General features: G+C 39.8%; 3 protein-coding genes and 2 long non-coding RNA genes across 21 annotated transcripts; 3 read left to right on the top strand and 2 right to left on the bottom strand.

Annotated features, from left to right (window-relative positions):
• Positions 1–4,177: 4,177 nt before the first annotated feature.
• Positions 4,178–27,594, top strand: MIER3 (MIER family member 3). 8 transcript variants are annotated; one of them, XM_080574629.1, is made up of 15 exons: positions 4,178–4,358; positions 4,747–4,903; positions 5,257–5,400; positions 6,387–6,537; positions 8,696–8,841; positions 10,751–10,885; positions 12,611–12,731; positions 14,736–14,821; positions 15,037–15,109; positions 18,697–18,848; positions 19,392–19,473; positions 21,151–21,245; positions 23,123–23,250; positions 23,427–23,572; positions 23,658–27,594. In XM_080574629.1, exons 3-15 carry the CDS (start codon positions 5,296–5,298, stop codon positions 24,113–24,115), a joined length of 1,878 nt encoding a protein of 625 aa, XP_080430755.1. In that variant the 5' UTR covers positions 4,178–4,358; positions 4,747–4,903; positions 5,257–5,295; the 3' UTR covers positions 24,116–27,594. The 8 variants fall into 8 exon arrangements, with proteins under 8 accessions (XP_080430755.1, XP_080430756.1, XP_080430754.1 ...); XM_080574630.1 differs by lacking the exon at positions 4,178–4,358 and having other exon boundaries at positions 4,538–4,903; positions 21,154–21,245; XM_080574628.1 differs by lacking the exon at positions 4,178–4,358 and having other exon boundaries at positions 4,538–4,903.
• Positions 27,595–32,122: 4,528 nt separating this feature from the next.
• On the bottom strand, positions 32,123–38,904 carry SETD9 (SET domain containing 9). 4 transcript variants are annotated; one of them, XM_080574650.1, is made up of 6 exons: positions 38,221–38,904; positions 38,138–38,146; positions 35,923–36,046; positions 34,902–35,017; positions 33,537–33,642; positions 32,123–32,502 (listed from the first exon to the last, which is right to left on the bottom strand). In XM_080574650.1, exons 1-6 carry the CDS (start codon positions 38,744–38,746, stop codon positions 32,415–32,417), a joined length of 969 nt encoding a protein of 322 aa, XP_080430776.1. In that variant the 5' UTR covers positions 38,747–38,904; the 3' UTR covers positions 32,123–32,414. The 4 variants fall into 4 exon arrangements, with proteins under 4 accessions (XP_080430776.1, XP_080430777.1, XP_080430779.1 ...); XM_080574651.1 differs by having other exon boundaries at positions 35,923–35,982; positions 37,791–38,146; positions 38,221–38,433; XM_080574653.1 differs by having other exon boundaries at positions 37,915–38,146; positions 38,221–38,427.
• Positions 38,268–43,222, top strand: LOC308185921. Its single transcript, XR_013943820.1, has 2 exons — positions 38,268–38,400; positions 38,837–43,222. It is a non-coding gene; the product is annotated as an uncharacterized lncRNA (long non-coding RNA).
• Positions 40,534–100,558, bottom strand: MAP3K1 (mitogen-activated protein kinase kinase kinase 1). Of its 7 annotated transcripts, none has more exons than XM_080574621.1 (20): positions 100,016–100,558; positions 65,601–65,751; positions 62,762–62,968; positions 60,847–61,047; positions 59,864–59,980; positions 59,170–59,318; positions 56,694–56,815; positions 55,895–55,976; positions 55,591–55,768; positions 53,281–53,571; positions 52,719–52,840; positions 51,453–51,544; positions 51,005–51,194; positions 49,419–50,694; positions 48,222–48,374; positions 47,412–47,574; positions 46,047–46,178; positions 44,931–45,073; positions 44,339–44,470; positions 40,534–43,220 (listed from the first exon to the last, which is right to left on the bottom strand). In XM_080574621.1, the coding sequence occupies exons 1-20, from the start codon at positions 100,525–100,527 to the stop codon at positions 43,071–43,073; spliced, it is 4,563 nt and encodes a 1,520-aa protein (XP_080430747.1). In that variant the 5' UTR covers positions 100,528–100,558; the 3' UTR covers positions 40,534–43,070. The 7 variants fall into 7 exon arrangements, with proteins under 7 accessions (XP_080430747.1, XP_080430752.1, XP_080430753.1 ...); XM_080574626.1 differs by lacking the exon at positions 100,016–100,558 and adding an exon at positions 99,229–99,945; XM_080574627.1 differs by lacking the exon at positions 100,016–100,558 and adding an exon at positions 99,263–99,945.
• LOC308185919 lies at positions 100,042–117,029 on the top strand. Its single transcript, XR_013943818.1, has 3 exons — positions 100,042–100,158; positions 100,949–101,381; positions 106,563–117,029. It is a non-coding gene; the product is annotated as an uncharacterized lncRNA (long non-coding RNA).
• The last annotated feature ends 3,410 nt before the right edge of the window (positions 117,030–120,439 follow it).

The following is a 120,439-nucleotide window of genomic DNA, read 5'->3' as shown; positions in this document are numbered from 1 at the left end:
CTGAAACCAAAACACAGCCCCATACCAGCTACTAGGAGGAAAATTAACTCTATCCCAGCCAAATCCAGGACAATGTCCACCCCTTATTTCATACCATAGAATCATACCATCTATGTCATGCTTGGGTGTCACTCTCTCTCATACATCCCAATTAATCAACACCACCTCTTCTGTCTTTTAATATACACACACACAGAGATATAATTCCCTTGGTCTGTGGGCCATCCCTCTAAAATTTCCACTGAGTTCATTTGGTCCACACCTTCAGTCCTAATCTGTCATAACAGTCCTTCAGGGCTGGAGAGGTGTGTGATGTTGGATTGCTGCATGCTGAAGCCAGTTCTGGTTCCATCACTGCTGCACTTGTCTGGTTCTATCACTGCTGCACTTTGCTTGGTTCCATCAAAGTTCATTCATCATTAATCTGCACGATTCTTATTGCAATACCCTGGACGTGATATATAGCAAACACAGTGATAACATACAGTATTGTACAGCAATTAGTGTCATACAATTTAAATCATGGGCTGTTCTCACCCAGCATCAAACCCCTTGAGGTGCACATCTGACTTCATTATTCTTCTGCATTACCCACCAAATGAACCCAAGTCCATGAGCAAAAGCAACCCCATAGATGGGTTTGCCTTTGCCTGAGGGAGGAATAACACAGACTGTCTTTCCAAACATGTTTTTATGTGCACTTCCAGGGAATTTATCCCCCTCTACCATACATACATTTTTTTATTGGGCAGGCACAGATCAATTGGCAGAATCCCTCGTGTTGACTAACCACGTGGCCTTTGCTAAAAGTGTATCCCCATGTTTGAATGTCCCAGCACCTATTGCTCTTGGCGTAGTCTTCAACAGCCCATTGCATTGTTCGATTTTCCCAGAAGTTGGTGCATGATAGTGGATGTGGTTCACCTGCTCATTGCCATGCTCTTTGGCCCAGGTGTCTATGAGGTTGTTTTGGAAGTGAGTCTCATTCTCTGAATCAATTCTTTCTGGGGTAAGACTTGATTTTCGTAGCCCAGAATAGCATTCTGTGCAGTGGCATGGGGCACAGGATGTGTTTCCAGCCATCCAGTGGTTGGTTCCACCATTGCAGCACATGGCACGTGCCCTGGTGGGTTTGTGGGGGTGTGATAAAATCAATCCACCAGGCTTCCCCGTATTTGCATTTCAGCTGTCATCCTCAATACCAGAGAGGCTTTAACTCCTTGGCTTGTTTAACTGCAGCACCATATTTCACATTTATGGATAACCTGTGCAATAGTGTTCACACTCAGGTCGACCCCTCGATCACAAGCCCATCTGTATGTTGTGTCTCTGCGTTGACGGCCTGAGATGACATGGGGCCAATGTCCGTAACAAATAATTCAGCCTTATGTTTCCAGTCCAGATCCATCTGAGCCACTTCAGTCTTAGCAGCCTGATCCACCTGCTGGTTGTTTTGATGTTCTTCAGTGCATGGACTCTTGCGTGCATGAGCATCTACGTTTCACACTTTTATAATCAGGTTCTCTACCTGGGTAGCAATATCTTGCCACAATGCATCAGCCCAGATGAGTTTGCTTCTGTGTTGCCAGCTGCTCTACTTCCATTGCTGTATCCACCCCCACCAGGCATTTGCCAGCATGGTTAATTCCTTCAGGTACTGGATAGCTCCCTCCCTCATGGTCCACTTGCCTGGGTGACATACATCTTCCCTGAAGGCATATCCTTCCTTCACACCTGACAGGAGGCCCCTCCAGAGGCTGAGGGCTTGTGCCTGTATTGCAGTCACTTGTCAATGCCGCCTTCGTAAAGAAGGATCCCAGCTGCTTGGCTTCCCTGCCCTCTCATTCCATGCCACCGGCCCTGCATCAGAGCAGCCAGGTGACAATATCCTCACCTGGATGACAGCTGAGAACTTTTCACATATCTCACAGCTCACTCAGGGACCGGGATGGGGTTGTGACTGCCACGTTTATGAGATACGCCTCTTCCTTCATCTGTTCTTGTGATGGCCATGCTTTAGAGTAGCCTGTCTTGTCCTCTTCTTCCTCCTTCCTCTTCATGGTAGGAGTTTCTTCCCTTACTAAATGAGCGTTGACATCCATAGTTTTGTCTTGCATGTAGGGGCGACTGACACCATCTCGGGTTGGTTCTCTGGCCCAGCAACAGGGCCTCTCTCAGGGGTTGGAGTAGCCACATTGTTTATCACAGGGCTTGGAGTGGCTCCAGGGCCTGTCTCAGGGGTTGGAGTAACGTTAATTGTGACTTGGTAGGCATGGGCCAGACCCCTGCACGTTGCAGTGATCTGTGTCTGTTTTGAATTGCCAGGGTGACGGCATACCTTTTTCAAACATTTTGCCAGTTTTTCAGGATTCTGCACTCGTTCGGGGGTGAAGTTCCAAAATACCAGAGGTGTCCACTGTCCTAGGTGCCTGCCCATATCTACCCCCCCACACTCCATGAGTGGTATTCTTGAATAGTTGTTTAACATTAAGCAAAGCCTGAAACACATTCAGGAGACATAACAATAGGAACACGCTGGTTTGAACATCTGAAGGATATTCAAAATTCTCAAGGGTTATTGTGGCTAGCTTGGAGGAGAAGGGGGAGAGGAATGAGAAAGGGAAGGTGAAGGAGCAGGGGGAAAGCATCCCCCCTTGCCCAGTGCCCAGCCAAACCCTGAGCAGCACCCCCAACTCCACCCTGACCAGATCCCCCAGTTTATTGTTCAGCATGACACCACATGGTGTGGGACACCCCTCTGGCCAGCCTGGGCCAGCTGTCCTGGCTGTGTCCCCTCCCAGCTCCTGGGGCACCCCCAGCCTCCTCGCTGGCAGGGCAGCACGAGGAGCTGAAACGTCCTGGGCTCTCTGTAAGCAGAGCTCTGCAATGACTAAAACATCAGCATGTTATCAGAGTTATTCTCATCCTAAATCCAAAACACTGTTCCATACCTGCTACTAGGAGGAAAATTAACTCTATCCTAGCCAAAACCAGGACACCATAGTATCTGAACACTGAGCAATGTGTCTAGCACTCGTAAGTGATGTCAGTAATGCCTATATGGGGTTCCTTCCTTCTTCCTTTCCTGAAAAAGCGGTGGTACAATTGCATCCTTTTTCATTTCCACCTTCCTCAAACAAGCTTACACCAGAAATTTCACTCTCCTCGCTCTTAACCTTGATTTGCTCCCAGTGAAAACCACCGAGAGACAAACCATGCTATAACAACATAGAACATAATCACACTACAGGTGTTGGTAGCAAAATGCAGCCCCCACTTGGATACAGAACCATAGCGTCCCTTTTCAAATCTTCAGAATTCAGTTATTCATCAGATTTTCATATTTCATTTTTTTTAGATATTGGAATCTGCAAATATTTGTGAGCTTTTCTCTCTCCTCTCTCTCTCTTTTTTTTTTTTTTTTAATAGGTGTAATTTCTGATCGCAAAACTTGACAAAATCTCAGGAAAAGACCAGAATATAAAATGTTATTTTTTCTCTCAGATTCATTTTAGAAGAAGGTAAGTATTACATCTTTTTCCTGTTTTGTAGCCTCCTGTCCACTACAATTCTGGGAACAGTAGTTTTCCAGAATCCTTTCTGCCTTCTATGACAGCTCAGGAAAACACCTAGTGACTTTCTGTGATAGAGCTATGAATTCATAATATTTTATCAAAGTGGTCTGAATTATAATTAAAAAAAGGTCTTCCCTTTGATCTACATCTGATAAAATATTTTAACTGGCAAATTAGCAGAAGATTTGGTACAGGATGCTTTTGACTGTGATAACATTTGTAGGAAATTGTTGTCAATTTCTGTATTTCTGCAAAGTGTTGGGATTTTTATTTTATTAAGATCATACCACCAGGTACATCAAAGGTAGGTAGTTCTACATCTTAAGGTGCTGTGTAGTTTGGAGGTACAAGAATAGTTTATACATTGGAATTAGAGTGAAATCAGCAGTGCAGCAAGCATTTGATAATTTACTCTGTTTATCAGAGCAACAGGTGCAGTAGAATAAAACAAACAGTACAGAGCTTGACTGCTTAAGTACCTAATCTAGCTGGGGATCACTACACCATCTGCAAACAGAACTCAGGCACATTTTATTGGGTTTACATGGCAAGGTTTTTGTAGCAGGGGGGCTGCAGGGGTGGCCTCTGTGAGCAGAGCCCAGCAGCTGCCCCATGTCAGAGCAGAGCCAGCTCCAAAAGGGACCTGCTGCTGGCCAGAGCCGAGCCAGGGAGCAGCGCTGGTTGGGCCTCTGGGAGAGCAGATTGAAGAAGGGGGAAAAAAAACAACTGCTGCACAACAGCAGCTGGGACAGAGGAGTGATAACCAGCCCTGGAGAGACCAAGGTCAGTGCAGAGGAGGGCAGGAGGTGTCCAGGCAGGCAGCAGCAGTTCCCCTGCGGCCTGCGGAGAGGCCCCTGGTGGAGCAGGCTGTCCCCCTGCAGCCCACGGGTCCCACACGGAGCAGATCTCCACGCTGCAGCCCGTGGAGGAGCCCCCGGTGGAGCAGGTGGATGTGGCCTGGAGGAGGCTGCGGCCCATGGAGAGCCCCCGCAGGAGCAGGCCCCGGGCCGGAGCTGCAGCCCGTGGAGAGGAGCCCACGCAGGAGCAGGGGGCCTGGGGGGAGCTGCCGCCCGTGGGGGACCCGTGCTGGAGCAGTTTGCTCCTGGGGGATGGACCCCGTGGTACGGAGCCGTGTGGGAGCAGGTCCTGAAGAGCTGCTGCCTGTGGGCAGCCCCCGCAGGCTCAGTTCGGGAAGGACGGCATCCCGTGGGAGGGACCCCGCGTGTAGGAAGGGGCAGAGAGGGACCGAGAAGGAGCGGCGGAGAGGAAGCCTCAGGGACTGACCGCAGCCCCATTCCCTGTTCCCCTGTGCTGCTCAGGACAAGGAGGTAGGTGAGGGTGGATGAGGGTAAGGTGTTTTTAGTATGTTTTTCGTTTCTCACTGTTCTATTCCACTAGTCATAGGGAATAAATTACATCAATCTCCTTATGCTGAGTCTGTTTTGCTCGTGACAGTAATTGTTGAGTGATCTCCCTGTCTTTATCTCAACCCTTGAGCCCTTTCCATGGTATTTTCTCCCCAGTTATCCTTTGAGGAGGGGGAGTGAGAGCGGTTGTGGTGGAGTTCTGCTGCCCAGCAGGGTAAAAGCACCACAAAGTGGGATTACTTTGTACATACAATGCACCCGTTTTTAAGTAGTAAAAACGCACTGCGAAGTAAATACCCCTTTCTCTGTTTAAGCCACGCTGCACAATCAAGAACAGCACGGTTCCTGGCATTATGTTTCCTGCCTCGAGACTGGTGGCACTTGAAGTGCTGCTGGTAACAACTCAGCTCTCCTACACCGGCACCGGGGGCCGGACCAAACTCGGGGTTAACGCACAGGTAACTAACACGCACCCCTCCTCCGCGGGCTGACACTTCGGCGCAGCCCTGCTGCCCGGGGACGGGGCTGTAAGTTACGGGACCCGGCACGCGGCACCACCACCGGGGCTCCCAGCGCTGGGCGGGGAGAGCCCGGCGGGGGCCGCGCCCCTCCCTCAGCCCCGGCTGCGCGGCGGCGGCGGGGCGCCCCCTCCGGTCGGGGCAGGCCCGGCGGGCCGCTGCCGGGGCGCTGCGGCGGCGCTGCCGGCGGCGGAGGCGGGGTCCCGGCGCCGCCTCCTCCGCCCCATCCCGGTGCCGCCGTCCCCTCGGCGCCCTCCCCGGCCGGCTCCGGCTGGGGCTCGGCGGCTGCCATTGGCTTAGCGGCCCCATCCGGGCACTCGGCGCAGCGCCGCCGCTCGGCCCCGATCGTCCCAATATGGCGGAGGTGAGCGGGGAAAGCGGGCCGGGGCGCCGGGGTTCGGCCGGCTCCCCGCCGCCCCCCGCCGCCGCAGCGCCCCCCGCGCCCGCATCGCCGCCGCCGTGAGGAGCCTGCGGGCCGGCCCGGCGGGGCGGCGGGGCTGGCGGGGCGGCGGGGCGGGCGGACGAGCCTCCGGCGCCGCCGGGGCAGCGGGAGCCTGCGCGACTAGGCCGCGCGGCGGGTGCCGGTGCGCAGCCCGCGGAACGGGGCCCCCCGGCGGGCCGGGACGGGGGAACGGGCGGCGGGGGGGGGAGCGGGAGCCAGCCCCGGGCTGCCGGGCGGGGAGAGGCGGCGGCCGGTCCCGGCTGCCTCCCGTCGCCGCCGGCCCCTGTCACGTCCCGCCCCGGCCGGGGTGGGAGGGAAGGAGCGGGAGCGGCGGGGCCGGTGCGGGGCCTGCGGCGGGGTGAGTGGGATGGAGGGGAGCGGGGGGAGCCCCGGCGGCGGAGGGGAGGGACGGGCGGCCGCGAGATGGGGAACGGTACCTGCGGCGGGACCCCGCGCCTCACCCCTCTCTCTCCTCTCCCCACAGGCTTCCTTTGGGAGTTCGAGCCCAGGTTCGTCCTCGCCAGCTTCTGCCCGGCACCCTGCCTGCCTGCCTGCCGCACGCCGCGCTCTCCCTCCTGATCCTCCCCGCAGTTATCTTCTCTTGCCTCGTAGCTTTTCTAGCGCAGCGCCTTCACGTAACTAATCGCCTGCATGATTTCCAAAGAAAGGGATGCGCGCCGAGAGTTCATCCCCTAACTCCCGGTGCAGTTAGTAATTGCCAGCTGGGAGCTCCAAACGAACACAAAGTTTTACAGTGCTTTTAAGTCAGCATCTCAGGAAAGCCATGTAGTCTGGGTAGAGAGAGAGAGAGACTGTTCCTCTTCTTGCTGATAACTACAGGCCTGTGTGAATATTTGACTTCTTAATATTACCAGAAAGCACTTAAAAGCATAGTTATATCCGACTGTTAAGGCTTGAACCACTGTTAAGGTTCTTTGGAATACCTTCCCTTTACACAAGCAAGCGTATTTAACTTCATCAGGGCTACTCATGAATAAGTATTCTGGGGAGTGCCTTTGCTTCTGTCCTGCTTCTATTCTGCATTAGCTACTTTTCTTCATTTTAACTGCTCTTACTGAATTTGGCAAGCTTGTGTTACTTGAGTATGGGTTGGATATTGAGTGCTCAAAGACGCTGAGGGGGGACTTTTTTTTGCCTAAAGTATGAGTTGTGTAGACCTTCCAATTCAGTTATTCAAATATAAAATTAGTTACAGCAGTGATTAGAAACAACAGTCTTGAGCATATGAGTATATATGCATGTGTATGTATATAGACATATGTATATATACTAGATTAAGATGTTTCTCAGTTCTTGAAAAGCTATGGGATCAGGATGCAATAGCTCACAGTGGAAAAAATTCAACACACAATGTAGTTACTGTAATTGGAGTAGTAGTATCAGCTATGCTGGGAGATCCATGAGACCACAATACAAATAGCATGTGAATAAAAAGCATTTTTGGCCTGAATGTTTCCTTATTGTATGGTATTATGAACTTGCACAGTATTGTCTTAAGCACGCTAAATGGACAACGTTTACTTTAATTACCTGCATGTAAGGAACAAACACTTATCGTAATTGCTGAAAATTAATTAGATGCTCTAAGACTCAGCAGTGTTAGTGTATACGAATGTCTCTTTGAAGGCTAGAATCAGTGCAGTGAGGGATACTGCTTTATTTTTTTGAAGAAAAGGATTGAAAATTTGTAGGTGTTTCCTTGATGCTCAAAAGAAGTTCTTCTGAGGAAATAATTCCTAATAAACCTTTTCTTTGCTTCTCATCAGCCAAGGATTGCAACAGAGCACTAGTATGTAATAACTAGAAGGCGAAACCAGAAGCGAAAGAAATATCCTAATCTGCTTACTTTTTCCATCCTGAAAGCCCTGAAAGCAAGTCCGCATTGAAGTATAAAACAACCCTGTATTTCTGTAGTTTTCTTTGACTTTGCAGTGCAGAATTATTTACATCTGAAAAACTTGTCGAATCTAATGATAAGGTTTCTTAGAGTTGACAAAATGCACTTAAAATAGTAACAGTACTTTTGGGTGACTTACCTCCTTGAGTAATGAAAAAGTCTCTGTCGGACCACCACAGAGCTGTCACAATGGCTGGTTAACTAAATGTGATCCATTAGAAGCATTTTGTTATTTCCCGTATATTTTCCTCTCTATTTCTTGAGACTCTGCAGTTTGTTCTTTCTTTCTAGATCAAGTGCCAAGACATGAGCTAAACTAAGTGTGAGGCTAAACTAAGCTGAAGTGAGTCTCACTGTGTATTTTGCTGTTAGTAGAAAGGTGGTTCGTCAGCTAAGGTAGCCATTTACCAGTGAAAAACTAGGCTAGTTACCATATAAATCATTATAAATAGAATCAGAGACTATAAATCACAGCCTCTGGATTTGCAAGGTACAACTGGCATGCCTGCAGCACCTGATATCTTGTGACATACATGCTTTATACTTCAACAGTGTTTTCAAGGATGATTTGAATGGTCTTTTATCCAGCAGAATACTCATTTGGGATTGTACTTCTGAAACTGTTTCAGTAGTTCAGATAGTTCTTCCAAGTACTGCAAGAGAGAAAATTATACCTATTACTTAGAAGTATGAAAAGGGAAGGCCAACTAAAACAGCTGAATTTGTCAGGTAGCTAGGTGTTTGTTCCAGTTATTCCATTGGAAGTTTTGACCCTATATGTAAAAGAATACATGCAATCTTTTTTTTTTTTTTCTGTGTTGTAACTTCATGTGTTGATGTAGAAAAAATAACTCAGATTAGGGTTTTTTTTATAGTTGGCTCTTTATCATCTGAGGATCATGACTTTGACCCTTCTGCTGAAATGCTGGTACATGATTATGACGATGAACGTACTCTTGAAGAAGAGGAAATGATGGAAGAAAGCAAAAATTTCAGCTCTGAAATTGAAGATTTAGAAAAGGTAAGAGTGACTAACCCTCTTCTAAATGTCCATATGTGTTGTACCCTTTTTACTGTAAAGAACACTCAACCTGTTCTTTAGTTTGCATTGTATAATGCAATTTCCTAAAAAACGCCTTTGCAGCTTGTTTAAGAAGAGGAAAAGAAAATCAGGTTTAGTTAGGAGATAGCACTGCGTTCTCACAAAAAGACTGAATTTGGCTTTTCAAAGGAATTAGTGACAGGTTAAGTTCAGACTCTTCTTCATTTAAGAACGCTTTTACTTTGGAGGAGAAACCACTGAAGCTGGCTTTAAAAGTCCTATTATCAAATACCACTTCTTATCACTCCTAAGTTTTAGAAGTTGGACATAAGTAGTAATTATACATTGTGAGTGCTCTTAAGTGACAACTAGCTGTATTTCATTCTGTTGGTCATTTTTTTTGCTTTTCCAGTCTGGAAACAAACATTTATGTTTTAGGCGTGATGGATCACATTCATTTGCTATGTAAATTGTAGTTTTCTGTCTCTGTTTTATCAGTTCGGCAGTCGGTGGGTGTACAGAATGACCAACATGCTCCTTGGCTTTTCATATTGTGTATTTTACACTGTTTAATTACATGCTTTTCCTGTTTACACCTCTTGTTCATCCGTGTCAGTGCATCACCCATTTTAAATGTCTGTTGAATGCTGAACACCCACAAATTGACGCTACTTGAATTACCATTCAGTGACCCACTTATATTGCTCAACATAACTGCAGATTTTGGTCGAGTTTCAGGAAAGTGTAATTTCTGGCATCAGATATGAAGCTGTATCTGTGTAGCCCATATAAAAAAAATTAAATACTGAATTGACAGTGAATTCAATGAACTCCTGATTTTTTGTCCTTCTACATGTACAATTACTTTTTTGCTGATTATGAACTTGTAGTTACAATAACAAAGGAGCTTGCCAAGTCTAGTGGTTAAAATGGAGTTATTACTCCACAAAATGATCTTATTGCCTCTATAATAGAAGGAAATAGAACTGAGAGCCACTCATCTTAAACACTTTATTACTTTAGGTCCCGATCCTGGAAAGACTTGGACATGTGTTTACGTTTACCCATTGTGAAAAGTCTTTGCAGGACTAACACCTTAGCTGACTAAAGAAAACAAGTAATTTAATCAGTGTATGAGTTCAACAAGAAATTTTTAAAGGTAATATAACTTTTAAAGGTATAAATATTGGAAAATATTTCTTATTCTTTGATGGCTTGAATCAGGTAAATTAATCTCCATGGTTTGTTGTTTTATTAATTGTCTTAGGTTGCAAATATGGTATTTAGTAGAATCATTTGATCAAAAACTGTCTGAAAAAATTATAAATCCAGCCTTTCTTTCGATTTTTTTTTCATTCTAAATCGTTAGCTGTCTTTCTCATATTAGCTGCTCAGCAGTCACTACCAAATATGTTGTGCGGAAAATGGAAATGAGGAATAAAGAGTTGCTATTTTGGTTTACTTTTGTGGGTTTTTGAACTTACACATGCAGCTGTAACTATGTAGGACTAAAATCTTCAAGTTTTTCTGCAGTTCTCTCTTGTAGGGGGGTTGTATTCCTAGTGTATCTTCTCTTGAAGAAATACAGGCAAATCATCAGATAAGGATCAATGTTTAGTAATCAATTACTATTTAGTTTCATCTAGTAAAGATTTTTCTTGAATAGTATGATTGGACTTCACTATATGCCAATAGAGGTGGTGATGAATTATTTCAATCCTGTGCCTGAAAATACTTAAAATCGTGATTCAAGTTTTCTGCTTTCAATTAAGTATTTCTTTGTTTGTTCTTACTTTTGTTTTTCAAAATACGTCTTATCCATTTAGGCCTGAACTGTTCACAAGTATTTGGCAATATGTTAAAGTGTTTGTAAATCCTCTTGTATTAGGAAGGAAACATGCCATTGGAAGATTTACTGGCATTCTATGGCTATGAACCCACAATTCCAGTTATAGCAGGTTCCAGTGCGGATAGCTCTCCAAGTGAACTTGCAGATGAACTTCCAGATATGACTCTAGATAAAGTAAGTTGGAGAGCCATCTTTACCGGTATTACAATTTAAAAGCAGAAATCCAAGTGACCTCAAATTATGTTTGACTACCTCTTTATGTTACACAATGTGTATCTTTGTCAATTTCAATATGCAATTGATAATTACTGTATTATTTTGAATTCATTAATTTTCAAGGACATTGAAGATCTGATTCTAGTTACACTTATTGCACTTAAAAATGCATGGCAGTTTCAATGGCAATTTTTAACAGCAAATTAGAAATTTTTCTAAAAGTTGAGATGAGAATGAGAAGTTTTTCTAAAATACGTCCAAAGAACTGTAGGGTTTTGTTTGTTTGTTTTTAAAGAGAAGTGGGATTTTTCCCCAAAGCTCTATATTTTATTTTAGTATATGCAACATCCAGAAATAATAATTCTGGATTCCAGCATACATGTTGCATATAAAAATTTATGTGGATAACTTGAAAATGCTGTCGTGGATGTTTGGAATGTTCCTTTCAGATATGTATCATTTGGGAAGATCTCAACTTCAGGGAGTGAGAGAGAGACTGTATTTACCTACAATGACTATATGCATTGCATTGCTGATGTAAAAACTTGAGCTTATGTGATTTGCAGGCTAACATTGAATTCTGAGATTTTAAGCTGATTTTTGGTTGTAAGGAGTATTCAGACAGTAATTTGGATTATAAAGTCTATAGGTAGTAAGTATATGCTTTTTTTTAATACTTTCTGAAAGTATGATGTAATGGTAAACTCCACGGAAAGTAGAGTATAACGATGGCTCTGCACATCTGATTCTCATTAGGATTCATGATTGTGTTGAGGCTACAAATATGTAGTCAGCTTGTTGTCTAATACCATTCTTCCCCTCCCTAACCTGCATTCAGAGGGATTCACACGTCTGCTAGTTGAGGAAGTGAGCTTTTTCTTTCTTTTTTTTTTTCTTTCTTTCTGCCTTCTTCCTTTTCTCTTGTTTAACCCATGGAAAATTCAATTTTTTGTGTATTTTGGTAAGATACTGGGTTGTCTATTTTCTGTAACTGTCTTTTCAGCAAAAGCCTACCAAAGTTCCTGGCAATTTTTTTTTTTCAGAGTTTAGAGGGTAGCAGGTTCTTAAAGTTTCAATGTATCTGTGATGTAAAAAATGGAAATTGTCTCAAAACTTTAGAATTCTGTCATTAGTGTTTTTCAGTGGAAGCAGTTGGAGGAATGTCTGAGATTGATAGTTGCAGAGGTTTTTTCTTGTACCTTTACTTTAATAGAGGACAAAAGGGAAATGAGCCCCTATGTCAACTCTGAAATAAACAGTTATATTTGTTCTTGGATTTAGGAAGAGCAAAGCAGCTTTTTAATGAAGGGAATACAATCTACTAAATGATTTCCTTCTGAATATGAGAGGGCACTTCTTTACTGTGAGGGTGACAGAGCACTGGAACAGGGTGCTCAGAGAGGCTGTGGAGTCTCCTCTGGAGATAGGGAAAACCCGCCTGGATGTGATCCTGTGCAGTGTGTGCTAGGTGACCCTGCCTGAGCAGGGGCTTGGACCAGATGATCTCCAGAGGTCTCTTTGAGCCTCAACCATCCTGTGATACTTAGGGTAAAATAATTCGTTTTAATTAAATTATCAAAATGTGATGAATCTGAATCCTTGCTGGTCTGTACTTAATAGATATTTTGAGGTTTTTTTATTGTTGTTTTTTAATATTATTTTGTTATTATTTTCATGATACAGGAGGAAATAGCTAAAGACCTTTTGTCGGGTGATGATGAAGAAACACAGTCGTCTGCTGATGACTTGACACCATCGGTTACTTCACATGAGGCTACAGACTTCTTTCCTCGGCCATTAAGATGTAGGAAAACTAATTTTGTAACAGTATTCTAAAGAGTCCTGGCATTATATACAGCTTCCTAGCTTAACTGTCAAATTTGCAGACTGCTAACTTTACTGGGAGCTAAGAAATAGTGCTTTGGGGGATGTTGGACATGAATGTTGTCTTTCGTAGTTATCACTAATTACCTGAAAGACCTATACTTGGTACCATGCTCAAAGAAATAAAATAAAATTGATTAATTTTGCTACAAATACAGTAACTTTTTATAATTACTATTTAGTGCTGTGTTGAGGAAAACTTTTATGATTTTCGGTATTTTAGTGAATGACATGAATATTCTTTTAAGTTAGTGTTTTTCTACTAAAACTTTGCTGCCATTTTTAAGCCAGTGAGTCCTCCATTCAGCCTGAGGATGTGAACGGGGCTGTGATTTCTTTGTGATTTTTTTCTTTCACAAATACAGCACTTTTCTATAGGACTTCATGGGGTGAGCCAAAGGATTTTTATCATGGTTTTAATTTGGCAAGTGTCTTAAGCTATTTCTGGGGGAGTTCAGCCTTCTAGAGATGAAGGATGATAAAGGTGCTGCCTCAGTCACCTGCAGTTGTAGTTCTTCACATGTTTCTAAGGTGTAGTCTAAGACATTCATATTGAAAGAGATATTCTAAACATTATATCCTAAAACCCTATTCTAAAACCTTAAAAATTACCGCGCACTCGTTAAATTAAGCAAACACCAAATTTGGTGGCACTTAAACGTTACTCATGAACCGTTAACAAATACGACACTGAAAATGAGGCAGCTTTATGGAAAAACCCTCATCTTGCTTAGGATTAAGAAACAGTTATCTTTGTTTTCAGCTACCATGTTTTTTCTATTAGAATGTTCCTCTTTCTCTATTAGAACTTTTGGTTGGTCATTTTAAATCAAATATTTACTAATTGACACCATTTTACTGTGTCTGTCCTGTTGGCAGTCTTCTCTTTTTTTGTGTTCCCTTTTCATTTCTCTAATACTAAGGTAAAGTTAAGTTAAACATTGGATTAATTGGAAATAAATAATTGCAAGTGATTATCCAGGTATAACGTTATTTCATAAATTCGCGTTAGCTTCTTATCTGCTTCTTCTAGCAGCAAAAAGAGAGAGACTAGTGATTCTAATAATGACGGAAGAGGAGCCTCTGTCAATATATTCTTGGATTTTGTCTGTGATGTTGACAGTTCTAGTAAGGTGTGACAAAGTTAAAAAATGCAACCCTATTTTTGAGCATGTTGTAGTTTGAGAATACAAAATAGCTTTAATCTTATTATAATGGTAGATCCCGTTCTACCAGGGATTGTACATCTATAAAAATAGAATTACTTCAGAATACTGTAGCAGACTGTTCCAGATTCTAAAATATGTGTTATTGTGTGAAGTACTGTATTTGAATTACATAGACCGCTCTGCTGTCTGCCTTCCCAAGGAGAGGAAAAAAAAAAGAGTAAAAAAGAGTAATCAGTGAGCTGTCTTTTGCTTATTCTGTTTTGTATACTGCTGCTGTATCTTCATGTTGAAGCAGCCTTGTTTAAAATAATGTTTTGAATACCCATTAAAACTTCTGGTTAAAGTCTTTGCTAGGTAAAAAAGACTTACCTTATACATTACCTTTTTTTTGATTAACTGGGGCTAAGTTTTAGCCCTGGAAGTTTTTTTATTTTCCCATACCTTTTCAATAAGGTACAAGCCTTAATTGAAAAAAAAAATGATGAAAAGAAAATGATTTTATTTCCTTTATCTGTTAGCAAATTGTTTCAGTTGCAGCGAGGATGAATGTTTCAGTTCTGTAGCATACAAGTACCAGTGCTTTCTGACTTAATGCTATAGTTTGCTATGGAAGGGTAGATCAACAGAATCATGATCAGTGTCTTCCTGAATAAAAGCAAGTGTTCCTTTCAAAAGCAAAAGATAACAAATTTCTTGTAGTTGTGTTTAAACTGAAAATGCTTCCCAGCTAAAACAAAACTTTTTTGTGTCTGAAGCAAACACTACGTGTGATGGAGATAAAGAATCAGATGGTGAAGATGTAGAAGCAGACAATGGTAATTCATCTGAAGATTTGAGAAAGGTAATTATTGTTTCTTAAAACAAACAAACAAAGTTAATGTATTTTTAGTAGTACAGTTTCGATTTTATATTTTCAGTACATATTTAAAATAATACCTTTGTTCTGAAATTCCCTGCTGAATGCCAAGTAAAGGGCATTTTTTAATGCTTCCTTATGAAAAAAAAATATTGATCATATTTTTCTCCTTTTTTTTTTTTTTTTTTTTAAATCTTCAGGAAATAATGGTTGGTTCACAGTACCAGGCTGAAATTCCACCTTACCTTGGCAGGTACAGTGATGAAGAAAAGGGTAAGTTCTTCTGCCTATTTTACTTTTTATCTTATGCTTTTATGTAGCAGTTGATGGAAAATATTAATTAAATTTTTTATTGTAAAGTCAATGACATAGTTAAAATCTCAGAGGCTTTAAAAATACTAAAAATGTGAAGTGATGCAACCACATAATTACTGCTCAGAAATGTGATTCTACAACTTCGAGAAGACATTCTCAAGAAGACATATGAGTGTGGATTACAACGTTAATTCAGAAGTAGCTAGTGATCTTAGGAGGAAGCAAACAATGGGTCAAGAAAGAAATACTTTCCTCAGAGAATCATAACTGGGCCGTGAGTTTGTAACTTAGTTTACAATGAAGATGTTCAAAACAGTATTTTTCTTTAATTGCTTTTTTTTTTTTGGCAAGCAAAACTGCGTGGGCTACAAAATGGATATAGAAAGCATAATAAACTATTTTTAATTTCCATGGTATGAGAAGGAGATATAGGTCCTGATACATTTTGTCTTTTACAAAACACATTTTAAGTACAATGTTATTCCTGTGTAAATTTGGATTAAAAAATGCAGTTGTGCTTGAATAGAAAAAATAATCTAAGAGTTTTATTTGGTGTCTTTAAAGGTTTTCACTATGAGAAAAGTGTAACACAGTTGGCTTTGATAATAAAAAAAAAAAAAATGAGAGAAATTTTCTCATGGCTAGAACAGCTGTGAAATTAAGGAACAGTTTGGGAGATACCTTAATAAATTTTTTTTCTGTAAGTTTTCAAAATTCTGTCAGTTACTTGCTTTCAAAACGACACATTTTGTGGGAATATTATTCTAATGAAGCATATCAAGTCTTTTCACCATTGCCAATGATTGTTTCTAATAGAGAAGAAGGCTGTTAACTGCAGAGCTGGAAGCATTAGTGAGTGCTGCCTAAGAGCCGTAGGGCAGCTTCCTGTTTTCGAAGATTCAGGCACGATGCTTACCAGTTGCAAGAAATGGAGGAATAAAACCAAGATTTTTCTGGATAGCCCTTATACTATTTATACTTCTTGACTTTTTATCAACCAAGAACTAGAGAATAACCAGAGGATGACCAGGAGGGAGTTAATCTAACAACTTTCAATGGAATGAGCTGATGCTAGAGAGAACTGGTGAGAGTCATGTCTGCTGGCCTTGCCAGCAATGTGGTAGCTGTCAGGATTGGAGAGCCCACGGAGCTCCTCTTGAGAATGTCAGGCATGGACTCCAGCAAGAAATGCTGGATTGTCTTGATTAATGAAAGAGGAAAAAAATAAAGGAGGTAGAACCTGAGGGTCAGCAGCACTCAGAGGTATAAGGTGGAGGTACTCTGAAACACTGCATGTACTGGAATAAACAGGCTTCAGAGTTTTGGAATTACACTGCAGCAATTCCAGAATCATCCCCCTCTACATAAAGGTGATCCTGCAATAGCCTCTTCTGTGCTAGCTGAAGAGGTGGTGATGGCAGACAGGCTTACATTTCTGCTGTGTAGTCCCAGCTGCTGGAACTGTCATAGATGGCAGTTCAGTTCTTCTATACACCTTACGCTTGTAACATATCCGTTCGAAATCTTTCTATATTCTTATGCCATAGCAGCACTTCCTGAGAAGATGTAGCACTATTCCTCACCTTTGCTTAGTACTGTTCCCTGCAGTTTTATGAGAGGTTTGAGAAAACTCTTTGCCTCTCTACTGTAACATCCATTACACTTGTGTGTGAAAAACTCTAAATATTGCATTACGAAGAGATTACATGAAACATTATGTGCAATGTTAATCACACCTATTGGTCAGAGTTAAATTCTAGATTATAGATCTTATAATGTTTGCACAGACTGGCAAAGGTTCAAGCCATCTTTTATAGGACTGATATGTTGTCTGTCAAGCTACTTTAGAGGTACAAACATGATTTCAGTCTGCTATGAAGGATTATCCATCCTTATTGTTTGTAAAACATGCAGTGTACAAGTTTACAAAATTTCGTTGTTAATGAACACAAAAAGAAATAACATTAAGACCTAAATTCTATTCAGTTAATTATGTTTTGGCAAATTATGGTTGAAAATGATCAGTTAGCCACCTCCTCTTCTTATTTTTTTATTCCCAGATGTATAATATTTGAAATATTAAAGTATTTTTCTACAATGTTATAGTAAACTATAGGTTATTTGTTGAAAACCAGTTTGCAGTGGTTTGGCAGTGATGGCTAGCTAAATTCCATAACGCTGCTTTCTCACTCCCCCTCCTGAAAGGATAAGGGGGAGAAAATACCATGCAAAGGGCTCAAGGGTTGAGATAAAGACAGGGAGATCACTCAACAATTATCATCATGGGCAAAACAGCCTCAGCAGAGGGAGATTGATGTAATTTATTGCCTATCACTAGCAGACTTAAAACAGGGAGAAACTAAAGGCAAACCAAAAACACCTTCCCTCCATCCACCCTCTCCTACCTCCTCCCCCCAAGCAGTGCAGGGGAATGGGGGCCTCGGTCAGTCCCTGATGCTTCATCTCCGCCGCTCCCTCACGGTCACTCTGTGCCCCTGCTCCACATGGGGTCCCTCCCACGGGATGCCGTCCTTCCCGAACTGAGCCTGCGGGGGCTGCCCACAGGCAGCAGCTCCTCAAGACCTGCTCCCACACGGCTCCGTACCACGGGGTCCATCCCCCAGGAGCAAACTGCTCCAGCACGGGTCCCCCACGGGCGGCAGCTCCCCCCAGACCCCCTGCTCCTGCGTGGGCTCCTCTCCACGGGCTGCAGCTCCGGCCCGGGGCCTGCTCCTGCGGGGGCTCTCCATGGGCCGCAGCCTCCTCCAGGCCACATCCACCTGCTCCACCGGGGGCTCCTCCACGGGCTGCAGCGTGGAGATCTGCTCCGTGTGGGACCCGTGGGCTGCAGGGGGACAGCCTGCTCCACCAGGGGCCTCTCCACAGGCCGCAGGGGAACTGCTGCTGCCTGCCTGGACACCTCCTGCTGTACTTACCTGGGGGGCTGCAGGGCTGGTTATCATTCCTCTGTCCCAGCTGCTGTTGTGCAGCAGGTTTTTTTTTCCCCCTTCTTCAATCTGCTCTCCCAGAGGCCCAACCAGCGCTGCTCCCTGGCTCAGCTCTGGCCAGCAGCAGGTCCCCTTTTGGAGCTGGCTCTGCTCTGACATGGGGCAGCTGCTGGGCTCTGCTCACAGAGGCCACCCCTGCAGCCCCCTGCTACCAAAACCTTGCCATGTAAACCTGATACACATCTGAATATAACAGAGTGGTTTGCTAGTTTGTTCGTATGAAGATGATGTGTATATATGCATAATATGATTGAATCATCTAGCAGAGTACAAACCATTCCTATGGAAAGACTCTGTCTGAAGAGTTCAGTCCCTAATCTCTCCCTCATGGAACCTGAATCTCTTTACCACACCATACTGCAGAATTTGTGTTTTAACTGAGGCATTTGTGCAAAAAGTGAGCTGCAATTTATAAGTGGCATGATGGTATTTGATTTGATTTCTTTTGTGTTCCTGTTCTCTGTCTTTGTAAAATAGCTTTTATGTTATAGTCTTTAAAATGTCACACCTGGTGTTAATGGATTTCTGTTTTAACAGCCTATGAAAACGAAGACCATTTACTTTGGAAGCCTGATGTGATCTCAGAAAATAAAGTTAAGGAATACCTTTTTGAAACCTTCTTAAGAACAGGAAATGAAAAAATGATTGGCAGAATTCCTGAAGGACTACATACACGGGACAATGAACAAGTATGTTTTATATCCTGTTCCATTTGTGACACATTGCTTTGTAATTAAGGTGTTCTCTTTCTTTGCTTGTATTATAAAGGCAGCAATACTCAACTTCATTATTTCTTCTTTTTTTTTTTTTAGCTTAGATATTATTGGGGTCAGGATCTTGTTTGTAATCTTAAGCATGTGCTTATTTAGGCAAGTTACATGTATTTGAATGTTGGCAGTGTTTTGATCTTCTAATTGCCATACTCTTGACAAATCCAGGTGTTTTTTAAATAACTGCATATTTTACATTTGCTCGTTTAAACCTTGCCTCAACGTTTTGATAGTTTTAGTTTTGACTGATTTTTTAAATATTTTTATCATGAATAAAGCCAAATTCTCTTTTTTGGACATGAGGCATGCTCACTGAAAGGCTAGTTTCATAAATTTAGATTATATATTTACAAACTTTAACTCTTTTTATAAAGAAGAAGATTCTTCTTTATAAAGTTTGCAAATATACAATCTTTGCATATATTTGCAAATACATGATCTAAATCTTCTTTTATTTTATAGGCTCTGTATGAACTTCTCAAGAGTAGCCATAACGTTAAAGAAGCAATTGAGAGATACTGTTCAAATGGAAAGGCATCTCAGGGTAAGAATTAGTATGTGATTTTTTAGAAATGCATTGGAAAAAAAATCTTAAAGTTATTTAGAAAAACCTTGAGTAAGAATCAGATTGACAAGCATTTCCCTTTCCATCATGTCTTTAGCACAGATTATACTTAATCTGTTGGAAATTTCTGCTAGGGAAGTTTGCAAATTTATGCAAGTTTACAGGATCAGCTTTTACACCTTTTCTTCCCTTCTTTCCTCCACTGCAGCTGTAAGAATGGCACAGACTGAGGGATGGGATAGAAGCTGTGATTTTGCTCCTGTAAGGCAGTTCTCACCCTTGTTGCAGTATTTTTTTGAGTTCATGGTCAACAATCATAGAATGTCTTGGGTTGAACGGGACCTTAAAGATCACCCAGTTGCATCCCCCCCTGCCAGGAATGCCACCACTAGACCAGGTTGCCCAGGTTGTCCAACCTGGTCTTGAACACCTCCAGCGACGGGGCACACACAACAATAGTTTGATGGCATTTATACCAGAATGAGGAAAACATAGCTGGCTACATCAATGAGCCACGCTCTCTTCTTCACTGCATCAACATTGTGTTATGTCAACCCTAATCTGATTCCGCCGTATTGTTCTGTAGGCCTTTGGTAGAATTTGGAAAGCTTTGTTTGAATTAAGTGGAAAATGGACTTCTGCCTTGCTTGCCCGTAGTTTTATTACTTCCTTACATGAAAATCAAAGTTTATCGTGAGCTGGCAATGTATTCTTGCAGTCCTGTTCAGCTCTGGGTTCCACAGCACAAGAAGGGCATGGGCGTATTAGAGAGAGTCTAGAGGAGGGCCACAAGGGTGCTCAGAGGGCTGGAGCAGCTCTCCTATGAAGACAGGCTGCGGGAGTTGGGGTTGCTCAGCCTGGAGAAGGGAAGGCTCCGGGGAGACCTTACAGCGGCCTTCCAGTACCTAAAGGGGGCCTGCAGGAAAGCTGGGGAGGGACTCTGTCAGTGAGTGGAGTGATAGGACAAGAAGAAATAGCTTTAAACTAAAAGAGGGTAGGTTTAGATGAGATAAAAGGAAGAGATTATTTACTGTGAGCGTGGTGAGACACTGGCACAGGCTGCCCAGAGAAGCTGCGGATGCCCCATCCCTGGAAGTGTTCAAGGCCAGGCTGGATGGGGCTTTGGGCAACCTGGTCTGGTGGGAGGTGTCCCTGCCCACGGCAGGGGATTGGAACTGGGTGATCTTTAAGGTCCCTTCCAACCTAAACCATTCTGTGATTTAGCAAAAAAAGTTCTGGAGTCTTAACATACATACTGCATAAAGCAGAAATGAGCTATGAGTGCTGCTGTAAGTTGATACTCAGTTGATATTGATCAGTGACCTATGCAAGAAGTATGTCAGAAAATTAATCTGATACTTTCATGATGTTTTAAGTCTTTTTTTGTGACAAATTTCATAGGAAATAATCAGTTTTTGAATATCCTTTGCCCTCAAAGATAAAAGATTTTAGAAATCAAACTTTTCTATGAGTCTTTATAAATAAGAGTGTTAGATTTGGGGTAGAATATCTATACAGTAGAGGAAAGAACTAGGTCTGAATAACCTATTGTTCTTAAGAGTGTGTTTGCATATTCATGCATTAGCAACACGATTATTTTATTCTCTGTAAAAGTTTCTTGAGCACAAATAATATGCTGTTTTTGTTATTGGCTAGAAGAGATGACAGCATGGACAGAAGAAGAATGCAGAAGCTTTGAACATGCACTTCTGATTTATGGAAAAGACTTCCATCTCATACAGAAAAACAAGGTTAGTGTTTTACAATTAAATGGAAGAACTGGTAGATGATATGATGCTGGAAATCTCTCAGAGCAATAAATTTGTCCAAAGTCATGTAGAAGTGTGAGATAACAACCAACATACTACAACCAGTTTGGTGTTTTTGTGCTAAGTTTACCTCAGATGTCATTGAAAAAGCTAAATGAGTTGATGTACTGTCTCTGAAATTGACTTACACTGACATCACTTATATTTATGCATTTATATTATGTTTTAGTTAAAAGGCTTGTCTCTCCTCAAAGTATAAAACTTGCATACTGTGGCTGTGGGAAGGGAAAACACATCTTAACTTTCTTTTTATCACAAGAAAGGTGTAATTGTACAAAAGCAGGCTTAGCTCTTTGTGTTTTCAGAAGGTACTGTCCTCATCCATCAGGATTGTGTTTTCTGGCTAATTGAAGGAATTCTAATCTTGATCTGGATTGCTTCTAATTAACTCATTTGTGGTTGAAGAATAAGGATTGGATATTTTTTGATCAAAAATATATATCAGTATGGACACTTCCAAACTTTCTGTGTACTTCGTTTATGTTTTGATACCATCTTGAGTATTTTTTCTTTATGAGACTGATGTGTTTGTCATATTTCAGGTAAACTTTACAGTGTTCTGGTTGCTATTGAACAATTATTGTCAATTAGTCCTGCTCTATACCTGGCTTAACCTGCCTTATGATAAATATTTGGGTAGTTCAAATTACAGATGGACCTTACCAATAAACAGTAATTCACCAGAGATTCGAAGAAGTAATTTTTAAATTTATTTTTAGTATTTTTTTCAACATGCAACAAAGCACATGATTTGAAGTATATGTCACTACGGACTGGAATTTGTCTAAGAAAACCACTAGTTTTTATTCAAATAGGTAGAATGTCAGAAAGTCTGGGAAAAGTTCTGGGACCCAGCATAAACTGATGTCACTTGTGTATTGAAAGTATCAGTTAGTCAAGAGTTAGTGCACGGAGAACTTTTATGAAATATATTTCCTTATCACTCTACTACAAAGCGTTGGCTGGGACTTCAGATACTAGGTGGTGTATATAGACATCTGTTCATCTCCTTCCCTTCTTGCTATGTTGGTGCCTAAAATAGTGAGGCTTATTACTGCACCCAAGGCAGTTTGGATTTGCCTCTGATGCTTTTGTAAGTTTGATCAAGCTCAATTACAGTTTACTACCATACTGTATCAGGATATGTTTGTATATCCTAGCATATAGTAAAACTTAAACTGGAACTGTGAGCTGATGGTGATTTGAAATGTTTCTGCATCCAAAAATGGATATATTTTATAAGAATATTGGCAGAAGTAACATTTTTTTTCTCCAAGAATCTGACTTGTCATCCACTTTGGAGAAAAAGAACAGTTAACACAGATTAAAATGAATCTTAGGAGTCCTTAATACCTTCTCAACAAGACAACAATTTTGTTTTGTTTAAACATACTGCTGTGCATATCTGTTTTCAAGCCTCAACAGTTCCTGACTTTACGAAAAGAAATCAGTACTGAGTGTCTTTTCTAGTTCACTACTCTTGGGTTATTGATCTGATGAGTTTTTTCCATTCTAAGAGCCTGTCGTATAATTTAAAAATTGTTACATAGTTTATCAGCTGAAATATTTCAGATACAGATACAGTTTCAATCTATTAAAAAGAACATACAACAATGTAATACAGTAGAACAGACATAACAGTTACATGAAACTTTAGATCTCTTCAAAATCTGTTTATTGAATTGGTTTGTTCCAGATCCTGGAGTAATAAATCTAACAATATTGCAGGGATATGGGAGCTGCAGAGATGACAAAACGTCTGTGCATTAATCTTGTCAGTCCTTCTTGCCTTTTTTTAGGTAAGAACCAGAACAGTTGCTGAGTGTGTGGCTTTCTATTACATGTGGAAGAAGTCAGAACGTTATGATTATTTTGCTCAGCAAACAAGATTTGGAAAGAAGAGATATAATCATCATCCAGGAGTTACGTAAGTACAATGCTAGAATATGTTTTCTGTTGCAAATCCTGAATGTAGAAGATTTTTTTCTCCCATCATTGCCGTGTAATGCTGCTGTGGCTATGGCAACTAAGATTAAGTTTTGTCATCATTCTATGCTCTGATTTCATGTTAAGTAACCCATTGTGGTTGTACTATTCTTTTAGGGACTACATGGATCGTTTGGTAGATGAAGCAGAAGCCCTTGGTGGAGCAGTGCACACTTCAGCCTTAACATCTAATAGTCGAACAGAAACCATTCCTGATCAACAGCTAAGCATTCTGAACTCTATCACTGCCAATGAGTTGACAGGTAAATCAAAGAAAACAGAACTTTTAACTGTTGTGACTACATAAACTACTGTTTCATTTACATTTGTGTTCGTCTGTTTTTCCAGCATTGACAAATAGTGTAGCTACAGTCTGCCATGCTTCAGATGTGAACTGCCTGGATGATGCCTTTCCTCCTATGGACAGCTTACCCCGAGCACCAGTTAATCATGTGCCTGTTGGAACAGAAGAGTTGCTTAACTTGCCAAGCAATGGTGAAAGTGATTGTTTCAATTTATTTGAGACTGGCTTTTATCATTCAGAGCTAAACCCAATGAACATGTGCAGTGAGGATACAGAAAGACCCGCAAAGAGATTGAAAATGGGAATTGCTGTCCCAGAATCCTTCATGAATGATGTCTCTGTAAATAACCTTGGTGTGGACTTTGAGAACCATACGCACCATATTACCAGTGCCAAAATGGCTGTTTCAGTGGCTGACTTCAGTAGTCTATCTTCAAATGAGACAAACGGTTTTATCAACACCCACACTCTTCACCAACATACTGCCCTTCACTCAGAATGACTGTGGAAAATGAAACAAACAGTGGGTACTTTATGCAGTAGTAGTAAACTTGATGGGAGCTATCAGGTTTGCTTAGTCTTTCACTGGAAGTTTGAACATTATGACATCAGTGATGTCTTTGTATGTATAGAACTATATCTTGATTTATCAAGAGTAATTTCTTTTTTCAGTCCATAAATGTGGAAATGTCATAGGATGTTTGGCAGAGTTTGGGACTATGAGAACTCTGTGGTGCAGCTTTAAGCTCTGCTTCAATTTTTTTTTAAAGCCTGTAGACAGAGGCCACCATTTCAAAACCAGCACAGAAGTTCTGAACTGATTGGAGTGGCTTTTTAGTCTAAGTTACTTTTGCTGTAACAATTGCAGTGGAATAACAATGTTTACAGGTACCGATCCTGATCCCTGCCCAATGTAGCATTTTTTTTTTCTTATAAAGGCAGGGATGGGCTTCTTTAATTTAAACTGCACAAACATACAAGGATGTTTTTTAAATGGAACCTTCTCTCATGTGATACTAAACTAGAGCACTTCAGTTTACAAAACAGCAAGTTCATCTTGGTGGAAGCTAGCACAAGGGACTTAACACGAGTAAAGTATGAAGACCTACACTTGGATGCTGTTGCAAAATTATAGGCCATGGCTACCTTACAAGAAGTAATTATACTGCCAGAGGTGTCTGTGTACTTTAAACTGACTGGCTTAAACAGATGCATTTTAGGCTGTTGTATTCTGCTGGGGTTTGTCCACAACTTGAAGAGTAACGTAATTGTGTAATTTAACTTTCCTAAGGCAGCTGTTGTTGCATAAACCTACAGTCTGCACAGTTTAGGATTTACCACTAAACAGTCTTATGTTTTGGAAGACATCTTAAATTGTTTGGAGCACTGCAGTTCAAAGTGTTACAGTTTTGAGGGACTGTCTAGTTTATACAGAAGTAGTAGAACCTTGAAGTATGTATTTAAAAGCTTTTCTTTAGTGTGGATTGCATTTATTTGTTTTGTCAAAGTCATTGGCTGAAAAATGGCATTTTGCTAGCTTGGTCACATAGGAAAGGACAAGTGAAAATGTTTCCCATAAAAGTAACTATTTTACTTCAGTGAATTTTTGTTCCGTACATTGGGTCCAGTTCAGCCATCCAGAAAGTCTGTCTTGCAAACGCTTGTTCTAATTCTTGTGGGAGAGTCAAATCAAACACAGTATTGGTGTGTAGCATGTTGTAGCATACAACTTGCAGGTTTTTTAATAGGAATTTTTTTAATAGGAATCCAAACCTTATTTCAGTAAGATTACTGCTTTCCCTCCATACTTTTCTTTGCACTGTTCATATTATAAACTTAATTGCCACTAACTTGTTTTCATTGTTCAAGTGATTTGATTATTCAAGTGATTTGCTTTGTTGATATATGTAATAGTTGCTTCAAGGTCATTCTGAGTAATTAGAAAGTAGTGACTAATATTTGAAAGGGAAGAGGGTATTTATTATGCATACTGTGAACTGCATTGTCATCCTGACTTTTGGATGCAGAGTATGGAGTTTATGGCATTGTAATGAAGATTGCTTTGAATTGTTTACACAATAGCACATTTACCATATTAAATGCAGATCAGTTTAGCACAGTGGACAAAAGTAGAGATAATTTGTAATCAGTTCTTAATTTATACATCCGGAACGTGTAATTTTGGTAAGTACACAGTAAATAACGGGTAGCCTTGGCCCTGTGTTGTACTCTGACATTTTTTAGCCAAGTTGTCAGCTTCTTGTTGCTGTGTTTTGTGCTGAACTTTGTATCTTGTTTCTTTTGTTTATGAATCAACACATTTTTATGTAATTTTGTAAAATACTGGCCATAATCCTTCATTGTTATACATTCAATTTTATCTATGGGTTTACAGTGAGTGGCTGGTGTGTATAAAAATCATTATACAAAGATGACTGAATGCTTATACCAGTTGCACTTAAATGAACATGCCCATTCTCATTAGCTGATGCAGTAATATATTCAGTTTATCTATGCATTGCTGAGATCTTAATGTAGACAGAGACTTGTCTAAGGTTTGGATTGTCAGCAAGTTGAATGGACACTTTAGTTATTTAATAAAGACTTTTGACCAAAATTCAGAAAATGATATGAGAGAAAAATGAATTCCGGCTAGTCTAGTAGATTTTTAAATGCTGATCTTATTTAGCCTGTTGGCTAGCTAGCTGGTATCGTTTACTTTTAATTCCTTGTTAAAATGAGGCAATAATTTGCAAGATTTTGTAAATATGTAAATTCTTCATATCTTTTTAGATATCTATTTCAATATTTTCTGACTACTTCTGTGTATAGGAACATTTTTGTGCATGCTTGATGTGACATTCATAAATTTGTACCACTATGACTTTATCCATGTAAAATAGCTATTTATTGAATTTTTCTTTTAAAAGCTGGACTTACATATTTTTCTCTCAGTTTAAACATTTAAATGGAGAACTTGTTACTGTTTATTAAAAGAATTGCGTTTTGAAAGTCAGCACGAAGATAACTGAATTGCAAGCATATGAAGAAATTACCTTGCCTTGGTTCTTAGATGGTGAAGCACAATTCTTATAACAAACTGTGATGAATTCTTTGTTCTTTGCCACGCTTTTTCTTCATAAAAACAAACCAAAAATCCATAATGGGCAATTGCAGTGTTGGTAAATGTATCCTTTTTATGTACAGGGAATCTGAAGAGGATAGCTGATTCATTTAGAAGTGTAACTGGTGCTGTGATTATAGCAATACTTTTACTTTTGTTAGTCATACATCATCTTCTCATGCTAGATTTTTAAATGTTTAGTTTTCCTCTTGTCATGCTCAAACTGCTGAATTTACTTGAAGGATGTACAATACTGTTTGAAGAATACTAAATTGTGTACAATTAGGTCAATGAATTGTACAATTGTTTCCTGTTTTTAATTTTTAAAACTGAGGGTCAAAAATGAATGAAAAAATCAGATCCAGTAGAACATAGTGATATTACATAACTTAACCAAAGTCTCTAGTGAATATTTTAACTTTGAATGTAAACTAATGGATAAACTGACCAATAGGGACATTATTTGCCCAGCATTACAAGCACATTGTCTACAGATGGGAAAACTAAATACAGTAATTTATAAAATAATGACCAGGTTACTATTTTTTTCTTTTATTCCTATTTTTAACTGAAAAAAAGGAAAATACTATCAACTGTAAAATAAGTACATATGGTTATAGTCCTCTTAATAAAACAGAGATTCCAGTTATTCTCAGTTCAAAGTAAGTACCCTGTGCATAACAATAAATTTAGTGACAATCGGAACATGTTTTAGTATCAGATGTTCAAGAGGAAGTCGCTATTGCATTGGTTTTAATATTTGTACATAAACACTGATTTTTTTGAGCATTATTTTGTATTTGTTGTATTTTAATATCTGGTGTACAGTTCCAGAAATAAATGTCTGGAAACCCTTCTTTACTTGTAAAGCTTTTCATGCATCTGCACCATGTTTGTTACTTCATTTTCAGAATTATTTAGCACTAACTGACCATGTTATAACATTCCGGGTAACACTAAAGTACATGCTCCCGCTCTGCCTCATGTAATGTGAAGCATGACAAATGTAACATGCAGATATACAAGTAAAATAATAAGCAATGGTTTTCCTCAAACATTAGGGGTTAAGCACAGCAAAATCTTAGATAGGACTTGAGCATGGCTTCCAAGTAACAGCACAACAGCATAACCCGTTATTCAAACTACATAGTAAGCTGTGGGGAATACGTCTCTGTTCCTTCATTCCTTGCCCAAATCCATAAAGCCACAGCATAGATCCACACATCAGGCTCAATCACAGGTGTGGATAGGAAAAAATCGACTCTGCTTAGTCTTAGTACTTAAATTGTCCTATTTAAAATGTTATTTATAATCTTATTTTCTCTCATGAAAAAGGATTACTGATCTTGAACCCTGAAAAGCACTGCATTACTTCTGAGACCTCACATAACAATTCCATCAGAGACCAGAATTTGTGCTGTGCTTTCCTAGGTCCAGGGTGCTTGTTTCTGAAATGACTGGCACAATAAAGATTCATGTAAAGAAAAGATGACGGTGATTAAATTAGCTAGGAGCACAAGCTGATATAAATCTAACCAGCAAGAAGTAATTTGCCAAGTAATTTAATGAGCTTTCCTTCCCCTTCTCAAGGAGCTAAGATGAAGAGTTTAAAAACATATCTTACAGTACTATAGTGGATAGGGGAAGAGCAATGGACATCATCTACCTGGACTTGTGCAAAGCATTTGACGCTGTCCACCATGACATCCTTGTCTCTAAATTGGAGAGATGTGGATTTGACAGATGGGCCATTCCTGGGGGGGTAAGGAATTGGCTGGGTGGGAGCACTCAAAGAGTTGTGGTCAATGAACTCAATGTTCAGGTGGAGATCAGTAATGAGTGGTGTTCCTCAGGGGTCAGTACTGGGACCAGAGCTGTTTAACATCTTTGTAGGTGACACGGACAGTGGACCCGCACCTAGTTTGCCAATGGCACCAAGCTGTGCAGTGCAGTCAACATGCTGGAGGGCAGGGATGCCATCCAGAGGGACCTGGGCAGGCCTGAGAGGTGGGCCTGTGCGAACCTCATGAGGTTCACCAAGGCCAAGAGCAAGGTGCTGCACCTGGGTCAGGGCAATCCCAAGCACAAATACAGGCTGGGAGGAGAATGGATTGAGAGCAGCGCTGAGGAGAAGGACCTGGGGGTGCTGGTTGATGGGAAGCTCAACATGAGCCTGCAATGTGCACTTGCAGTCCAGAAAGCCAACCATGTCCTGGGCTGCATCAAAAGCAGCGTGGCCAGCAGGGCTGGGGAGGTGGTTGTCCCCCTCTGCTCCGCTCTTGTGAGAAGAGCATGTCCTGTGAGGAGAGGCTGAGGGAACTGGGGTTGTTCAGTCTGGAGAAGAGAAGGCTCAGAGGTGGCCTCATTGCTCTCTGCAACTTCCTGAAGAGGGGAAGCGGAGAGGGAGGCACCGGTCTCTGCTCCCTGGGAACCGATGGCAGGACACGAGGGAACAGCACAAAGCTGCACCAGGAGAGGTGCAGACTGGATATTGTGAAAAATTGCTTTACCATGAGGGTGGTCAAACACAGGCTTCCTAGAGAGGTGGCTGATGCCCCATGCCTGTCTGTGTTCAGGACGTGTTTGGACAATGCCCTCACCAATAGTCTTAACTTTTGGTTAGCCCTGAAGCAGTGAGGCAGTTGGACTTGATGCTCTTTGAAGATCCCTTCCAACTGAACTGTTCTGTTCTGTTCCATTCTATAAATAAATTATTATTAACAAACAAACAATAGATTACGTTGAGAACTACAGGGGTATTATCAGAGTGCACATCACATCTGAAGTTGTGTCATAACATATCCTGCTCTTTGCCTCTACGGGTGTCTATTTGGTAGGAATGGACACAGAGAATTGGAATGACTGTCACCTTTCTTTAACGATGAAACGGATCCTAAGAAGACAAGGAAACACTCGATAGGCCTGAAGCCATTCCACAGACTGTACCATTTCACTGAACTGTTATTTTAACCCTTCCATTTTCTTCTCTCCTGCTCCATCCCCATGTTGTGTTACTCCTTGCTATTGAGTACCACCTGGCTGCACCTCTTCCCCCTGCTGGCTTTTGGTTTTCTACAGACTGGACCCACCTGGCTCAGAGGGGGAAACGTTTCCTGGTCTGTAACTCGGCGAGACTGATTGAGAGGGCTTTAAACTAGGATCAGCGTGGGAGGAGGACACCATCAGGAACACTGAGATTAAGCTGAGGGATGGCACAGCACCATCTGAGGGTGGCAAAGCTAAGGGGGTGCTGCAGATTCAGGAACACGTCTGAAATGCTTGCACACCAACACACGTTTGTTCCAACACGAGGAGCAAACGGGATGAACGGGAAGCCTTGGTCCTTCCCCCGAGCTGTGTTGGCACTATTGAGACAGGACTGGCATGCAGGCTCTTCGGTGGTTCAGGAGAGACGGGCAGGGCAGGTGGATGTGGAGCTGCTGTACCTAAGGGAGAGATGAGGCTGTACAGCCCTTGCTGTTAGGGATGACACGGTAGAGCCTCTGGGTGAGGATTAAGGGGATGGACAGCAGAGCAGATGTTGTCCAGAGTATTTACTGCAGCACCAGTTTTAGACGTTTGTACAATGCCTTCACTAACGTTCTCTGACTTTTGGTTAGCCCTGAAGCGGTGAGGCAGCTGGACGAGATGATCTTTAAAGATCCCTTCCAACTGAACTGCTGTATTCTGTTCTGTAGCCACCAGCAGACAGAGACCAATCGCTGCTGCCAGTTGCAGGCCAGGTCCTGCTTTCCTTCGTGTACTACCCGTCACCAACGCAGGCTGTCAGGTTTCAGTGTTTGAGCAGGATGAAACCAGTGCCACCCGTCTTGTTAGGAGACACGCAGCCCGCACTTCAGCACTGCAGTCCTCCACTACCAGGTACATTCAGACCCAGGAGACAGCCACTGCACTAAAGAAATGCTTTCCTAACAAAATAGCTGTAAAATAAGTTCCACAGTTGTCAGACGGGAGTTTATTTTCAAACCTGGTCATTTAAAAATCACTAGCAAGTGTGTTAGCGAGACAGCTGAAGTAATCTGTGCCCTTGCATAAACAGCACCTCAGCCTGGAGACACGAACAGCACCTGCCTTTCCTGGCAGGCTCAGACTGGTGTTCCCCCCCAGCCATAAGCCCTGACCTGTTCAGCCATGCAACACCGCAGGCACCCTGACAAACAGTCCCCTGCTCACAGACCAAGAGATGCCCAGTAACTTCCTCCGAGAGAGCTGGGGGAGAAGGCCCAGCCCAGGAGAGAAGGGATCTTCACAGGGATGGGGGATGAGTTGTTCTCTTCCGTAGGCTGGAGACCACCCCCTGCTCTAACCCGTTACCACACAGTGCAGGCACGGTGAGGTCTGTCCCTGGGGGCTGTTCCCAGCAGCTTCGTCAGCCTCGCATGACCCGTGCTGAGCCGCACGCCGCTGTCCTGTAGCTCTGTTCTTTACGTCTTCCTGAAACTCCCAGCCTTTTCTGACTGAGGGCGTCTAGATGAATACGAAAGGCAAGCTTCAGGCTTGGAAGGAGAACAAGTAAAACACACTGAAAAGCTATGGATTCTGAAAAAGAGAGTAGGTGCTTCTGCAGCTAAGCAAGGCACCTTGGCTGCCCCAGCCACTACCAGATTTGACAGACGTCGCTTCCCGGCTCCTCATTTCTCATGAGCTCATGCCAACCACAGATTCAGCAGGAGGCTTGCTTGGACCTTTGCAGTAAGTACCGGGATGATTTTTTCTCGTTCCAAGAAAGCTGTTTAGCCAGATCTGAAGACTGACAAGCTGTCTCCTGTTTACTTTGTGAAAGCAGTTTGCAGACAGCACCAAGAATTAATGTGGGAATGACTGGTTCTGCTTATGCCAGTAACTCATCAAAAAAATACACAGCACACTCAGTTGGCGTCGCTTCCCACAGCTACTCCACAACTCGAAGTTCTCTGTTTGAGAACAGGAGCTATGAAAGCTCCTGCCACGTGCCAGGAAACCCACAGCACCACAGAAACTGGAGTTGGACGGCACCTTGATATATCAGACTAATTTTCCTCCTGATTTAAAAGTAAGCAGCTGAAGTTGTACTTTTTGTGACTGCGCACCCTGCAGGCACATCCTAAGTACATACTGACCCTGCTCCTTCCGAAAGGCTTCATAAAAGATGTGCTTAACTGCCTACACTGAAATACTTTCTGTAAGGAAAGAGATACCAACGGGAGTGGAACTGACTCCAAGAAAAACAGAATAAGAACCAGTAATCACCACAAACTACTGAGCATTGCCTGAGAAACACTTCATGAGAGGAATACTTCTTACAAACTGTGTCCATTGTAAGCATGAGCAACGAAGTGGCAAAATACTGAGTCCCAGTTACAGAAAACTGTGTAAACTAGAAGATTAAATGACACGTACAGAACTTAAATTTTTATTTTATGAGCTGTATGGACAGCTGAAAAGCAATAAGCAATAATATCCATGATAGGAGGTAGCTGAAAACCTAGTGATGTAAACAGTTAAACCTTCACCACTGCACCACATGTGGCGTAATCTCAGGGAAATATAAGCCCACAACTTTCTTTCTAAAGGCTGAAGTTACAGCTCTCCATTGTGTAAAAATGCTCATGAAGCTTGACGTACACACAAAAAGTATTGTAATGGTACAGACTTCTTCAGTCCTGAATCTATTAATTCAATTGATGACAGTGTAGTAATTAGAAAAAAGTTCTTCTCCTTGCTTGATGTCTCTGAGAGTGACAAGCACTACACACCTCAGGGGGCTGTAAAAAATGAAAAGCAAAACGTGTAAGCAAACAACTAAGATGTCAGGAAGCCTGTGAAAAGAACACTGAAACAGCGAGAGTAAACAGATTCAGAACTGGTATCATTACCAAAAAAAGCGTAGCCCATGTGGTATGCAAATAGTGTTTCCATTCACACAGTGACTCAGAAATTAAATGGACTAATCACGACAGAGGAAAAGACACTAATAAAGACAGGATAAGAAGCTACAGCCCTTTCTGAAACAGTCCCATCTTTACTCACTGTGCTTTCACACTTCAAGCACAGCATCCAGGTTTTCTTAAAGTTCAGTCTTACCTCTTCTTTAACTAGCATTTCTTTAGTTATCTGAAGTTTACAAGTGCATCTTTAACTTTGCCTCTACAAAGCCTAAGGTCAATCAGAAAAGCCACTTTTCCAACATGTACCGTAACTCTCTCCAATCAAGATTCAGTTTTAGAATACCTCCAGAAATAGATTCAAAGTCTAGATGGTTTTCTCTAAAATCCTTATGCATCCTCTAGGTTAAGAGAATTATTTGTTTCCTGGGGTAGCAACTGGACCAGAAACTCAAATTCTTTGGTGTATTATATTCAGGACGTACTTCAGGACATACAACTTACTTCTTCACATTTCCAGTCAGCTCCATATAAATACTGTCACTTTCCACACACCTCCAGTGAGAAACCTAAAGAAGCTTTCCAAATGTTTTAAGTTCTAAAAGAGGTGGAAATTCAGTTCACAACAAGCATGCTTTAATTGTTTAACCAGAAATGATATGCCTTTATGCTTCCTGTCTTCAGAGGCATGCTTATCTCATGTCCAAATATGTGGGAAAGGAACAAAAAGACACCATCCTGTAAGCCATTTAAAACGGACCTATTCAAAGACATAAATTGTCCTTACAGGTACACGCTTCTATGTAACTCATCCTCACATGGAATAATATTCTCTTCGACCATGTTTGCCCTTTTCACAAATGCAGCAGGCTCTGTGTCACACAAATCTTTGAGCTCTTTGACTGACTGCTAACCTCTGTATGTCATGGCTGTAGACGATGTTTGGCAGGTACTGTTTCAGCTCTACTGGAAAGCATCTTGGCACATCAAATTCCTGATAACACACGTTGGCTGCTTTCTCTAGAAATAAGAAAAAAAATCCTATGATGCTGAGAAATTCTCAGGTAAGGGTTAGAGATGTGTAAAAAATGTACTGCTGCAAAAGTAGCAGATGCTTCATCAAGCCTGAAAACCATGCCTCTGCTGAGAGCTACTACACTCCCCTGAAGTCCTATTGTGAATTTACACAAGCAGCTATAAACAACATAACCAGCTGTTGGAGGTTAATTTATCCTTATTACATTAAAAAAAGATGACCTGATTATCAGCATGGATATGAAGGGGCACAACTTGCAGTGCACCAGAGACAGCTTACAGCATTGCTAATATCTAGGACAACATTTACTTGTACAGTTAACAAGTAAATTTGTTAACAAAAAATTTACTTGTACAGTTAACAAGTAAATGTTGTCAAATGGTGTCAATTTCCACGTTAGCAAAATATGTCACAAAAACAGACAGGGAGAAAATCACCATCTGTCCAGCAGAAACACTGGAATTTTCTTTACAGGGATTCTGGACCTGGAATGTGCGGATTGATGGGACAGAGCTTTGTCCACGTGCCAGTCAATACGTGTTTAATTACTCTACCTTTCTGGATGCTACTTGGAAGCAGAATAGTATCGGTGTAATGCAGGCTATGAAAGCCACTTACAGGCTACCTATGGTAGCCATTAAACTTTCTGTATCTCACAACCATCTGCATAAGTCCCACTTTTTCCCCCAAACCTTAAGACCGACACATACTGTGAGGCAAAAGAAATAAATTGTTCTCGTCATGTCCCACAGTTGTCATACTAACAACTTCCTGTATTTTGTGCACTTCTATTTCTTAAGTTTAAAAAAGTATTATAGTCCATAATGAAGAGTGACAGAATCTTTTTGTACATGCCACTTCGCACGTGGTTTTCTCAAGAAGTCTGCTGGAACTGTACTGGGAATCTCAATCTGTACTGCCTCAATCCAGAACTGCTTTGGCAGGTATCTATTCCCAAATACTTGCACTCTGGGATGTGTGCCTTCTGTACCACATACCAGCAAGGAGACATCTGGGGGAGTTGGTGAGAAAAGCTTAAGGAAGTTCTGAGAGTTGCTGCGATGAGCGATTTTAACACACGGTTTTCACAAAGAGCCTCAGAAACTCCTTGCTCCTTGTTTATCTTGCTTTAAACAGTTTTGCCCTTCATCCCCCATCAATATTTGATTCTCCTTGTCACTTGCAAAGTAATTTATATCCACACAGACAAACTCAACCTTTGAAAATTTACCTGGCAACTTACCATACGAGCAGTTGTTAACATACTGTCCCACTGCCAGTGGGTTTTGTGGAGCAGCCGTGAGCCAGCTCACATCACTCATCTGGAACGGGCCGAGCTGATCCCTCCTGCTGCAAGACCTGAAATGACCCACAGTGTTAACATATATCACTGCTCCTTCACTTACCAAGTGGTACGTACTTCCATCTGCACAAATAGCCAGGACAACATTTGGAAGGAACAATACCTTGATGACTGCTTAAAAAGTACATTTAAAACTCCTATCAGGAAGTGGTTGTCTCTGACACTCCAAGAGAACCAGCATGAAAACGCCATGTACAATTCCAGAAATCTGCATCCAACTTTACGATCACAGAAGAGCCTTGTTCACCTCTGAAGATGTGAAGGCTCACTACAGCATCATCATCAAACTCATTCCCAGAATTCAAACCTGGTATTAGTTGGCCCTTACTTTAGATCCTTTTTGCTTGTTAGTCATTTTATTTTCAAACACAGAAACTGCTCCACAAAAGTTCCTACAACTTGTATTTTAAGGTAAGCTAGAACAGTCCACTTCATGTCAGCTCTGTGCTTACTGCTAAGGGCTGCAGCTCCCTTCTTATGTGCTGCCCATCTGCAGACCAGAGACAGAGATGACAGATTCGCCCTTCTGCTATTAGCAGGTCCATATGGAGGCTTTTTTTTTTCCCCATTCACAAAGCAGATTTGATTAAAGAGTTCTGAAGCATGTTAAAAAATATGCTAAGTCCTGTTCCTACTAAAACTATTTTCTTTACAAGAAACAGTCCCTGTATACAACTTTCATCAAAATGCTTCTCACTGGTGTTACAGAGGCACAAGTACATAGTAGATCATGTCCAGCAGCTCTTACCCTTGTGCTGTTTTACAACATGACATACACAGAAGTGGATGATATTTCAAATAAAAATAAAATTAGGGTAAGACAAGAGAGACCTGACAATATTAGTACTAGCTTCTGAAATACCAGCTGAGTACCATTCCCCTATTTCTTATGATTGCTTACCTGTACACTGCTTTTGATAGTCCTTTATCATTTCCATCAATAAGGACACCGTCTATGCACCTAAAAATAAAAGGATTGCCAAGGGACTGGAAAAAGATGGGCTCGTGCTTTCTGTATACTGTACCTGTTGCAAGACAGATACGATTATTTCAGAAGAAAATACGTTAACTTTGAGAACAGGCTTACAACATCATCCAGCCTCCTCTACACAGAACCTGAAGAGACAGAAGGAATAGGCAAGATCTCTTCTCTCAGCTCATGACCTTGACTCTTGTAAATGTCTGCAAGCTTTTAGATGCATCTTTGTGGGATACAAAAAATCTACGTCAGCTGAGATATTCCAAAGAGAAGCCATTGAAGGAAATTGTTAAAAAGAAGAACCCATGTGAGAGGTAGATGAAACATTGAAACAACACAACCAACTGGTCTGAGAGAGAAAAAGTGATCAGAAAGGAAAAAGTGATGATTGAATTTGTAGAGGAAAAGGTGATGTCTACTCAGGAAAGCACCCCTGAAGATACCCAGCTGCTTTGTTACTACTGTGCCAGAAGTCTGAAAAGCACACATACAAGCAAAAAACATGAAATCCCCCCCCTCCATCACCCTGATCAGAGGTTTTGCTTGACACAAGAGAGGGGAAAATTCCATGCTGCCACACCAAGGACAAATCATTTTAGCACAACATTCCCCAGATCTACACCCTGCACTTCAAACATAGACAAGTGAGAGCTGACTGGCTTGTCGTTTTTCCTGACATTGCAGTTGTGCATCCCTCACAGCCACTACATCTTCAGCAACCCCCTGCAGAAAACCTCCAGTGACATCTTGCAGGCTGATAGGCAAGGAACCCCTCTGGCAGGCTGAATTCACTGCCAAACAACAGCCAGGAGAGCAGTGGATGACCTGGTCTCGCCACTGGTCCCTTCCCCAGCCAGCAGCCCTCTGGTTTCCCTGTCACCTATGAAAAAGGCATTTCAACAGCTCGTCCTCATTTTGCTGGATGAGCTGCTGCACGAGACCCTCAGTGAGCCTACGTGTCTAACACATGCCTGAAATCCAAAGTGAGCTGCAAGGTTGCAGGCTTGTTCCTCGTGATTTTCATGGGACATTTACTCAGTTTACAGGTCAATGGCAATAGCCAGACAGCCCTACTTTGGCACGGCAAAATAACCTGCATGGCCCAGTTCTTGGACTGGACCCACTCTGGTACCACTGGCAGAAGCTGCAGGGATCACGTGCAGGGGATGCTTCTGTTGACGGATGAAACAGAAACAAATCCCAGCTCTTCAACAGAGCTGCCCTGGCTTGACCATACCTATACAACTACGAATCTTTTAAAAAACGTAACCAAATACAGTTCCAAGATATGAGGAAGAGGAAGCACGTTTCCAAACATGCTTTATGGAGAAGAGTTCCACTAAATAAGGGGTTTAGTTTCATTCTCCAATATATATCTTTGTGCTTTGAAGAAGAAAGTGTGTGGACCCCCTCATCTGTGTGGACACCTCAAACCCCCATTTCTTCAGACAGGCATCCAAAACAGAAACCCCAAAGAACTACACCGTGCTGTCCACCTGCTTCAAGTTGCTCCCACACATCTGCGTGTACAGAATCTGGAACAACTTCTCTAAGCAGGTGAAAAATCAGGCCTTCATACTAAGAGGCTGTTTGATTTTTTGGGTAAAATCCCCTCCATTCCCCCAATACCGCTTTGCTCATTTGCACAATAACCCGGGTTGGCTTCTCCACGGAAACACCCTCGTCCACCACAGCCCGTGAGGTGACGATAGGACAGGACACAGGCGGAACCCTCAGCGCAGCACCCCGCCGCCCTGCCCGAGCCCGGTGGGGCGGCGGCGCGCAGTTACCGGGGTACATGGCCACCACCGCCCCTCGCCGCGCGCCGCCCCTGCTGACGAAGACCCCGGTGCCGGCGGCGGGCAGGGAGCTCCTGCCGCGGGCGAGGCCGAAGCCCAGCGCCTGGAACAGGACCTCCTGGGGACCGAGGGCCCGCTGGCTCCGGGCACCCTCCTCTGACCGCCGGGGCTCCGCGGGCGCCGGCTCCTCGTATTTGCGCCTGATTTCCGGGCGCACGGCCAGGACGGGCGCCTGCCTGCCGAGGTCGTTCGCGAACAACGCCGCGAACACTTTCAGCAGCGTTTCTAAGACGTCTTCGTCGGGGATAATTTTGTCCTGGGAGCTCTCGGGGACGTACCGGAGGGTCCTGGAGAGGAAGAGGAGCGTTTGAACACGACGGCGGCGTGTTAACCCCCTTTCCCCCCTCCGCCGCCGCCTCACCTGCGCTGGCGGCGGAGGTTGAGGGCCAGCCAGGGCACGAAGCGGTACCGGTAGGCGGCCCAGCGCCGCCGCAGCCCCCGCAGCATGGCGCCGCGCAGCCCCGCGACATGGCCGCCCCGTGCGTCGCAGCCAATCCGCGCCCGGGCAGCGCGCCGCTATTTGCATACGGAGATGCTATTGGTGGGTACGGGGCGGGGGAAGAGGGAGGTGGCGGCAGCATGGCCGCGGGCTGTGTGTGGGGGGCGATGTCTGCACCCGCCCAGGCAGCGGTAAATGCAGCCGTGCTCACGGTGCCCGTCGCTTTAAAGGCCAAACGTCCGCGGCTGGTGCCTCCGAAGGCTTCCGAAGACCGACAGATAACGGCTTCTCCTTGCTCACGGCTTGGGGTTGAAATAGGAGAATGCAAACACACAGTGGTGTGAAAGCCAAGCCGTCTGTGTGGAAAGCACAGCTCTGTGAGCTGCTCGGTCACTCTCGTGGTCTGCACAAGTGTGGTCCCCAGGCTCTTTGGTGCCTCACAAAACATGGAGGACGTCCCCCAAAAGCACTACAAAGTTACTCCCCTGTAACCGGGGGTGCTCCCAGCAGCTCACTTCCCCTGTATTCGCTCACGCAGCAGCTACCTGTCCCACTGGAGCGCTGGCTGAGGCTCCCCTCTCTCCTTCGGTACCTCCTTTCGTAAAACTTTGTCTCTGGATGCTGATCTTGACCTCCCGTTTTACTCAAAGTCTGCTGCTGAAGTAAAAATCTACTGGGAAGACAAGATGGAACATGACAGCACAGATCTTGCTTTCTTAGGAAACCAGTTGTAAAAATAACCATAAAGAGATAGCATTTGGTCGAGCAGAGAAAGCAGAGAAAGCAAATTGTCAAGGCTTATTGTACTCCTAACTGCGCACCTGAGCTCTTGACAAGAGTTTGGGCCTGTGAGCCAGGCCCACCAGTGCTATGACATGAACAGAATTCCCTTCCCACCTCAGAGCCTTGCAAATGCATATAAATCGCCTCTCGATTTGCTCCATATTTGCTTTAATTCTATTATTGGCCCTGTACATTTCTTCAAAGCGCAGGAACTGAACGATGCAAACTGAAATAACCTAGGGAAATGACAACAGCACAGTGTGTCAGGGTAAGCCTTAGTCTTTGGCTCCATCAAAGTGCTTTCCTGCCCTCTTCTGGACATTCTGGATAATGACACCGAAGAAACATTCACAACCGAAATTCTGAATTCAAACAGCAGTGTGCCGTAATTAGAAAATACCATACAGGTTTGCCACAGTATATTGCTGCTCTTAAAAAGACGACTGTCACATTCAGGACTCAGCTCAGCAACGAACACTAAGCCATGAGAAAAATTAATCAGGGGATGGATATAAAAGAATGCAAGGGGTTGTCCTGCAAGGTAGGCACAGGAAGGACAGAACAGCCACTTTGATAGACACGCGATCCTCCTGACATTCCCATGTGCTCTGAAAGCAATTATTAACTTTCAGTGAGATCTTGCAAAGCTGAAACACTGTCAAACCTCAACCTATGACCATCACGTAGAACTTTAGTTAGAAATAGAAATTTAGTATTGTTCCCACCAAAGGAAATCAAAATGAGGATAACTTAATATTTGCCTGTGGAAGAACTGAATATGTCTTCATTTGAAAAGGTATTTCCAAAAACAGGTGTCTTGACTTTTACTCCCCAATGCTGGTGACAGGTGCTCTTTGCCATCCCTTGTTCTCAAACAGGAACATTTATACTCAGTTTACTCAGTTTATCTGAGTTCTGTCATGTATTTGCCTTCTTGACATTACAGTGTGTTTTCCATCTTTTAAAAATCATAATTTAACTGCTGATTGCTGCTGCCAAGTTTTGCTGTTAAACTTATGCATTAACCTCTATTTTCAGAAAACTGCGTAAGTAATGAAGGAAATAAAGAGGTTGATCCTTTAACATGTGGAATTCAGTAGTGACAAAACAACACTTTAAAATTAATCATTTTTTAAATAAAAATATTCCCCCTTCATCCCCCCCCCCCCCAAAAAAAGAGGCAATCACCAGAAACACATGCCCTAGCTTTACAATACATATTCAGGCTGTTTGGAGGGAAAAAAAAGAGTTTATGTTTACTAAATCAGAAGCAGCAGAACCACTTCACTGAAAATCATAAGAGTGGATTAACTTCGAAGGTATATAGTAACTCAAACTAAAAATGGGGAGGGTTTAGATTAGATATAAGGAAGGAATTCATCATGATGAGGGTTGTGAGGCACTGGAACACATTGGTAAACTCAACGTATTGACAATAAGCAAAGGACAATATTTGTTCAAAAACTTTTATTTACTATAAAGACAAAAACACCAAAATAGGTACAAATTATACTATATAAAATTGGTTCAATGGGGTAAAAACTTTTAATTAAAATATCTTGATATATTTAAAATAACAAAGGATATAATGAAGCCAAATTTCTTAACCCAGAGATTTCTGTAAAATTTGCTTGCACAGTAAGGTGCTAATAGAAGTTAGCCCTTAAGCCCTGGAAATCTTAGGAATCAGTCACATAGCAAATATAATTTCATTGTGAAAGTGAACTTTGGTAGAAGAAACTCTATAGGACACCTGAGGTAGTAGAAACTGGAATAAACAGCAGTAGACGTTATTTACAACTTAAGTACCAAATAACATTAAGAACACAAAAAATAATTACACAATACAATTTTCAGTCCAGCTTTGATCCAAAGAATAAGAATATTACATCACATCTGCATTTTAAAAACACCACAATTACCAGCAAGCTGAGGGAAACGCAAACAAACTCAAACAAAATGCATTTGGACATCTAGAGGCAGTTTGAGTTTGAAATGTGGTAGGCATGGTGATCTACAAAGTAATACTGATTAGCTGAGGTTCATCAGTTTATACAGTTTACATTTCTGCCAGAAACAGTATTAATCTGACAACTGATCTTCCAGTACATGAATTGGCAAGAGTGCATCCTTTAAAGCTTGCACATAAGAAAGACATGGAAACAATCTTATTAGAATGAGAAATTCTAAAGTGGTCAAAAAAAAAGTCAAGTACAAAACAGTTAGAGCTACCAAACTTCACATTTCGGTATTATCTTTTTAACTCTTCAAAGTCCGCCAATCTGCCAAGACAAAGGAATGTAAAATTTCCAAAAGAAAGACATTCACAACTAATGACACTGCTTTTTTTTTATTAGTATGAGCACTATCATTACTGTAAACTTATCTTTAAGATGTTTTACTTCCAATTTGTATTGTACATTTTTAAACGTACTATAGCTTATTTAGTTTGTCCTGAGTCTTTGAAAATAACCAATTCTATTTCAGTCCCACAATTCAACTGGCTTCTGAAGAGTTAAAACACAAACAGTATTTTTATCAAATGGATTAAACACAATCAGTATATGATTTAAAAATATCCCCATTAAAAAAAGCAAAAGAAAAGCTGCCATTTTCCTTCAGAATTACATGCATCAGAATCTAAAAACCTGCCTTTAGAATCATTTTAAAAACATGTTTTAAAAACACACCTGCTAAAAACAAAAGTTTTGCACTATATATAGGTGAAGCTTTACTTCACATTTTATCTTGCTTTTCAAGTCCAAGTTTTTCTTGTTAAAATAAATACCTTTCTTATGGTAAATTTTTTTTTAAACATTTAGAAATTAACTTATCACTAACAGCTACAGTAAATAGATGATGTATGGCAGAAGGAAAACAGCAGGTAAAACTTATTATCAGTAACGTATGCGACCTCAGTTTTGCTACAGAAAGAATGAGATTTACTCATAGTTGGCACCTGCTCCCACAGAAGTACAGGACAAAGTCTCCCATAAACTTCAATGTGAACTGGGTTTGAGGCCTTTGACTTGAAGTTTCTCTACTTAATTTGCCAGAACAGATTGTACAAAAAGCTATATGAAAAGAAGGCTCAACAACTTTTTGCGTGATTCAGACTCTGAATTGTTTTACGCAGAACATTTTTTTTTATAGTAAACTATACTATGAGAGCCTGAAACACTGACTTGTTGAAGGTGGCATTTTATTTCATTCCATATTTCCAGCAAATCTGTTTTTAAAACTTGTGTCAGCAAGATATTCAGTGACACAGTTTGCATCTTTTTCTAAAGACTATTTTAAAAGATCACCTTTCCCTGAAAGTTAAAAATACAATGAAAGCACAAAACTTTAATTTCAAAAGAAATTACACAGCCAGCAGTAAATGCACAGTGAACCTCAACTGCCTGCTCTTACTTTAAGGAAGGCAATTTTTTCTTTTTTTTTTTTTTTTAAAGTATCCATCAACATTTGGATTTCTTACACAGAGAACTTTGTATAATCAAAAGGGACAGATACATAACTTCCTTTTAACCAGTGCTGAAAACTGACTGTAATTGCAGAATCCTCTGCTGACATGTATGTGATGTAAGATGGAACAGTAACTGCTATATTAAAATAGATCCTGAGCCCCTCAGCCGCTAATATTGCTGAAAAAGTGCTCCAAATAAAGTAAAAATCACTTATCTGCTAAATAATCATGCAGACTTAAAGCAAAATGCTTTTGTGTTGACACAGAGCCAGATGTTCGAAAAGGCACAGTTTACAAATCTCTGCACATGTTGTGAAATGTTGAATACTAAGCTTAGGTAAAAGATCTCGATCTGTCAATCACATACTTAAGTAGGGTCCTCCACTGGCCTTAAGTCCTTGATGTATCTGTCATTAAGGCCATCAGAATAACACAAGCTGCTGTGCTTAACTGCACTGAAAGACAGTTATTACATATTCAGTAGCATCTTCTTCAGTATATCAGCCTTACACATAATTAACTACCACGTAGTACGGAAGACTGGGTGTTTCAGCAGCTCTCTCGATGGGGGTCTGTCCTGAGGTTGAAGTTCTAAACATCGAAGAGTCACATCCCTCAAACCAGGAGATAGATGTGAAGGGATTGATGGAGCAGTAGTTGCACTAGCAATCTGAACAAAAGAGAAAAAATTTTTAGAAGTCAGTGACTCTTAAGCCCCCTCTTCTACCCCAAAAACCTTCAACAAGCTGATCATTTTCAGCTGTCAAGTTATTCCACATACTTTTATTACCCACTTAGCACATTTCCCACTGCAGTTTGAGGATTACATCAATTAATTCTTCAGTGACCAGCTGCAGGACATGCCATAAGAAAAAGCTTTTATGTCAAACTTGTGGGTATTCTTTAGTCTACTACTTGCCATTGGTGTTAACTGCCATCATGGAAGAAAGCATGGACACAGCTTGACATACCATTATGCAACATTGCTCAGTTAAATCTAGGTTTGCTCTCTTGCTTTGTCTTTACTGTGTTTCTGCTACCACCCCACAAGACAATCTTTTTTCAGATGGAAGAAGATTACTCCCCAAATTCATTTTCACCTTCGCTAGACAAGATTGAGAACACTACGGTGACACCACCAGATTCACACAGACATCAAATCATTAAGACAATTACATTTCTTATTTGAATACTACTGTGCTAATTTTGTTTAGTGTGGAAAGTGTGGAAACACTTTCTTCAGTCATGCTAGTGAAGACGATTATCACTTTCTTTACCCGTGGCAGTATTTTCTTCATTCATGCCTACAGTTCATCTAGATTTTTAGAATTAAATATATCTAATTTTAGTAAGAAGCACGAATGCTGAAATTGATGACCTAGAAAAGGGAGGGACAATATTTATATACAGCATGACATAATGATAGATAATCTTCTGGTGAAATCTGGTCATGGAACATCAGGTTTTACCGAAGGACATTCCCCACTATGAAATATGAATACACAAATGTTTTATGGTAGAAACAGTTTTCTTTTGCTCCCATACTTTACAGATCTGTAAGTAAGAGTTCAAATCCTTGACTAGAGAAAGATGATTTGATCATCTCTATTCCTAATTTCTTTTTTGGCCTGATACATTATGTATCTCAGAACAGAGCTTTTTCTGCATATTAAGAAGGGCCATTGCAACAATTCCTACAACCTGTATGCTTTTCTAAAATTCACACTGCTATATAGATGAAACTGGTTGGCGTCTTTTGTAGCATATTTGTAGCAACAAATACCTCACCTTAAATATTAGAGCAAGGTGATTGGAGTGTTTCTCTGCATTCCAGGGAGGTTTAGCACAAGCCATTTCTATAACAACACATCCAACACTCCACACATCGCAGCTCCTACCATACTGCTGACCTCTCAGAACCTGAACAGAGAGACAAAACAAAGCTCAGATTATCCACTTCAAAGTTTCTTAACTCTAAGTAAGTTAAATTCTGTCAAAAAAATAATCAAGTGCATTCTGATCAACATTTCTAGTTAACAGTGATAAGTGATGTAAATGCCACTAGAAAGCCATAGAGGAGAGCTAGTGAAGTGCCTGATTAAGGGACAAATCAAATAATCTTGCACTCTTTTGACCAAATGGTCACTTGGGCTTTTGTAATAATACTCATGATATATCTTGCAAAAAAACTACATGTATCAACTTTGACAACAATAAAGAAATGTCATTATTCCTATGTTGGTATCACTCCTATTCTTTAGAGCAACTAAATTTAAAATACATTAGAAGCATTTATAGCAGTGTTCTGTTATTTAGCTGTATGATTTAGCTTACAGAGTTCAAACAATTTTTCAAGTAACTTTCAAAACTGCTTTCTTACCTCCGGGGCCATAAATGCAATAGTTCCCAACAACTGTCCCTGAAACTCCCCAGCACCAGTTCCTTTTGATGCCAACCTGGCTGCAGCTCCAAAATCAGCAATTCTTAATCTATGACCTGTGCTGTCAATTAGCAAATTGGCACCTGTCAACAGCATAATAAAAATACTGCTAGTTGGGTTTCTATTAAAGGCAAATGGATGAACAGACAATTTTCCTCCCTCCATTTCAAAACTATATGTTCACATTCCACCCCCACTATCAAGGAAATCTAAAAAGTCAAGGACAAGTCTAATAATGTCACTTTTTTGTTATGCCCAAATGATACTGCACATAGGTTTAGGCCGTCTGAGAGATTTAGAGAAGGAATCAAACTTTCTAAGTAGGGCAAACACAGGATTCTGGAACAATGCCTGGAGCTCAAACAATGAAAGAAAAACCCTGGAGGTTTTCATTGTCTGCAGCTCCCTATAAAATTTAAACTTATTTCATCCTTTGGTAGCTTTGAGACGTTTTAAAAAGAATTACATAGCAAATGAAAGTTTTCCTATTTTAAGGAGAAATATTAAAAGACAAGTGTTTGCCATTATTAGGTTGATACTTATCTGGGTCTATCTCTTGTTTGTGGACAGATATAGTGATATTAAAGGCAGAAGTTTAATAAGGCTTGAACTTCCCAGTGAAGTCCAAATTTTGTTTTTGTCAAACAGCACAACTGTGTTTACGTTCGATCAGGATAAAAGAAGAAATCACAATATTGCCATACATTAGAAACCTGACCTCCTTGTTTTGTCTTGTTCAGATTTTATTATCATTTCACAGTAAATATTTACATGAATTTAACTAATTAACATTTAAAGCTACATGGTGACTTTGTATTTCAATTTAGCAATCCAGAAAACAAATTTTTCTATATCTCTGGCATAGGTAGGAAATATCCCCAAGCATGCTATGAATGTTTGATTAATTTCTGTAGAACAAAGGTTCCTAAGTTGATCAGATGTACTCAGCAGACACCACTCTAGAGATGGTATCCAAGAGAAACACCAGCTCTCACGCCACAATAGATGCTGCTTTCCAAACATTAAGCTTTAGGAGACCTTTTAAATAATTCTTACCTTTAACATCTCTGTGGATTATCTGATTCTCGTGGAGGTAAGAAAGGCCACGTAACAGTTGTTCTGTGTAATTAATAATAACTGATTCTTTGAAAGCTCCATATTTACTTAACAAATGAGCAACTGATCCCCCTAGAAAATAAAAACAGAATTTATCAACACTCATATTTCATATAATGGAATGTAGCATTGCCTCCTAAAATTGCAGTTCTCTAGGTAAACAGAAATATAGTTGATTACTTGATTACTTTCTGCCAGGAACTGTACATATTATAATGACATAGATGTTTATGCTTCCTAGAAACATCAACCTTCCTTACAAAAAAAATACAAATACTTTAACACACCAAGTACTGGTATATAGATCCTCAAGGATCTGGATTTTACACTGTGCTTTCAAAGTACAGTAATATATCTTGGGCTCGAGTGATGTAAAGACATCTGACATTTTATTACTTAAGTAATATTATTTCAGAAAAATAAAGAAAAAAGATGTTCTGCACTACTGGGTGTAAAAACACCCAAGCTTTGCTTGTTAGCAGCCTGGTATTACCAAGTAGTTTCTGCCAGAGACCATAAAGTGCAATGCTTTCTTGCATAGGAAACATGCAATAGAATGTCTAAACCACCAAATCTAGTCTTGATAACTAGACCACAACAACATAAAATCCCATTCATAAAATAAAGCTCCTTCCTAAAGAAAAAAAAAACACTTTCTTGTCCCTGCCGTATGAAATAATGAAAAAAAATACTACTAAATTACAAATTAATAGATTTTGAACTACCTTTTTTTTTTTCTTGAAGCATCCTACTTACTCTATATTATTAGAAAGTTACTTTAAATTCTCAAATGCCTTTGTGTGTCTTCTGACACAGTTTTTAAGAAAATGCTTGGGACAGAAACAAGTGATGGGTATTGCAAAATTTCTAGCAAAGTTATTTTAAATAATTATTTAAACTTATTTACATTATTAAATTATTTAAACAGAGCCACACAGAAAACTCTGGAAACATATAAAGCTGAAGGTGTCTGTCTCAAAGTTTGGCACCTTCTTTAGATGCAGAATATGAATAAAGTATTAAAATTTCTGTTCAGGGCTTTCAACTGCATTAACTGTATAACAAATCAGACATGGAAAATTTCAAGCCAAAAAAGAATCCCAGTAAGAAAACCGCTATGACTGCTTCAACTGTTTCGTAAGCAAGTAAATCTTTATTCTTTAATCAACACAAATCTTTAAATCAGCAAAGAAAAGAAGTTTGCAAACTTAAGCAACACAGGGAATATTTTGCTGTATATTTTTGCAGAAACTACAGTTCCAAGACAACTGATACTTTCATTTTCTTCCACATGCAGTTGTTTACCTGCCATCCATTCAATAAAGAGGTTATAGTTGCTCTTCTCACATGTAGCACCCAACATGCGAATAATATTAGGATGGTTCAGATGACTCATCATACGTATCTCCTCCCTCAGTGCTTCAACTACCTCTTCTTGCTCAGATGATGTGTTCCTGACATATGTCACCTGTTTTGAAATATGACATTCAGATTTACTTCACATAATTATCTGTTCTGTAACTGTGCCCCCTCCCCAAATCCTTTCAGTACAGCAACAAGAATGGATGGCTTTCTATCTCTGTTCACCATCCAAAAACTTCAATTGTTCTTTTAATCTCAAATCCCTTCAGCTGAGAATTCATCTCTATGCAAGACGGTCAAGAGTGATCTTGTGAGAGTGATCTTCTGGGGGAAACACTAACAATCTCTGGAGTAGAGAACCTTTCCTTTTCACTTTGCTGTGCTTAAACTAGGAAAATAGGGCGTCACTTTGGAACCAAGAAATCTGTGCTCCATTCCTAACTGTCACTGATGTGTAAACTTGATAAAAGCAAAAATGCACTTGAAAAACTACAAAAAAAAAGGACCATATAAAAATATATTTCAAAATGTATATTAGAAAGTACAGTATTTTTTATTTTATTAAAAAGTGAAAGACTGAAAATATTATGTTAATAACATGAATATAAAGATTTTGTATTATGTGTTATGTGAGTACATATGACATGGAGCAAAAGAACTAGGGAACAGTCTGAGAGCAGGTTTTTACACAAAATATTCCCCCCAAAATATTGAAGAACAAGCAGAATACATTGAAGGAAGTGAAATATTTACCTGTTTTACAGCCATTAATGTCCCTGTTCCCACATCTTGAGCTTGGTAGCAGGAAGAGAAAGCTCCAAGACCAATTTGCTGACCTTTAAGCCATTCTGCATCTTCTCTGTAATGGTGTTTTGCTTTGGTATGTCCAGGCAGGGTTTCTGGTGTCTAAAAGTTAAATTCCGAATCAATTACTTGTTTAGCATGCATCTAAAATGTAGATGTTCTGGAAAGCTATGAAATTTCCATGTTTATATGCCTCTCTTTGCCCATACATTTATTTATATTGCATGTTAGACATGTTTCAGATGAGATCAGAACACTCATTTTCCATAATCCACACATTCCTACAATATCTAATAACAGAGTGCTTCCTCTATGTTAGTGAGCAAAGGTGAAAGGCAAGATATAAAGACACAAATAGGAGCAGGGCTTTTTTCTATTTCTGAACTAATTTCTAGTCAGGTTTTTACTTATCGTCTACTCTAAAGAACCAAAATCATGTTTTCTACTTAATATACTACTGGCAATTTGTGCTTCACATGTTGTTACCTCATGCAAATGATCGCAAAAAACAATGTAAGATTTCTTTCTTCTTCCCAGCAACATTACCAATTCTGCCACCTTTCCTAGGCATGTAGCCTCAAAAGCTTTCAGCACGTCTCTTACTCCATCAAGTCAATACACTCAACCATTTTAGTGAACTTTCATAAAATACTCCTTTCTCTCTCTATTGTTATTTCTTGTGCTTCTGTTCACTTGCAATCATTGTTTTTCTGGCTTCTAAATATCTCGCAGCTTCTGTCTCAACACATGCTGACAGCATGATCTCTTCCTACTCCTCTTTTTCTTACAGAAACTAATTTAGTATTACATGATAGCCTTCACAGTAAATCAGCACTAAGACCCAGTTCAGTTCTACTCCTTCCTGAAAACTCTCATATTCTGCTTCCTCACTTTTACACTTCCTTATTTGCTTTTTTAAAGGTTGGCACATTAAATGTCTCTCTTCCAAACACCTTCTCTAAATTTGTTAATAACCACAGAAGGTTTCTATTTGCACATGCAATATGCGTACCGAGGGTGTATGTTTATATTCCAACTTCTAGGAGAGGATATTGAGTCTGTGTTTCTGTAACTCTGAAAACATACCAACACTGCTTTAAATTCCATGAATCTCAATTTATGCTAAATTTCCATGTGTATACTTACATCCTGCTGGATAATTATGATATCTTCACCATTTTCAACCTGTAGTTGGGGAATTATTGGCAGGGCATCTTGAGACGCTGACATTGCCATAGCAATAGCTAAAGCTTCCTCTTCTTCAGCTTCCATCTTTTCCTTGCATTTTTGATTATGATTTACATCATCTTTGTAAGTATCATCATTTTCCGCCCGCTCAGGAGAAAGAACTGCAACTTCGGACTTGAACGTAACTGTGCCATCACTTGTTGGCATGGAAGCCTCGAGTAGGTCCTCAATACTGGAGTTGAGCTCTGCATTAACATCCAAGCGACACTTCTCATCTACCGGTGTGAACACCGTCTCTTCACTTGGAATAACTGCGCTGCTATTACTACTATTGCCGTCACACTGTGAAATATCGTTCAGGTCAAGCGTCATACCATTTTTTGACGTTTCCCCCTGCTTGCTCATATCACATGGAGTGGGTCGTGATGGCTTTGGCCTGTGTATGTGACTGGATGGCAATGGCCTGGCTTGGGTGAAGACTGGAGAAAGTTTCTCTGCTTCTTTATTTTCGGAACAGTTTCTCTGAAACTGGAGAGAGAGTTTCCGCTGTGTTTGAGGAGAAGGTGAGGGGATTTTGCAGGGAATGAATCCCTGAGGTCTGAGTTTAGAGACATCTGTTACAGTGCCAGCTGGTACAGATGGGTTTGAAGGAGAGAGAAGTGTTGGGAATAGTGACTGGGAATGATTGGATGAGGAAGAAGAGTTCAAACACTGACTGTGGGGTTTTCCTTTTGTTTGAACAGCTGGCTTTGGTTGCTCAGTGGTTACTGATGAAACAGGAAGTCCCACAGCAAGGCCAGCCAGTGTCTCAGAAATGTCCTCTGGACTGGCACTCATTTTTTTGTCACTTAAACCTTTCCCACTTTTCCCTGATAACTGGACAGTATTGTTAGGTGTATTATTTTCTGTAGCTTCTGGAGAGTTATCTGGTACAGGTAGCTGCAAAAAGTCTTCATGTCGACAATCCCCGGACTGCATTTCTTCCATGCCTAGCTGGATAGCTTCTGCAATTTCCATTTCATCTGCTATTGCCATCAAACGTCGACGCATCCTTGCATAATGAGTCGAGCTTGTCACACTCAACATTTCTAAAAGCTTTAAAAAAACATGAGGCACTCTTGCCACCATTCTTGCGGCACTCAAAAATACTCTCCGCGACAGTTTACCAACCATTGAGTGGGAATTGTCAATTGACTGCAAGGCGAAATTTAAGAGGGAGAGAAGTTTCTTATACCTGACAAAAAAAAAGATAATGTTTTATACAATGATATGCTCTAGTTAACTTGTGCTAAGAAAGCCATTTCAAGACAAAGTATTTAGCTATCAGTTCTGCAGTAGCAAAAAGACTTACTGCTGCACTGATGCTTCAGAAGTATTTAACAGATCAGAAATTTAAAAATGGCAACGATTTGCTCTAAAGTTGGTTCACTGTTTCCTGTAGTATACACTATTTGTCTACAGGAATTACACCTGCCATTTTTTGAGAGATCACCAACAATATGCTCAACTACAAAGACTAATAGTCAAATAGTGTAAGCAAGTACCTGTCTACTACAGTATCGGCCTGTAAAACATCTCCACAGACAATGTGAGGATAAAATTCACCAGGAAATTCCAACAGAAGTCTGTCTATAAGACAAAGTCGTCCCAGTAGCGCTTGCCAGTTGCTAGATTCAGTTTGGGTTCCAAGAATACAATTTAAGACATAATCAACACCACCAATACCAATGGACCCTAAAAAAAAAGTAGTTAAAAATAAGGATTAGATACATACCTTCACTGTTTAAATTCCATAGGGATCAGAACTGCGTCACACAGAAATACACCTGTGCCCACCTCTAACCCCGTCTCTCTATGGGGTAGTAACCCCATCTCTAAACTCCAAAGAGCAATGCTGTTGCTGATTTTGTATAAATTTTGTACTTAATTTAAAACACTTCAGTATGTTTGCTTGTAATTATAATTCATTTATATATGAAGAGCTATTATTACCAGACTTAAGTATTTCTCTCCCAACCGCCAGCTCTCCTGCTTGGCCTTTACACATCTCCAGTAGTGTTGAGACTGAAAGTTGACTCGTTCGACTACAAGAAATTAAAAACAAAATTATCTCTTTTAGCTGATGATTTCAAGGGAAAACATTAAAACATTTTAATAACCATTAGCTTGGAACTCTGCTTGGAAATCAACTTCACATCATTTTATTCCAATCGCCTTGTATAATGCTCTATCTTGTAAGCTACCGCTAGCCGTGAGATTTTTACAAGGGCATTTCCAGAAACTTAGTATCTATCACTAACAAATAAATAAAACAAATAGCAGTCAGCTTCCCTATCTCTCAGTACATCCCCATTTCTCAAATTCTTAGAGAGATGTTTTTAGGCAATAATCTCTTTTATTAAAGAAATCATTCAACAGTGCGTAAGAACTGTCTCTTGTAAAAACAGGACAAATTCAGAAATCCAACAACAGCTTTATTTCACTTTTTCTTTTATTTTAGATGCTCTATTGCTAGACTATTGCTGGTGGGGGTAGGGAACATCTCCAGCTGATTTTAGAAGCAATGCTGCTTATTAGGAACTAAACCAAAAGAGAAATCATGCTGATGGTCTTCTGCATCTAGTACAAAACACAGCTGAAGAAATGCTTGGTCTGGCAGAGCAGACAGGGTAGCTTGGGACTGGAGGACAAAGCCTGCTCAAGCCAGAACGGCCAGAAGACATTCATTCAAGAACAGCCATCTTCTATCATTATGCTACGAAGTAAGAACTAACAGTATTATATTAACACTTAAGGAAATAGATCTACAACAGACTTTGCTTTAGTAGGAAACATGCAAATATATTAAACACATAAAACCTGGTAATTGGTTCTTGCTATAGAGTTTTAAAGGGGAGTCAGGATAATTACACTAAAGCAGTTCAACCAGTTGAAAAGGATGCTGAAAGGCTGAAGACTGCACCTGACATTTTCTTTCATTTTATGGGAAAAAGTCTTTATGAAAGCAAAGCATTATATAAGATCTGTAAACACTGGAAAAATATTACCAGATGTGTTCAAAACCTGTGTCTTTCAAGACTGAAGTTGGCTGTAGCAACTACTCTTTAACAAAAACATACCATGGTATGTTTATACTTATGGTCCATATATAGTTTACCACCACCTGTAAATGGTCTTCTAGTTTCACATAAAATATCAATAAATTAAGCTTCAAGGCATTTCAGTAACAATAGGTATGATGTTCATGGGACACCATACCTGTTGGCATCTGCACATTTAACTAATATTGTCTCCACAACTGGCTTGAGAAGTCGCTGTAGTTTAGTCCTTTCTGCCAAAGTATGACAAGGAGTATATACCAGCATGGCTCTTAAGGTTTTCTGAGAGAAAGGAGAAAAAACAATATATATGAAATTAGTTTAGTTATACATTTTGTTTGCTTTTTAAATTAAAGTTGCAAATAGTTTTATATAAATTAAAAATATCAGTGAAATTTTAAAAAGATAAATAGCTTAATATGTACTAGCTGTTAGAAGTAGTCATGCATCCTTTGAGATTGGCAAGAAGTCAGCGATACAGTTACTGTTAATACTAAACACTGTAGCAAGCATTTCCTTATTTTTATCCAGTAGAGTCACGCCAACTCATTCTTTCTGTGGATCTTATTCATCCTGCTTTCAGATACTTAATAGTCAAGTCATCAGTGATGCTTAACAATATTTACAATTTCTGACTTCATACACCTACTCCTTCTCCCTCCCCTTTCAGAAGTGAAGTAACTTTGAAATTACCCGAATACAATGAGTAAACAACTACTTACTAAAGCAGCAACATACACTTTGTAGACAGGGTCAGCACAGACCATGGACAGCACACTGCAGCAGGATTCCACCACAACATCTCCTGAGATACTGGTCTGAGATGACCCACTAGCTGCTCCCAGAGCTCCAGCACTTGTGTTGTTTCCATTGCTACTTCCAGAATTTCCAGTGCTTTCACCATTAGCCAGTAGTAGAGCACCACTAACATCATGTGAAAGACGTCTAAGTGCCATCTCTCTTATATTCCAGTTTCGAGAAAACAAGCAGCCAACTAACTCCATCCCAAACACCTGCCAAGGAAGAAGCAACCTTGCATGAGTCAAATTGAATAACACTACAACTTAAGAGCAGCAATAAGAAAAGAGAAAAATGTTTCTGTTGAAATACCATCTTTACAAATAAGTCTAATAGCAAGAATGTGTCAGAGGGTATACAGTATTTCTTAAAAAAAAATCTATGATAGAAATGAACTCTCATAAATGATGTGTCATCAGTTCTCCAGAAACTCTGCTAGGACAAGTTGGGAGATGATGGTGTGGCCAGTTTCACTGTGTTTCAATCACTCACTACACAGTCTCTTTGTATACCTTGGTATAAACAACCCTAAAGCCAAGTTCTAGCTATATTAGGCAAAAGTTGCAACAGAAATAAAGGTGAAACGAGTTCCACCATTCTTCTTTAAACAGTGTGATCCTTGCTCAGCTGAGCCCACCTCTAGGTTGGAGAGTATTTATCTTATATGGCTCCAGCAATCCATTGTAGGTAACAGTAATTGACAACTTTGTATTTATGTGATACCTGCACAGTCAAGATGAGGATTAGAAATATTACATTTTATTACATGGACCTTTAATAATAGGCCTCAGATTAATTCTGAAACTAAAAAAGGAAAAAAAAGTGAAAACATGACTGGGAAACCTTTCTTTCTTTGTGCAAATTGAATATAATTATTTCCAATAATAGCCAACCATAAAACTGATGGGATTCAGAGTAAGTTTCTGAATTGTTACAAGTGCTCTAGAATTAGACACTCATACAATAGAATCCTATTGTAGCTCTACCTCAAATAGTCCACTTTAAGCAAAGAGAGAAGGCCCCGTGCAAACAACATGTGATTTATGTTCACAAGTGCAAGGTCCTGCATCTGGCTTGGAACAATCCCAAACATGAATACAGGCTAGGTGACATCCGGATAGAGAGCAGCCCTGCACAGAGGGACTTGGGGGTACCAGTGGATGATAAGCTCAACATGATCTGGCGAAGACCACCTCCAGCCCAGAAAGCCAACTGTATCCTGGGCTGCATCAAAAGAAGAGTGACTAGCGGGGTGAGGGAGGTGATTCTCGCCCCCTGTTCTGCTCTTGTGAGACCCCACCTGGAGTCCTAGCATTCAGCTCTGATGCCCCCAGCATTAAGGTGGACATGGACCTGTTACAGAAGGTCCAGAGGAGGGCCACAAAGATGATCACAGGGCTGGAGCACCTCTCCTGCAAAGACAGGCTGAGAGAACTGGGGTCATTTAGCCTAAAGACGACATGGCTCTGGGGAGAGCTTTATTGCAGCCATTCAATACCTAAAGTGGGCCTACGGGAGACATGGGGAGAGACTCTTTATCAGGGAGTGTAGTAACAGAACAAGGGGTAATGGTTTTAAACTAAAAAACTTAGATTTAGATTGGATATTAGGAAGAAATTCTTTACTATGAGGCCCAGGTTGCCCAGAGAAGCTGTGGATGCCCCATCCCTGGAAGTGCTCAATGCCAGGCTGGACAGGTCTTTGAGCAACTTGGTCTGGTGGGAGGTGTCCCTGCGCATGGCAGGGGTGGGGGTGGAACTGAGTGACCTTTAATGTCCCTTCCAGCTCAAACCAATGATCCCTATGATCTTTGTGCTAATGTTCTCTTATACCCGGTCGATTCACTAGATACCACCACAACCACCATCGTAACCTTTTTCAGAATCAATAGTATTAAGAAACTCACTTTTTCCTCTTTTCTCCACATTTGCATCCACAGATAGCATCAACAATGCAAAATTTAAATGTGAAACAAAGTTGGAGGTATAAAACAAAACGTTACTCCTCTTATTCCAAGCTCTTTCAAAAAATCCTTTAGTAATTAAGAATAGCAGAACAAGTGAATATACAAGCATGTTTCATGCTTTCCAGAAGACACAATGATCATAGCTTCTTCTGAAGGAAATGCAAGTAGTTTTGCATTAGTGCTGTGCAAATGTAATATTCACTAAGAGCAGCAAATCTGTTCAAAATGTTTTTGTAAAAGAAGCTTCAGATATAAAAAGAAAAATTACCTGAATCCATGGCTCAGCTAAATCTTTATAAGCAGAAGGAATCTGCTGGACCCCATAATGAGTAAGGTTAAAATTGCTCTCTTGGGTTCTTCTCTGTGATCCAACCGTAGATTGCTGTTGAGTTTGTTGCTGAACCACACGGAGGACAGATGATTCCACAGGGCTAGGCAATTCATGACTACAGATTAACAACAAACAGCACAGATCAATGAATGAAACATTAACCAAAGTAAACACTTTACCATATTTAAGAACATAAACAGAGATCCAGAAACAGACAGTTATATTCAGACTGACCACTTACCTATAGAAATCATGAGATCTCCATTTAGATCTGCAAAGAGGACATATAAGTGGCTCTCTGTTTCTTCTACATTCTTCTGCCCCTGGAAAAAAGCAACAGGATAATATATATTACTGTGTATATAACTGGAAGATGGCATTAGTAAGTTCAAGATTTACTGAAGAACGTCAGTTTCAGGATGCACACTTCTGAACTGAGCCATCTCCAGCAGCCTAATAAATGTGTAGTTAAACTTTTCTGCTTCAATAAGTGCTTCATTTGAGTACTGTAATATTACAAGTAATAAACTGAAATATGGGTCTCAAACATAAGCAATATTTTTTAAAAAAGTATAAACATACATAGGGCTGAATTTTATTTGTTAAAACGAACTATTTGTATACTTCATTTAATGTAGTATGCAAGAATACTCCGTAATTCATTACATAATCCAAGCTGACAGTGGATGACTTTCATGCATTCTAATGGCAAGTCACTGAGGAGTAAAAGTCTGTTCCTAACCTTACTCTGATTGGACATACTCTTTAAGTTAAAAGAGAGTGAAATTTCTATCATTGCAGTTAACTTCTCAAAACACAAAATTACAAGCTTGATTGTGAATAACTGATATAACACAGCGTATCAGTAGTCCCTAGAATGGTACCAAAGTCTCACAGAGTTGCAATTACCATGTACGGGCATTTTTTTGTTTGTTAACTTTTATCTTTTAAAACAAACAAAATAATGAAACTCACTATGTTATAATACTTTTGTATATTTAGAGTCACCACAGTTTAATGAGACAAAGATGACAACATACATATTGACATGCAGTGGTGATGTAATTTGTTCCTGCATCCATCTTCACACACAGTCAGGCTTTCTTCATCCAGCATGCCTAACAAACAAATGGGACACATCTGTTCTTCTTCATCCTTCATACTACAAAAAAAAAAGGTAATTGTGACTATTAAAACAGCATATCAGAATTCAGAACAGGCTTTAACCATAAAAAAAATAAGTTCCAGTTTGGAACAATCACTTCTAAATTACTATGTGCTATTCAGGAATAATTTTCCTTAAAACTTGGTCTGCATAAGCAAGCAACCAAATTTTTAGAAGCACTGAGGATAGACAACATTTTGTTGAAATGAAAGTCACAAAACACATGACATCTTTTCAAACTAGGTCAGATACCAATTAGAGACTGAAAGGCCCAGCCTAGGGCACTTAGATTCACCCCCCTGCCCCCCCACTCTCCCCCAAGGCTTCTTTAACAAACCAAGCTTTGCTTTTTTACTTATTGTTTAGTCTTGAAAAGCTAGGAGCTTTTCAGATTTTTAAAGCTACATACTTTTTTTTTTCCCCCATCATACTCCTTTCAGAGTACTGAGTCATGAGTGAGTCTTTAGAGCATTACAGAAAACTGTAAATACTATTTGATGAACGTAAGTAAACTCAAGAATTAACAAAAGATAACACTCAAGTTTTCTGTCATTGACAGAAACAGATGTAATGAATTCACTAATAAAGTGAATATACCAACATATCCCACATAGATTTAAAAAAACACCATTTGCCTATTTTGCACGTTGCTTCCATTTTATCAACCCCATACCTTAAGTTTTAAATTCATGTAACGGGTGATTTCAACAGGAAAAAGAATAAAAATTAAACAGCATTTAAAGAAAAACTGATATAATCTTCTGTAATATTCCTTAAACATGCAAAATTTATTATTCATATTAAAATCTTAAGTTATAGTTGGCATGTCTAGAAGTTTTAAGGAATCTTGTATTTGTTCAGCAACAGTAGTCTTTAAAATAAAAATATTTTGTATACACATTTGTTTCTCTACATATATATTCATTACTATTTTCCTTGCAAACTTGATATTTTTCCACTGTGAAACTTATTTTTGAAGAATTAGTAATAAACCAAAAATAACTGCAAATCACAGTAAATATCAGAACTGAGTAAACTTTTATCTCAAATGAATCTGATGCTCACTGTTCTCCAATACTTATATAATGCAAACACAGACTTGCACAAAATAGTAACCTCTCGCATTGAACCAGTAATGCTTGAAAATAGCCATGAGGTGTACTGGCAAACAACGGAAATATCTTTTATCCTGCCAAAAATGATAAGCACTACAATGAAGTTCACAATCCAGTGAAGCCATCCTGATGAAAAAAATAATTCTAGACAAGATATCTAATTAAAAGAACTGGCCACATAAGTGATTGCAGAGTAGATTATGTATTTATCTTGTTTTTTTAAAACTTCGTTTATTTATAGTGACTATTTGAAAAAAACAGACAATGGAAAGACAATGGGAAATCGAGGTCACAATCTGTACATCAATATTATAAACCTGTCTGAATATAGTCATCTAGCCATATGATTATAATCAAAAATAATACACCAAGGTAGTCCTTATATTAGAGTTTCACTTTACAGAAAAAGTCTCAGTTCTGGTTGCCTTCTGTGGTTTGGCCTCTCTAGAGGATGCCTAGTTCACTCAGCCCACTAATTCATGCACAAATCATTTGTTTAAGAAACAAGATCTTTAATATCAGGAAAAGAACATGCAAGAGCACGAGTAATAGAGGTTAGTAGAAAAAAAGAAAGCTATCAAATAATCAAATATCACTTAAAACTGAAAAAAGACATCTTTTAATATGGTATAAACTAGAAAAATCACATTAATTTAACTCCCTTCAAAGTATTTTAATCATTCATTTTTCATGAAAAAGGCTTTTAAGAATTTATCTAAACATATGCTCAGATATTTTAGTATATGTTTACAAGCATGCAGCGTGTTTACCCAGAAAATTTTCAGTGTATTCTCATACGTACAAGCATATCTCCAAAGTAGTACAAATTTACTAGGACATGAGAAAAAATGAAACCCTGTTTCTTCATTTGTCAACATTTGCACAACTGCTGTATTTGAACAAATGCACATAAATAATTGTTTCTAAAGTTAATATATGTTTCAGTCTTGCATATAATCACATTTCTAAAACTTGTTTCCCAAATTAATAAATAGTAAAAATTCTTTTCCCAATTCTAGTTAACATTTTTCATATGGAAGGTATAAAGCAAATATGCCCACTTCTTACCACAATGACTAACACACGTTTGAGTCTTGATTGTTTGCAAATATAGATATTTAACATGGTTTGAAATGAAAGCAGCTTTAAACAAAAAGAATGTAGGTGATTCTAAACCTCCAAAATTATATAAAAACTACATAATAAAGCTTTTAATTCCTTTAGAAAAATACTAACCTGTGTTCTGAACTAGATGTAGAAGTACTAGATGATGACAATGTATGAGAATTTGACATGCGTGAGACAAACTTCTGGATGGTGTTACGAGATGGAGCTTTGATCCTCGAGCTACGCCTACTGTGATATTTCTGGAACAAACTCTCAACCTAACATCAGAAAAAGATAGCAACAGTAGCATTTATGCTATGAATAGCTTGTATTTAAAGACAACATTACTGAAGCTTAACTATTACTAGAAGAAATCTGTTGACCTTCTTAATAATATATTAGCAGCAGAACTACCAGGAATTTCAGAAGTTTTACTAATAAACAGATCACAACAAACACCATTTACATCAAAAACCTATTTATTAAGAATAACTAATCATTTTAAGTATACACACAACCTTCTGAAGACTCACGTTTTATTTAACTTTCGGCTAATCAGAGATGCAAATAAATAGCTTTGACTAGAAAATCCAAGATTTGAATCATTCACCACACTGCAACTCTCTACTAATTCTTTTAGTTACACCTTTTATTTGCAGGTTTTTTTCTATCTACATCTCTCTGAAGATTAGATGAAAAACAATTAAAAACTAATTCTCATTGCTTTGAAATACTGCAGTTTTCAGCATTTTTAAAATAGTGCCCTGAAGGCTTTTACCTGACAGATTTTAGATTGCCATTAGATCTTTATGAGATTGATTACCTCGAAGTTCTTCAGTGTCTTTCTCCATAGCATTGGGTCTGAGGGTTCAAGCTGGAACACTCGCAGCATAACAAACAATAGATGAATACAAAATGTTCCACGACCACAGCTACAAGTCTGCAAAGAAAAATATATGCTAGGGCTCTACTGACTAGATAATTACATGGATCAGTTTTCCACACTGAGGTGCATTAAAGAGATATGTACTAGGCCCTCCTATTTTTCAAAAAAAGCAAAATAGTATTTTATATAAGTGTATAAATATCTTCTTACATGGCCCTACATAAAGTGAATTCCCAAAACATTATTCAGGAATGCATATAAAAAAATCAGACAATCATAATACCAGTTTTCTCCTTTCATTTTTTAAAAATCAACTGAAAGCTATAGCTATTCTCTATACTAAAAGAAATTTATGCATTTAATCTTAAAAAATATCTCTACCATAACAGCAAACTTAAATGAGATGCTTCTGTTTACACAAAAGCCGTATGTTCTCCAATACAGAAACAAGGCAGTCCTATCAAAGTCTCTGAAAATGATATAATTATGGGTATTAACGGTATTATCACTCCATTAGAGTAATTGTGACATTGCTTGTCATTTATACATACTCCATTAAAAAAAAAGGAAAGGAAGTATTTCAGGGTGAGAAACTAGGAAAGCTGCCAAATTTTAGCCAAAAATGCTTAATAAGACATGCTTAGGAGCCACTTGTAGGAATAAGAAATTTACAAAGAAAAAGACTCTAGTTAAAAAAAGTCATAAGAGAAGCTCTGGACAAAAATAGTACTTGCTATAAATACCTGACATATCTGACAAAAATACAAGCTAAGCACAGACTGCATCTTTTAAGCAATTAGGTATCTTTGCAGAACCATTAGCAAAGGTTGGTGACTGAATCCGTTTTGGTTTTGTACACAATTTTCCAAGATTAAATATGAATTAATAAAAGCTATAGATAACACAAACATGTTCATTACCTGAGGCCCAATAAAGACTCTGTATTTATTATCAGGGCTGTCTCCTCCGATTAAGAAAGAGTTTGGTCCTATCTGCTGCAGCAGGTACAGCCTGGCTCTCATAACTTTGTTGACACGACGATTTGTTTCCTCAGGGCTGTATGGAGAGAAGCCATCTGGAGATGGGGCTCTTCGAGGTGGTGTTATACGTCCACTCTGAAACTACAGAAGTGGTTCTATCATTTCCAGTTCCATCAGTTCAGCTACGTATTTTGTTCAGGATGACATACAGTACATGTCCCCCAGACCTGAAACCACGACCTGCTTAGACTTCATGAATTTAAAGGGATTCATTTTCACTTCTATGATCAGAAATAGAAGAAAAACTACAATTATGTAACTAAAATAGTCTGATATTATGAGGGAAAGAGTCTTTTAAGTTGCTTAAATTTTCAAATCTTCATTGATAAACTTACCATATTACTACTGAATTAGGACGTATAATTCAACCAGATCATCATTTGCTCATGACTCAATAGATCAAGTTATGAAATATTAAATTAAATTTGTAGTGTTAATACAAGTGAAGAAATCCTATGCCTAGAGTTTACAAAAGGAAATAAGAATTGACTTTAAGAAATTCCAAAGAAAAATGATACAGCTCCCTCTCCTTTACACAATTAGAGCAACTATTGGCTCAGGTTGTTATTTTTGATGATGAGAAACAACAACAACAACAACAACAACAAGAAAGTGGCCCTTTCTTATTAAAATCGTTTTCATTTGAATTTTTCACATTTCTAATGTTATGAAATACTTTAATGACTATCCAATTTCAAATCTTCTGCTTTGATTTGCATTTACTTGGAATTTTAAGTTATGATGCAGAAGGTTGTAATTGACTTATTGTCCATCAGTTAAGTAAAGGATATTCTAAACTTCAGGGTTTCTCAAGTGAAAGGTAGATATAAAATAAAAAATGAACAATTACGAACAATTTTAAAAAAGCTGAACAATTTTATTATTATTATTTTTTTTATTTTTTTTTAACGTTTTCATTTCTCTCATCAGGAGGAAAGGAGTTCTACAGTGCTGTGCAATATTCATCCCTAGTTCAGTGGAACAGCAGTATATATTTTAGTGATTTTGGAAACCTTGTTTAGAACAATGGGACAGTGAAGGCTATTAGATTTTATTCTTACTGTAATTGCACTGTGAAATTGTAGATGAGTCGAATGAGGATGAGCATGTTTGCAGTAACAAATCTGTTAGACACTATTGCTCAAACTGTTATATTCCCAAACTTGTCTGATAAACCTAGTTCTTAATGTTCAAAATATTCCATTCCATTCCTATCTTCTCAAATGTAATGGTATAGATTTTACCTTCTAAGAATGCATGTACTAAAACTTCCCGAATCTGTACATAAAGATCAGTCCTGAAACAGAGGATCACAAATAGCATACCAGTAACTGTTCTGGTTACTGGTATGTAGCCAGAACCAGGTATGTAATTCTCTAATGTTACTCTAATCATCAATCCTGTCCTCAAGGGATTATATCGGCTTGGAGAACTGACATGCAAAACTACAGTAAAACCAAACTCCTGGCATCTCCTTGTGCAAATCAAGCTAGGAGAACATTCATATCTATACTTCCTCATTTATTTCCTAAAAAAATAATATAAAAATCGATAGCTTGACTGAATTAAAAGGAAGAAACACCTAAGAGCGTAGAATAAAATTCCACGCGAGAGAAATGTAACATAAGATATGCTCTGCGTATCTCACTCTCAAGTGAGACACTCTGTGTTGTAACACCTCTACATGAGCATCTTGCCTTACCCAGTGAGAATTACATATTTATTGCCTCTCTATTTAAGCAAAAGATTGTAGAATATATCCAAATCAATAATTACATCACAGCTTGCAACTTACAGGTACTGGAGATACCCTTTTTCTTCTAACACCTGGTGATTCAGATTTAACAGTCCTGGAGGATGATGAAGAAGAGCTACTAGGAGAAGGACTACGCCTTCCTTTCTGCGTAGGTGAAGAAGCAGTGCTTTGTCCTTCAGCTTGAGGTTCTAGCGATAGCTTGTTCATTTCAGATCCATCTCCCTTCACAGGGATAGGTTTCACCACCTTGCAAGAATTAAACCATGAACATTAGAATTATAAATTAATCATTTTATATTAAAGCAACACAAATCCATCAAAACTTGCTTTGCTAGCATTATATAACTAAGCCATTATTCAGACATATGAATTTTGCACATTTCCTAAACTTCGTTAACATCTCATAGGCATTATATCTTGTTAGTCTATATACTAAACATAGAAAAGAAAGAACATTTTTACTGTCCTTTTGTGCCACTTATGTTAATTGTTGCAGCAACTGATTTATTCTTGAAGTGTTTCTCTGTCAGTCATGGTATATCAAAGGACAACAGTTTCCCCATTGGGACAGTAAGATCGAAAGGAATATTTTCCTCCAGACACTGACTGCCTATATAAGAGTTATCTACCAACTACTCTAAGTATCAGTTGAGAAATATCAGGGTTACTATTTTTACAGAACAATATGACCACTCGTTGCAAAATAAGATTACTTTAAACCTGGAACCAAGTACACCAAAATTAAGGTGTGCTGTGCCCCTTGAGAACCCTGCAATACAACTGGAACAGCTACATCACTTCTGATAAGTGAGCTAATCTCAGTGCTCAGTGCCACACTACCTGCACAGGTATGTGCTCAACCAGAGTGAGCATTTACACTCCTAATACAGGTTGCGTTGACACCAAATTTCAGCACTGAGATATGGAATATTTCAACATAACTTTCAGATGTCTGGCCCTAAGACCTACATAATCTATGGGAAAATATAATTAAATAATAATAACTAAATTAAAATTTTAATTATATACTTAAAAGCTGAGTATAATTGAAAGCAATCCCACCAATTAAGAGTCAGTTTTAATTCTACGTTTCTCTGTGACTCAGAGGCTTGACTCAAAGCTGAAGGGAAGTCCAGACAATGTTTCAGATTAGAAGAGCAGACCTCTCTTGTGAAGTTGCAGAGGTCTCTCTTCTTTTGTCTAACATTTTTTTTTTTCCTAAAACCAAATAGGTCAGGGGGAAGGGGTTCTCCCTGCTTAGGGCATGTAAGACAAAACATCTAGACCAGTTTCCTTTCTTCCTGTATTGGACTGCAACCACAAGGTAGTGATGCTATTTTTTAAACAGGATTTAACTGATCTAACCATAGCAACGCTGTTGTCCAGAAATGCATCGAGTTTCAGCAGGCTGAAGGGAAAATACGACAATGAGGAGTTTGGACATATGGACAAGTCACAGTTACCAGTTGCTATTGCTTGAGAGATGTTGAATATTAAAATACTAGTAAATGAGAATCTGGAGCATAGAAAGTTACAGTAAAAACCCAGACACCTCAAAGAAAGTGAGCTAAACAGAGAAACATAATTTCAAGCTATGCAATAACTATTTCTGTAGTATAGCAATAACTATTTCAAGCTATGCAATAATAAGATACGTTCAAAAAAATTAAGAACTGTTTTGTGTTAGAGGTTTTGAGGTATTGCTTTTTTTGTGCACTGTTACGTATTTTCAGCATTCTTTTTTATTACAGAAACTTACCAATAGACCATTTTTCTTTTATTTCAGTACACTTGTGTACTATGTCAGATGATCTTAGCTTTAAATTAGCGCTCCCGTCAAGTGACACTGGGAGTCACATTGACGAGTGCAACCACATTTGCATGCAACTAATTGCTATTGATTAACTAGCATTATACTTAACGTTGGTGTAAGAATTGTTTAATAAGTTTGGGGGTTGATCTGTCTGCAATTTCTTAAAAATAAAATTACTTAAGAAAGAACCTGAGGGAAGAGCATGGGGGCTGCAATGGGAAAGCTCAGGCTGGGTGTTAGGGAAAGGTCCTTCACCCAGAGGGTGGTCAGGCTCTGGGACAGGCTCCGCAGGGCAGCGGTCACTGAACCTGCTGGAGTTCAAGGAGGGTTTGGACAATGCTCTCAGATATCTGATTTTATTTTCGGGTGGTGCTGTGTGGAGCCAGGAGTTGGACACAATGATCTTTGCAGGTGCCTTCCGGCTCAGAATACTCTATGATTCTAAAACTATTTCTGAGCCATTTATACAAAAAAAAAACACACTGAAAAAGGCTAATGAGGTTCTCTGGCATCCAAAGTTTATCAGAGTTAAGACTTATGTGAAGGAGCTACTCAGATTTGCTTTTCCCTGTTTCTAGTATGCTTGCAGGTTTTTTTTTTTGTTTGTTTGTTTGCTGTTTGTTTCATTTTTCCTATCTAACAAAAATTCCATATGCTTACATTACAACATGCTGAAAACCTCAATTTAACTTTCTCAAACTATGGAAATAAAGCCATAAAACCTTTAAGAATGAAGGCAGTACAGAATACTAGCGTGCAGTTTTGCACTCAGTTTTTTACCGAATGAAAAACAGTTACTTTTGTTGTTGACATAAGAGGGCAGTATTGCCACAGCAGTACTCCATACTACAAAACCAGCAGAGCAGCTATACGTTTGTTTCTGAAAGTGTACCTTTAAGAAAGTGAACCACAGTTTCCTGTTAAACAGACTAAAAAAATGAACAAGAGGATCACAGTTAAGAGCCTGCAAACTGTTAAGATAAATAGGTTTCTAAAAGAAAATCTTAAGGAACTTTTATTTGTAATAGTTGTTACAGATAACACCCGCCCTTCAATGCTGCTTACCACAGGGCCTCTCCTGCTTCTTCTTTCCAGCCATTCATGTTTCCAAGCTGGCATACACGTTGCCTTGAGTTTCTCCCTGATCATGCGCTCTTCTGGGCGGTCATCCATTTTCTGCAGCCCCCTCAAGGTTTCTTTATTCTCCATGTCACGACTACAGCAAAGAAAAAAAAAATATACAGTTATTTTTAGTTAAGTATAATACTATAGCATTCTTAATCTTTGTACCAACCTATTCTCCCTCTCCTTACAATGAATCTACTAAAAAAAACATTAATTCCAACTGATTGCAGCAACTCTCTTAAGAATTGCTGCAACTAATTTGCTATTCTTCACTCTGCAGCATACATCTTAAAGAAATACTCCTCAAAAAATGTATTTATTGCTTGTATTGGACAACCACTAAAAATGGAATAATTGGAATTATAATGTCAATTATTGGAATAAAAATGGAATTGGCAAATATTAAACCAATACAAAAATTACCCTATATGTTAGGCCATTCTCCAAAAGTTTCAGAAGTGTTGTTCATGCATGCATTGGCAGTTCAAAGCTTGCCATCTCTATTTCAAAAACAATTTGCAAAATGAGTATAAATGAAAAACTCACATCTTCATTGGATGCAAAAGCATGCAACTATGTAGTGCCTCTTCCCATACATGAACTCCTCAAAAAAAAAGAGGGCTTGTAAACTAATACACAAAGTACGTTTAAACCAGGCACAGAAGTCACAAAAGTAATGCAAGTGTCCTTGAGAGTTGCTTTGAGTGACTGATGACTCAAAAGCACTCCTAGTCAGCTACAATTATAGCAAAATTCACAGCAAGTTCACATCTGTAAAATGAAAGTGTAATCCATCTGGCTTGTACTTTTTTGACCTACAGCAATGTAGCTGCCTGTGATTGCTGGCAACAACAGGAAATAAAGAAAAAAAACCCTTCTCAGACACTGAAAAAGAAATATGAGCAGTCTGGAAGATTTCCTGATTCTGTTGAGCTATCTGCTAAATCACCAAGAAAACCACATTCTTAAGCAGTAGCACATGATCCCCGCCCACCTTCTTGATGTTGGCTGTCTTTAAAAATAAGCAAGCCTAATTAAGCCAACTCTCATGATGAAGTTTTATTTCAAAAAAATAAAGTCACAACTCTTAAGTGGAAGGTGATAACTGCTAGATAATAACTTAGTTACAACGAGAAGCAACTACATATTTACAGCTGCAGCTTTCATGCCTGCAGTCTTCAACATCTAAAATGTTTAGCTATGCAATCACAACTGCATTTATGTACTGGGTGACTGCATGACAGCGTGACCTAAAACTTTCCCTACAACATTCCCTGGAATAAAAAGATGTTAAAATTACAACATCTTTCTTCACCAGCACTACATTACTGAGGTTCATTTATTACAAATCTGGACTTGGAATAATGAGAGCATTTCACTGATCAGAAAGAGAATGCATGATGTTTTTTCTTCTCTTATTGTAGAGACAAAGGAAACAAAGTATTCTGAGACAGGAAATAACTCTTCCTGTTCAGTGCTGAAATGTAATAAGCAGATGGATACTGTAAACAAAATACATTTTCTTTCAAGCAACATTTAAACCTACCATTAATAACCCATTTTAGATACTCAGAACCGTGTTTAATGATTAAAGAATGATTAAAGTTTAAAAATAGAAAAACAATTGACCAAAGAATTTTTTTTTCAGATGTTAAGTGGTAAGCCTTAACTTCAAAACTAAAGCAAGTGACATAGAAATTATTTTTGTTCTGGCACTGAAATTATACTGTTACTTTCTAGAAAAAGACACAAGAACTAGTGATTCTTCATTCACAGAAAAGACATTACAGCAACAGGAAAAGTTCAAACATGCCAGAAGCTTAAAATGGGGGGAAGGGGGAGAGGCAGACCTGTTGTCTATTCTTATACAGGTTTGATTATTTTTTTTTTTGTCTGGGGAAAAAAATGTAAAGTCCAAAGACAAAAATCTTCATCTACATAAGAAAAACAAAGCTCCAAAAAATACAGGTGCAAATTAAAAATATAGGTTAGTTTGTTTTTTGTATTAGATATTCCATGACAAAAACCATTTCAATTGCATGAATACAAGATATTCAGTTGCTTTGTATACAAGAGAGAAAACACTATCCCAGCAGTGAAAGAATGACACAGTATGTTATTTCTTATATAAGCCTTATTAGAGTTCCCAACAGATATTAAAAAGTCTTTTAGAGGCCCTTGGACTCAAATTCATGAACAATGTAATACAACAGCAAAGGCTTCACAATTTGTACTTGTTCTCTAAAAACTAGAAGCAACTATCTTCCTCTCATGTGACAGTTAAACCAATCTGCTCTTGCCTGCACAAAGAACTCTTGTGCTTTTCTTACATGCAGGTGGAAAGACCAAGTCTGAAAGCTTTTGCTTAGCAAAACCAATTTTTTTTTTTGCAGATTTTAAGTAACGTGTGAGTTTTCATAGAACAGTTTCCAAAACGTTCCAGAAAGCTTCATATTTTAACTCAAACTCGGCTAAAATTATAATTTGTTATGTATTCTTATGCTGTTGAGTCTGTGCATTGACAGGAAAAATATTTTTTCCATTAAGTCTCCTGTATACTGGCAGACACCCTCATTTTGTGTCCTGAACCTACAGAGGTTTTGTTTCTTTATTTTTAATCTAAAACAAAAAAAAATATTCTAGTCAAACTTAGGTTTGCCCATGTGACTGGGCTGTCAGTCCCTGTATTGCTGTAACTTAGTACTAAACAAAAACAGTAAAAAACCCACAGGGCACACCACAGAGGATTTGACCCTGCAAGAAGATACAGGGCATCCTGATCTTGATACAGCAAAAGCTGTTCTTGAGTCAAGGTAATGATGTAAGTGACTGTCAGGTGGTACTTGATTTGAACAGCAATTCAAAGCTAAAGAGCAGGTCACTAATCTCAGTTAATGTGCTAGCTTGGGCTAGGGAGCCTGACATTTCTTGACATACCACCTCCTGCTTCATCAGGAATCAAAGACTTTGCTCTTAAATCTTTCAGCTTTTCATGGATCAACCAAAAAGAATACAAGGCTTTTTCTAGGAAAAAGAAAACAGCAACTTTTGAAGTCATTGCTCTGTCAAACCAAGAAGACAGCATTAAGCATCCTTTAAATTCTTTTTTTAAGTAGTTTTACAGATACACAGCTGATAAATACTGTTTTTTAATGAATTTCAGTGGTATGCATCTTAATAACTGCATTTTTCACTGTGAATTAATTGCTTCATGAACTACAAAGCTAAGATTAATGCACTGTATGGGAACATACATGTCTAACGAAATCTTGTGAAATACAGAAGACAAAACTTTGTCCTGTGCTTCTGTCCTAATTTTGAAGGCTTGCAAACAGTAATTGAACTAGTTAGACTATTAACAACTGGATTTCTATGGATTAATGATTCAATATTTTAATACGAGGTATGCAATACACACATTAATCAGTGAACTATTGTGAAAGATACAAACAAACTTTACTTCTGAGCAGCTCACTGAATTTAATACTAATTCTTTGCAAGTATTTTTCTTACAAATGTCATATAACAGTAGTAAAAAAGCTGAATGGTAGCTCCAGTACATTTTCCTGAGTTTCTCAATGCTTAGAAACTGTTAGTTAAATGTCTTGGCTTCTCTGCTATCTTATTTGGGTGAACAGCTTTATCCAAAAAACACATTGGACCAGATTTTCTTGTTAGCAATAGGAAAACAGGAAAGAGGTCTGAAAGTTCTGAAATAGGAAAGAATCAATTCACCAGTAAAAGGGAAGCTCTGTCTGCCATATCCACAAATACCCAATTGTAGGGAGGAAAATTAACTGCTGAGTAACTCTTTTTCAAATACTTGTCTGAAACACGTTTGTAAAGGTGACTTGCATACCAGCAGCAGTCAAACGATGACCACAGCTATAGTAAATATTGATGAAGAAAAGTGGTCACACAGGAGCTCTATCAGGGAACAATTGATGCATTTAACAGCAGGTTGTGAGGAGGAGAGCCCGGAGTTAGATGGGAAAAGCAGCGAATGAGAAGGAAAGAGTATGGGAGGAATCCTATATTCTTCTCAGTGCAAATTCGCTCGACTACGAAGGCCAGCTACTAGTGTTTTAGATAACTTCTGGCCACTAACATTTGCAGTAGTGCTTAGAGTTTCTTTAGCAATTAAATATTTGTACTGTTATCAAGACCATTAAAATCAGATCAGGATGGGCAGGCAAGACACAGTCTGACCTCCTGCCAGTCTTCTGCTCCTTTTCTTCCTGAACAACTATTGCAGGCATCCATCGCCTAACCATCTGTGTCCATCCTAACAAAGCAAAAGATGAAGTATGACACCTTCCTTTACAATGAAAAACTTAACAGGAAACTCTCTCGACCTAACTCTAAATGGCAACAACTGCCACAAAAAGACAGTACTAAACACACTACTTCACAGAGACTAATGAATCTGGCTTCCTAAAATAGTTACAGGGATTTCAGCCAAAAGTTATGTAAGTGTGAAATTAAGTTCCATTCTTCTATTAGAGTAGCTGACAAATAAAAAAGGGGAAACAATAAATAGTATTCCCTTTTTCCTAGCTCCCTTGGCTTCTCCAATAGCTCTTCATCATCTTCCCTTGAGAACAACACAGACCGTTACATTTGGCCAACACACTGTCCCCTGAAGCTCACAAGGAGAATGTATTGAGTGGTGCTCTGCATTTATGGCTTGCCTTTCCCTCACACCAACAAGATTGTCACTTTGATGAATCACTGCAAAATATTTTGTGTTAGAAACACCTTTCTATTTACCTCAAGCATATTAACATGCATCTTCTACATACATTTTGAAGCATACTTACTGATTATATATACATTTACATGCTAGAAAAAAACACAGAAAAAGAATAAATGGGGCCTGTGAAGTAATGAAACAGACAAAACTAAATACCAGGAAGGCTTCTGTGGAACCTCCACTGATCTCTGGATTCCAGACAACAGTGTGAGAAACCATTGTGGAAAACACCGTTAGGTGACAGCCATTGCATTTTCATGGCAAATTAGTTTTAATAGCTAGAGCCTACGCTATTTCTTCCATGATTTTTCTGTAAAAGGGAAAAAAAATCCATAGAATATGAAAACATAGCAGAAAAAAAATTGTTATTTGATTGTAAACCCAAAGCTGCTGAGCCTCCGCTAGTTTAGTAATATTCATTACCTACTCAGTTTGGTTAAATCCCTCATCTTCTCTCCCTATAAAGTCATTTGCCCTCAAAGGCCACTACAGCCAAGCGTATCTGACTGACATGTCAAAAGGTACATTTGTCAAAGAAAACGTTTCACCAGTAACAGGACACAGAAGAAATGTACAAACTGAGCCATCAGCTCCAGCAGAATCTCGTAAGCCCTGGTGATGAAGGACCACTCAAAGACTCAGACCTTCAGAAGACAGATGTCTAAAGTTATGAAGGTATACCATCTGCCTGCATTTTCTAACCCCTAAGAAGTCAAATCTACTTATCTCAAGTATTAAAAAAAGTTAGCTGGATTGCTTGCTCTGAAGCCACCTAGTCATAGGGACTATTCGGTACCACTGAAAATAAGCCCTCCTACAAAGCAGGACTAGAAATGCTGGCCTCTGTCTGCAACGGATGCTTACCAGAAAAGCAGTGACATGCACTTCTGTTCTGCTGGCTTCCTAGGAAAGCAGTCAGACATCTGAAGTGAATATGACGGAAACTCCTAGGTCTCTCTAATCCCTCCTGCTGTTACTTAATCTTTCAATACTAACTCAAATGCACCAAGGTATCCACGTGCTATTTTCAAAACATAAAAACAGCAGTTCCTTTACAGGATCTATCAAACACTTTGTTTTCATACCAGAAGGTTTGCAGAGGGAGATTGGTATTTTATCTCTGTACAGTTAAAAGATTATTCCATTATTGAGTAGAATTTCTGGAAGAACAGTCTCATGAGAAATACACAACTGTTTATATTGATGGAGACCCAAGGCCACTAACAGTTATGCAGCTTAATTCTTTTCTCATAACAATGTATTCGAACATATCTAAGCGTGATAACAGAGCTTACACAAGGATTCAATACGTTTATTACTATATGACAAACTCCAGATACCCAGAGAGAAGGATCCAGTTCATGCCCAGTTCATGCTGGGGCAACAGAAGAGAATGTGCGTGTCCTGCGCCCATCCCTGTGTGACACACTACTGGGCACTACTCCAAGAACTGCAGTAATGTCATTAAAAACAAAGATTGCAATATGAATGCTCACTGACAGTCAACTATGCAATTAATTCATCTACACAAAGTCACAGGATTGCATGCGTAGAGTATCAGAAAGGGACTTTTCCATAGGCTAGTCCATCTGAGCCCTCTGCTCTCTTGCGCTGAAGTAAAAGACCAAGTACTCGCTTGGTCATGCACCACCTAACTCAACTACACTTTTAACAATCAAATTCTTCACTGGTGTTACACAGTTTAATCTCTTAAGCACCAAACTGAACTTCGGCTTCAGTTTCTTTAAGTCTGTCATACCCCAAAACAAGAGTATTAGGTGAAATGTAATTGGCCTAGATTCAGAAGAGGTCAGGTCAAAATACATGTCATCCTTGCTGATGTAGAAATCTAAAATCATTGGCAGAAAAATGGGATAAAAGGTATGATAAAACCCAAAACAGGAGCCATAGTTCCCAATGCAGTCGGTTTATTGCGTACCCATATACTAAATGTATAAGAACATTCATGCTGTTTTGAGTTCATGTCTGTCCTGCTTCAAAGCTGAAATTGCCTACTGCATGTTGGATGACTGCCTCCACCCATAATGCATGGGATAAACTTTCTTAGACAATTTGACTCCCCTAGCCTCAACAGATAAGAACATCAGACATTTAAAATAAAAGTTATACTCTGAATCAGCTAAAGATGATAGGGATGAGAAGATAAAACCATGCACAATACAATCCCACTTCAAAACGGATGGGGTAAATAAGTGTAAAAAGAAGTAACTTGGACAGGACTAGCTACACAGATTTTCCAAAGCTACAACCTATTAAATAATTTCTGAAGGACTTAAAAGAAAAAAATTTGGACCATTCTGGCACTGCTCAAAACTGTAGAATTATCAGCAGATATTAGCTGTTCCAAGATTGCTCCTAGAATGAGAATTTTAAAGTACACTCAGCAAAAGATCATAGAAGTAAGCCACATAAGACAGCAAATAAAAAAATACAACGTTATAAACATTATTTCTAGCAAACAAACATAACAGTCTAAAATTTTTAAGTTTAAATAACTGGTTAGACTGCAAATGGTATGCAAGGCAAATGGATAACCAAACTTATTCTTTTCGAAACAAACAATAAATCTGTAAGTGACTTAGAGCTAAGTTCAAAAAGTTATAAAACCCACCAATCCACAGCCTTACAGAAGGAGCCCAGAGACACAGAAAGACTTTTAACAAGTTCGCTCTGGTTGTTTCTGAAGAATGATTTGAATGCCATGCATCCAGGGTAAAAATCAGATTTCTCCCCAGGGTTATGTTTCATGGCATTGTAACAAATTGTCATCTACTAGTTGGACAAAAGCAGCATTTAAGGATGCACGAAGCAGGACCCTAGTACGTTAATCATCTCAATTTATTTTCTTATGTATCTTGCCTGTGTCTGGCTTTGTTATTTGGTATTCAACTTTTGGAATCTTATACTCTAATTTGTTAAGTATACATACAAGCTATATAAGGTGAGAAGAAAAAAACTGAGTTACACTGGAATTAGTATCATGGATTTGACTCTTTATGATACGGAGATTCAATAAGCTGTATTAAAGAAGCACTAAACCATGCTAAAGAGAGGTCCGTCTCACTCACTGACACTGATCACCAGACACTATTCAAATGTCCTTGTCCTGCAAATACTCATGCATACGCTGAACTTTGCTCCAACAGCCAAACAGGACTAGACAGTTTTGCATATATTTCTGACTCTGGCATAAAAATCTTTCCTAGGGTGCAGAAATAAAGTAAAAAAAACCACCTTGCCACTCTATTTTGAGTAACTGCTGGGTGAAGAAACACCAACCTATACAGACATACTAAACCCCTTCACGCACATGGTAGATCCATCATGGATGGGTTATTTCTGATCAGCAGAAAGTCAGAGGTTCTCTCTGCTCTTGCCTTCCAGAGGGACTGAGGATCTTCAGTTCCTAAGCTCTGGCACATATAGTGCTCTTGCATGCCACACAAAATTCTGTGTGCCGTATGGGGAGAGCACTACCTCTCTGTGCAACTGGGAGCGAATACCTGGGGATGTCCATCAACTAGTCTAGACACAGGCCAAGCATACAGTAACTACACCCACTCTTAACAATGGCTGCTGCTATTAAATGTTTATTTTTGTAAGATAATAACAAGCTAGCATGACAAAACAAATGGCAGGAAAAGGCATTCAAAACTTCTGCAAGCATACGGCTAAAAATGGTTATGGTCTCAGCATCTCCTGTCTCAGTTTCTTTAAAATCCATAGAATATAAAGATTCATGCACTTATTTTATCTTATCTGATGAGGAGAGTATTTAGTAACGTAACTCAAGCAATTGCAATTAAAAAAAGAGTAATAAACAAATACACCTGTGACAACAAGGCAAGGAAGCTGACTATGGGACAGCAAGTATATGGACTACTCCTTAAAAAAATACATATACTTTTTTTGTTATTATTCTCAGTCTATTCCTGAGAGAGGATCTTTGCTACATTCCTATGCCATTTTTAATGATGTTCTCAAGTTTTTTAACTTATAGCAGGCACACTTTAGAAATATAATTCTTGATACTAAATTGCATATTGTCAGAGAAAAAGCAGTGAATTCACACCTCTTTCTTATGGGTCTGGATAAAGGAAAAGGGATATCTTCAGCATTTGCTTAAAACTTGACACAAAAACTGCAAACACATTCATATAGTAAGTAGTGTGAATGCATACCATTAAAGAAACATCATTTTACAACAGCCCCCTTTTGTCACCAGTAATTTGAGAAAGGATACAGTGATCCATGAAGGAAACAGAATTTGGTTAAAAAGTCCTTGCATCCAGGTTTCAGGAGAGCCATCCTCTCCCAGGATGCCAGACAACACATTCTCCTGCAAGCAAGCACCTAGGAAAAAAAAGTTTCAAAAAACGATGGGCACCCTGCCATAAAATATACAAATAGCATTACGTAAATCTAAAAAGATGTGGGAGCACAGGCATATATTACTTAGCAAAGCACACTCATAGAAAAATAGTCAAATTCCCTTAAGACATACTGTGCATCAGTAACTAGAAATAGTATTAAACATTTATACAGTATTTGAGGGAAGATGCAACAAGTAAGAGCTATTCAGTCAGCTGGATATCATTTTTTTTTTCCTCCCTGTGAAACAATACTAATAAATGCAGCAAGTAAAATTTCTTTTTATCTAGCAAAACGTATGTGGTCCTACTAAGTCCAGATTCATGACAAAGCATCAGTACTTGATATAAAAGTGCAATGCCTTGCTTTGAAGAAGACATTGGTCTGATTTGTATAAATAGAGATGCCCCCGTTACCTTCAGACTTGGGTTAAGACAGTGACTGCCGATGTACAGCTGCCAGCCTCCATCAGGTTTTGTGGGCCATCAAGAACTCTGTCAACCCTTTGCTTCCTGAACCCTCTGCTGAGTACGTGCAGCTCTTCATGCTGGCTACTGCATCCCACTTGGACTACACCCACGACTCTCTAGATCAACAGCTTCAGTAACCAGTACAGGGAAAGTTGCACAGGGGAAAAATAATAATAAAGCAAACCCGCATGCATTGCAAAAAGTCAGACAATGTTTCGGATTCAAATCAAGGAAATAATCGGAATTTGGAGGTGGTGATTTCACTTCTGCCTTCCAGCAGTCTACCGACTTCTCACTTCTCGAATTTCTTTTTGAAATTATCAGCAACTTCTGACCTAAGGATAGCACTTTTCAGGACTGCCATGCTTTCCAGCTACAAGAAATCTTTTCCTTCCATCAAGGCCGTGTAGAGCAATCATTTTGCAAGATTTTGTAAAGTATCATCACTTTACTGATTAAGCCACCGTGCTATTTTGAACACTGAAAGCAATTTTGTATCTAAGGAAGTACAGAAAGAAATGACCAACATGACAACATAAACCACAGCATGGAACAAAAAATCTGCCCTGATTTTCAGCTGCTTCCCACTATTACATTACCCAAGTATTCTGGTGCATATACCTACATGGTAGTTGAAATTAGAGTAGAGACAGATTTGGTCCATCTGGGACTTTAAGGCCATAAAATATATTGAAAATAAGTAGTGATATTATTTTAATGTGAGTAATACACTTCAGATCGTGCCAACTGCACCTATGTTTGGCTGAACTATGAACTACCCCAAAAAATCTCTTTTCTGCATTCCTCAAAGTTTTCTATGAAATCTCCTCCCCAAAGTAATAGTATTGGTTTTGACCAGGATAAAGTTACTGTTGTAACTCAAACTTTCAGACATACTATCATTAAAACAAAATCAGAGCAGCTAAATTTACCAATGTTATCTTTTTATTGATCTAAAAGAATCGGGGAATGAAAAAAATAAACTTGTGAAAAACATGAAATTTGTAAACAGGGATAAGCACAGATCAAGAACACAAGTTCTGCAGACACTAGTATTTTTGATTGGAACTTCAAAAACACTTATTTCAACTGCAGCCCTCAGGTAATTTTCTTTAATTTGATACTTTGATACAGTGACTCATAAGAAAGATTTATAATTCATGCTAACCTACAAGCACAAAAAGAAATGACCTCTCTGTCTTAGAAAAGGAAGTAGTCTCACACAGCTGAAACTACAAGTATTATTAAAAAAAAGCATTTAGTTGCTTATTGAGAGAACTGCATTAAACAGCACTGGTTATAGGATAAGCTCCTAAGGTATTTTCAGTGAGATGCGTGCCAAACATACAAGAATTATCTAGAGCATTGGCATATATTTGTTTACTTCAGGCAGAGGAGACATTTTCAATGGCAATGATCTCTCTATCATCATGTTCTCTTAAAAAATGAACTTACATAGAAATATTGTGATACACTTAAAATTCATGTTTGTGTTTCTCTGGGGCTTGTTTTAAAATACTCAGTATCAGTATTTATTCCATCTTGGATGTTTGTCAGTATTAAATATTTAAAAGTGTGTGACTTCAGATTCTTCTCATGAATTATCTGCCCATAAGTTTCTTATATAAAATGCCTTAGACTATTTTTGAACATTCTAAAAGCAAACCCATATTTTAGCAGGTTCGCACAGCAACAGAATGAGCTCCACCTTAGAATGAAACCTCATGCTTTAAGTAACAGGAGATCCTCATTCATTAGTGCTGGAAAAGATGCTCAGGGCAAGTAGTGACCACGTTACTTCTTTTCCATTTTCCTACTATCCTAGTACTTATCTTTAGTTTCCATTAGAAACACATCAAAACTTTCTTTATAATTGTCTTTGCCAGTTTCTTATTACATCTACCTTCTCTCCTCGTAGCATTTGCTGTTTTTATATATAGAGATATATCATAAATAAATCACATATATATACACACGATACATTCACATAACTTCAAAAAGAACAGCTACTTGGTTTTGGACAAGTAACAATACCAAATCAATTTTACTTGCCAGGTAAAGGTTACACGGGTATTATTTATACTGGGGTAAACTGGGACAATGCAAACAAATGTGCTTCCCTTTCCATCCACGCTGCCATGGCTGTGCACACGGACAGTACCATTTTAAGCTGCTGCAGTCAAACTCTACAAGAATTTGCCTACTAGAGCCCACAGTCAAACAACACAAACTCTCACAGAAGTGGAAAGAAGCAAACCCCAAACCTCTGATACGGCAACAAAAACAAACCTCCCTGTTCAGAGTTTCTCAAAACTCTGTTGGGATCTTTACAGTACACGTCAATTTCCAGAAGCTAATTTATTTGCTCATTCTGAAACAGAGATATCCAGTGGATTTATTACGTCCCAGGCTTTATGCATACAGTCCAAGAGTTCACTTCCGTAAATGTACTCTCCAGGCTTCACATTTAATTGAGAAAAATGTTCATGTTGAAAGAATATATTTTAAAATTATTAAGACTTACATTGTCAGACATTGACTGCCAGCATTCAAGCTAGTAGGTTCCGATTTCTTATATGTTGCCAGTCAGTCATTAATTACCATTTAAGACCAGTGATATCACCAGGGAAAGCACGGTTTTAAGAATGGCCACGCAGTCAACCCATGCTATAGGACCCAGAAAGGTACAGATAGGTTATTAATCATTTGCACAGTATCCTCAAACGTTGCTTCAGCTGAGATAGCAACATTCAGTGAAGTCCACAGCTTCAAAGAAAAAGCATGAACACATAAGCATGCTTTCAGCTTTTTAAATTGCTCCCCCAAATACCTCACCTCTGCTCCCCCCACCTTTAAAAAAAAAAGAAAAAAGTTGTCTTCCATCAGTAAGTAGATCTGGAGACTAACAGCATGACTTTTGCTTCTGTGGCTGTATTTTATTCATTTGTATTCGACCCTTGAAATCTTTAGCACAGAAGTTCACTACCAACAAACACACTCAACTGGGAACACTTTCTTGGCTTAACTGATGTTTTCCTACATTTCTGAAAGTGACTCCCCCAAAAATAACATCCTCAAGTGATATCCTCCTGAAGCCACCTGAAGAGATGTAGAAGTACAGATAGGTTGTTTATCTTCCTCAGCTTCTTAGATGCCAATGCCACTAGTGCGTGATTAAAAGAATAATCATTACTAGGAAACAGTGAGAGTGATTCATGAAGCAGTGGAATTAACCAGATTTTTGCATTTTATTTAGAATAGCGCTGGAGAAACTTAAATTCTGCATTACAGAGATTTTATTCAAATTATCCCTGCATGGTTTTATTTTTATGCAGTAAAGTATCAGCTTTGACTTTCAGCTTCACAGGCTGTGATTACTCCAAGATTTTCAGTTTGGTTAGAAATCTAACTCAGCCATAATCTACAAAACTCTGAAGTGTTTAATATGCTTTTAAACATGAAAAACTACATTGATTTTTTTTTTTTAAAGTCAAATGGCAAAGAGTCCATAAAAGATTATATGCAAGTAGGATCTTGAATTTGCCACTAAAATAATCTTAGATCAAGTACTAACATTAGAACTGGAGTGACAGCGAGCACAGAAACATGTTAGGTAATTTAAATACCTAGGCCCTGAATAAACAGCTACATACGCCACTACAGAGGAAGAAAGGGTCAGAAGCTACCCTAGTCTTGGTAGGTGACTCGCTGAAACAGTTCCATATTCTATCTTCTCAGCAGCATTATCAGTTTAAGGAGTTCCTCCTCTCTACCTATGTTATTCACTTCTACTCCTTCCCACTGCTGTAGACCTGACTTTAAAAAACATTTTTGAAACTTGAAGATGGAGAGGAAGAAGGAAAAATGGAAAAGCATTGAGCTCGATTTGCTCTGCAATGCAATTCCTAGCACGGTCCCACAACAGTTTCCCTGGAAAACAGACAGGACGGCATTTCTTAGCAACAAACTTCAGTCATTCTCTGCAGACACAGTACTTAGGTCTTCCATATGCACACAGCATGTATATATACACTGTGATACACTTTCCAGTAGAGAAGATGTCCCAAACACAGCAATGGAATTTAACAAACTGATGAACACTGTTTCATAGGATGGAGAAAGATTTATTACTAAAATGAAGCTGAAGAAGTAGGAATTACAGCCATACCAAAATCTGAAGTTTGTTTTCTTTCAATCTGAATTTGCTCAGCAAGATATCGGGGCTAGAACCTGCAGCCACGAGGTTATTTGTATTGGAGGACTTAACGCTCTGAAAGCGATTAATGCTACTTTTTGATTTTTCTGTTCAAGAGGTTACTCCCCAAAATAACTACTTCCTTTGTTCACTACTTACGGTAGGAAGAAAAACATTTTCAGGACAGAAAGGAAGTGTGATAGGACTATTTGAAGACAAACATAGGAATCAGCTTACAGGCAACTACCTACAGCTACTGCACATTCATTAGGCTTCCAGCTGCAGTCTGCGACTCCACAGAACCTCCCATGAGAGCATCTTTATTAAGATCATTTTTATAAAATCAAACCCAAAGTCCATCTAGCCTAGTATCCTACATCAAATGGCAACTACCTGTGGATATCATGGCAAAACTACAAGAACAACTTTGGAGCAACTCCTCTACTCAAATTCTTCCTCACAATCACCTACAATTTGCGGCCTCAGAGAGGAATTGGAGGAGGATGTCTCTGCACGTGTTTGCCTGATCAGTTTTTGATCTGCTGTAAACTTTTACCTTCTGGTTTGCATGTAGGCTGCATACTGGAAACCAAGGAATGTCACATGAAGTGACCCAAGATGTTTAAAAAAATTTAAGCTGACATCAGGGGAAAAAAGTTTACTTACCACACCACAATGTGAGAAAAGAGCAAAGATTGCTGTTAGCCAAGATTAACCGTAGTTACAGAAGGGTATGCTAGGAACACAGAGGTAAATGCATACTGTGTATTCCAGTCAGCTTTTACACTGATTTTGTGTACAAATGAAGGTTGGAGAACAACCCCACAGACAGAAACAGAAAAAGGAAGGTCTGGGGATACAGTAACTTGAAGAATTCCTGTAAAGACACAAGCACCTCGAGCTCCCCCTGAGTACTAAGTAAAACTAATTGGTCCATAAGAGCATGGGCTTTGCTTTCCTTATTTTTGCTATTAATAATTTAAGAAGGTACTTAGCTGCCCTAGGTAAAAGAGATTACATGTTCTTGATTACACATGACACTATCAGCACGAACACGCAAGAATACTGATAAAAAACGCCACTGTTTCAATGTTGCGACAAACTTATGCCAGAAAAGCCATTATATACAAATGCATTTAAACTACAAAAGAAAAGAAAACAAAACACCACTGTTCTCTCAGTGTGGAGAACTACAGAGTTACATTTTACCAGTATATTACCGGCAGTTTTACAGTCAGCATTTCCTAGCAATACATGTAATTTATCACCTTAGCTTTCCCTAAAACTTTTTCTCCTTTAGGGGTAAGGGTGGATGGTGGATGGAGACAGAGAAACACTGCTTGAGATTAGGACATCTGATAGTAAAACACTTTCAGAATTTGATGGATGCTTCACTCAACAGACCAAACTGGCAGATGGGGAATTCTGAACTCCCTTCTTCACCTTCTGGGGAGGGAAAAGGGAGACACTACGCAACTATGGTTTATGTTAAAACTCCAGAAGAAGCTGTACATGCAAGAAGACATTTAGAAAACAAACAACAACAAAAACAACAGATCTGTCAGTGTATCACATGCATACAGCCCAAAACAGCAGAGGAAGCAAGGCAAGCTTTATTTCATTAAGGCTTTCTCTACGGCAACTATACTATAGCACTGAATTCTTAGAAATAAGGTCTGATTGATCCCCAGATTGTGAAAAAAATCACTTGTAAGTCGTATCTTAACTAAGAGTTGATAATCATCTTCTATCAAAATTAACTTTTCTGCATTTTTAAGGCACTTAAACCAATTTCCTTATAAGTGTTGAAACTAAAACAGAAACACCACGTGTTTGCATCCTGGAACACGTTCTTAGGGATCTTAGCAGTTCTTCCTGCTCTAGGCATTGAAGTTAGTGACAAAGTGTAAGAAGTCTGTAATTTCCTGCTTTGCAAAACTATCTAAACTATTAAGTCACTTTCTTAACATTTAATAGGCGGGCAGGAATAGATTAACATAGCTGGATGTTGATACTGTTTCATTATCACACTGAAAATGGTATCTCAGCTATGAAGGAAAGCTTACATCAGAATTAAAGATAAACAAAAACAAACCCAAACTCCTGAAGGCATTAATAGCAAAAGGCAATCCCTTCCCAAGGCCTGAACAGAGGAGAATTAGACATTCATCCAGAAAGATGCATTTTATTCTCCCTGAAACAAAAAGAACAAATACTTAAGTTTCAATACACTTGGGAAAGTTGTATCTGACAACACGTAGTACAAAGACAAAAATAGCTATTAGGGGAAGCTGAAGAAGGTTTCAGAAGGAATCCTTCTCTTGCAAAAGTGGGAAATGAAAAGCCATTCTGCAGAAGTTAGCTGCATGTATTCAGTTACTCCTGACTAAGAAAAGCTCCTTCTCCCTCAAATCACAAAAACACATCAAATGTTTGTTACTAAGTTAATGGAGGGCAGAAATCTGGGAAACAGAGGTTATTTTCGAGTTCTGTCCTAAGGCCTGAGCACATTTTGTGCAGCAATTCCTTTTCTATGAATCCTTAGATTAAAAACAAACAAACAAAAAAACCCAACCAAACAAAACAAAGCAGTTGGTTTGGACAATGTAGAAATACAGCTGTTTGTTTTAACAATTATAAGAAGGGAAATGTGTGACAAACAGTATTACGTGACTTTTACACTGAACTGGTTATGAATAGCATGGTATACAGCTGGCTCAATTTGAAGTACATAATAGTTAATAAAGTTGACACACATGATCGGCACAGAAATGAATTTTGCTATACCATATGATCTGTAGTATTCTTTAGAAGATTTGCTTAAATGGTAAACAGCTTGCTATGACAGACACATTAAGAACACAACAGGAAACATTAACTCGGAGATCAGTACTTTGTTTTCTTGCACCAGAGAACAGGTTCATGGGGAATTGTTCTTGCAGTAAGCCCCCTTGTATCAAGTCTGTAGCAATCTCAGTATCAACTAAAGAAACAGATGCATAAGCTAAGCTAAAAGCACAAGGCACTTGTTATCTACAGTTTGGCTCATGCGTCTTCTTTTAAACAGTTCATCTAAGAGCAAGAAATTCAGACCTATTTCAGGAGGGGGGGAGAGGAGTTATTCTACTGTTCACAAAATGCAAATATTTATCTTATAGTTATCCTCTTTACAAAAGAAATCTTGTGTCGTTTGCATATAATGAAGCTAGTTTGAAGAGGTAAAGGAAAATATTACCTAATCTGGGAGGTGTGAGTTACTATGCAAGTAGCAGCAGACTATTCCACTTACTAACTACCACCTTCAGGTTCACAAGGCATTGCACATAGAGCAAATTACCTACAGTGATCCATAGAACAGCGTACTGTTCTCTCTCCTTGTTCCAGGACCCCATAAGCAAAAAAAGGTATTCGCATCTACGTAACAACATTAACTTAAAAGCAACTTTCTCACTGATATAAAAGCTAGCCAATGTGTGAAAGAGTCGCTAACAAAAATTACATGTTAAGCTAGTTAAGTTATCTGGAGGTTTTCTTTTAGTTTACTGAATTAAGCGATCTGTAGTTTTTATTCCTTATAAGGACAGTAGGATTCGAATGTATGAGAGCAAAAATTTTAAAATTTCTAGATCTAATTCATCACAATGAACAAATGCCACTAGTGTTTGGGGCGGTAGAGAGCAGCTATCCTGTCTGCATCTTTTTCTAGCTTTGTATATTCAGCAATTAACATAATTAAAAGCGAAGATGATATTCCACTGTATATCCCTTCAGTGCTTCAAAAAATTTTTTATCATTAAGCAAGGCTTCTAGTGTAAAACATACTGACAACTTGCAATCAGACCAAAAGATATTAGAGCTATGCTGGTGTTAATGGTAGCCCCACAAATCAATTCAGCAATTCTATCTAAACGAGCAAACAATTAACACTGAATCTGGAAAAAAACACACATGAAAAATGTGACAACAACTTGCTGTATCTTATAAGCGTCACTTGTTCCACAGGGATGCGTGCCCAAGCTTGCTGGTAAACTTGTTCACTAACAGGCAATAAAATAAGTTGAGATAGGAGACTGAAGCCCTGTTTTTCCAGGGAGTTCTCTTATAAAAAGTCCAAAAGCCTGATAATTTGCAGATTTTGACATTTCACTTTGGGACTTTGCTAGAACAGAGCTCCTTATCTACTTCAAAACACAAAATGAGTATACTTAAGTGAGGTACTCTTCTTGTACTACAGTTTTAGCGGGATTTCTGAAACTAACACATGCATTCCTGCAGTAGATTTTTACTTCCATTTATTAACAGTTTCTCATGAAAAATTCTCTAGTAATTTTGAATACCATGATGTCCTAAAGCCAGAAAGAATAAGTGCATCTGTGCTTCCCAGCGTGTCTTACTCTGGTTCCCAGAACTTCTCTAGTTAATTTTAACTTAATGGTCTAAGGGAAATAAAACTAACAACGTCTGAATCTTCTACGTCTTTTCAAAGTCACGTTATCATTTCTTCATGCAGTAATAAATTTTGGTCCATTAAGGTGCACTCAAAAAAGCCTTACCAGTTTTTGAATTGGTGAATAAAGCCACATAGTTTCTCTTCAAAAACAGGAGTTTAACAAAAAGCTCTCAAGAAAGTTACATATTTGGAGATGAGTAGAATTTCGGCATTATGCTTGGAAGACCATTAACCACTTCCAACTTCAACTTTTCAACAAAACAAAATGAAAAGGAAATATGACAGTTACTTTGAAAAAAGCCTAGCTACTGGGAAAATAAGACTACAATGAATGAAAATTCAACTGAATATGAGAAAAATTAAACGAGGAGCATGAACTCACAGCAGTTACATCTATTAAGTTGTAATATGAAAGCAAAACATTTTCATCAGTTGCTACTTGCTGAGAAGGAGAAAACACTATACATCTCCTCCATTAATAAAATGACAATTTACTGTTACATACATTATTTTCACTACAGTTAACTCACTATCCCCTTAAGTCAACACCTAAGTTTTAGCGATTAGTGGCAAACAGCCATAGCTGCTTTACTTTAGTGAAATGAAAATGAAGAACTGATTATCTTCAAGAAGACGCACTCTTATTTGGAAAGATAAGGTTTTCAGATCTGCCTTATAAGCCTTCCTCCAAAAATTTCATAGGCATTTTATGCAAGAATAGCGGTAAGTAAAACACTTCACTAAATTGCTGGTTGTCCACCCTTTGACAATCTGTGAGGATTTAAAAATAGAATCCATACTGAAATCAGCAGTACACCAAAAAAGTATTTTTTTTTTTTTTAAGCAATGCATTAAAAGATAAGAAACAGGCAAGAAAGTCTCTCTTACACAACACCTCCAACACAGACATTTCAACAATACAGAAGACTACTGAAGTGGCTACTTATTAAATTGTCTTTAACAAATACCAACTAAAACCTGAAACTACTTTCTGTGCATCACCACTGAAAAAAAAAACAAAACACAGATGAAAAAAGTGTTGCAGCTACCGATATCCAAACAGTACTGAACTAGACTGTAATGTAGCTTTGCCATATTAATGTAGGGAACTGGAACTTAGAAAAAGAACAAAGCTAATGATGATTATTCCTCTCATTCAAATCGTATATTAAAACTAGATCTGCTAACTTTAACTGAAAGACAAATGAATAGCCTAAGGATGGACCACAGCCACAAAAGAGCCTTAAGGTCACTTGTCTTAACAACTTTCTAACCTTTTGTACTCATTATATAACCAGAATTGATATGCACAATATTCCACCCTACCTTTAAATAAGGTATCTGTCCTGCTGAATTAAATTGAGAGCCTAATGTATGGTGAAACTTTATGGAAGACCTGCAACCCACGTTTCCCACCACCCCTTCTTTCAAAGACAGAAGAAGCCAAGTATCTGTTACCAGAACAAGAAGCACTTGGCACATACCTTCGAGAAAGTTGGACAGTATTTCATGACTACTGCAGTTTGTACATTCACAGAAGTGGCACCTGAGGCTTTTTTAGCTCTTTTCATTCTCTGTAAACTACAGCTAGAGCTGTTCTGGCTTCCCGAAAATTTTCTTGTTCAACACAATCTCACGTGAAAAGACAGCCTTCTAATGCCTTCAGTTAACAATACACCTGATTAGGACATCACCAAAAATATTTTTAAGATATTTGTGTAGGGTATGAGAAAGGTCAGGAAAAAGTCTTCTGAAACTGAGAACATAATTTAATTATAGTAATCTTATCAACACCTTAAATAATTTCTTAAATGAAATGTTAGTTTCCACCTTGTCATGTGAACATTCTAGATTCTTTCATGTTACTGAACTCCTACAGAACAAACTAGGCAAGGAGCTGCCAAACTCTGATGTGTACAGCCAGTGGTGTTCATTATACTTCAAAAAGACACATGGTTTGAGAAAGAAGTACACTCCACTGGTAATGGTAACAATCATGGCAAAACCACTTATGAGCTCTCGCCCTTCAGAAATCTTTTCTCAAAGAGCAGTATTAAGTACTATCAGCTAGTTTGATTTTGATGGAGCATAAGACAACTTAGCATTTTGTTTAAAAAAAATAAGAATTATAATGTTTGCCACAACATACAATGCATAACTTTAAAGTGAGGTTCAAACAAGTACTTAAAATTTTAGCTTTGGAATCAGACAACCCCATTTTTTCACATGAAGAGTTGATTAACTGTTGAAACAGTGTGAAACCTGGGGTTACATACCCCCAGTATGAAAGCTGGGGTTGTTCAGCCTGGAGAAGAGAAAGCACCAGGGACACCTTACAGTGGCCTTCCAGTACCTAAAGGAGGCCTACAGGAAACCTGGGGAGGGACTCTGTCTGGGAGTAGAGTGATAGGACAAGGGGGAATGGTTTAAACTAAAAGAGAGGAGAGTTAGAACAGCTATTTGGAAGAAATTATTTACTGTGAGGATGGTGAGGCAGTGTCACAGGTTGCCCCATCCCTGGAGATGTTCAAGGCCGGGCAACCTGGTCTGGTGGGAGGTGTCCCTGCCCATGGCAGGGGGGTTGGAACTGGGTGATCTTAAGGTCCCTTCCAACCCAAACCACTCTATGATTCTATAAAACCCTCTGAGATATAATGTAGATGTTCCCCCTCTGCCATTACAATTAATGTATGATGGGGGGTGGGGGGGAGGGAGAAGCGTGTATATATTGTATAATTTAAGTATATATGCATGCACACAAACTAAGGACTACTGACGATCTCCTTCAGTCACATTTCTTTCTCTCTACAAAGAAGGATTGTGACTTGAAGCAGTAATACTTACTATAGCAAGATAATACCCATAAAAATGTGGGAAAATAGAAGAACACCAGCTCAAAAAAGGGGAAAAGATACCCCTCATTACTGAGAAAACCTCCTTCAATCAAACGAGATCAATACCAACAACCAAATCTAAACTTATTCCCAGAGGCGCCACTAAGACAGCTTTTACTCATCAGCTGTGCTGCAATGTATGAAAGGATAAAGAAGCAACAAATTAAACAGGCGATTACCAAGCAGTCTGGCAAGCTTGGCAACTGTTCTAGTTTATGGTCCCATTTCTGACCACCCCGCTGTGTTAGGACTCTTCTGATTGGACTTCCAACCTTAGAGTTAAAAACAGCTCATCTTAATACGACACAGTAATTTGTCTACAGCTCTTATTAAAAATTCATAACCCAGTTTCATTTTTCCTACTTTGCTCCAGAACATAAGTTCTACCATGAAAGAAAAAGTGCAAAGAATCCATACCTTAGAACTCTGGAGGTTTACTTTAGTTTAATGGCATTGCCATATATTAAGCAAGTACAAGAGGAATCGTGTCAAATCAATGCATAAATAGAAAGCATTAAAGTTTAACTAGTGTCACTGAAATATTTGAAATATGTTGATTTTAAAGTCACTGAAAAGCACACTATTCTGGAAGACCTTTACATGAGAAAACTGTCTAAGAAAAAAAAAAGACAAAAAAGCATTTTCTTTAACACAGAGGTAAGTTCCTTATTAAGTTTTAGCAAAATATTCAAAGCTAAAACAAATATTTGTGATGACTAAAGATGGCTTAGACTCATTTTACTTCTTACCATGAGGACTTATATCACAATAACAATCTCTCAGAAATGGGACAATAACTTAACTGAGAAGGCAGCAGTCTCATTTCTTTGAATAGGTGCATTATGCGCTTTTCAAACCACTACAAAAATACACCACATATATAAGAAAGCAAAAATAAAAGCTAGTTTCCAGGAAATACTGATGGAACCTTAGCTGGGGAAGTCTGTGCATGAAACAAATCATGCCCTTGTGCCATGCTAATGGACTGTTTATGGAAATACTTTTCTCAACAGGTTAATCTTAGACCAGGTACTGGAATTGGCCTGGCTGTGAACTAGTCACTAAGACCAACATCCCTCACTGGATTAATTGCTACACTAAACTTACAGGCAACGGGCTGCAGAATCCACGACTACGGTGACTGAGCCCCAAGTCCACTTGGATGTCAGAAGATGCAGTCTTTGAAATAAAATTGGAACAGGGCTGATTTCAGTCCAGACTGTGCAGGAAAAATGAAGAATGTACTGTCAAACAATTCTGTCCTGGAAAACCAAAGACATTGGCACAGTTGGTTTAAGTTACACTTCTAACAACAAATACTATGTGAACATTCAAATAAAGGACTCAAGCTACATCTCTTTGACCTTTCCTGTCTGCAGTGGTCAATGTGATCTAAGGAGAGCCTTTCCACCTACTTGCATAGTACGTCTGGGTTAAGCATTAGCCAGAGAGCCACTCATCTACACAAAACCAGAAAAACTGATGTATGATTATGGAAGAGTACAGTTCTCACAACTTACACCGACTGCTCATTCACAGCCTCTGAAATACTAAAATAGTTAAACTGAAAGAGTTAAACATTTTTACTCATGTAATTATAGATTATTTTAACAACTGCAAAGAAGTATACAGTAACCCGACAAATCCTTATCAAAAGTTGCCATAGTAAGAACTAGCTATACTGACCGTTTCCCTCACGAGAGCCAGCTTTTTCCACTCCCAGTTATAAAAACATGCCATTTATTTGAACATGGAAAGGGAGTAACAGTGCTAGACCCAGATTGCATCATTTCCCACTTCCTTTTAGGTATCAAAATGCAAACCTCACCACAATAAGGCTCAGAAATCCAGTGAAGCAGATGCTGGACTTCAGGAGGGGAAGTGTGATGTTGCTTCTTGCAAGTGAGCTTACAAGTAAAAAACAAGTTCCATATAATTGCTTTATTTTCTGAAACTGATTGTAAAGAAACCTGAAGAAAGATTGGATAGGCTGATTATTACTGACAAACGCTAAAAACCTTGGCTAATAATCCTAACTACAATGAGAAATTCAAATGTAATTATGCTTACCCACTTGATATTTGTGGTTTCAAGCAAGAAAAACTAGTTTTAAGCATTTCTTTAGGGCAAGATCCATAGGCCTGCTTTGTGCCTCCACCAAACCATAAATTTGTCATCACGTTGGCTGCACAAGAAAGCGTTTTGAAATCTAGAGGCAATGGTATCTTCTCCCCACAAGATTTACTGGAAATATTTAGGTTAAAAAAAAAAAAAGCATGTCACGCTTAAGGTACCAGCTCCTATATCACAAGCTATATACTCCCCACAGAGGGGAGACAAAGCACAGCAGGTCCCACTAGTATAACCAGTACAGCTCTTTTGCATAGATGGTTTCACAGATCTCAAAACACAGCAGTTGCGTAAGTCTGGTCTTCATCTATTCTTGGCTTTGTTCCAAGCTAATTTACCTACTTATCAGTTGTGCAAATCAGGGAGATGTGTAGACATTTCAGCTTTAAGATCAGAGAAACTTGATTTGAGCTTGTACAAATGGTAATAGAAGAATAAATTTGTACAGTCGTCTTTCCCTTATAAACTTGTATAGGAACAGAGTAGAGTAATTTCCCATTAAGCAAAAAAACTGCAAATGAGTATTTTTTCAAAAACTGTAGGGCTTCTAAAGCATAGCTATTTATAGTTGAAGAGGTACTAAGTGCATTATACAACAACAACAAAAAAAAAGAATGAGAAAAAGAAAAAAGAAAGAACAATCCTATTCTTCATTTGACAGCTTTCACTGTTGTGTCTTTCGAATCACGGTTTTAAGTGTGGCAGAAACATAATTTTAAAGTTCTCAAATCAGCATGTATCAAAACGCTATCAGCACAGCCTAGCAGAAGCAATCTTAGAGTGATAAATATACCTAAATTTAAACACATTTAGTTGCAGAGATTCTGTTAAAGCATAGGGTCTTGCACTTTTTAACACATGCTATGCTAACAGATCTTACACCCTTCCTTCCACCAAGCTCTACACGTGCTTTCCTCCCAAATTTTTTTATTTCAGTCACCCTTTGAAATCTCTTCCAGCTTTTTTGCCATATATGCATGTGTCTCTGTGTGTACTCCCACCTCCCTCTCTGAAGTTCTGTGGATTGGTATTCTCTCTCTCTCTCTAAGCCTTCACTCCATCTTCTTTAGCTCCCTTCTTCCACTTTCAGCTCCTCTCAAGACAACTGCTTCTCCTACTGCACTCTCTCCAACTAATTGCTTTCCAGTCCTCCAGCTTACTCATTCATCTACTTATTCTCTGTCTTTCAATTACCAGCTTCTCTTCTTCCACACCCAGCCCCATGTTTTCTTCATGTTGGTATCCCTTCATCTAACATGTTACCTCTTCCACTTCCTTTCATCTTCTTCCAGGTACACTTCTGTCCTCAAGCCTTTGTTTCCCTACTCTTCACAGCTGTTTTCTTGCCTGAACCACAAATACAGTGCTTAAGGTTCTTCCATGAAAGCTCAGGCTATATGCAACAGTCACCCGAAGCATCACAGAAGGTCTGTCTTTTCTGATAAGCCCCCATATCTTATAAGCCCCATACCAAGCTTTCACGTAGCTGAGGGCTACAAGATGCACAGCACTTACTGTGAGCACAGCAGTCTTTGTGCCAGCATAACGCTGCTGCCAGTAGCTTTGTGGGGCTGATGAGCAGAGAAGCTTCATCCAGAACACTGCAAGAGTCACATGCAACTACAAGGTGAACAGTGTTAATTTGGTTCTGATTTCCCTCTGAGTTGGGATTCAGGCTTTGAGTGAAACACAGATTAGCAAAGGGTCACTTACTTAGTGATACACATTGCTTTATCTCAGCCTGAGGCAGCAATACCACAAATCAGATAAATACATGAAAAGTGGACACTTGCTTAGAAAGAACAACAATTAAGCCTATAAGGCACCACAATTGCATAGAGGTTTTACTAGAGATTCAATCACAAGATTAAAACCTGTGTTTTCCCCTGGGTCCCAGCTATTTATGGTCATTTAGTTCTCAATTGTTTCTACATTTGTGAGTATTGTTAAAAGTAATGGAACTACTTATGAGTACAGACAAGTTGCAGCCTGGAAAGAAATTCTAAATTTTTTAAAAATCATTTGTCAAATCAAAAAAAAGTCAAAGACGCAATTTGATGAAGTCCCTATGGAACTTAGTCTACATGGTAAAGGCTGGCAGATTTCCTACTGGTTCTTCTTCTTAGCTCCTCAGCAGTCCACATTGTGGGCTGAAGGGAAGCCAAAAGCCTAAACTCTCTGGCTGCACTCTTCCTGGCAGACTAGATTCCCAGGGTCTCCAAGTGGCCTGCCCTGGCACTGAATAGCTATTCCCTTTTGCAGTACATTTTAAAATATAGGAATGCAATTCATACGTAGCTGATTTCAAAATACTGAAACCATTGTCCTTCTCCAATTTGCTTCATCGGGCACCTCCACTGCTGGTAGCAGAACTAAAATACTGCCACGCACATGCATGGTGCTGAGCAAGTCATAACAAGCAAACATTTCAGCATACTCATTTTCTGCAGAGGTATTGAGGGGAATTATATGCTTCAGCATATTTTCTGGGACAAGATAGCTTACCATTGTACCTGAACATGCAGGAACACATGCTTAAGAGACTGAAGAAACATTAGTGCTGTTTCTCTTACAGTATGTACACATAACTTTTAAAGAGCTCATCTATACTTCAAAATTTTCCAATGTAAGTTACCAATTATACTTGGCAACTTCAAGACCAAATATAATTATACTCTAAACGAGTTCAGGAAAATGAACATTAAACAATTTAATTAGTTTACCATCATTAATTAGAGAAAATAGGGAAGCGTTTTGGGTAAAGACAGTACCCTTCTGAGAAATGCCAGAGTCTTCCTAAAGGCTTGCGATGTTATTAGTAAAATTGCATCATATACAGTATTTCAGGAACAGTCAGGGAAAGTTACCAGCACCAACATTTGATGGTACAGAAAGTACTCGAATGAGATGGCATCATGGACATCTCACAGGGCAGCTTTCAGCTCAAAGCCTTCCAACATTTGTTTTCCCTTCAGAAGGGCACATCTAGCTTCAACTGCAGAGGTGAAACAGGATTCATAGGATATGTCAGGAGTGCAGTCTGCAAGCCCTGATTTTACTTTTATCTCTAATAAAAAAAAAAAAGCTTCATCTGAGAAATTCTTTTGGGCTGAAGTAGTGTGTGAAGTAATGTGTATCTCAGGTACAAGGAAACAGTTTCTGTTTGTTTATTCTACTGATCTGCTGCTTTTGAACCCTTCCTCCATGTTTTCCATTTCCAGGAAAGTTACTTGACCCACCTGCCTTTGAAATATATGAAAAAGGAAAAAGCTTTATTTCTGTTATGAACTGAATCCTTCACTACCAACAATAAAGCTGAAATTACTGACAACACGGACACTTTTGAATGGACCTGAAGTCCTTTGGCTTCTGAAAAGGCAGCCAGATGATGGTGTTTCCAAGCAGGGGTAGAAGAGAGAGCTTCCTTAATGCCTGCTGATCCTCTCTTATTGGACCTGCTGTTCCCCCATCACTTCACAGAGCTCTGCTAGGGTCAGAGACAACAGAAAGGCATGCTGACCTCCAACAGAAAGCAAAAGCAATGGCCAGGCACTACACCAGTTCTAAATTGCCCTGTATCGCCTGAACTAAACACTCTGCCAGTCCTTAATAGTTCTCCTCCCTCAGCTTGCTGAAGATATCAGCATATGTCAGTTTATAATACTTAACACATCCTTACATGAAAGCACCTTCCAGCTTTTAACAGATGGAAGGCTTCTTAGCTTAATCCAAAATGTTTCATTACTCAGTTCCTTCATGGGGATTGTCTGCCTGCTTTCCACAAAAGAGGCAGTTTTAGTGTCAGTCTGCATAACAGTTTTCACAGTGAGAGGAACCATAAAGCATCAGTCATCCAACCTTTTCTGAATCGGTTTGGCACGACGCATTCCCACAATGACAGCCCTGAAGATCATCTGCGTTGGTCTCTGCCTGAGATCCGCGTGGCCTAAGGAGTCATATCGTGCTCTCGTACAGAAGGCGGGGAGGGAGATCCTTCCCCTCCCTCTTCCTGTAACGCTGATTTAAAACAAACACAGAGAGCAACCTGCATTGCTCCACCACCTCTTCCCTTGCTATTCCTCCCAAGCACCTCTGGGAGGAATAAGAAACACGCAGCTCTGACTCAGAACAAGTTCTTGCCAGGGCACCAAATGGGAACTGAGTTAACTTCAGGAAGACGTCTGAGGGCGCGAACGGGCCCACATGGAGCAGAAGGTACCGCTGCAGGAGATTCCAGCCCTGCCCTTGGAGGCTGGAAGGCAAAGACAGCTCTGCTTGCCCAGCAGCCTCGCCAGAAGCCTGCGGCCACAACTGCAGGGCAGGCGTGGAAGAGCGGCTGCATTTTGCTCTGCAGCATGGACGAACTACTTTCCACGCTTGTGAAGGAAACCCTCACAGAAAGCACACCGCCCCTGCCCTCCTGATCGGCTGGGGCATCTGATGTGCCTGCAGAGCACAGGAAGCCTACTGTGTTGAAATGCGCATTACAAATAAATGCAGAACTTACAGCTTAAAAACAAAACCAACAACACAACAAACAAAACAAAAAACCCCACACAACAAAACGTCTGTTCTATATTTACGGAAGTGCTCATTTGCTGGAAATACAAGATGTTATTGAAATAACTTTTTGAAAGTAAACTTCTGCCTATTGATATTTACATTGGAGTTTTAAGAAAAACTCCATCCAGCCCCTCTGTTTAAAACCCAGCTGTTCACATTTCCATTTCGGGTTTGAAATTCCTCAGAAAGAACTTTATACAACTCCATGAACCATCACATATGTTTTACTTTATGAACAAATCAGCAAAATTAATAAGCACTATGGATCCTTAATATGGCAGATACTTTCAATTTTTTTAAAGAACACTATTTCAGTGAGTTTCTGTACTAATCACAACTTCAATATTTTTGTAGATTAAGCAAACAATCCTTTAGTCATAGGCTAGGCATCTGTAGTGATATTTACTTTAGTGAAAAAACAAACATTTCAGATGCATTTTAAGGGAACATTTGCCATCAGATATGTAATCAGTATTGTAAAGTTAACCTACAACAAGAGGAAAAAAATTGAAAGGAATATTAGTATCATACCAAACAACTCAGCAGTCTACAAACATGACAAAATTAAAAAAAAAGTGCAAGACGTTGATAGACTGAAAGAACTGTCCCTGACTACAAATGAGTTTTCAAAGAACACATTTAGCAACCAGAAATTAAAGGACTCTGTCATGATTCAAAACAATTAGAATATTGTCTTAACCATGACAGTAAACAAACACTTGCCTGCTAGAGTGTATTAATCTGACAAGGTCAGTAAACTCTACATGAACTGCAAATGGGAGGTCATTGCAAGATTCATCACACAATTCAGATATTTGCATTTCATGTGCCTCTTCAAATACAGGTAAATGTTACCTGTAGGTAATCGGGAGACCTGATTATCCACTAACCTTTGAAGCTGCCTATTTAAAGAATTACTAAAACAAAAGTCTGCAGACATTTACCGGTAGAGTAGCATGGTAACACTGAATTTGCTTAGAAAATAAATTTGTTTCTCAAATGAGTATTTTCATACATTAGATTTTTCTTCTTCAACAGTATCCAAGAGGAACAATTCTGAAGATACAAGCATAGTGGTCATTAGGATATACAAAAAAATCCTCAGGATATAAGAGTGTTATTTGACAGAAATAACTAGTGAAATGCAATACGTGTTTCTGGGTTAAAACAAGGAGTATTAGTTGCACACCTCTGAGGGTTAACTAACAGCTCACAAAGTGACCTGATCATCACTGCTGACAACTGAGCAAAAGCTCATTTCAGTTTGCTCAAAAGCAAGATGACAGGATGCTCTGAAAAAGAAAAAGAGCACAGAAAACAAAACGTCAGATGTGGTTAGATGTCAGTGTGGACTAGCAGACACAGTCCATTTCTCCCGTGTTCCACTCCCATCTTCCACAGTGACCCTGGATAAGTTACAAGGCGGTCAAATATCAACAGCAACATGTCAGCAATAAATGATATGCAATATATTGATGAGAAACACTATGGGAGGACATAAGTCCCCTGGTGTAATAAGTACATTAGTGGCTATTCCATTACAACCCAGAATATTAGGACAAGGGAGACGAGAACAAGCAGGACTATGTAAAAATTCCACAAATGACACAAACAGTTTACACTTCAGGGATACAAAAGAAATATACTGAGAAAGCATGAAACTGAGGTTGTGACTTCAGTTCTCGTCTCATCTCATAGCAGAGAAACAGGAATACTCAATGACATTCTAAGGTTACAGAAAAGGAGTGAAAACCCTTTTTGCAAACACCTTCAAGTCCATCATCACTGGATGCCAAGCACCATCAAAAAATTAGGAAATATTTCTGAGCAAAATTAAGGGGGGTGAGGGAGAATTACTGTTGTATTAATACATTTCCAAAGTCATGTCAGTCTCCAGGCAGAAGTCAAACAATTCCCAATTTCAGATGATTCTTAAGCATCCAGTAAAAAGAGCTGTGCTGTTTTTTTTTTCCTCCCCCCCCCCCCCCCCCCCCCGGACAATTTTCAGTCAAGATCCAACAAAAATCAATCTTCAGTAAAATCCCCAAACCACAAACAAAAAACTCCATGCAAACAACTCCTCCCACCTCCCCTCATTCACACACCCCCCCCCCCCCCCCCAATTTATCTTACAGGGTTAAAAGAAAAAAATCAAGAAGATTCACCACTGAGCAGGATTCTCAAGTTCTGCATAGTGGTCAAGCAGGAACTAGGAAGATTTTTGGAGGCAGCATGGTAAAGATAAAAAGGGAGGGAAGCAACAGAAAGCAACATACCATTTAACAACATTCGCCTGGTCACCCAGAGACAAGTAACGAAGCCCTCTTACAAGGTTTCTGTCCACTTTGTCTCAAGCAAAAGAATGAGCTGTAATTCTAGAGTTTTAAGTGAGAGCAGAGCAGATAGACAGTAAAACAAGACGACCCTGGGGTTTCCACAGAGCTCTCTGAGAACACTGAGATTAGCATTAGAAACTCCAGAGCTCACGACAGATCCGTTCTCTTATCACGGCCGCTGCTAAGAACTACCTCTGGAAGCTTGTTTGAAGAACAATTACGTGGCAGCGCATAATTTCTATTTTAAGCAAACTGGAGCCAAGTTTCACGAATACTGGAAGCCAGCAAAAGCCAACAGCGGCATTCCCACAGTCACCCCACCCCTAGCTGCTTGCTTCCACTCCCACCTCATCCTCTCACGCACCAGGATAAACTCTTGCACAGCTGCACCATTACCTTTACTCTGACTTCAAACAATAACAAACGCATCGGCGCTCCAGAAGATCTCGTGAGGTTCACATCTATCTACAGAAGGACAAACTGACCGTCAAAGATATGTTGTAATTGACAGAATATCTTGCAGCTTTGGGAAAGGCCCGGTTCCACATGTCTGCCCCCAGGTATCCATCTCAATAACAGCACCTAGACTTCCCTCAGTGACAGCGAAGACTGAATCTTTACTATCACTAAATCCAACCAGACAGAAAGCTCCAGATTAGTTAGTTACAATCTATTTACTTTGCATAGGAACAAAGAAACTGCCATAGCAGATCAAGCCATTTAAGCAGAACCCTACCACTTGCAATAACTAAGAGTGATAAAAATCAGACATAGGAGAGGGTGACCCTCTTCCAAAAATACTTTCAAGCCACAGAGCACTGAAGAGGTAGGAGGTGGAATTTCTCTCACAGGAGGATTCAGCTTAAATTGGAAGCAGAAAATGTGGCAGCTTATTTAAGCTGTCAGTGAAAAATATCAAGAATTTTGAAAAGCAATAAAACACACTATTATATTTTATCTTAGCTGAAAGTAGCTACAGTAAATAGCCTATATATTTTAACTATAAGTACAATCTGAGAACGTGAGCCAAGACTAGTATCATTTCAGTGGAAAGAAAAGAAAAGAAAAATCAAACCTTTGCTAGGCTGTGCTCTGACGGAACTTGCTCACCCTGTTCCCACCTCACTGCCCAAACCAGTGCTCTGTTAATGCATTCATGCACTCCTTTAAAGGTGCTACAATTTGTAACCAAATCCCAGACCAGCAAGCTTTTACCAGTACTCCTGTCCTTGTTGTCAAAACTTTGCTTTCACTGTGTTTTTACTGTCTCTAGCAGGCATCAAACAGGAATTGCAGATAATAGAGCATAAATATCTACACAGGTTTTCTTGCAGCTGAACTCACAAGCTTGCTGTATCTAGCACATACATTTTGAAATTGGAACACTAAATTTTCATGCAAGTCACACAGTGCATGGTTACTGTATAAAGAGAAGACAAATCACAGCATTTCCTGCTTTTTGTTTCTATAAAAATGAGGTTATGGCAGCATAACCAATACTGCACTCAGGAATGCATTAAGTTACCTACACCAATTTTAGATACAAATAAACATCACTTAAACTGTCTGAACGTTTTAAAAGAACATTGTTAAGATCACACAGGAGGAGGTACATTTTGCCTTCATGGATTTCCCCACAAATCAGAAGTTATAGCTTAAGTTACTAGAAATCTTAGTACAGTTACCACTGAATTCATTGTTAGGACATATTTATATAAACCAAATCAATACACTGCCATGGAATAAAAGGTCCTAAGTGTTTTATGTGGAAGCTGCATTTCCTAGTAAAATAACTCCCTTCTCCTCCTACAGTGGTATAAAGATAGCTTACAATGTCACAGCTTTTAGTGAAAATGTGATCTGCTCTTGTGACAAACAGAGAGCTTGAGAGACTGAAGAAAAAGGGTAATATTTACATTTATGACTTAACAGCAGAGCCAGTTTCCCTTTTCAGCTTCATTCTAAGGCTCATGCAGGTCTTCCCGCACAAACAGAAAATCTATTTAGAAAGTGACTGTAATACCAAAAAGACTGGCAAGGGGACTTTGGAGCAAGTACAGTATCTTTTAACGAGCAGTAGATCCTTATGGAAGAGCATAACTGCTCCATTTAAAACCAGAACAGAAGACCATCACACATTATTTTGATCACGTCCTTCAGCTTGCCTCTTAATAAATGTCTGGGTAATAACTGCATGTACTGACTTATTTAATGTGTAATATGCTAACTGCATACTCACATAACACAAACAAATAACCCCCTCCTTTGGCTAGAACAAGTTATTGAAATCACAACAAGGGCAGAGACGTTTTAAATTTTCAATATAGCCTGACAAAGTAGTACTTATCTAACATCTGTTTACTGGTAACAGGACATACAGAATTACTGAGATATTCTTTAAATCCTTGTGTAGAATATTTCTGAAGGACACTTACAATTAACGCTGCCATGTGTTTTCAACCATACTCATGATAAATTCAAAGTAGCCCATCTCTGAAGAGACATATGAATAAATAAGAGACAAGCAGTTGCCATTTACCATTTTCTGTGATTTGTGAACATTCCTAGTCAAATGTGAGAGAGCATTTGGGTGGGGGAGAAGGGTTATAACTTGCACACATACTCAAAACACTAACTTGTCCAGATGTAGGTAATTTAAAGTAAGCAAAACTGTCCATGCGAAAGGAAAAATTCCACGGCTGCTCTGTCATTGCTGCCCTGGGACTGACTAGCAAGGATGGAGTCAATATTCCTGCACTGATGTGACATACATTGACCTTCCCGAATCTCTAATATTCAGCCTAACTCTCTCTTAATATTGCCGTAAGACCACAATTTGTATTACAAGATACAGTTCATTATACTTTCATGACTTCACAGAGGAAAAGATAGTGCTAAAGAGTCAGAATTAAGTTACTTGCTAAAATTCGTACACGATTTTTTATCTTCCTGAAACACTTCAGATTTCCACTAATCCTTCTATAACCGCAGAGGGACTTATCTGTTAGGACCCCACCACATCAAGTATTTTCTCACTGCCCTAGGCACTGACCAAAATTCATCGGAGTAGCTCAGAATTCATATAAATAGGACATCGGTCTAGAAGCCAACTCTTACTACAGTTTTTCCCACGCAAGTTAACCTTCAAAATACACCCTTGAGGTTTAACTGGTATAAGACACAGCTATAAAGAATACCCATCATCTGTTAAACCGGGAATACGTTTCTTACGAGGTTTAAATAATTAGCCCAACAAACGGTAAGGCCTCTCATTAAAACAGGTCTCTTGACGTTTAACCGCGAGCCCTGAAGCTACCCAGCCCGCATCACGTAGCGCCTTACAAGAGACCCGTAAGAAATCCCCAGCCCCACATCGGCCTCACACCGTCAGTGCCGTCCCGCACGCCTTCCAGCCAGACCCCGCCAGGGCACGTCACAGCCACGATGTGCTCCGAAGTAGGCAGGCGGCTGCACCGTGGGCATGCTCGCCTCCTTCCCCGAGGCTTCCCCGTACGCTGACGAACCGCGGGCAGCTCGTGCAAAGCCTCGGGGCACGGGACTCGTCGGCTGCAGAGCACGGAAGGCGAGCGAGGGCTACCGACAGGCGGGCACCCGGTGAGCCCGGGCACTGGATGAAGGCAGCGCCCAGGCTGCGCTGAGAAACCGCTTCGTTAGCGCTTCATCTCCCTCTCCGAAAGGGGAACGGTCGGACAGTCCGACGGGCTTTCCCTTCTATCGCTAAGCCTCAGGAAAAAAAAGAAAGAAAAAACAAAAACAAAAAAGCAAAAACCACGAGTCCTGCAGTATCGCGATGCCGCGAACCGGCCTCAAGACCTTCCAGAAGTCCCTTTAAAAAAAAAAAATAGGAAAAAAAAAGGAAAAGGAGAAGCAGCAGTAGCGGCGCTGCGCAGCCAGCTGCCGGGCAAGCCGCGGGGCACCGGGAGGACGGCACCGGGCGCTGACAGCTCCGGGCGGCCCGCGGGGGCACTGCCTCGCAGCCTCCCTCCTCACAGCCTGCCTCACAGCCTCCTCTTCCTCACAGCCTGCCTCCTCCTCCTCACAGCCTCCCTCACAGCCTGCCTCCTCTCCCTGCTGCCCCGCACCTCCGCGTCCCCCAGCCTTCCGCCCCACACCCCCCCCCCATCCCCATCCCGCCGCCGCTGTCACCTCACCTCGCGGCGAGGGGAGGCTCCATCATCACCCTCCTCCTCCTCCTCTCGGCGGCGGGCTCGGCGGCCGGCGGCGGCTCGGTCGGCTCGGCGCAGCGGCTGGGGGAGGCGGCCGGGCTGGCGGGGCCGGAGCGCGGCCCGGGCAGGTAGTGGAGCAGCAGCGCGTCGGGGGGCTCCGGCGAGGAGGAGGAGGAGGAGGAGGAGGAGGAGGAAGACGAGGAGGAGGAGGAGGCGGCGGCGGCCGGGGCGGCGGCGAGGAAGAGGGGCGCCTCGGGCAGCCGGTCGAGCTCCACGCTCCGCACTTTGCGCAGCTGCTTCCGCCGCCAGTCGGAGCGCTGCTCCCGGCCGCCGCCCGCCTCACGCAGGGGCCCGCCGCCGCCGCCGCCGCTGTTGCTGGCGGCCGCGCTCCCCGCTCCGCTGCCGCCCTTCGGGCTCCCGCAGGCGGCGGCGGCGGCGGCGGCCGCTTCGGCGGACAGTCCCGACGGCGAGGCGCGATTGCCCGCCGCCGCCGCCATTTTCTCTGGCGGGTCACATCGGGCTCACGGGGATCGGGTCGGGGCGGGGGGGCGGCGGGGGGGGGGCGGAGAGGGGGGGGAGCCAACGCTCCCCTCCGCTGCGGAAACGGCGCTGTCTGCGCAAACGGCGTAGCGGGGAGCGGGCGCCGATTGGCCCCGAGGGGCGGGGCGGCCGCCGGTAGGTGCGGGGGGGCGGGGCCGCGCGTAGCTCCGCCCCGCCCGCCCCCGCGCAGGTGTCGGCCGTTGGCGGGCCGCGCCCCGTGAGGGGAGGCGGAGGGGGGGAGGCTACCTGCTCCCGGCCGTGAGCCCTTCTGGGCTCCAGGCGTTCCTCGGCTTTCCCTTCAGCGACAGTCAGGGTGGTTTGTGCCCTCAGCACAACCTAAACCACGTTTCTTTAGAGTATCTTACGTATACTTTGCAGAATTTGCTGTGTGACCCCCCAGTACAACACTAAGCAGCTTGACCGTGATCCGTAGTCAGGTCGATTTGCTGGGATCACCGCTTTGATCTGAAGAACTACCAGGGCGAAAAGTACCTCCTAACAGAAGCACAATCTTTCTCAACATTCATGATCAGATGCTGACCTAAACATAGCATCCTTTCTGGAGGATGCCACAAGCATATTAGAAGAAAGAGTTATTTCCCTCCAAATGTACAAGACAAAAAGCCCAAGGAGAGTGTTTCAAATGCTGCTCCATATAATTGCCGATTAATATCAGCACAGTCGTGGCCTCAAGGTCACGCTAAGTGAATCACTCAGATGGTCTGTCAAGATGCCACATCGCGGTCGTCCTTATGAAAGTTTTCCCAGTGAAGGAGGCCGTGCAAAAGTCAGCTGCGTTCATTGTCATCTTGTAAGTAAGGTACCTCTGGGATAAACGGGTCATCTAAATATCCTCCTGTAATCTGCAGCTCAGGGTTGTACAGTTAAAGAAAGAGAGGTTCTGAGTTTCATAAATACAGTATTCAACAGTTTTCTTGTTTAGAGTCTCAAATGTAAGTAAATTAGGGACAGTTTTCTGCAGGATTCCTAAAGCAGGCCTTATTGTCACGGTGAGTATATTAGTAAGTGTGGTAAGAGCAGAGAAAAGTATTTGTTTTGTAGAAGCAGGAGGCGATTAGTTGCATGCAAATTCTGAGGCAGATGGTTGAAATGAACTCAAATTATTACCAGTTGTTGGCAGTGTAACCTGCATGTGCAGTAGTTTTCAACAGGAAAAAAACAACAGTGCACAATTATACCTTTTTTGTACATTCCTTTGTGCCATAAAATCACATTCACAGAAAAACAAACACACTGCATTTTTGAAGTATTCTGAAAAGAAATAAAACAACTTTACAAATGTACTAAATGCAGGTCACATGGAGAATAGCAGCTTTGAATAGCAATCACTTGGTTAGCAAGGGATAGAGAGAAGAACAAAAGAGCAAATCTCTAATAAAACTAGATCTGGGAGATCCTTTGGTCTGACAGAATCACAGGGCACAGCTCTCCCAGGTGCCAAGGCTCCAACAAAGCCTACAGGAGAAGGAAACTCAGGAAATTTGAGGCAAAATGTCAGAGTGGACTGGGGTACTGAGGAATGTACATGTGCACTGAGGTGAAATGGTTTCTGGAAAGCAGCTGAGAAAAACAGGACAAAATGTGAAATCCAGGGGTAGTGTGAGGCACCTGCATGCAGACAAATGCAGTCACCATTTGTCTTAAGACATGGCTTTGCCGTCTGAGTAAGGCCTGCACTAGCAAGACTTTGAGTTACTTTTTGGGTAACAAGCAAACCTCACTATTTATGTATTGATATAAGGCATGCCTTATAAGGGCTGTTTATCCCCTGATTTTTGACTAAAATCCAACTAATAAATTAGGTTTGGCTGTGATACTTATATTTGTCCCATTGTTTCGAATGGATGTCTCTCCACTCTGCCTTGACTCGGGGAACACAGTGGCAAATGAGAAGACACCTGCCATACCACACTCCAGAATGCTAGATAATGTTATGCCTGTATGCAACACAGATTTATGTACAATAGAGAGATACTGTGTGTCAGGTGCTTTGTTAGAAGTACTAAATTCTGAAATCATTAACCGAATATTCAGAGGTCTGTGTTTTCTTGTGATCTGCTCTAAAATACCCTTTTTTTGCATTTAATGAAGGAGTTGACCTGATTGTAGAAAATAAAACAAAACAACAAAAACAAACCACCATAAAACTTACTAAAGAACCCAGAAAGATATTGAGTTACCTCTTGCACATATTCTTTCTCAGTCTGTCACAGTGCTGAGTTCCAAGGTTCCAATTTAGAATACAGTTGTGGAGGGTAACATGAGACTTTTAGCAGTTTTCAGTGGGCCAGTTTCCCCTAAGTCATAAGTAGCAGCACTCAGGGTTTGTTATGAAACAGAAGCCTTTGGCCTCAAATTAGCATCGTGCAACATTTGGAACATCAACTGTTGTACACAAAGAAAGTTCTGTTTGGGAACGCACTAAGTTTTTGCAAGCCAAGGAGTTTCCTTGTTGCATAAAACCTGTAACAGTGTCATGAATAACCAACAATTTTCAACACGCTAGAGATAGGAATCTGCCATGCCTCTGAATACATAAAGTAGGCATCATCATCCACAAACAGAATAAATATGAGAGATTACACAGTCCATAGCTTCTGGTCTTGACTAAACATGCAAAAAGTGCTATAATACCATATACAGACTAGATTCTCCCTGCCTTATTCTTCTGTGTAGAAATACTTATCCCCACCTTGATCTTCCATTCATTCTTTCCATTGTGAGAAAGGGAAAGCAGACCTGCTCCTGAGCCATAATCCTTTCCTGTTTATTCCTCTGTGTAATGGAGAAGTCAAGCAACTAAATGAGGACATAGAGCCTGAGGTTCTTTTCATTCGTGTTTCCACAGACCTGCTGAGAATATGCTGGCATCTCTCTTGCCTTTAGAAATGCTTTGCCATCTTGCTGATGCTCACTTCCTAATGTAACAGGTGTGCCTTTTAGAAGCTATTCCGCTTAAGAAAATCAGGATGCTATATCACTTTTCAAGAGAGAGAAAGCCGGGGAGAAACAAAATCTGTTACAGGGATGTTTCTGGCTTCATTTCAGATGCTGGGAATGTCTAGTCTTACTGTTACTTATTTTTCTTTTTAGTTTACCTATCGATTTCAGCATTGATTTCTATGCAAAATGCATTTAAAGGTTTCTTCCCTCACATTTCCACTCACACACAACTGAACTGTTAAAAATATAGTTTGGGTCCACAAAACGTAAGATTACATCTTGACCTAGGTATCGAACACATTATATAAGAAAATTGCTGTATATACAACCTCCCTTTTCTGCCAAGGGACAGTTCTCTGTTTCTGAATGAGAATTAATATTTCTTCTAACAGTCCTATACTGTCTAGCCATGTTCGCCAGAGTTGCCAGTTCTCTGGCTGTAGCGTCTACTGCACCTTCTAGCGGGAGGTATCCCTGCCCATGGCAGTGGGTTGGAACTGCGTGATCTTTAAGGTCCCTTCTAACCCAAACCCTTACGTGATTCTACGGCCTAGTCATGAACTGGCAAACGTTTCGGTCTACGCACTATGTGATCCAAAGTAAAGAGATGAACTGTTCCTAAAGAGTTCGCAATCTAAGTATGACAGACAGACAAGAAATGGAACAAAGCTAGACTACAGTCCTTGTATAGCAAAAGTCTATCCGCTGCCTTAAACTTTTTTCTTGCTATTTAGTACATTTTGCGTAAACTACTAAAATCAGTTCTATTTGTCATCTCAGATATTTTTTATAGTATTAATAATTTGACATCTGACTTGGATATTCTTACTGGCTGTGCTATAGAGGATTTTTCTGACCTCAAATAAGTCACCGTCCTTTAATGGCCCAAATTTTCCCAGCTGTAACGGGCTAAAATATTTCCTTGCCTCAGGCGTGACAAAAGGCTGATGGATTTGATATTATTGAGCTTCCAGGTGATCCCTTGCTTACAGGAAGTGTACAATGAAGTAGGCAAGACCTGTTAAACCTCTTCTCGTACAACAGTTGGGAACAGCTACCAAAATTATTGCAGCCATCAGCTCTTTTTCTTATATTCTTCCAGACTACTGAATTGACAGCCTAGCTCTCACCCTGATCAGCACTTACATCTGTTTTAAGCACCACTATCAGTTCCCTCTCCCGTGGAAAACAACTGCATTATTTCAGACTATGGATTCTAGCAATAGCTTCATTTTCCCTAACTCTAAAGCTACTACTGGTGGTCACATCCCTTTCAGTTTAGGCACTTATTCTGTTCTGTGAGGCAAAGGCACAGGGAATAAGCACAGCTGTTAATACACCGTAGAAGCTGTCCCGTGTTGGAAGCTACATATTTCCAAATTATTACAGAACAAATGCAAGAGTTTTAATGATATTTTTGTCTCTAAGGTCAATATGGGTACCTACTGAAAGGGAGCAAGAAAGGTCAGGATGGAAGAAGGACCACTTCCTCATTCACACCAAAGAGGACCCTGCAGTTATTCTTTTGCTTTGCCTGCTACTCTTTCAGCAGCAAATCAGACAGTACCAACAATAAACTGCAGTTACTGGACGACAGTAACATGACAACAGCATAAACATCCAACCAACAGCAAACACAGAAGTGAGGCCAAGTTTTCTTGGTGTGTCACAGCATGGCTGTGGGCTGTGAACCAACAGTCTTGCATGATGGGTATATTCAGCACATGCCACACAAGCTGTATGAGGATCCTGTAGAAGAAGGCAGACTAGAGGGACACAGCTTGACAGCTGCCTCTCTGGATAATTGCCTCCCTTAATAATGACCAGACAGGGAAGGAACTGGCAAGAACACCCTCCATAGAGTACCCTGCTTGCTTTCTCCAGAGCCAGGGCATAACTGAATAATCATTTCTGGGTACAGGAATGGCATCCTGCCTGGCACATTTTCTCCTGCCTTTTTATTTCTGTTCATTCCACCCGGCCCCTCTAGTAATGCTGTCTGTATGCTTTCATTCATGACGGCTAGCAGTGGTGGCAGTGCTGTTCCTCTTCATAAATCCAGCAAGCACACTTTGCCAAGGCCCTCACAGCTGTCAGAGGGAACAACAAAACTCAGCAGTGACATTAGTGCCTGGTTCATCATATGATCCCTTCATGACAAGCCCGTCAATTTTCTGGCACCAAGGCGGAAATAAATCAAATTTCTTTTTGCTGTAATGGTGGCAAGGAGTCTACAGACCTTAAATTAGTTACGGGATCTTTTATGTCTAAACAGCCAAATCTTTATTATAGCCACCTTTTAGAAAAGGTCACTTAGTATTTTTCATAAGCTCTTAAGTAAGTTTTTCCCTCTAGCAGTTACAGTAAGACCAACACTACTTTCTTGCTTGTGTGCAAGTGGCAATCCCTGAGAGCAGTGCTTCCGGAACTGCTTGATCAAGGAGTCCCAAGCTACTGTCTATATTAAACACCCTTTAAAGTCAAAGATGATGTGGACATGAGATCTGTTTTATTGCTAAAAAGATTTTACAAAAAATATGCTATGTATTCCACAGTATAAACTTACTTCTTGAATTTGTTTGCTGTTCCTGGGGTTCATTTATCATTCATAGAGCTCTTACAGCCCTATACCATAGCTTCCTTTTTTGCACCCAGTTCATTTACATTTTTATGATGTTTGTAGAGACTAATGAATCTCACCTATCAATAAATCATAAGTAAATAAATCCACTGGTTTCTACATACTTACCTTCCTTCTGTTAGATACTGAAATCACAGAAAATAGATGTACTAGATGATCATCTTTGACATCCACAAAGTTAATTTGCATGTAATATAAATTTGTGCATATACTGTAAATATATGTATAATACATATGTGCTTCTTCTCTAATAGATTTTATATATTATATATACTTTGCAATTTTAATGTTTATGATTTCATTTCACCTAGCTGATTAAACCTAGAAACATTGTCAGGGTATGAAACTGAGCTGACTTTACTTGCTCTGTGTTTTCTCTCTGAAAAGCCTTGAAAATCTAAGAATGACCTAGAAGACACTGTTTGTGTGGATTTGGGGGAGAGCATTAATATAGCTCTTGATGAGGTAGGATACATCATTTATTTTGACAGATTACCTATCTGCCTCTTTCTTTGTGGTTTAGGCCAAAACTTCAAATTTTGAACAAAAGCGTACAAGTCTCAAGAACATAGCTGACCGCCTGCTGTTGAATATATTGACCATGTAAACCACTTTCTGTGAGTTGTGTAACAGCTTTTCAATAACAGTGCCTTAATTGAGTTTATCATGCACAGTATTAACACTGCAAGTGTTAATATGTCGCTATTTTCCCTTGAGTTTTGTTAGCAAATGAACACAACTGAGCTGCCACTCCTAGCTTCTCATCCATGACACAAGATTTGGAGGTGGTTTTATTTACAGATGTTAACGCCAATTTCATTATATTAGCTTCATTAGGTAGTCTTTAACATCTTAATCATAAAGCTGTGTGAACTATCTGCTTTATGTTAAAAAGAACAATCTTTTAATTTATATCCAAGATAAGAACTTGTATTGACATATAGATATTAGGCACAGAAGTTGTGAGATTATTTTTGTTTGCTTTATTTAACCAGAACAAAGGATCCTTCTTAGGGTGGTAACGTACCTTTCAGTCTACAGTAAGAACTACTGGAGGCCCTTTTCAAATAACTTCTTGCACCCTGTGGATCATACCATGTGTATTTTAATTATGGGAAGATAATAAATGTAAAAGTAAAACATGGGATGAAGAAGCTAAAAAAAGAAAATAATGCCTCCTTTTATTTTCAACTTCCTGAAACTAAAACTTCCTGATTTATTCCCAATTTCCTTTACATATTATAGCTCTCTATGTTTACTATGAATTGTGGGAGTATATACTCCTTCTCGCCCCTCCCCCCCCCCTTTTTTTTTCAGTGAATTCAGACTTATTTGGTTTTAATCCAGTGAAAGAACCCACATATAATTGCGGCAATATTTTATTTTAAGTATCAGGAAAGCTCAGTTCTCCGTTAGTTAAGCTACAGGGAGACATTAAAGACCTTGAGCCATAAAAAAATGTACTTAAATCCTAAGAAAAGATACTTTTATCTTCATATATTAGAACAGCCTCATAGTTCTGTTTAATGGTTCCTTTATTCTTTTATTCTACGGATCAGATTTTAATAGATAGTCATCGACTGCATCATTAATCAGTAGACATTCCTCTCCCTGAGTAGCAGAGTCCCTATTCTTTTCCTCATTTCCAAAAATCTCCTGAGATTTTCAATGCTCAGCTTTGGTTTTGGGGTTTGAGGAATCTTCAGCTTCAAGACAACAGTCAGGTATATATTTCTATAGCAAACTGTGTGTCTACCAGAAGCTTCCCATTTAAATTTTAAAAGATTTGAGTTGTGAGTAAAGTGCTATACCAGAGCCTAAAAATTAAAGAACATCACAGCACATCTTTTCATCATCCTAATCTATCCAGTCTTTGAAGGAAATTGAAGAAAATTATCACTTCTGAAAAATTTTGAAGGAAGAATGTGGCCAATTTGTAGTACCTGTAGAAAGACAAAAATCTTACTTTTTAAATCCAGCATTTCTCCTAAAATGAGTGGTTAAAGCAACTCATTTATCTCTAACATAAAACAAAGGTATTCCTCTAACTTGTGTGAGCAGGTCTGTTAATTGGTCAATAAAAGCAAAAATCTTTGCATATTTTTTTCCTGAAAATTATCTTTAGGTCTTACTTTTCATTTTAAAACTGTTGCTAATGACAGCATATTAGAAAGGCACGTAACATAAACTCCTGTCTCCTTCCTCCTTCCCTCTTTTTTTAAAGTTCTGAAAGAAGAGAAGATAAATTCCAATGCATTTTGATGATGTCATGAAAGCCAAAGTTGCAGCTATGAAAAGCAAACATTTCTATTTCCCTTGCCCCCAACAAGGCATGAGATAAATAGCTGCTATTTGGCATAATAAGGGTTCATATGTGAGACTTAGACTACCTTTACAAGCCATTAATTTGTTTAAAACCGTAGCCAAAAGTAGATTTGATGTCAGATGCATGTTACAGAACTATGTTGAGGGTGTTTGTTGTCTGTGTTGGTACATGGAAAGACATTCCTACCACCTTATTTTAGTAATGGTACCGCACCAAAGACAACAAAAGCTGTCCTGAGACTGAAGTGTATGATGCTTTCAAAGCGGGTTTGTTGTGAATGTTCAGAAGGTCGTAGGTCTGAATTCCACTGATGTCTCACATTCTAGTCTAGCTGCAGAAGATGGGAAAGTATGAATGAAAATTTTGGTAGTAAGCCCAAGCTTACTATATGATTTATTTTGGCGTTCGTTGGTCTAGAAGAGGAAAGAGGAAGTTTTGAAATTGCAGAGAAGAGACAAAATCTGCCCACTTCTCCTTAGCACTGCAATCTTCAGCTAAGCTTTTGTAGGGCACCAGTTGTGGTCTGGTGCCTGGGGAAGGATGTTACCTTCCCTGCTAAGGTTCCTGAGTCCATCTCAGGGCTCAGGAAAGCAACATGTTCCCAAAGCCCTCTATTGCCTGGACCCCAAAATTACGGGCTCTGGATCTCATCCCTGTAAGAAGTTCAAGTTTGAAAGAACCTCTTAAAAAAATTAAAGGTATTTTTCCTAATCAGGCAAAGATAAAATCAAAATACTGTGTTTTGCACCATGTGTCTAATGGACAGCATGTGGCATTTTGCATTAATGTTGGTGTGGATGTCTATCTACTTAACCAAATTGTTCATTTTGAGGAAAACTTTTAAGGTTGACCTGCAACTTTTACACTGCCATTCTTTGAACATCCAAACTTTATGTGGATGACAGTACTTTTTAAAGCACAATTGAGCGTAACAACTTGCCATCACACAGAAAACTCATGGCCTAAGCTGGATATAGGACGAGACCATCTGCTCTAGTTATCAGGCACAAGCACATCTCCTCTTGGAGAAATGATCGAATCATGGGGCTTCCATGTCATGGCTTGGGCTGCCTCTTTGCCTCAGCAATAAGTATTTTGAAGAGAAAGATCTAACGTTTTGTTCAGTGCTTCTTAGTTGAAATGCCATTGATTGCAGTTAAGATAGGTTGGCTAGACACTGTTTCTCTTGGATTCAAGCATTTGAATAATCTTACTGGAATCCTTACAAACTCATCTAATGCAGAATATGTTCAACTCTCTTTGTTGCAAGCCCATGCTCTTCCCCTTAAAATTAATAGAAAATCATCCAGGATTGCATTAATTCATCCAGGCCATTGTGTTCTACTTTACTTTCCTCCTGTTCTTGTTACAGTCAGAAAAGAAAGACATTAATATTTTTTAGCCTTAATAATTTTTGATAACATGATTAGAGAAGGAGTTTTGTGACCATGTCACAGTGAATCACATAGCTTTTTTGCACTTTGGGAACATCCACAGAAACTGCAACTCCAGTCACAATAGACATTGGACAATGGAGAGAGTTGAATTTTCACTGGGTCCAGGTAGTAGAAACCATGACAAAGGGAGCAGGAAGTCTGCAGAATAAAGAGGCTGCGGTGGTCACACCCTCCTCTTTGTTGGCACTGGGCTCAGCAAAAAGCAAACTGAGCTGGCCAAGAATGAGTTGATTCAGCATGCGCTGCTGAAAAGGCTCTTAAGCTGTTCCAGACAAAACTATGAGGAAGGATGACAGCGACAACACCATCTATCCTTCAGGCTGAGTTCCCCCCCAGGCTTTGGACTGCTGCCAAAATGAATCATCCCCACTTTAAAATATACTAGGAAGTCCATGTCTGGCACAGGTTGTTCCTTAGTTCTTTTTATTTGTCCTCCTGCACAATCTATTGAAAGTTGCAAATATGGTTTATATTGCTGCACAGGATGACACATGGGTGAACTTCAGGTGAAAAAAATGGATCTCGTTTGCCATTACAGTCACTTATATAGAATGATCCCACATTAAACTGAGAGGTGGTCAAAGCCAGTGAGAACTGGTTGTGACTGAAGTGCTTGCTTCAGATAATTTTGCTTTGCACTGCCTGACCTATCTACAAATACATTCCCTTTCCCCTGTACTTATTGCTTCAGGCTTTTGCTTTGGTTTTGCCTGTACCACAGAAGTTGTACTGATTTAACTGAATTGGCTTCTAAAGGATTTTTAAATCAGAGCAATGTCTTGTATGAACACTCAGAGCATCACTGAGTAATTCCCAAGGGAAAAAAAAAAAAAAAAAGGAAGTAAAAAAAGATAAAAAAAACACTTTCATTTAGTATCATCAAAGTCTCTCGTTTATTTTTTTTTTTTTCATCAATAGATCTCAGCATTTTATAAAGTAGGTCACTGCCATTTACTCTGTTTCACAGATGGAGAACAGATGAAATTGTTTGCCTACTGTGGGCAAGTAGAAAGCTGGGAATAAAAACCTGTGTCTGCCCAATTCAGTGTTTCAGCCACAAAGCCGCATGGGTTTTCCAAGTTGTCCTGCTGTGGATGTGCTTTGAGGATCACATTTCTTCTAACCTTGTAATGATGTACCAGTGATTTATACTGATTACAGAGTAATCAGAATCAACTCAGAGAAAAAAAGAAAAAAAAAGTTTTATTTGATTCACTTTTAAATGTTTTTATACAATGATAGCTTCTAATAGAGTCTCCATCTCTAAGAACTTACTTTTTGCCAGTGAAATTGGTATTGGAAGCATCTGTAAAATGCCTGGAGGCTCTCTCCCCCATTGCATTAAGGCCATAGGAAATTCAACCCAAAGTTTCGTTCAAATGATCAATATACCATCCAGCAGCCAAAATATAGCACTATAGCAGAATAGAAATAAGCCAAAGTAAGAGCACACAACACATTTAACAAAAACCAATAAAAATGATTGATCGCATAGCAAGTATAGAAACATCACCCCACTTTCCATCCTGCCTTCAGGATGCAGAGATAAATTTAGCTTACATTTTCAGTGAGGCTGTACTAACACTGAGCTATCAGGTACTGGACTGCTAGCAGGGTGGTTTTTTTTTTGTTTGTTTTTTTGTTTATTTGTTTTATGCTAAACCATCTTCCTCTGTCACTGGAACAGAATACAGGGGTGCAGCGAAATCTCCATCCTTGGAGGTTCCCAAGGCTCAGTTAGACAGCACCATAGCTGACCTGATTTAATGCTGGCAATAGTCCTGCTCTGAGCAGGAGGTTGGACTAGATAACCTCAAGAGAGTCCTTCCAAACAACAGTTCAGCAGTCCTGCAATTTTATACTTGGTGTGAATGCAATGGGTCTTGCATTTGTGTTGGCTTGTAACATCTGAAAAAGCCTGAGAATGGATGATCTTGCATAACTGCCAAGTTAGTAAAAGTCATGATCTAAGAAAAATAGAAATGCTTGATTTGTTACAGTATACTGTCTGTTATAGTAGGAGAAATAATATTCAGTGTCTTTTTTTTTTTTTTCTGGGGGTGAGGGCAGGATTAGCTAACGCCAATATTATACAGAAGGACATGCTGAAGCAATTTATGAATAGGTCACGGTCATTAGCACAGTTTTACAGACGAACAGGTTGAGTTCTTCTGAGTTCTTGTTACAAATAATACTTCATCCTTTTCTGGATTCTGGTATTCTTATTTCCCCTTGGGAAAAAAAAAAATGTGGGAAAATTGAAGATCAGCACAGGCACGGTGATCTGTAACCGTTTTCTTTGTCCTACCCTTTGTCTAGTACATTTAAAGGCTACCAAGTTGCCAGAGGGAGACTAAGATGGGTAAGGAACCACAGTCTCATTTTATCATCAATACCTTACTGGAACTGGGAAGACAGTTACTTTTTTTTGGTCCGAGGGAAAAAGCGAGAACAAAAGAAGATATAACATCCATGTTATATGCTATGTGGGGCATAGCTAACATGAAGCTACCACACCATTTTTACATACATACCCATGCATTACTGCTAGTTAGAGCCAGCAGAAAGAGTTAAGGGAACCATTTTCTAACCGGAAGTCTAATCACATCCAAAACGGTGTTTGGCACGGTTGTTCGTCTGAATTTCATTTGAGTAAAGGAGGCCTTTAAGGATTCTGATAAGGTGTAAATGTCCTGTTCTGTCTTCTAAATTATTTTTCCTGTGTATTTTAAGTTATTTATTTTATATTATAATATGTAAATTAATCACACAGCAATTAAACCTGAAATGAAACATCTCATCCACACAAAATACTTGTGTTGATTTCAGGTGAATTTTTGCTCAGATTTTTCACATGAAGTGTAAAAAAAAAAAAATCAAATTCAGAAGTGTGCCCAATTTTGAAATGAGAAAATCCTTTTGCAGGCGGAATACCTTTGCTCAGGTCTGTTACTTGTCAAGTTCACAAGATTCTGGAGATCACTTACAGACAAGTGAAGTCTTGGCTCCCTTTAAGTCACAGGGATTTTTTACTCTGACCACAGCAGTAACCTTTGGGCAAAATCATTTTAAACCAGATGAGGTGCTTATTTGGAAGCACCTAAAATATACTCAGTTTCAAACATTTCTATCTATCTCCATACAACTGCGACCAATCTTCGTGTATTGCTCAGTTTTCCCAGAGCAGTTACTCAGCATGATGAACAGTTGTTGGAGCAAAAATAAATCCAAATTAGGATGGGCATTTATCAAAGCTATTAAAGTTATTTTGCTTAGAGAGAAAGCCAATGGTATTTATTCAGTGTCTCCTGATAAGCTCATTCACAGAAAAATATCTTACTAGAAGAAATATGTGTGCATCAACAAAAAGTTAGGAGCAGACAACTTTAACATGCATACTTCGGAATTCTCCTTAAGCATGGATTCATTGTGGTTGTTTTACAGTTCTAGAAGTCATCACCTCAGACATAAAAAAGTAACAAGATGCTAAGATGAAGACATATTGAAAATTCTGGGATTTTTGTGCTGAAAAATAAAATGATATACATAGCAACAGATACATATTATGCATTTTTTCAAGACTGTAAGTCAAAGACTTTTTGTCACTACAAAAATAATATTTAATCTTTTTAAGTAACTGCACATAGTAACCTCAAAGGAAGAACACTTTGGAAACTGTCAGCTCATGAATTTGACATGGCTTGATATATCTGAAAAATATTTTGAAATTATTTCGGAAGGGATAAGGAAGTGCAGGCTTTGTGACAATGTATATTTAAAGAAGAATGCAGTACAGGAAATGCAGATATACGTGAGGAAGGACTTACCACAAATAAGTATTTGCAGGAATAGGCCATGGATTTATAACTGTTCACATTTAACTTTTCCTTAAGTGTTGGTCCATGAAGAAAGCTATTTTTTTTTTCATTTTAAATTTAAGAAACTTATGTTTCTTATTAGTGTCTTTTACTTAGTTATTTAGTTAGTTTGTGTTGTTTTGTTCTTGTTTTTGTGTTTGTTTCTTTTCCATGCACAGTGGTGGTTGTTTTTTTTGTTTGTTTGTTTTGTTTTTCCACTGCATAAAATCCAGAAAGTTTTGGAAGAATAAACCTCCAAACATTGGCACTGGAGAATACATATATTCTCCTTTTTTAGCTTTCTGAATCACAAGCTGTGTCATACTCATATCCTGCACTCTGATCTGGGTTATCGCTGTGTCCAAACTGGATTCCCATTGCACATGACTAATCTGTTGGGAGCAGATCTGTTCAAGACATTACCAAATGTCTGAGCCCAGCAGCTTGGTCTCAGCATCCCAAAAGTTTCTGTCCCCACAGTTGTGCCTATTCTGTCTCTTCTATGGCTTGGTTAAGTTGAAGTTATGCAATGACCCTGCTTAAAATCCCAGCAACCTCTGCCAAGAGTGCTCATTCCCAAGCAGATGAGGCATGGCTGAGGATGGCAACTCAAGCCGCTGCTCTCCAGACAAGGATTGCTGAGCTGCTCACAGGTCAGCTGCCCAAGAACTGCAGATTACAAAGTGGCATCTACCTTCAAATCTTGCTGTATACTGCACTGTTTCAGCAGCTCGTTCATGTGCATCTCAGCCATCCCTACAGCTGGGGAGTGGGCCAAGAAAATTGTCAAAGTGCCTTGTCAGCTATCCTGAGGTATGCTATTTCCCCTGGTGAATCAAAACCTTTCTTAAAGGTCACTCTTTTTGTTTGTTTGATATTTTTTTGAGTCAGATTGTAAGCACATTGAATTTAAGGAACAGCCACAGCTACAGCTACTGGCACAACAGAGGAGACAGCTGCTTCTGGCCCAGGAGGCAGCAACAAGGGGCATTGGCTGATAACCTTTAAAGCTGCATTATCTCTTGACAAGGTCCTGATGTACAGCCACAGCCCGACTCTAATACAACAATGACGTTTGGTCTATTTATTGCCTATATATGTACTCAGTCATTGCTATCTACAGGAAGATCTGCCTTGCTGTCCCAACCGTAATAACGTCACCTGTCAGATGGGTTCTACAAGCATTCCCATCCTCTGCAGATCTTCCCAGTGAAAACCTCATTGCTGTCCACAGCATGTGTGTGCAAAGGATAGCAAATACAGGAGACCCTGGCACAACTAAGCCCCAGTGGAGCCCAGTAGGAAACCATTGGGACGGGGCCTGGGGGACCTCTGATTTTTCTGGTCGTTCTGTATAACCTTCCTCACCCCACACCAATACGCTCTCCAGGGCAAACGGTCCAGACTGTCCCTACAAATGTTGACACCCAGCTCTGCCTGCTGTGGCTGCCTTGCTAGGAAAATTTGGATGGGCAGGGTTTGAAGGCAGCTGAGAGCAGGGTGTGCTGGCATGGAGCATGTTAAGTAGCCAGGTCCCTTGCCTCGGAAGAGAAATGAGCCAACGCAGGCTGGCAGAAGGGCTGGACCCAGCCCAGCTTATCCTGCAAGAGAGCTGCGGGACAAACGGAGTCGTCACTCTCATTTCTCTCCAAGCCTCTTCTAAGCCTCCTTCTACCCTGCCACAAGAACCAGTAAACAGGGGTAAGAAACAGAATCAGAATTTGCTTGGATTTTATGAACCAGTCGCATACAAGCATATCATATATGCAATAGAACAGTGGAAGAGCCTTCAAAACCAGAAGCATTTCTTCCCCGTCATCTGAACCACGTAAATAAATTCTGTGACTACATGTATTTAAATATAGTTCAAAGTCTTACTGACTTGAAGACATGATGCACAGAGGAAATTAATTTATCTGGGACTGCAACATCAAAGACCTTGAAGACGGCAATACAGATGACTGTCACCACAATTCTGTTCATATTTGTGACTTTAAAAGCTACCGTTTGTAAACAAAAGGAATGAGAAAACAGCCAATTTAGTGTCTGCAGACAGATCACCGTACCTGCCTGCTTTGAGGAGACAGGAAATCCTCTGTCCTTAAGAGAAGCAGGACCATATGGGCCAGCACAGCGCAGCAGGGCACAGGCAAAGGATGGGCAAGTCTTTTCTATAAATATACTGACAGCAACAGACATCCCAAGTCACCTCCCACTGCAAGCCTGTGACACCAGTACCACAGCACAGCACAGCAGCCATTCTTTTACTCCAGGAAGCCATGAGGAAAACGCAGCCCCTTGGCAGGGCAGATACACCAGGCAGAGGATATGTGTTTTGCAGCAGTGTCTGTCTTTCTTTGAGATTTCAACTTAATGATATGCCCACTGTCAGCTAAGCTTGTCCTCATTACCTGAGCTACCCTGTCAGCCTCCCACGAAGTGGCTAAACCCAAGTTTGCTGTACTTGCTAAAAAATGGTGAGACATTTGAAGCAGAATCAAGATTTATCCATGATGCTTCATACAAAATTCTTGCAATACAGTCAAAGGTTTAGTCTCATCTCTAACTAAACACTAATGATACTAACAAGTATTTTTGTAGCAACCCCCCTGTACCCTAATTTTCCAGCAGTATTTGAAAGGAAATGTAAACTGGTAGCAATGACTGTCTCCAAGGCAGACAAGTTTGTCTGTTGCCTCAGTGTTGTGAAACTGTAGTTGTGAAACAGCAATTGGAAGAAGCCTAGCCCAAGACACAAAAAGGGTGATCTGTGCTACTGACTTGAGAAAGAAAACTGTCCAGACACTTTAAAAATAAATAACACACTGGGATCTTTTAACTTATTTCTGTAGTTATTGCCAACCACATACTGATTTCAAATCTCTTTATTTTACAAAACTGCCAGCAGTGAAACTTGGCAGTGACTTCTCTGAGGAAGACAGAGAAGATGAATCATGATCATACAGATACAGCACTGCACGTATTTAGCTCTGAAAGTTGTGTATTTTGTAAATGCAGACTGGCCATGCCGAATTTCATTTTTCTTTCGGTTACAATACTTTTAAATATTATCAGAACCTGTAAAGTAAAAGTGGTTCTACCAGAGACATTTTTGGAGATCAAAATTCAAAGTTCTGACAGGAAATATGTATTACAGTTCCCTAGAACAATAAGTATCTTGAAAGTAATGTGTGAAGGTAACATCTCATGTGTAGGCAAGCTCAAGTGAAGGGGGGAGGGGAGGGGAGGGGAGGGGAGGGGAGGGGAGGGGAGGGGAGGGGAGGGGAGGGGAGGGGAGGGGAGGGGAGGGGAGGGGAGGGGAGGGGAGGGGAGGGGAGGGGAGGGGAGGGGAGGAGAGGAGAGGAGAGGAGAGGAGAGGAGAGGAGAGGAGAGGAGAGGAGAGGAGAGGAGAGGAGAGGAGAGGAGAGGAGAGGAGAGGAGAGGAGAGGAGAGGAGAGGAGAGGAGAGGAGAGGAGAGGAGAGGAGAGGAGAGGAGAGGAGAGGAGAGGAGAGGAGAGGAGAGGAGAGGAGAGGAGAGGAGAGGAGAGGAGAGGAGAGGAGAGGAGAGGAGAGGAGAGGAGAGGAGAGGAGAGGAGAGGAGAGGAGAGGAGAGGAGAGGAGAGGAGAGGAGAGGAGAGGAGAGGAGAGGAGAGGAGAGGAGAGGAGAGGAGAGGAGAGGAGAGGAGAGGAGAGGAGAGGAGAGGAGAGGGGAAACAGTTCAATTGGAAAGGACCTTCAAAGATCAAGTACAACTGCCTGACCTCTTCAGAGCTTACGAAAAGATAAATCATGTTACTGGGGGTATTATCCAAATGCCCCTTGAATGCTGACAGGCATGGGGCATCAACCACCTCTCTAGGAAGCCTGTTCCTGTGTTTGGCCACCCTCGCAGTAAAGAAATTTTTCACGATATCCAGTCCGTACCTCCCCTGGTGCTGCTTTGTGCCATTCCTTTGTGTCCTGCCATCAGTTACCAGGGAGCAGAGGCCAGCACTTCCCTCTCAGCTTCCCCTCCTCAGGAAATTACAGAGAGCAGTGAGGCCACCTCTGAGCCTTCTTTTCTCCAGACTGGACAACTCAAGTGTCCTCATCCCCTCCTCATAACTGCTTTCCACAAAGATTAAATTGGTTTAAAGTTATACAGCCCAGAAGGCCAACTGCGTCCTGGGCTGCACCAACAGAGGGGTGGGCAGCAGGTGGAGGGAGGGGATTGTGCCCCTCTGCTCTGCCCTTGTGAGGCCCCACCTGCAGTGCTGCGTCCTGGTCTGGGGGCCCCAGCACAAGAAGGATGTGGGGCTGTTAGAGCGGGTCCAGAGGAGGGCCACGAGGATGATCAAATTGCTGAAGCACCTCTCCTATGAAGACAGGCTGAAAGAGCTGGGGTCGTTCAGCCTGGAGAAGAGAAGGCTCTGGGGAGACCTCATTGCAGCATTCCAGTGCCTAAAGGGGCTTATAAAAAGGGTGGAGAAGGACTCTTTTCTTGGGTAGATAATGATAGGACAAGGGGGAATACTCTTAAACTAGAAGAGGATAGATTTAGATTAGACTTTAGGAGGAAATTTTTCAGGGGTGGTGAGGCACTGGCACAGGCTGCCCAGAGAAGCTGTGGATGCCCCATCCTGGAAGTGCTCAAGGCCAGGCTGGATGGGGCCTTGGCCAACCTGATCTAGTGGGTGACATTCCTGCCTGTGGCAGGGGGTTGGAGTTAGATGATCTTTAAGGTCCCTTCCAACCTGAGCCATTCTATGATTCCATGATTCTATGATTCTATGATATGCACACTCTGGGTTTGCTCTTCTTAAAATTAAACCAGTTTTAAAGTCTGCTAAAATCTATATGATCTGTACCAACATTCATCAGCTGGGTGCTGTGTCTCTCCTGGAAGTGTAAAATGAAAGCAAAACACATGTTTAAAAGCATGTGAGAATGAAGACCACGTCTACAAAAGATACTAACTTCACTGTGTGAAAGAAATGATCAAGGGGGTTGATAATATATCATTTACTCACACAAATCACTCAAAACTACCTAATTAGCAAATCAATTTCCTTATTGATTTTCCCTAATTTCCCTAATTTGATTTCCCTCTCAAATCCTCTAAAGTAAATAAAAGATTATTGACGCAAGTGTTGAGGTTTTGTTTTGTTTTGTTTTGCATTTTTTTCTGATTTCATTTTTTTCAGCATTCAGAGCTCTGTAATATTTTAAGCCTTATTCAGAAAGTACAAGGTGACATGCCTTCTAATACTTGGTATAAGAAGATCAGGGAAAAATATTTTTAAAATATTTTTAAAAACATTCTACAAATGCATTTGAATTACTATTAATGTTCTTCTTTTATAGCTTCATACAGAGATAGTCAATAAATTAAACCTTTAGACAAAAGTCAGTGATGATTGACCATGTCAGAAAATACAAAGTAAAAAGTATCGATCATTTTGCAGACAATTAGATCAGGTTAATAGAAGAATTTGTAGTTAGCTCTGGAGTAGATCATAGTAGTAATTACTTTATGGGATTTCTATATGCCCATCTTCTTCCATTTCTTAAGAGCTAAATATCCACATCTCTACTGCTGTATTGCTCACAAACGAAGGCAAAAGAATGATCATGAGAATAAATCATCTTTCTAGATGAGAGGTCAGGAGACTCCCAAGGCAGGAAAGGGTTGCATCAGTAGCACTGTATTCAGAAATTGGTACTATTTGCATTTTAACCTGTGATGAGCCACTTAGATAAGGGAGCTTCATAGTTTCTCCAGTTATAACAACAGAAAACTTTTATTAAAGGCTGAAACAACTTTATCAAAAATATACTTGGAGTCTAAGTTAAGTGGTTTATTTTCTGCCGAACCATGTATGGCTTTCTGGCATATCAGGGAAAATTTCAAGCTTAATGCATGACTGCACAACTTGTTTCTTATTGTACCTATTACCCCAACAGAAAATTGGGGGAATAATTATCTTCATGTCTAGAAAAAATTAAAATAATCAAAGAAAGCCCCCACCTCTCTCTCCAGAAAACACTTGAAAGCACTTTCTTTTTGAGGCAGTTTAATGCACGAGAAAGAATTATGCTCAGGGAAAGGAATTTACAATTTATATAAGATCAGACTGTTCTTACAGCACAGTGCTGCTGCACAGCATGGGGGTGCCTTTTCTGAACTCTATTGTTAGACCATATTGGCCTCAGCTTCACTCTTCTACAATATCCAGATAATGCTGAGGCCAAGGGGACAGAATTATGGAATATTCATCTTCATTACAATGTTTGGAATATGATATACATAGGAGAAAATGTGAAAGCATATACTTACGGCACTTGTATTAAAGGCAGTTTTTCCTTTAAAAACATAAAGTAACACATGAATATAGATATGTGAGAAGGCAGAGGTATTTAATCTAAGTATTTTTTATAGTAATGTGATTGTTCAAGGTGAAACATACTTTCCTGGACTGAAAAAGGCAATAAGAAGTTCAGAATCTGCCACTTGGTCAAGATGTATTTTGCAAAATATTGAAGATGGCTTACAAAAAGTTTTATCTCTGCCTTGTGTTGTTGGAACAAGTTAAGCTAGCTGGCGCTCATGGTATCCTGATATCCTGTTGTTTGGGGAACATTGGA

This window comes from Anser brachyrhynchus (genome assembly GCF_964034855.1).
Source record: "Anser brachyrhynchus genome assembly, chromosome: Z".
NCBI lineage: Eukaryota > Metazoa > Chordata > Aves > Anseriformes > Anatidae > Anser > Anser brachyrhynchus.
This window is presented reverse-complemented; position numbering and strand designations above follow the sequence as displayed.

Excerpts from the sequence above, each read along its gene's own strand:
- MIER3 (XM_080574629.1), top strand. The coding sequence starts at position 5,296 with ATGTTTCCTGCCTCGAGACTGGTGGCACTTGAAGTGCTGCTGGTAACA. Across the intron at positions 10,886-12,610 it reads CAGATATGACTCTAGATAAA|GAGGAAATAGCTAAAGACCT; the intron begins GTAAGTTGGAGA and ends TTCATGATACAG. Across the intron at positions 12,732-14,735 it reads CTTTCCTCGGCCATTAAGAT|CAAACACTACGTGTGATGGA; the intron begins GTAGGAAAACTA and ends TTGTGTCTGAAG.
- SETD9 (XM_080574650.1), bottom strand. The coding sequence starts at position 38,746 with ATGTTTTGTGAGGCACCAAAGAGCCTGGGGACCACACTTGTGCAGACC. Across the intron at positions 35,018-35,922 it reads CTATCAAAAGCAGTGTACAG|GTCTTGCAGCAGGAGGGATC; the intron begins GTAAGCAATCAT and ends GGGTCATTTCAG. Across the intron at positions 32,503-33,536 it reads TACAGCCATGACATACAGAG|CCCCCTGAGGTGTGTAGTGC; the intron begins GTTAGCAGTCAG and ends CATTTTTTACAG.
- MAP3K1 (XM_080574621.1), bottom strand. The coding sequence starts at position 100,527 with ATGGCGGCGGCGGCGGGCAATCGCGCCTCGCCGTCGGGACTGTCCGCC. Across the intron at positions 52,841-53,280 it reads AAGTGTATGTTGCTGCTTTA|AAAACCTTAAGAGCCATGCT; the intron begins GTAAGTAGTTGT and ends CCTTTCTCTCAG. Across the intron at positions 50,695-51,004 it reads GCCGATACTGTAGTAGACAG|GTATAAGAAACTTCTCTCCC; the intron begins GTACTTGCTTAC and ends TTTTTTTGTCAG.